The sequence below is a fragment of the Saccostrea echinata genome, unplaced genomic scaffold, assembly GCF_033153115.1.
Source record: "Saccostrea echinata isolate AGI-Se365-2 ecotype Australia unplaced genomic scaffold, CSIRO_AGI_Sech_v1 ptg000019l, whole genome shotgun sequence".
NCBI classification, from domain to species: domain Eukaryota; kingdom Metazoa; phylum Mollusca; class Bivalvia; order Ostreida; family Ostreidae; genus Saccostrea; species Saccostrea echinata.
In genome coordinates, this window is record NW_026889768.1 from 3837621 (window position 1) to 3947124 (window position 109504).

Below are 109504 nucleotides of genomic sequence, written 5' to 3' on the forward strand. Positions count from 1 at the left end.
AAATCCCTAGCACCTGTTCAAACTGTTCAAAAGTTATGGCGAAGGTTAAAGTTTTTCAAAAGTAGGTCAAACCCCAAGGTCAAAATTGTTGGTAACCTAAGGAAGGTCTTGTCACAAGGAATATACCTGTGAAATTTGAAAGCCCTAGTGCTAACTGTTCAAAATTTATGGCCAAGGTTATAAAGTGGGTCAAACTAAGGTCAAGGTCAAAAATATTTATACCCATGGAAAGGTCTTGTAACGATGAATACACAAATGAAATATTATAAAGCCCTAGCACCAACTGTTTAAAAGTCATGGCCAAGGTTAAAGTTGGGTAATGTTTTGCAAAAGTCAAACTCCAAGGTTAAGAGGTCAAATACGTTTTTGCCCAAAGGTAGGTCTTGTCACAAGGAAAATACATGTGAAATATGAAAGCCATAGCTCCAACCAATCAAAAGTTATGGGCAAGGTTAAAGATTTTGCGGACAAACAGACAGCTAGACGGACGGATAGGGCAAAAGCTATCTACCCCCGAATCTTCGATTGCGGCATAAAAAAAACTTTGTAAGGCTAAGGACACGTATTGGTAAACCCATTTGTTTTACTGGTAGTCACATGACTTTACGTGAGTAGAAAACGTGTAAAATAAGACTACTGACTGTGAATGATAGTGAGTAAATTAGAAACCCCCACAATAACCTCGTCAGAAGTCATTACTCTTATACACAGTTTCTGTGTCAGTTGACACTACAGCAAGAGTGAGTACAAATCAGGTGATGCACGGGCTTCTTCGTCATTTGTACAAACTCAAAATGATGCTCAATATCTAGTTGATGTAATCAAGGACTGTGTACCCCGAAAAAGTGGGATAAAGGTGACTTACAAGTGATAAATGTTACATTTATAATTTACCATTCCTTATAATTTTATCATAATTATTAGAACTAGTAAGCTTTAAAAAAAATCATTACATTGCTCATTTTAAGTTCACAGTTTACACAATTTAAAACGATATTTCCAAATGTGATATTTCACATTTACAGAATATGTATGTAAAATAAATTCTGTTATAATGTTATTACATATACACCTTTACTTATCTTTTACGTCTTCAAAAATATCCCTTTAAAAAAATTCACAATTTCTATTCACAGAAACCAGGGAGTTTTTTTTCCTAATTTATATTTGGATCCTCCCTCCCTCCCCCCCCCCCCCAACCTTCCTGGAGGCCTGCTATTTTTGAAATTAAAAAAACATTTGAAATGTTTTACAACGTTAAACATAATGAATAATTAATTAAAAAAAAATAAAACCAAAAAATCCAATAAACCTCTATGAATTTAAGCCTTCCCGTGTCATTCATTAAATGTGATTTACACAATGTGTTTTCAGTGGTGTCACGGGTGAAAATCCAGTGCTAGGAGCATGTGACTTTGACAGAAGAAAACACCCAGCCTATATTTATATGTAATAGAAATCTATAATTAGAACGTTAGTCATGTAATGGCCATGTTCTATATTTGGAACATTTCACAAATTAAGACCTTGCAGATATTCTTCTACAGAAAAAGTTCTTCTATTTATGTTTACCAGTCATAAGTATATAAACAAAACACAGCTGATGTTTATCCTTACGCAATTGTCCTTTATCCTGATCAAGGATTAGCGCACTGGATCGTCAGTTGAAAAATAGGAACATCCTAGGTGATCGACCAATCGAAGAGCTCGATCCAGAGTCAGGGATAACCACATGACTAATCCGGATTACGACATACCACATACCTTACACGAATTCTCCGTAGTAAAGACGTTCTAAACACAGCAGTTCTTGCAGACTTTCTTTTGTGAATAATTTCAAAGTGAAGATTCTTTTTAGAGGAGACGAAATGACATTGACGGAACAGAAAGATTCGGTGGAGCAGTGCAGCGAGGAGTAAGTATCTATAATGATTTTTACTCAAAATTCTGAATTCCTGGCATAATTGTTGAATTTCTGGACAAACTCGTCTACAAGCAGTTTGAATTTCAATGCAACTACATGAACTTTCTTGTTTAAAAGTTGCAGAACTTATGCAATTTTAATTTTCACTATAGCATATATCGTATGTATATCTTCCATGTAATTGCGTCACCAATACGTCTACGTACGTATGTTCTTTGCTCAAGGTGAAAATGGTCAGCATGACTTTATTCAATGATAGTCATTAGATGATAGATAAAAGCATTGTTTAATGTACTGTAAATTGTTGTAAAAACGTGAATGAGAGACTATCTGATAGTCTGTTGGTTAAATTCTCAGAACAGCTGGGCTAAATATACACAGTAAAAATGTATTTAAATAGTTTTGGCTGCATTTTGTCACACGATGAGTAGCTAGCTATAGAGATGCGTCAGTCCTGGGATTATTGCCAGTCTTATTATTCTGCCTCAATCAATACTTCACAAACTAGGACGATCATTTCTATATTTAGTAAGGACGTGACAGACTGGAGATTGGGGACGTTATATATATTTTAAGTTTGTTTGGTACGTTTCCTTATATGGAATTAGAACATTATCATTGGAATGCCAATTTTTGATACTTGGTCGCAGCACTGTAAAGCATACCTTTACTTTGTGCAGGATAAAATTTGTAAATTAAAAATTGTGTGGTTAACCATCGTTTTAACTATTAAATTTCACAACCGCTCAACCTACTGAATTTCCAACATAGTAATAGATCTGAATATCATTGTTGAGTAAATTATACATGTATGTCATATGCATTTTTATTTCATTTTTAAAAAATATTATGCTTAAAAATTTATTTTCAATATTGATCTTGACCTATTTAACTTACGTGACGACCAAGTTATGTTTACTAAAAGTAACTGTAAAATTAACTTCCTATTTGTTGATAAAACTTATTTGATTGGCGGTCGACAAACAGAGGAACACGCGAATTTTCTATTAAACTTGAAATTTGTTTATGTTTTTGCATTAATTAACAAGATATAACGAAGTGAAATTAATGTAGAGCATACATGTAATACTCATGTATTTTATCACAGGGTATGAATTTTGTTTGGAATTAACTTGAATTACTGATGAAGATAATTTTGATGTATTTAGGTCTATAAGCGGACTTTCTGATCTTGTAGAAGCTGTGTAAAAGCCTGCCCTGGTGTGCTTGAAGTCTTTAGGAATGCAGCCCAACAGGAAAGGGTCCTCAATGGAGTCCATAAATGTGCGGCCATTTTGGAGAGGTAATTATTTGCCGTCGCTCATGCACCTGAAGCATACAGCTTTATGTTATTTGCAGCATGCAAATTTTGTACCATGTAATATTATGTTATGGAAAAAAATGAAAAAATATAAAAAATTATTTTTAAAAAAGTTTTTGTTCGATTACAGAGACCCGGATGCGGTGATGTTATGTATTTTACCTCAGCCGCCAGAAGATGCTGACGTCACTATTAACATAGAACAAACACTTATTGAAGCACATTGCTGGGAAAATGGCATAAGAGTAATGAAGGTAACAAAATTGTAATAGCAAAGTAGTTTTATTAATTGCCAAGACAATTATCCAGCTACAATTATTACAATTAAAATTTATTATAATGTAAATGAATTATTACTTCCAGGTGGACTGTGCAAAGAAATTAGAGATGTTAATTCTCGACCATACACAGCCGACTGACCATTCATTGAATTCTGATTTCTCCTGTGTGCTGGTTCTAGTAAGTAGTATACATTTGTTAATTTCTTAGAATTAAAGAAATATTTCCAAGTGCACACAGGATATCCATTTCAGGAAAACCTTTAAACGTACGTAAAATTTGATGCTTTTTGCTTTAACAGTTTCCCAAAACTGACGTCATCGACTCCCCTGCCGCAGAGAAAGAGTGGAAGTTGATTGATAACTTCTTCAAGAAAATGCTCATGCATGGGGTGCCACATTGGCACGTCATTGAGTTACCTGGATGATGCATTCTACCTCATAATTAAACAGTAAGTTTGAAATAATTAAAGCAATATGTTCAATACCAGAATTTTATCGAGTGGTAATAAAAGTAATTTGTATGGAATGAAAGCATTATCTTATTATTATTTTTTTTTTTTTTTACAGTTTGTTTTTGATTCATTATTGCACCAAAACCGTACAATGAAATGGGAATGTGATGGCCCAGTACAGTCTTCACGAAGTTTGTGAAAGTGAAAAAAAGGCGTTTGAGACATGTACGCATGCCCCGTGAGCATGATCTAGCTTTCCCCGGAAGTGAAGTGCACGTGAATTCGATGAAGATGGAACTTCTTGGAACGTTTATGGTTATGGTGTTGAAATCATCATTGTTAGAATTTAAAAGACTTTATTGAATGTAATTTTTCAATATAATAAGTCTATGAATTTGTACATAAGCTTGTGATAAAGAATAGGATAATAAAAAAAAATGTAACATAATTGTGTTACTTTTTGATATGGTCTATTTATTTGTGGAAATATTTACTGATGGGGTTGTGCATTCCTATCTGAAACAACCCGAAGTCTACTGTAGTTACCAAAAACAAACTTTTTTGATGCGTTAAGTGTTTATAGGAATTGATAACCACGTGAGAGTTGATAAATGAAAAATCTGAAATATTCTTGAGTTCGCAAGGTAAAAAGTATACAGGCTGACGTTACGCACGGTGTTGGTGTCACATTTGGTAACGTTATAAATGACGTTTAACGTCACGTAAACGGGACGTAAAAATTACTCATATCAATCAGCGACTTAGTAAAACTTTCATAAAGGTTTAACTGCATACTGAAGAGTTCTAATCCATATGTTTTATGAATTTAAAGTGATCTGCCCTTTTATGTAAGTTGGAATAAATGGAAATCTTCAGTAAATGACACAATTTGAAATAAAATGAAAGTAATATTGACCAAAAAAACCCTGAATACATTAATTGCATGTACGTAAACATGAGCGAATACTTCATTTTCTTTAAACATCTTTATATATTTTTTCTTGGTGAATGTTGTAGCTAGGTACTAGTACCCTTGTTGAAATTGAAGTATCTACACGTTTATATAAAAGATCTCAAAGTAAAAAAAAACGTTTTCATTAGAATTTAGAGTTCCCTTAAATCCATTTCTATGTTAAAAGTAAAAAAATAAAATAAAATGAAAAGAAACTGGAAGTTTAATGAGTGAATATGTTTATTATGTAGCGTGAAAAACGTTCATGTCAAAAACAGGCAAAACTGTTCTTTACCGTATTAATTAACTTTCTTTAAATTTGTTAAAAATACAGGTTTGAAATCAATTCTAAAAAATATTTAGATGCCATTTAATATCAATTTAGTGTGTTAACACGCACAAATCGACGCATTCCAGGATATCTTCATTTTCCTCTTCGGTTAGGTGAAGAATTTCGTTTTGTATAGATACATTTTGGCATATAAACAGTACAGATGCACTTGGAACCATGGCTACTGGGCGTTTTATTAGCCTATAGTCCAAGATTGAGTTTTCCTTTTTAGCAAAAATATTTTCCGTGGATGACTGTTGACCCTGCAACAAACGATCCACCCCACTTGTCTGTTTTGGCTTTCCGTAGAGTTTTGCTCTTTGATGTGGCTTGTAAAAGATAAAAGTCATTGTCGTCATCCCCTGTGCACAGAACAGCAAACACTGTTCCTTCAGTAATAAAATCTGAGAGTGTTTCTGCCTCGGTATATTCTTCCTCAGAAATGTCAGGATCCTGATGTGTAGATTCGCTATTCGACTTCATTTTCATTTCTTTGGAAAGTCCAACTTGAGGTAAATTTTCACACTTTTCCCCTTCTAGACAACTGTCGCAGTAACACGACATATTACGTTATATGATTTTCCCGTCTTTAGATGTTTCTGCTCGATGTACGGCTCGAATTCCTTTAATTGGCTGAAAGTTCTCTTCAAACCTCGGGATTTCTTCAATATATCGAAATATTCTTCTTTTGCAGGCATGAGATCGCGGTGTCCTGAGATTCGCCTCTGCAAAATTAAATAAATCAAGCGCAGATCTTATTTGAGCTTTCCCGCGGATAACGGCCATATCAGCTTGGTTCTTAAGCAAACCTCCCGCTGCATCCTGTGGTCCTTTACCATGGCTACTTTCAAAATAATTTCGTATCATTTTCTGATATCCAAGCTCGTCAACGGAATGAACGAGATTTCCCAAACAGTTCCTACTTTTATATTGGCTTTGACATCCGTCACAAAACTCATGCATTGTAGAGAGCGGGTAATTGATGGACTGCAAATATTCAGATATCAATTTCTGAACACATTTAACAAAATGATGGTCGTGCTTTTCGTCAGGAGAAATAAGAAAAAAATGTTCACAAATAATATAAGGGTCATCGGGGGTGCTCGATACACCGTCAACTTCTAAAATAGCATGTCTATAAATCAGTGAAATGTGAATGGAAACCTCAGTTCGTTGAAAATAGTTTGACTGGATTTCAATCTGCTCACTACATCGGTAGTTTTCCGAGAAATCATGAACTGTTAAACATTCGTTTTCCGGTAAGTTTTCGGCAAGATTTTTCAGCTGATCCGTTTGCCATTTGGCCCTGAAATGATGACCTGGGAAAAACCCCAACACCTTCTTAAAATACTTTATCATCTCACCGGACTTTGTTATTTTGTCTACCAATGTCAGTTTCTTCTTGGTGCCATTTTTTGTTTTGATGTCAACATACTCGAATTTTTTCCAGTTTACATCTGGCGAATCGTCAGACATATCTAATTCAGCGTCACAAAATTTCAGCAAATGAACACCGCATTTTTCACAGCTTCTTTCTAAACAGTCTTTCAAATGTAAATTTCCATCCTCCGTATGGCACATCGTATCTTCACATAATTCCGAAATTGTTTTGTAAACCTTAAATGTGTTTTCGTCCAGCAACCCATCGTTTGCCAACTGATTTCTACGTGCCTTGAAAGCGTTGAACAAAAACTTGCTCTCTAGATGATACCTGCAGCAGCATGTTGTTCTATCCTTTTTCCTTGCAGATCGGACAAAATATGGCTTACATTTTTCAAATGTTCTCTGTGAAATCTGAATTTCAGGATAATGTTGGTTAAAAGACATGAACAGTTCACTCTGTGTTTTTTCTAGAATTTGAATAGCATGGCTACAGAAGTTTTTGGACCTATTCGGACACGCTTGACATCAGTTTTATTTCCAGTGTGCCGCGAATTTTCAGGTAGACACCAAAAATCATATATTGTTTTTTGAACTTCTTCAGTTAGTTTATCTGACCTTGTTTTCCTTTTTGTAAACTCAAAGGATGATTGTTCTGAATGCAAAACTCGTTGTCGGATTCGAACACCCTTTGAGATCCTTCTAACTGGCATTCCGAGTTTTCTCGCAAGGTCAACTTTGGCCCTAGATTTTTGAACTAATGGTCCTGATACAGATGCAGCTAGAATGTCGACGACTTCCCGCGACTTATCACTCCTCTTAAATTTCACCGAATTCAAGAAAGATTTCACATCCTGTATAACCGATTCATTCATTTCCAATTCTTTGCGTTCTTCCGGTGATGGTACAACCTTTCTACGCTGTAGTTCCTTAACCGTGGGTGATTTCTTTGAGGACAAGTACGCCTTTACAGTTGCAATACGTTTTAGAGGTGTCCTAGGAAGAGCTTCCTTTAACTTTCTTATTGCACGGGATTTGCTCATTTTATTTTGAAATATTTGTTGTTCCTCTTGTGTGAGCGGAAGATTGTGTTGCTTGAGTATTTTTTTCTTTTCTCGCCATCGTCTTTGTTTCTCTGTGTTTTTCTTGCGTTTTTCTTCCTTCTTTAATTTCTCTTGAATCTGTTTACTCTTAAGGACTGCCCTACTTTTCCGCTTTCTTTCTGTAGCTTGTTGTCTTTTTTCACGTTCTTCCTCTTTTTTCCGAGCAAGCCTCTCTCTCTGCTGCCTCTTCTTTACAGCAGCTATAGATTGAGACAACTCCTTTGCTGGTCTCAATAATTTTTGTTTTTGTTTCCATTTTCTCTTTTGTTCTCTGCGTATTTCCTCTCTCTTTTCTTTGATCGTTGAGCAATTTGACATACCTGTACCAATATATGATACAAATTTTATAATTTATATGTAAACTAATATATTAAGGAACGATAAAAATAGTTATCATACAATATATCTATACATATGTCATCCAATAAGGAATGAAATTTGAATTTATTATTGAATGTTTCATAGACAACATAATGGCTGGGGGTCCTCTTTTAGGTACATGTGAAACAATATCATTTAAGATTACCCCACCCCCCAACAAGGGGAAAAAATAAGGAATACTTTTAGATCAATTTTGTTTAGAGCCAAGAAGATTAAATTTACCAAATATGTTTAGAAAAAAAATAAGGGTTTTTTTATTCTTTTTTTTTTAATTCTTTAAAAAAAAAATGTAATCCTTAATTTTAATGTATAATATCTATGCTATCCAATCCAAAGAGCCGTAGGCACACCTGTCGCGGATTAAAATGGGGTCTCTGAGGAGACTTCACCCCGAAATATTTTAATGTAAAAGACTGAATAAAAAAGAGAGAGAAACTATTTTCTTCCCTTTACTAATGCATGTTTTTGAATGATAATAATATACTTTATTTCCAAAACATTTTTTGTTCTCGTCGAATTTTTCTGTCCTAAAAATTGTCTTAATTTGATACTTTTTACCCCCCTCCCTTAACTTTTTAAAGCCGATTCTGCATCTCTGTATATCGTACTGAATCGAACGGGACGGGAGCGTTGCTAGCAATTCAACATTGATAACACCATTTCTTTTTCTTAAAACACACTGAAGAATTAGTATATAGGCCTTAGTTTTGTCGACATGAAAAATTGCGCTGGTATGCATAATATATTGTTGTTTTAAATTGATTACCTTTTAATGAAAGCTATACATGTATTTCTTTGATTCGCTCCCTTCATATTGTCTATGACAACTGTATACAATAACCCCTTATAAACTGTTCATTTGCCACAATTCAGCAAAAACATACATTTATATCTAATGTAATCAAATTCATATTTGATTTAGATAGCAGAAATTTTCGGTATTTGAATTCAATTTGCCGACGGTAATTGGCAATATAAAAAAAAAATATGCATACCACGTATTGTTCCGATTTTTTAAAATTTAAAGTTTGTCCCATATCGTTATCTGTTTATAATCATACTGTATACGTAACATGTGCGTCATTCCAAGGGCGGATCCAGAGGAGTGGTCAGAACCCCCCACCCACCCACCACCACCACCTCCATCTTTTTGCAGACAAAACTACACTTGAGAAATGAACAAAAGCCTTCATAAAAATTAGTATGTACTGATGAATTGTAAGTCTTAAAACTTTCCCATGTCTCCCAAAGAGGAAAAGGAAATGTAAATGGGATGTAGACTGTAAAAACTGTCTAAGCAGTCAGGTTGTGAATTCCCTCTACCCCCCCCCCCCCCTCCCCCTTTCATTTTGTGCATCCCCTCCATTTACAATTTTCTGGGTTTAACAATGAATGTGTTGATGTGTCTTAATTAAGGTGAATCTAAACCGTGAACATCTGCGCTTTTTTGTCGCGAGATGTCATAAGTGCAGATCACGTCAAAATCCTGTAGATAGACAAATTAGTAGAACAATTAAACTTCTTCATTAATTCATTGAATATCATTTCTGTTGCAAAACAAAGGAACAGGAAAGTCTAATATGGGTATAATTTTTAGAGAATAAAGAGTTTTTTTGAAAACTTATCAAGTGTTTGAAATAATTGTTTTCAAAGAGTACGAGTTCGGTACCATAGCATTTAAAATCACAGAAAAAACATTAGAAACACTGTCGAGGACATTTGAGTAGACAGAGATTCAGTTAGAATTTCGTATCATATTTTGAGACAAAAAACGTTTTGGAACCAATTAATAAAAAGCATAGTAGGAGATTATAGACCATGAGTAAAATAATAGGAATTGAAATATAAATAAGTCTTATAAACTTGGACTAAATAGGGCTAGTTTATATTATGAGACGCCATGAAACCGTGAAAGATTTCCTGTGACGGACAAGTAAAAACATGCGAAATTCCACATGAGCTATTTTTATGCATTGAAATTCATAAAATAATGTTTAAGCAGATCCTTGATACACTCCTTTCAGAATTAAATTGCATATTTTTTCTGAAATTTATACGACGGACTAAAAAAATCAAACAGTAAGGGTTATATGGAATCACAATGTTTAAAAAAAAACATAACGTGACATAGGGGTTTTATATGATATGAGTTTCAAATAAATGCTAAAACGTTTGAAAAGGATTTAAAAATGAACCTAAAATTTTTCAAGAACTCTTGTAAGCATCTGTTTTTGATAGATATTTGTGTAAATCAAATTTCCAGTACTTTAAAAATATACAACACATCTCCATAAACACCCTTACCTGATCAAACTTTGAATTTATCCCCTCTTTTTTTTCCGAAGTCTACCTTCTATCTTCATGCGTTAAAGGGCGTATTCACTCAGATCTAACGATTTTTACGTCAAATTACTTATGATGTCATAAAGACGATGCTTTTTCCCGCCGACTGATATAAAAACTATCAATATTACAATTTTATAAATCGCTCATATATGTATTACAATTTTGAGTATATGCCTCAAACGTTACCAGTCTACATGTGTGTCTATGCATAAATATCAAAGGTATTAATATCTTAATGTAGATAAAATAAAAAATAATGACATATTTCCGAGTTTCAAAAGATTTTCTAATTTATTTTGAAGCAAAGTACTCAAGAGGTATTATTTATTTACACAATTATAGAGTAATGCATGCCGATATTCTCATTAGAAGGAAAATCAATTCAAAGCGTCACCAACACAGTGCGTAACGTCACCTAGATTTTATCAAATCAATGAACAAATAACAATCTAGACTGTATGTCTCCGTAATTTCCCTTCGTCTTCCATGCATTTGTTGGGACCAAAGTAACAAGAGGCCCATGGGCCACAACGCTCACCTGAGTCACCTTTTTCATCAGCGGATTCCCCCTCCCCCTTATATTCCTATGTAAAACTTTGTTCGCCCATTGTGGGCGCACCCTACCCTCAAAGTCATAATTTGAACAAACTTTAATCTACACTACCGGAGGATGCTGTCGCCCGTGTGGCACAGTGGTTAGAGCGTCTGCTCTAGAGTCGCGAAGTAAGGAGTTAATCCTTACGTCGCGGGTTCGAATCCCGCTGTGGGACGTGGAGACCGGTCCTTCGGATGAGACCGTATAAACCGAGGTCCCGTGTCGCAGTAGGTGCTGGCACGAAAAAGATCCCTCACTGCTCAATGGCCGTGAGTGCCGAGTATAGGACAAAATTTGCAGCTCTCCACCGGCAAGTGGTGGCGTCTCCATATGAGTGAAAAATTCTCGAGAGGGACGTTAAACAACATTCAAACAAAACCGGAAGATGCTTCCATATAAACATGACTAAACATGGCTTTGCTGCTCTTGAGAAGATTTTTAAAGATTTTTCCTATATCCGTGGATCGCCCATTGTGGCCCCGTCCTTCCACCGGGGAAATGATTTTAACAAACTTGAATCTACTCTACCTAAGGAAGTTTCTAAATAAATATGACTAATCATGGCTTTGTTGTTCTTAAGAAGAAGATTTCGAGAGGACTTTATTTTTGTGTAATTACGCGAGACGAAAATTTCATCCTTACGTATATTTTATACTAAAAGATTTTTATATATACAATAATAATCAGAATTCGTAAACATTTATCTTGCTTATAAATAATACATAACCATCTCTCGAAAATTACGTGTCGCGAAAATTTGATGATTTCTCCAAATGAAGAAACAGTGTTCAACCTCACAAATCCTACATACAAATTAATCTTGAGCAGGGCAATAACACAGATCCTACATACAATACAAATTAATCCTAAGCAGGGCAATAACAGAGATCCTCGGAAATAGCAGAGGTGCCTCTAAAGCACGTCTAATAACAAGTCATCCCAGTCAACTTCGAAGCAGCTGGAATCGTTAAGATATCCAACACTGCTTAACTATTCAAAAGACGGGATATGAAAATTTAAGTTTAACTTCTGCTTAAAATCCAATCACTACTTTATATCCAGACTAGTAATAATAAGAAGAAGTGGAGTAGCAGTTTAAAGATCGAACACTTTTGATTTGTATTAATTGATTAAATTGTAAATTTACAATTTAATCAATTAATATAAACCAAATGCATTCGACCTTTGGAACTTCAAGGTATATTATGCTCTTCGCTTAAGAAAGATATATAATCTTTGACGTTATACTGCTACCCCACAAAAACACGGACCATTGGAATTACCAAAAGCGGTCCCCCTAATGACGTCTAAAATCTGAATTAGTTTTTTTTCTCTATATTGATCGTATTTGACATGATTAAGCAATCGGGTATTTTGTTCGGGAAAAAGTGAAAGTTAATTCATATTAGTAACGTAAGTTTAGAAGAATCTTTAAAAATTGATAAATAATGTACAGTAAACATACGTATTCATGTAGCATACTTTTGGCCAAGAAACAATTGGTCACCTGATGATCATAGAAAGTACGTTTGGATAATTGACAATGGCTAGTAAGGAAGTCTCTGTGTGGTAAGTGGATTCAATGATACTTCAAAACGTGTCATACACTCAAATAATTTCGTTCAGCATTTAAAAGATAAGCATCGAAGTGTCCAACAATAAAAATTTTACTTACATCAGTACTAATGGCTTATTCAAAATAAATTCAATATCAAAGTAAAATTAATGAGTTATGTGGTCGATATTATGTGTTATTAAACCGTTATTAAAGTATTTTAGATGAAAAATAATTAATTCAACCCAAATACATTGTACCTTGACAACAGATACCAGCTGATATGATCTTTGACGTAAACTTTCATTATGCCTGAATCTATTATTTTCACACTTCGTATCAGCAAATAAACATTAAAATGAATTCAATGGGGAAAGTGTGACCCAGGAAAGAAAAGCATCACAGACCCATAGCAAGGGTATCCAAAAGGGGGAGCCCCCCCCCCCCCCAAGTTGAAAATAGCATAAACTGTCCAAACTCGGGGGTGGGGTGGGGAGCTGCATCATATAGTTCCGACTTTGTAAATTATGCTGACAAAGAGGAATAACTCTCATATGTACGTGTTCTTTTATCACGACTGCCCGCTAGGCAAGTCATTGACAAGTCACGACTTTATTTTTATGTTTGAGAATTGTAAAGAAAAATATCCCGCACAATTCTTTTTGTTTATATTCCATCATATATGTAGGAAGTATGAAATATTTATTAAAGTTATATACGGCGTATTTTTTATAAGTTCAGACTAACTAAAATTAAAAAGATCTTTCTATTTGTTTTATTACTTTATATAAAGGTAGAACTTTCCTGTAAATTACACATTTTAAATCAATCACGTTTCAAAGATATTAGAAATTCAAAACAATAACCGATTTATTTACCGACTCCGCCATTTAATTAATAGACACAGTTTAAAATCAATTTAACTATGGAAACATGTGGTTATTCAAGTTCAAAATCGGTGAACATTTTAATTTGAACGTAAATAACATATATCATGTTTATCTACGCTCAATTTTTTTTTTTTAGCTCAGATAGGCCATATATAACTTTACTATGAAAAAATTCTAATGCATATATTCTTTCTTGCTTTTTCAGGAATTCCTTGTGTTTACTTTAGGAATGACTCTAATTCTTGGCCAAATTATTCGAGTATAACCTGGTTTGGGTCAGTTTGGGTCCGCGAAGCGGATTATACAACAGCGTAAACTGACCCAAACCAGGTTATACTCGAATAATTTGGCCAAGAATTAGAGTCATTCCTTATAATTTAATTTTAAAATCTTTAAATAACTATGGGTGTGAAATTTCGTTGCTTTTTATTAGTTCAAATTTGCCGCTCAATAATACAACATAGTAACGGAAGTGAGGGGAGGTAAAAACTGATACATAGGCCTAGCAGCCTTGTTTGTTTACATGTGGTAAGATCGAATTATTTGAAGTTAAAGGTACATTTATTAAATCTGGAATTTTCCATGAATCCCGAGGACTGGAAATGAGAGGATTGTATGGATACAGATGATTCAGCTGGTTGTCAGGGGTGTGTGTCCCCAAACCAGGTTATACAGAAATAATCTGTGTTCCTTTTTGGATATTAACCAATCAGAGGCTAGAATACAAACAAAATTAAATTATATGCAATTGTAATAATATTTATCGAAAAGTTTTACGTTGGAATATTTTTATTAGAACAAAACCATGTAAGAAAGGAGATGGGATTGGGAAACTCCATGCTCAGCCAATGACTTCCCCGATGGTTCTAAGAGAGTTAAGGAGGAATTCATTAACTTGAAGGCATTGTACGTAGAAAACTATACAATTTTTAATTATTGAAGCTAGGAATGTCAAAAAGTAGTTCCAACCGATGTTGCATAGATAAAGCATTACCCGTTGCATTATTCACAGGGTATAATCCAATAATATTATGTACGTATATAAAAAGAATTTACTGATTTTCTGCTTCACAGACGAAATAAAAGGTTGTATGACAGGGTTTGTCAGACCAGCGACCGTGGTAATCATGCCAAAGTGCTACACAGTTACTCTCCTTTTGTCCGTTTGGATTGTTGGAATTGAAGTCTCGGATTGTGATTGGTTGTTGAGTTGAGGAATAGATCCATCTGTCTTCCTCAGCTATATCAGAAATCCCTATCCAAAACTGACCACCTAGTATGTCACAGAAAAGAGAAGAATTCGAGGGAAACAACAGTATACAGTTATTTAATATGTGATAAATCAACATACCAGATTGTTATACCTTTAAAAATTTGTTCCTTTATAAATCAATACTAATAAAAGTCTAACATTTCCAATGTTTTACTGAGCGGGCATAAAAAAATCGATGTTTGACCGCGGAGTGAGATATTGGACCTGTCGATGAGATGTTGGACCGCTTACGTCACATACTGGGCGGGGTCAGCTAAATCTCATTTACATTCGTTGGTGTTCGACATACATGTATTTCAAAAAAATAATAATAAAATAAATAAATAAAAGGTATAACAAAACATTTATTGACTGTGTTCTCGGGCAAAATGCGTTTTGTCGATCCCTCGAACCAAACTGTTTGCCTTAGGCCTAACGGCCTCAGGCAAACAGTTTGGTTCTTGGGTCCGACAAAACGCATGTTGCCCTCGAACCCAGTCAATAAATTTTTTATAACATCAAGGAAGCCCTTTACACTTATAAATTTTTTTGGAATTTGAGAAGTTGTATCATATAAAGTTGTACATGTTGAGTTTATTTAGTTTATTTTCAGCTTAACGGACCTGTAATATTTCTTAGGAAAATATGTTCAAAGACAGTGAAGTATCAGTGAACAGAAATCACTGTTGTTAACCCACATTGGAAAAAAAATACATGTAATTGATATTTCCAATTATTCTTCTTTTGGCCCAAAGATAATGTAAATCATTTGCTGTAAATTTCCATTTATTCCATTTTACAACAAGAGGCAGATCACTCTAACTGCACAAAACTACCATGGAATTGGAACTCTTTGGTGAACAGTGCTTATAACTTCTTTAGCAAGTGCAAATTATTTGATTGCAATGTTAGCATTTTTGTAAGAATTAATCTATGCAGTCATTACCCATTCAATTGTTTTTAATTTAAGTCACAGAAAATAGCAGGGTTGCAACCACTACAAGTATTGAAATAACGACTACTATTTAAATAATTATTTCAGTAGTGATAGAGGGTGCACTTCAAAACCAACACTACATTATAACCACTATTGAAATACCGACTACTATTGAAAAAAAATATTAATTGTGAAAATGCATTTCAAAAACAACACTACATTGCATCAACTATTGAAATAACGATCATCTTTAAAATAGCTAATTCAATAGTGGTCGTCATTTCAATAAAACGAGACTGAAACATCCACTGTTAAAATAAATATATTAAGGATATAAAGAGATAGGGTATTTTAAATGTTAACTTGGGAGCATTGACATTATTGGAAAATTACAGTGTGAAGTGAAGGCAATTTTATGGTTGCATTTAAATTTTTTATATAAACTTTGAAAACTCAAAAGAAATGTTTGTTTCAATAGAAAATAATCTTTTGTTATAAAAAGAAAGATACATTTTGGTCTGTTCTCTATTCTTTGATCAAACAGAACCATATTCTCAATAGAAAGTCTATCCACATAGATATTAGTCTTTGATTAGGATTTTAAGTTTTTTTTTTTTTTTTAAATATTGTTTAATGTTATTTTAATAGTGGTTGCAACATAGCAATATACCCGGTGACCTGAACAAATTCAGTCTTCGATTAGGCACTTCGGTTAAATTGATGATTTCCGTGTATTATTACTATAATTCTACAAAAAGGGAAAACATACAATTACATTTCATATCTTAAACTCAATAAAATCCACAGGCACTTGTTTCGTATACGGGACACTCCTACTTATTTTTACCACAAGGCACCGAACTCAATTTCAGGCACCCCCGCTTCAAGCTCGTATTTTGTTAATAAATCAATCATTAACCTACTCTAAAGTGACATCGTTCGCTACGAGAGACTTTTTTCTTGTCAATTAAATCGTTTCGGACGTCTCTGGTCGAGCCTCTTTATTGTAAACCACTCATTTCTTCCTCGAAAATTACCTCGATATAAAATAAGACTTTGAATGGGATACAGAAGCTTCCAGTTGGGGTTATAAATGAAGGATAAAACCAGAGACCTCGGAATGGAATACTCGGAAGTCTCTGGTTTTATCCTATATTTATAACCCCAACCGGAAGTTTTTGTATCCCATTCAAAGTCTTATCAAGAATCGAGGTAAATGAGTGGCTTACAATAAAGAGGCTCGACCAGAGACGTCTGAAACGATTAATTTCAATAATTTGACAAGAAAAAAAGTCTTTCGAAGCGAACAATGTCATTTTAAAGTAGGTTAATGATTGATATATTAACAAAATACGAGCTTGAAGCGGGTATGCCTGAAATTGAGTGAGGTACCTGTACATGCATGTATGTAAATAAAATAAAAGGTATAACAAATCATTTATTGGCTGTGTTCTCGGGCAAATTGCATTTTGTCGACCCTCGAACCAAACTGTTTGACTTCGGCCTATCGGCCTCAGACAAACAGTTTGGTTCTTGTGTCCGACAAAACGCATGTTGCCCTCGAACCCAGTCAATAAATGTATATTAATGGGAGCTGGAACTATTCAAATTAACCACATTCCAAAAATAAAATAATATAAAAAATTTATTGGAATGTACGGCTTCTGCAAGCACCTGTCGCGCCTAAACCCCAGTCATCACCACAGATAATATACACACGGAAGCATATCAGTCAGACAACAAAAGTAGACTAAAGCCTTTATGAAACAAGTTCCTTACATAAAAGTTTACTGTGGTGTTCATTAGTTTTTAAGACACTATATTCGAAATAGGTCTTGGATTGTCTCAGCAACATACAATTCAATCCCTTAATTTTTTCAATTAATAATTGTTTGCATAAAAATCAAAACTAATAAACTTATTCAGGGAATTTATATTCCCTCTTATGAACAAAATCAGAGGATGGAAGACCTGAAAAATATTGATGGAAAAAGGAAGGAACGATTGACTTTGCTCTTTCAAAGTTTGACCTTAAAATTAGAGGTTTTTTTCACTTAGAGAGAATCAGCACCTTACCTTTTAGGCCTACTGTAAAAGTTCAAAAAGAACTAAAGTTATCGTCTGACAATAACTCGTACTTAATGCAGTATATGAACTTCTAACCTTTGTCCTTGACTTTTTTTATCAATCTCCCTTGCAGAGCTGTCGTTCATCGATATAATACAAGTTTGACCTATCCTTACAGAGGAGTAAAACCCTCAAAAATGATTTCATTATGGACACAATTTGTTTGAAATGATATATGGAGATAACGAACGAACAGTTATCAAGCTCAAAAGTCCATTGAAACAAAAATCGGACTCAAAACAAACATGGACCTCTAAAAAACATCAGAGTTGGGATCAGGTGCCATGGAGGAGTAAGCATCCTCTGTCGACCAGTCACACCTGTCATGTGCTCATTGTCATGATCGGACAAACGGAAAAATCCGTAGACTATTCAGTGTTTAAATAATGGCCTAACAATTAGAATGAAAAGCTAATCTTGATTATAATTAAGTCTAAGGAGAGGTTGGGTCAACGTGTTAAAGTTTATTGTAATATTATTTGCTTAGGAAAATATATTTCGGATTTAGTTCTAGAAATTTTAAGCACCTTATTTTCGTTCCAAAATATTATAAAAGACAAACATTTTTTAAAAATTTAAGTATAATTTGAATGCTTGAATTTAACTAAAAGTCACAAAGTGAAGGTCAAAACTGCTGTTTTTAATTTTACATGCCTGGCTTAATTTAAGTTGCTTTTTATATATCGAAATGTGTTTGTGTTCATGAGAATATAAATCTTATTTATTTGGATTTCTCTTCCGGTAAATTGAACACACATGTAATTGTCATAAGTGATATAATTATCAAAAAGCACAAGTAATTTTTATTTTTTATATTCATGTTAAAATGTGTTAATAAAATCTTAAAATAATAAATAAACAACTTCCCAAAATGAAAAATAAAATGTTGGAATGAAAAATAGCAACAATCCACATGAAATAAATAAATAAATAAATAAATAAATAAATAAATAAATAAATAAATAAATAAATAAATAAATAAATAAAGGAACAATTGGTATGAAACACGTCAGTCAAAATACGCCACAACAGTAGATTGCATTTGCAAACAAGGTCATTGTAATGACCATAGAAATTGCTTATGTTTCTATTATTTTTAAAAAGTTTATCTGACCATTAAAAAACTATGAAAGTACTTTTGTATTAAATATTATAAAATTTCTGGTATAATTTTGTTATTCAATTGACCTTTTCAGTTACATTATTTACAGCGATTAACTATTATAGGTGAATAGCAAAGGGGAATAACTTCTTTCAGTAGGCATAAATTGGACAGAGGGTACAGAATTTCAAAATCTGGTAAAACACCCTTGCTTATTACAACTTTATATACTCTATTTGCCTTCTAGATGTCCAGGAGCAGAGAAGAAGATTTTCAAGGAAATAATCCATTTTTTCACTATAAACAATATAGCCCCACCCTAATACCAAAGCCCCTGACCCAGCGGCCAAGATATTCTCAATTTTTGGAAGAGCCACTCTTGCTCATCATAACCTTGCACTTGGTATGTTTCCTTAATAACAAATGGACAGAGAAGAAGATTTTCAAAGAAATAATGCATTTGTATCATATATTCAAAAGTCCCGGGGTAATGAATTTCAAACTTTTTGAAAAGATTCCCTTGCTCGTCATGATCATGCAATTAGTTTTTCTGTTAAATACCCAGGGGCAGAGAAGAAGACCCCCCCCCCCAAAAAAAAAAAAAATTCCACTATATATCTAATAGCCCCCCCCCCCCCTCCCCGACATGAACCCCTTACCCTGGTGCCACAAATTTCACAATTTTGAAAGAGACATCCTTAATCATCATAACCTTGCACTTAGTTTATCTGCTAAATACCCAGGAGCAGAGAAGAAGATTTTCAAAGAATTAATGCAATTTCACCATGTAATCAATAGAGCCCCACCTTAACACAAGAACCCATAACCCAGGGACCAAGATATTCACAATTTTGGAAGAGACCCCTTTGCTCATCCTAACTATATACTAGTATTTGATTTATCTGCTAAATACCTATGTTCTATGCCAAAATTGGTTCAGCGGTTGCAGAGAAGAAGCTGAAAATGTTCAAATGTTAACGCACGACGGACGACGCACGACGACGGATAATCATCGAGTCGCCCGCGTGGCGCAGTGGCTAGGGCGTCTGCTCTAGAGTCGCGGAGTAAGGAGTTGATCCTTTCGTCGCGGCTTCGAATCCCACTGCGGTACGTGGAGACCGGTCCTTCGGATGAGACCGTTTAAACCGAGGTCCCGTGTCGCAGTAGGTGCTGGCACGAAAAAGAATTCCTTTAAAAAATTCTTCTTGATCTCTGAGTATTTAACAGACAAACTAATTGCACGGTTATGCTGAGCATGGATGCCTCTACCAAAATTATGAATTTCATGGCCCTTGGGTCAGGTGTTTAAGTGTTAGGGCGGGATTGATCATACAGTGAAATGCATAAATTCTTTAAAAAAAAATCTTCCTCTCTGGCCCTGGGTAGTTAGCAGACAAACTCATGAAATGGTTATGATAAGCAAGGATACCTCTTCCAAAATTGTGAATTTCGTTGCCCCTGGGTCGGGGTTTTGGTGTTAGGACGAGGCTCTGTTGGTCATAAAGTGAAATGCATATTAAATTCTTTAACAAATCTTCTTCTCTGGCCCTGGGTAGTTAGCGGACAAATTGATTTCATGGTTATGATGAGCGAGGATACTCCTCCAAAAATGTGAAATTCATAGCCCCTGGGTCAGGGGTTTTGGTGTTAGGGTGGGACTCCTTTGTGTATATGGAGAAAATGCATTAATTCTTTGAAAATCTTCTCTACTCCTGAATTTTTGGCAGATAAACTAAGTTCATGGTTATAATAAACTAGGGTGCCTTTTCCAAAGTTGTGAAACATGACCCGTGGGACAGGGGTTCTGATGTAAGGGTGTGGCTCTATTGATCATAAAATGAAAATGTATAAAATCTTTGAAAATCTTCTCTCCTCCCTGTATACTTAGCAGAAAAAAGCAAGTGCGTGGTTATAATAAGCAAGGCTGCCTCTTTCATAATTTTGAAATTCCTGACCCCTTTATCAGGGTTTATGGTGTTTAGGCAGGGCTCTATTGATTATATGGTGAAATTGCATTGATTTAATTTATTGAAAATGTTCTTCTCTGCTTCTGGGCAACTACCAGGCAAACGGAGTACAAAGTTGTAATCAGCAAGGGTTTTTTTAACTAGATTTGTGGACCACTTGGTCAATGAAATATGGAGATAACGAATAGTAATCAAGCTAAAGAAGCAATGAAACAATGCAAATCGGTACCAGAGCAAACACAGTCCTCTGAAAACACCAGAAGTTGGATCAGGTGCCATGGAGGAGTAAGCATCCCCTGTCGACCGGTCACACCCGCCATGATCGAGCAAACAGAAAAAATCCAAACCCTTATTGCCGAACTACAGGAAACCACGTATTATCTTAGAAGAGAAGATTTGGCTACTGTGTATAATGCAAGACGAGTTCTGTGAACCGGGTTTTTGTTGTGAAAACGTCGTTTTTGGCCCCCTGGATGAAAATGAAAACTCTGAAACTTTATTGCATATCACCTATCATATCAAAAGATGAGTTGGTTACTGCTTAAAATAAAAGAGGAGTTTGTGGAAGAAGAAGGTGTGACCTATGGACTTGTGTGATTTTCACCGGTATAACACATCGATTACACCATTACTTAGCTCCTCTGCGAAAGCCTACAAATTGACCCCTTCTCGAAAAATGGGAGAAGAAAAGAGAAAACATCAATGTTTATCAAAAGCAGCTCATTATAACTATTTTGGAAATGCCAATAAAAAGAATAACAATATAAGAATCGATCATAAAAATGCTGACTTAAAGTGCTGCATAGATCAAGAAAAGGGGACAGGAAATTTGAATTGTTTGAAAATAATTAAAAGAAGAAAATATTAAGCTTTCACGTTTCAAGGTGGCCTATTCAAAATGAAAAGTGCAGATATCTCCTCATTCAAACAAATTTTGTCAACCAAAAATTTGCTGTTTCACTTTTGCAAAAATCAAATGAGTGCAAATGAATTTCTTGGGGGTTTAAAATATCTTGGCTTTTTATCCTAAATGTCAAATTTTAATAGCCTTTTAAAAACAGAATTCGGAGATTAACTATCAATAACAATATTGAAAATAGACATCCTTAAAATGGCATAAAGTATTGATTTATACATAAAACACTTCCCAAGTTATATTTCCCATGACTTTTTGTTTGTTATGACACAATTAAATTGCGTCTTTGAAACTTATTTACAGAAATTTCCCTTGAAAATAAGATTAAGAGCAAAAGCATCAAAATTAAACGTAGAATCTAACCATTTAACACTCTGGCAATTTAAAATGTTTTTATGATTATGAAATGCATCGTAAACTATTAAACTTGATATAAATGGTACAGATTCTAGGAGAGTTCAGATTCTCCTTTCACTTGCCCAGTGATGGCGGTCGCGAGGTTCTCGTTTCTCTCCTGTTTATTGTATATTTCTACAGTTCTATCAGCCTGTCCAGACCAGGACCCTACACTTAAGCCATGGTCAAATGCAAATTCTTGGCCCAGTGGACAAGTGAGTAAAGTATCAATGGCGTTACTTAATATTTGAACATTTTTCATTTTTTATTAATACTGGTAAAATACAGGGAATTACTTAATCTTTTTTGATAGGTTTGCATTTCATAACACTATTTATGAATATAACTACTGAAATAAAATTTGTACAGTCATATTGTATAGTCATACATCGAAACCTTTTGTATTTTCTTCTTTCTGGTTCCTTTTCTGAACAGGTGCCCCAAGAGAATGACGAAGTAATCATCAACTTTCCGGTCTTAGTGGACACAAGTCCCCCTCAACTGTCTTTTATTGAGATACAGAATGGCGGGAAACTCGTGTGGAGCAGAAATGGCGACCACAGTGTACGACTTGGACACATCCTGATCAAAAATGGAGCGGAAATGCACATAGGAAGTGAAGACTGTCAGTTTGACAGGAAAGCCAGAATTACTCTGTTAGGTAATTAATACCCATTTTAGAATTCTTTTTAAATTATTAAAAACTGACATCGGTTTTTATTACATTTGTTGGAAACAACTTCTTGTAAATACCTATAGTATTTAGCCATCTGCCATCTAAACAAGTTGCTGAGAATATTATTTATATGCTTTTTGATATTAAATATTGCCTTATTTCGATACGTCTAAATTATACACAGAGGACATTTTTTCAATAAAAGAAAAGAAAAAAAACAAAAACAAATTAGAACAACAAGTACAAGATTTGGTCCCTCATCTGACGGAATGAAAGCAATGTTTTGCAATATTTTGTAATCATGAAGTTTAATTTAAGAAAAAGTTCTTAAAAGGGCCATTCAGGAAAAAATATTAAAGGATGCAAAAGTTTAATTTGATAAACAAATCAATTATAAGTTTTTCTCAGAGATTATGAATAATTTAAAAACAGGATTTTAATTTTTCATTAAGAAATTCTTTGACCGAGTTCTTTATCTTTAATATTTTAATATATATCACCTATATAATACTTTAATATTAATTTAAAGCATTTAGAAGAGAAAAAAAAAAGATTTACCAAGAGAAATTTTCAAAGACGTCAAATTACCTAAGCAGTTACAGTAATTAATAAACCTAATGCTGATATTAATAATTGGGATTTTTCTTAATTTACTGAGTATTCAACCCATCTGTTTTGTATTCAGTTGCAAAGAATCTGAGTCAATTAGGATGGAATACCTGAAATCGGTCTATAGTAGTTTGGTAGTTAAATTACGTGATCTAACTTGAATTAATCACTGGAGCTGAGCGATCAAAAACAGACATTAAACTGTTTATTTTAAATATTAGTAACAGTTGCTGAACCATTTATCAAAGTTCATGATTCTGAATAAGAAATCAAAATCCTGTTTATGGTTTTTAAAATTTATCTTTGAACTTATCTTTGTATTAATTTTAATGGTTCCAGTCTATGTCTAATATATTCATGCATTTAAAACCATTCAAATTGAATGTCGCCGAGGTTTGAGGTTAATTTCATATTTAAAGAACTGTTATGCGTGATGACATTATATTTTCAGACGAGCCGGAAGGAACAAATGTTCCCTCATTTGGTGATAAATTTATCGGGGTTGAAGAAGGTGGGACGCTAGAGCTCCACGGCAAGGACAAAAGGTCATGGACCAAACTGACAAAGACGGCACCCAAATATGACAAGACACTCGGCGATATTTACAAGCACAGAGTAAATTAAGATAAAAATACTATATAAATCTAAATATTTTATGTTTTAGTGTAGGTTATGTTCACCTCATACTTCTGAGTATGTATTTGTAGTTTAAAATTTTATAGAATTGAATGTAAATCTGAATTTAGTTCTTTGTTCACTAAATTCAAGATAAAAGTGATTGTGGTTTAAAGGGAGAATGGGCACGGCAGGTGCCCCTAACTAATTTCTTTAAAAGATGTTTTTTGCTTAAAGACCAGTTTTATCGGTAGGGGACTTACAAGTGTACTGAAGTGAATAATTTTATTTTATAAATGCATTGTTTATCCCTTTAACAATCGCCTAGATTACATTGACACACAGCCAAACAAATTAATAATTTACATTTTAAAAATAAATAGTATATGTTTCAATACAATTGAGTTTCTAAATTAAAAAAGTACTTCCCAGTAGCCTTCTTGATCTCGTTAATCCAGGATAACTCACCAAGTAGGTCACCGGGAGTGTTCGTTTATCATTTCTCGGTGTCAGTACCAGAGGATTATGACTTGGTAAACGACAAAGCAGTGTTGGTGAGCGGAAGCATTCACCAAAGACTCGATTACTGGAACCAAGACAAAGTAAACTCAGCAATAGCAAACCTTACCAATTTTTTGAATGGTGAGTAACGAATAAAAAAGATTACGCGAGATCAAAGATAAAGATGCTTACAAATGTTTACAAATTTGTTTTCCAATAAGAGATACATTTTTATATATTTCTTATTCAGGTATCCCGGATGGTGACATATTTGCAATTGCAACACAAAAGAACTTTTTGGGATCCAAGGACGCAAGTGCCATTTATAGCGTCATGGACGCACTAGGGGCCACTGCATTCAAATTGGCAACAACTAATGACGCTTATGTGGCAATCGGCCTTAAAGGTACATGTAAAACTTGAGCAAATCTAAACAGGTTCTCGATTTGAAACAATCATAAGAATTATATGTTACGTTCTTTAACTATTTCTTCCTTTATTTCACCTTAAAGATTTTATCCCTCTAGGTCACACTTCAACAGTTCAGGAAGTGTTAGGAGGTGATGCCTCTGGTGGCGCCGACTATAACGAAGCTTCCATTACTTATATTGTACCTAATATAGAAAGAGAAATTACAGTTACTTCGTACAATCATGGTGTTGAGGAATGGCGCAGTTACACGGAATTCCACGTCATTAACACGTATCTAACACGACCTGTGATATCTGTATACGATGACGTAATGAATGAATGGAACGTGGGTATGTTCCAAACTGAAAACATAGTTACAATTAAAGAGGGCCTTTGTTATAAAATTTCTTACCATGTCGTGTTATCAAACTCATAAAAGCCTTTTGAAACTTTATTGTAAAATATTTTCTAAATTTAAATATTTAAACAAAATATCATTGTAGGAGATAAAGTATTCATCACATCCACTGACTATAGGTGGTACCATGTAGAAGAATTTACCATTATAGAGTGTTCTCAGTGTCCTCCAAAGTTCATCAGGCTGGACCGTGAGTATCTTTCTTACTTCGATCAACTATTAGAGCGTCTGCTCTAGAGTCGCGGAGTAAGGAGTTGATCCTTACGCCGCGTGTTCGAATCCCACTGCGGGACGTGGAGACCGGCCCTTCGGATGAGACCGAATAAACCGAGGTCCCGTGTCGCAGTAGGTGCTGGCACGAAAAAGATCCCTCACTGCTCAATGGCCCTAAGTGCCGAGTATGGGTCAAAATTTGTAGCCCTCCATCAGCAAGTGGTGGCGTTTCCATATGAGTGAAAAATTCTCGAGAGGGACATTAAACAATAAACAGTCAATGAATCAGCTATTATCTTTATGCCCCTAATCATTGAAGATCAGAGTATAATGCTTTCATCCTGTCTGCCCTTCTGTTTGCTAGTACTTCAATATGTTGCTAAAAGTTTTGATCGATTGTAAGTACCCCGGTAAACTCTTCAAAACTGGCATACATATTCAACTATTAATGGCCCTTCAAAAGTACTCAGATCAAAGGCCCTGACAGTAGGGCAGACGGCTAATAGAATGCACCATTTAATACTTTCTTTGAACAGCTAAAGATATTCAGTATTGTAACTAATAATTGTATTAGTCGTATAATAATCGTAATTGTAGAATATCTTTTACTAATAAAATATCGTAGATAGCATTTCCTACAGTGGAGGTATTCAATTTTAAATGCGGACATTAAGGAGAATGTAAGACATAATGTGAATAGTGTAAAGCATTGAAATATTGAAAATTTATTTTTTTAAGATTGTAAGTAGAAAATGCAGAATATTGAATCACATTTTAAGATGCAAAATAAAATGCAAATAGTATTTAAAAACCTTATTATTGTAAATGGCATTTCAGTTAGTTGATAGTGTTGAGTATTCATTACAAGCATAAGTTCTAACATTGCTATACTCGGAGATCCGGGAGTGATTTTTTTTTCATCTATAGACTCTCTGAAATATGAACATTATGGAGAAATATACAAGAGAGTGGACATGAGAGCGGAAGTAGGATTGATGACTCGGTATATTCATATAACGTCGGAGGTTTCCGAAGGAAACACTAACGGTGGGCATGTCAAGGTAAGGTATTTTTTTTTATCAGCTTCAATTTCTATTCATACATATTATAATTAAAGAAAGAAGTTATTTTGATAAGCATTTCATTTATTGTAAAGGAAAGCATTTCAATCGACACATTTTTTCAATCGCAAAAAATTCAACGTTGATCATGAAAAATTTCCTCTTTATATATATATATATATATATAAACCCTCTTTTTTTTTTTTTTAACTTGAAACGTTTCCTTTTAGTTTCTGAAAGGATTTAAACGCGTTGCTGTCGAGGGAACAGAACTCACTAATCTGGGCGACCCGTTGATTTTAGGTGAGAATAAAAAAAAATAGTCATTGAACAAGCATCAGTACAACTGAATTTAGTCATCAATTTAACAAAAATATGCACGAATAACTACGTTGAAATGTACTCCCTTTTCACTATCTAGGTCGATATCCACTTCATTATCATATGTGTTATGACCTCGCTGATCGAACATTGTATCCCCAAGAATCGTATTTAAGAAGAAACTCTATACACCATACTCAGTTCCGATGTATGACGATTCACGGAACACAGTCGGCATATGTAAGATTTGCAAAGATTGAAAACAAAAATATATTAGTAAATTTTATCAAATCTAAAAAATCCAAAGACTGGCATTTTGGATGCCTTTGGATATAACTATACAATAATGTGTCGCATGCTGTAATGTACATGAATAACAATATAAAAAAGACAATGTTTGAACGTTTGCTGTAGATCACGGACAATGTATGCTATAACAGTGTTGGCCATGGTTTCTTCCTTGAAGACGGTGGGGAGAGGAACATTACATTTTACAGAAATCTTGGACTGGGACAGAGGCGATTTAAGGGGGATACTGTCCTCGGAGTTACAGGAGCAATTCCAGCCGACAAGTATTTAACTGATTTATAAAATTTGTAAGCGAAATGAAAAAAAATCTTGTGGCTGCAACAAAGCAGATTCACATGAAATGTCTTGAAATAACATGAGCGGTTGACAGTCCCTATCATGTTTTCTGTTTCATTTAGAGTGTTTTTCTTTGTACTAAGATTCTTTCGTGTTGTTGCAACAAAGCAGATTCACTTGAAATTTCTTTAAATAACATGAGCGGTTGGCAACTCCAGCATATTTTCCGTTTCATTTAGAGTGTTAAACATTGTACTCAGAACCTTTCTGTTTCAGAACGAAGGGTCCAGCAACATTTTGGATCACTAATCCATTGACAACTTTGGTGAACAATGTAGCTGCGGGTGGTGAAGTACGTCAGTTCCGGGGTCTTTAATACTGTATTATTCGATACAAGTACTTTTGTGTGCGAGCAGTATCATCTAAATCATTTAAAAAATATTTTATCGTTTTCAGGGTATTGGGTATTGGTACATCTTTCCACATATACCTACTGGTCCCTCTGCCAATAAAAACTTTATGCAACCAGGAGAAGCAAAAAACACAAGAATAACCAAGTTCTTGGACAACTCTTGCCACTCCCATGAAACGGTACAAAATCAATATATATAGAGTTAGACATTAATTATATTATTTTATTGAGGTTTGCAGGTAAAAAGACAATATTAATTATTTAAATGTTTTGTTACTATAAATAAATTAATTAATTACTAAGAAAGTTCATAAATTTCATTTAATCCCTAGTGTTTGTTCGTTGATAATGAGCTAGAAGATGACTTGACATTTGGAGGATACAACCATTATAATCCAAAGCTTGATCCCCTGGATCCAAGTTCCCCTCCTGCTCCTGCCCTATTTGACGGGTTTACAGGTAAAGGATTTCTTTATAATATAAGATTTTATTTGCAAAAAGAAAATGCATTTATTTTTATGGAGAAAATGAATATATTCAATTCTTTTAAGCTTTGCAGATGAAATGAAGGCGTCCTTACAATGCATTATTTTTTTCAGCCAGTAAATGCACCGTTCAGAATTTATGGATTCGTTCGTCGCCTGTCATTGTCAGAAGAGCGTCGTAAGTAAATCCAACCATAGTATTTTAATTGTAATTTTGACTGTAGATTATTAAAATAGAAAAAAAAATTATTATCATTACCGCACTATCTTTTCAGCCTATCAGACAGCCGATTTGGAGCTTTCCTTTTGAGGTAAGTAGTATGCTATCTGTGTGTAGTACACATGACACTCTGTGGATGAGTGAAATAAGCTATTCTTATTTGAAAGTCTGTTTTGTCGTAATCTTTTGTGTTTTTTTATACCCCCGCTCGAAAAGCTGATGTTTATAGTGAAAGGATGTCCTTCCGTCTGTTACGTTTTGGAGTCCCATCTCTTATCCGCAACTCTCTTATACTAAGAAATAAAATTTAATTAGACTTTTATAGAATCTTCATTACATAATGCCATTGTGCATCTCCTATTTTACATTTTGATCAGACAAATATTTTGGGTTTCCCTTAGCAAGATATGAATGCTGCCATTCTTACTATAATACTTGGGATGTCCATCTCTCATCCGCAACTCCTTCTATACCACTAAAAAAAAAATAATAAGACTTTCCCAGAATCTTAATTACATTGCATCATTGTGCACCTTTAACTTAATCTTTTGATCGGACACATACCTAGGGTTTTCCATAGCAAAGCATAGACTTTTGATATCATTTTGTATTTTAGATATCATTTTGTTTGCTCACTGCTCACAATACCTCTAGTTTTCATTTAATTTTCAAAAGATCCATGAAGTCGAATACGTTTCCTCATACGCATATAAAGGATATCTAAATGTTTTATAATGAAAGGACTAGATGTTCTCTTTTAAGAACTATTAGCAAGGTCTGAGAAATATGTGTTACAAATTTGAAAGTTTTCGAAAAATATTTGTGATTGGCTTTTAAAAAACCCAATGATGGTGGATGTTCAGGAAAAACAATATGTTGCAGAGTATACCTGTACATGTTGAACCAGACACCTTTGATTATTTACCTAAGTATACAAGTATAGATTTAAGAACACTAGGTGAATTGATGCTGAAAATGCAAACAAACAAAACAACAACAAAACAAAAAAAAAAAAAAAAAAAAAAAAAAAAAAAAAAAAAATCCCAAACAAACAAACAAAAACAAACACTGACTATTGAATATAGCAAGTATCGGAGGATTTACTCACTTCATAGTCAATGGATATGTTTTTAAATATAAAAGAAGATATCGCTGTCAGCAGATTTTCAGACTGGAAATCTTTCACTGAATATCATAAAGTAAATTGATTTTATGTACATGTATTTCTGTGTAAACTTCAAAACATAAAAATCCTTACAAAGAAAGATAAATTGCTGGGTCCAGTAAATGCTCTATCAAGCCCCTATCTTCGAGAAACTTAAGAAGTACTGTGCTACAGCATATTCTAGAAGTAGTGTACATCAGATGTGAATTCTCAAAAACTCAAAAGAAGTTCTAGAAAATTTGAAATCACAATTTTTTTTCAAACGCCAATAACACCAAAACGTACGACTTTTTTATATACTTATATAACATTCCTTAGGATAAATTAAAAACTAGGCTTTTTGTAATAAAAGACAACAGTTTCTTAAAAAAAAAAGAAACTTGGAAATTTTCATATCTTGGAATTGGTCATCAACAAAATTACTTTGTTAAAAAGCACTTTATTCTGATTCTTCACACAAGTACTCTGATGTTGATTTTAAAAGGATGTTCCTCATTGACAACATTTTTGTAGTATTCAAAGACCAGATCTTCCAATAAACTGTTGGAATTCCGATTGCCGGGCACCAATTGTGCTCCTTTATTAACTGACCTGTTTTTAGGTTGACAGGGGATGCTTACTCCTCCTAGGCACCTGATTCCACCTCTTTAATTACCGGGGTTTCTTGTTTTGTGCCCTGTTCACAGATTTGTATTGTTCATATCGTCGAATGCTGACTGATGTTTTTCATACTAAATGTTAGGCCATTATTTACACACTGAATTGTCTAAAGATTTTTCTTTTTGCCCGATCATGACAAAAAGCACACGACGGATGTGACCGTTCGAAGGGGATGCTTACCCCTTCATGGCACCTGATCCCACCTCTGATGCTTTTAAAGGTCCATGTTTGCTCTGCAACCGATTTGTATTGTTTCAATTGTCTTTTGAGCTTGATTACTGTTCGTTTTCTCCATATTTCATAGATGTTTTTGAGTTTGATCACATTCCGTTATCTTCATCTTTTCCATTATCACTGTAATCATAAAAATAATCGAGAAAAGGTCATGATTACACAACTTTTTCAATGAAAATGATTAAATTGCAATTACTCAAATAAAAATGAGGATTACTGATTAAACATGATTATACAGCAAATGTAATCGATTTAGATTACGTTACCCCATCCCTGGTTCAGTATGATATACTCTGCAGGATGCTTCAGTAGTTAGTGTCACATCATGGGATTTAGCGCATTAATGCAGCGTATTAGGAGGAAGGTTAATTACATAGGATTATTTATAGACAAGGCTACTTAAGTAGCATCGTACACAATGTCTGTATTATTATTATTTAGAAAACAGAAATGTCTGAAAGGGGAGGAAGTGATGAATAAAGTGGAAACCTTTTTAACACTAGCAATTTGTAGTATTCAGGTTGATGTTAAGATGAAGTTTTGGTATAATTATAAATGCAGCATTTGATATATTAATCGAATATAATTCTTAATATATACATGTATCTTTGTAGAGAGGACTCAGTGTGGCAAGTGTTTGAAGACAGCGTCATAATTGGACTCTCGGATAATGTCGGGGAAAACCTCTCTTTCAGGTTTTGTAATGCTTTCCGTTTACCATGTACTGTTAATTATTAGTGATGCTATTATTGATTAATTATGCAAATTTCATAGTTTGTTGTTGATTTGAGACTGATGGAGAGACACTTTTCTTTATATTTCGTAGAGACAGAGATATAACTGGTTTCCGGTTTTCTAAAGGACCTATAACAGTTAGGAACACTTGGTTTGGCGGTTTTGAATCCTCTGCGGTGAGGACAGCGGCAGCTGTTGGTAATCAGGAATGTATGACTCACAATGACCCCAGGAACTCTTTGGATAACGTTATGTTCGACTTTAATGATGTAAGTCTTAAATAAGGATTTAGGGGTACATACAATACTTTTTTTTTTTATTGAAATTTCAGAAGAATATTGCTTATTTTGGAAATAAAAGTCCTTTAAAGATTTTTCTGAAAAACTAATTCGATACTATGATTGCAATCCCTTTTACCTGCCTTTTGTGATAGTAACATAGGATGTCTTTATAAAGATATCATGTCTTAGATACTTTTTAAAAGGCTAAGTTGATTTAAAAATAACCAATTTGACAAGTGTCTAGTATTAGTCTGTATTGGGTTATAACCATTTTGTCTAGTTTTAGTCTGTATTGGGTTATAACCAGTTTGTCTAGTATTAGTCTGTATTGGGTTATAACTATTTTGTCTAGTATTAGTCTGTATTGGGTTATAACCACTTTGTCTAGTATTAGTCTGTATTGGGTTATAACCACTTTGTCTAGTATTAGTCTGTATTGGGTTATAACCATTTTGTCTAGTATTAGTCTGTATTGGGTTATAACCATTTTGTCTAGTTTTAGTCTGTATTGGGTTATAACCAGTTTGTCTAGTATTAGTCTGTATTGGGATATAACTATTTTGTCTAGTATTAGTCTGTATTGGGTTATAACCACTTTGTCTAGTATTAGTCTGTATTGGGTTATAACCACTTTGTCTAGTATTAGTCTGTATTGGGTTATAACCATTTTGTCTAGTATTAGTCTGTATTGGGTTATAACCATTTTGTCTAGTATTAGTCTGTATTGGGTTATAACCAGTTTGTCTAGTATCAGTGTGTATTGGGTTAACTTTTCCGATGATCATCATCGGGGCTTGTCTTCCGGATTGTAAAATGTAAAATAAATTAATAAAATTTTTGGTCTACTTTAAATACACTTAAAAAGGTTGTTTCAATAAATATTGAACGCGTAAGATGACCGACAACCACACCAACAAATAGGAAAATTATCGCTGTAGCGAGTCCTACTACGACAATGAAATAATTTTAATGTTTAGAGTACAGAAACAGGTGCGGTGGGTCACGGGTATTTTTTCAAGGATGGCAGCTTCCATCCCTTGTAGAGTTTATGTATATCAGTGTGGTTCTTTTTTTTTTAAACATGGTATTTCTTGCTTAAAAGTGTCATAATATTTATTGAAACAACTTTTTAAGTGTATTTAAAGTACATGTAGATTAGAAAATCAATTTATTTCACATTAAACGATCCGGAAGACAAGCCTCGATGGTGATAATACGTTGGTTTACACTACTATTGTTCTCTTGAATTTTAGAAAGTCGTATACTTTTATTAATTGATAAAGATCCCAAACTATCGTCTTGATTTTTGATTAGATGAGGATTTGTATTAATCATAAAATTGTTTTCTGAAACTCTTAAAAAAAAAATACAAAATAAGTTTTGATCTTTGGGAAATAATGTTAGCTTCATGTTCATTTTTAAGTCTTGCCTTGTTACTTAATTCAAAACAAGACCCGATTTAATTGGTTGTTGAGGTAGCCAGTGACATAAACCCCGACACAAAATACGATTGATCATTCTTTATTTGTTAATGAAAATATGTTTGCTATCGTAATGACGGTCCACAGTGATCCGTACAAAGATTACAAGAAATTCAATTGAGTTCAAGACTTTTTTTCTGAATTCTTCAAGGGACCAGGGAAAAGATTCTTGTTCAGGGACTGCACATCCAGATCTGCAGACGCAGACGCTGTATTTTCACTGAGGGACAACAAAAAAGCTCTCTCGGCTAGTGACGTCACAATAGTTACCAATAAACCATTCCTGCTAACAAAGGAATGTAAAATTAGGTCAGGATGGAATGCTGCATATTGTCCCTTTTTGTATGGAAAGGTATTTTTTCATTGGTTTCTTTCCAAGAGTACTCTTGCATTTTTTATGTTGTTTATTGATTAGACAGTACGTAGTACTGATTAAGAGGCAGTCCACCGAAAAACCAGGCAATGGGTGGCACATCGAATGTCATGGATTTTAATTATTTTTTGCATGTAGACTTATTAAAGCAAGTGTTTACACATGACAACATTAAAAAAATTTTAGTGCTCCTCTAGTCCTATTTTTGGTAAATGCTTAATTTTAAGTGCAAAAAGGTCAACATAAGGGTAAAAAAATTACTACGTTTTTATTTTGTTTTATATGTAACAGATACTCAAAAGCTGGATGTGTCGATGAATATTATTTATAGCATAGACTCTTATCTTTTATTTTATTAATGAATAAGACTCCAATTTATACTTCTTTAGAAAAAATTATATGGTCCAAATTTGAGTTAAGCAAGTAACTTTTTGAATTCAGTATCCCATTTTCATTACGTTATAAAACCCAATACATTACAAGGACAGATTTTTTTCCTTATGTTATTATGAATACAAAGTACAAACTTTTGAATCACTCAATAAAATCAGTGGGAACAGGTATATTGAAAGAAATAAAAGGAGTCAAAGTTACCTTTTTTTATTTATTTATTTTTTTTTTTATAATTTTCCCAAATGAAACCGATCCCGACCGGAATAAAAATACTATAATTGTAATGTTAAATTTGGCTCTTTTGTTATAATATGAGTAAAAACTTAATTGATTTTATTTTTTTAACATGTTATATAGATGGCAGGTGCCTTTAGTTTGATAAATTTGTTAATTTTGCATTATTTCGATCGGATCGGGATCGGTTTTTACTGTAAATTTAGAAACATTTCCTAAATTTGGCTCTTCATTTTAATTTATCAGAAAAATATGCTTGTCTTTTATTTCTTTTCAGTCAGTTAACTGTTTTTAAATGAGTGTAACCATAGATTCAAATTTATATATTATTTAAATTATTAATGTCTTTTACGTACATGAAGATTACATGTAAAACATCTGATTGAATTCTTAATAGATACTCGGTATTTAAAAAAAAAGTATTTGTACATGCATTATGCAACAAATGAGAGCAGACAGCTTTCTAGCTTTATTATTTATCTTATTTCCAAGTAAAATTTCTTTTTTTATTTCCTCAGGAATTAAAGAGTAAATTCTATCAGTGGCGAATTTAAACTTGCCTAAATACAGGAAATATTTTTATGTGTACAGTCTCGACTTTATCCAAGTTTTTCCTTACCTGTCGTCTGTAAAGCCTTTTCCTCTTTTACAAAATTTGATTTTATATAAATAAGAAAATAAGTTCTTTTATATATAGTATCATTATTCAAGAGCCGATAAATCGCAAGCAAAAAGCAGGGGGGGGGGGGGGGTGTCATGACATCATTATTTTTAAAAATTGGTTTCATGAACGTGAAAACATTTTAGAATTGGCCAACATAGTCACATGTTTAAACTCCATATTAAATGTGAGTGTGTGATTGTTTCAATCGCCAAATTAAAAAAATAAATGACTGCCGTCATGAGAAAAGGGCCCTTATCTTTTGACGTCACAATGCTCAGAAAACGACGTCAAAGTCGCAGTGTTGTGAACACAGAAGTAATTTTTGTCGACAGTGTTTCGTGAACAAGAAATAAAATTGGATTTCAAGGTGAAATGAAAAAAAAAATATATGAAAATTGATGCTGAAATTTGTAATAAATGATATTATTACTATTAAGTACATGTATTTATTCATAATTCTGTTTATTATTAAGCATTTTACTTGATATCGCATAATTAATCTAAACACGACATTGAACACATTGTTCAATACAGCGATTTATAGCGATGTCTATATACTATGCATGACTCAAAATACTGTTTATTTGTTTTCTGAGCAATTTTCAAATACATAAATTTGACTCATGTGAATTAGACTTATTATTAAAAGGTATTCTACATGCACGTAAATATTTTTGTCCAGAGAGAGAGAGAGAAAGAGAGATCAATGCACATATACGCGTACTTAATTAGTGCTTCTTAATTTAAAAATTCCTTCATTTAAAAGTCTTTATTTAAATTTTAATCCATATAGTTAACCATATTGATATGCACAATTAGACCAGAGAAGGGTGAAGCGTCGATGTGTGTGTGTGGGGGGGGGGATTATTGACAAACAAAAAAAATAAAAAAAAATAAATAAATCGACGAATAAAAAGACAACCGGTAAAAGTTCAAACTAAAAAAAGAGAACATCTTGTTTTGGATATAGATACTTATAACATGGGAGATTCGAACCTTCATGAACTACAAAAATGAAAAGAGATGGATTGTATAAATGTTATATAAAAAAATCTATACAAAATTAACAACAAAAGAATATGCTTAGGAAAAAAATGGAGAAAACGGTGCCACGAAAATTTTGCTAAAAATATAATTAAAAAAAAATAATGAAATGATCAAATAAATGTATAAAAAAAAAAGTACTCTCTGATAACAATTACTTTATCAATTTTCTTAAATTATTCCGATGAAAGCTGGCTTGAAGTTAAATTGCTCTTGATTTAGGAATTTTATCAAAATACATTTAATGTGGGCTTTTCCATGAGCATTATACTCAACGTTGAAGAAAATAATAATTATATCGAACGTGACATTATGCGTGAAAATATGTATGAAACAGAAGAAGAAAAAACAGATTAAACGATAGATTACGAAACTACGAACTTCTGGTAAATGTTGATATGGCGACATCTTTTGAGTATAAATCACTGATAGAGGAAAAAAGTACTACTAACAAGTGGTTATGAATGTCATATTATAATGTAATAAAAATGTTCTGATCATCAACGACATTAACATCAACTGTAAGACAACAAAGACAATCAAAACATCTACATTTTGAGAAAGATGGAAAAGAAAGCAATGGTGATGTTTCGAGCGACAAAAAAACAAAAACAAAAACAAAAAAAAAAACAAAAACAAAAAAAAAAAAACAAAAAAAAAACAAAAAAAAAAAAAAAAACGGAGGCTCATGTAACATTTTGATGACCGTGAAATATGAAAGGAAGCATTTTTTTTTTTTTTTTACTGACTATTGAAATCATGTATATAATGAATTAGTCACGTTTCGCGTTTAAATCTTGGACGTCAAGTCTCATCTCGATAACCCGGATATCTCGAATTTTTCTGAAAGTTCCGTTGATGCCGGGATACTATTAGGTATCCAGGTTCAATCAAGGGTGTACGGGGATTTACCCCGGGTTTTATTCCATGGACCATGAGGCCGAAGTTTATAACTGTACCTGACTTTAAGGGAATGATTAAACAAATACACATACCTTTCTGCTTTTTAAAAAAAAAAAAAAAAAAAAAAAACTTTGATGTCTGGTTAGCCGATGTCACGGATTAAGATGAATAGATGACCTTAACTGCGTAAAAATATATTTAAGTCTTGAGAGATATTCAGCTTTAATTTCAAATAGATTTCGTCAAAATTGTAAAGCAACTATATTTTATTTTGCCTAGAAAAATCCAACTCCGTTAAGTGTACATATAATAAAAAGAGTCAAGAGCAGTACAACCCTCTCTTTGATCAAACTATACAATGTTATTTTTTACAGAACTTTCCGTAAATCTTAGTTGGAAACCAGACAATCGTTTACACATGCATTGTGAGTGATTATTATCTGACGAGATTTTATCAATTCCAAAAATCCAGAGAGGTTATTATTTCAGATCGAGCGCAATGTTACAAGGAATTAAATTTTTTTTTAGAATTGAGCATTGATACCTGAAAAAGTTTACAAAGTGAAAAATATCAATAGTTTTGCTAACCTGTTCAACAGTGATGATAAATTTACCTTAATTGGCTTGGCTAAATTTTGTAAGATTGTAATGTCTTTATTTCACTCTTGAAATTGCTTCCAATACCTCTAAATTAATATTGTATATATGTTAATCCTTTGTTCATTTGTTACCTTTTCATTGTTGATTTATTTCTTTTTGTACTTTTATGCCTCATGTGAGGCCATAAAGTGAATAAAATGTTTCAAATGATAAGCTTAAAATATGACACGTGTCTGCCAGCTATCTTTGCATGTCCAGCAGGTGATACTGAGTAATTCTTATCTGGCAATATGATAGTGAATTTCCAAATCGTATCGACATTGAATCATTACATAAGCGACCCTTATAAGAAATGATGAACGATTGATGTGTCCAAGCGATACAGTAGTAGCGTCGAAAGCAAGCATAGGTGCAAAGCCCCCCCCCCCCCCCCCCCCCAAAAAAAAAAAAAAAACACAAAACAAAACAAAACAAAGCATTAAATTTTACAACCGCTTTTTTATTAAGCATGATTTACTTTAAAAACTTTAAAGAAGTTGACAAATATATTTATAAAAGTTACGGGAAAAGACGTGTGTTTGTTACGTATGCAGAGAAGGTCTATCTGTATAGAAGATCAATTAGTTGTTCATTTTGTTTACGGGTGAATAGGTTGAATCCGTGCTACGCATGATTCAGTCACGTATAAGGTAGATTTTCGGGTGTTTAAAGTCATTCGATGATCGCTGCTACATTGCAACGGACTAATCACTGCTTAGGTCGACTACAAATTGTTTAGCTGAATATAGAAATTAGTCCATACTAGACGAGCCTAGCTTCTAGTCATGCAGTAATGCAGAAAAAGTTGCTGATTATGTACAAATAAACAGGGCCGAGGTTTTTCTTTTTTATTCAAATTTAACTTTAAAAGTCGGTTAACATCACATTGATATAGTGTGTGTGTCGAAGGGGAGGGGAGGGGATGCCTCCTTATATTAAACCAAAAATATTTTTTTATATATCGGGATCGATGTGCTGATGTCCCGCGTCACGCGCGTTGCCCTTCCTTGGGTTGAATCTATCCTTTCTCTATTAGACACCTGTGAAGTTTTTCTTTTAAGGTTTTTAATTTAAAATTGTTTTATATATTGTATAAATTTGGCTATAGTATTAAATATAAAAAGAATATCTTGTGCTGAAATAGTGGAATTGTACAAATATTATTTTTTCAAATGAATATAAACCATTCCTAGATCCTGTCTTGACCACCCCACCCCCCTCCTTTACGATATCACTAAATCTGTCTCTAAAATAGTATGAATAAAGTCGACTTTCCTTAGGAATAATTACATACTAGAAGCTTGGAAGAAGAAATCAATTTTTTTCAAGTTTATTTGTGTCAAAACGATTAAAGTTATTTAAATAATTTTAAGAATGTTTGGAAACTGAATTTGACGCACGCGACGTCATTACGTTTTCAGTGAGTAACGTCAACGTTATTTTGAGGCGCCTTACTAAAATGCTCATAAAATATAGAAAAAGTGAGATATTTATAAAAGTTATGTATTTTTGCAATCAGAAAGAGTCAGGCTATCAAAAAATACCAAAAAGTCAATTTGTGAAATTTTGACCTTAAGGGCCCTTTTCTCATGACGGCAGTCAAATAAGTAAAATAAAAAAAAAACGAAATGTTTCACTAAACCATCTTCCGTTTTAGAGCCAAATTATAGTGGGGAGTTCAGCAGTAGTTTAGCTCAATAAATATGTTTTTATAATTTATTTTTCAGGGTTTTTCATTTTTAATCGTACTTCGGATTGTTTATTTTGATTTGACTGCATAGATCAATATATTTAAGTTTTTACAAATATCATGAAGTAAACATCTCAACTTCGTTGAATTAAGTGTTGCGTAAATCTAAAACATTCATCATTGATTCCCAATTCTATAAGAAATGTTCATGATAAACATTTCATTAATTATTTTTACGCATATCCTAGTAAATCAGTTAAAAAAAATTAGTTCTCAGACATATATAAAATTACTTATCAAAACGTCATCTAGCTGAGACGCCGCCCGTGTATAAAATACATTTTGATATTAAAATATTATTTAACATTTAGAATAATGCACTCTGAAGAGTAATTAAACAGAAATAGAGAAAAAAAAATTTAAAATCTTTTTCTTTACACTTTTACGCAAAGAATTCACAAACTTCTCTGGAAACTTGTTAACTATTTCATTGTGACGCAATATTAGGTATATGACGTCACTGATACATTAATGGAAACGTGGATTCAACCTGAATAATAGAGCCAATTTTAATCTAAATATTACGTCTGGAGGCGAAAATGAATTATATTTTGAAAATAAATTATTTAGTTTTTTGTTTAATTATTTTCTTTAGTGTATCGATTCTAAATATTTCACTAGGATTCCGATAAAAAGGTGTTGAGCAGATTTACCGATGCCACGGGAGATAACTCTTACATCGCAAAATTTCATAAAAACGTCCTTATATTTTGCCAGAAAACTACTATCAAAAGTGTTTTTCCCACCGATTTTATTTTTTAAACAAAAAGTTGAAATATTTCTAGATTTAGTTAAGTGAGAATTATAGTCCTGTTAAAAATGTATTAGAAATTACAGTTCTTTGTTTCTGACCTATATTCAATGGTTTATATAGGGGCATTCAAAAACACAAAACACAAGGATATTTTACTAAATAAGCAATTATCAAACAAATCTTCAATTACATTATTCCTTTTGGGCTACATTGATATTGTTTTTAATAAAATATCAAATATTCCTCACATTCGATGTGCCGCCTATTAATACAATACTGCCTGGTTTTTCGGTGGACTGCCTCTTAATATTAGCACAATATGATAGTATGTGTAGAAGTAAAGTTACTCAGGTGTTTTTGCAAAAGGTTTATTTAAATACTTGCTATAGACACAAATTGAAAGCAAATGAAAGTGTTTTAAAGCAATTGTATATTTGATAAGAAATTACATAAATGCCTATATTGTATCAGAAAACAATAATTTTGCATTCATTTTAATCTATAGAAAAAGAAAAAAAAAGGTTGGAGGATTTTAATTTTTTTTAAAGTTTACCTAACCCAAACTAAAATTCCCTCTAGGTATTAGTGACATACACAGATCGCTTCAACAGCGATATGCATGTATACAGGACAGATGGCAACCTACCTTCCCTACACTTAGGCCTGGATCTTGAGAAGCATTTCCTCCCAATCCTGGGGGGATCTCACAGCTACCTTGTTAGGATAGCAGGATCCCTTCCGTCCACTGTCAATTTTGACGCTAGAGCGATTTCAAAGTAAGATTTACTACAACAATTAAAACCAGTTGTAGTTTTTCCCACGGTACCTACCATCACCACTTATTGCATCCTATCTCAAAATACATAAATGCCTTTCCTTTCAAACAAAATTTGAACAATTAGCCACGAAACTTGCTGCTTTGATATAATCCTTACAGTTCAACTAGTACATGTTTATTGATACGACAGCAAATTCATAGTCTACGGATAGTACCAAAAAGGCCACTACTTCGGAGAGGGATCCATCATTTTATGAGATTTTCTGTTGCTTGCTGTTAATAAGGAAATGATAAATATATGGAACAAATTTGATTGATATCTGGAAATGACTCACCTGTGCGCTTGACAGCAATATAATCGAATTAAAAATTGTCTACATCTGTAGACTTTGAAAAATAGTGTTACATTGTATACTTGTTTATTTCAAGTTGAACCTAGTCAATCTGAGGAATAATGCTTTGAAACTTTAATGTTAAATGTTTTTTTTCTTCAAGATAATGAAAATGTATTTACTACTAGTATCAGGAGAAAATGAAGTGAACAATCCATGTTGGACATACTATAACAACAATTTTAAAGATTACATATTCATCCATAAAAACTGAAAGTAAATACATTGTATTAATAAAGAAGGCAGTTAGAATCCTACGTTTAATTCAAATATCTCAACAATACATGTTTTCTTTAAAGGAAAAACAACGTGCTTATTGCGTTTTGCGTCCCACGAAATGCCGAAATTCGATTTGAGTACCGAATGGAGAATTTTAACAAACGCCCAGTTCATTCAGTAACCTCTAGACAGGAGGTGTTGGATAGTGACACAGTCGGTACTTACTATTATGACAGCGCTAACGGGTAAGCATGTGGTAGAATAGAAAACATGAAACATCTGTCAAATATAGCATACATGACAATATGCATTATTTGTGTGTAAAAATATTGAAGTTTAGTCAAACGTATAAAAAAGTTTCATCAAACAAAAATTCAAAGCGTGATACTCTTCTTTTCATTTTATAACCTATTTTCATTTGTTTACAGTGTCATCTTTTTCAAGTTGATGCACGAAGTGGAGTATGGAGTCGAAGAAATTGCCCGTTGTCCTGACAACGTCTGCCCACGTGCAAGAGTTCTAGTGACGTCCGGAGATCTCACCGACTCTAACTGCGTCAGTCGATTTAGCGCCGTGTCAGAGTATACGCAACCATCATCGGTATGATAAAACAGACTAAATTATTTCAATTCGATTTACCTTTTTTTTTTATTAACAGTAGCTTTAAATACTTAATAATTTCTCAACTCAATCATATTAAAAGCCATTCTCTGTAATGACTTGAACTTTTATATAGGAGCTGTGGCACGCATAGTCTCAGAATTTCTCCAAACTCTCTATGATAAAAGTCTTTGATACCGTAAACTCAAATCAGGCAAAAATTGGTTGCTACGTGTCATGGTTACCATAGCAACATGTCCTAACGTTTGAAAAATGGCATTTTTCAACATGTTCAGAGTCCCCCAGTTAACGTTTGCAGCAAAGCAAACAAGTGGCAATGATTGTTTCTGAAAGTTGAAGGCCTGATGTCTTAAATGCATGATAAATATGTTTGGTAAATCAACTATTACATATGTTACTATGGAAACAAAGTATTCAAAAGTAATAATTTTGTTCATTTAATTTTATAAAGTCATATACTTAAGAATAAAAACAATTATAGGTTGAAATGCAAGCAAACAATAGACAAGAGATCTTTGTAACATATACCAAGGACGAAATATGATATTTCTTAAAGGGTGGCAACGGTTGCTATGGTTTATTTACCTCGAAAGATTTTAGATTTACTCTCTTAGTGTTTTAATCTTATCCTATCTTTTTAAAAAGCATATTTCTATATAACTGATGATCAATTTTTAAAGGCATTGGTGTGACCCTAATTTTCACATTTCAAAAAATTCAAACCCAATTCTTTAAATAGAGTGTTGCTATGGAAATTAGCCGAAAAAATATGCATAAAAATCTGAAAAATACTCCGTTTCCTTGGATACGCACCCTTGTAAGTACATTCCCAAAACTTTTATGATTGATATATATGAACAACTAACCTGACTTTGAATTTTGACTACCACCCAATCTCTAACTGGATGCAAAAAGCTGGCACATAGGGTTTAATATTGATATAAAATTAACAAAATTGAACATTTTCCCTTCTTGGTAACCATAGCAACAGTGTTGTATTTTTCAACAAACTTTATCAATATATGATATTCAACTTTAGTTCTACCAGATAAGTAGTATTCAAGGTGAGTCAAATAATATGTTTCTTGATTAAAAGGTAAGTAAATTCCTAAAGGAGCAAAAAATATCACTTTAAACGACTGAAACGTTGTTTCCATGGTTACAATGCAAAGTAACATTTAATCCCAATTTTTCTTATGTTGTCGGTGTTGCAAGGTTCCAAGGATGCATATGTGTTAGTCATGAATTTTATTGTTTTTCCTCAAGATAGTAGCATTAACCTAATCATAGCAACAGATTTTGCATGGTTACGCTGTGTTACCATGGCAACCATGAAAGTTGTTTTTAGAATAATATTGCCAATACCTAATTACATAAGGTCAAATATTTTTTATTGTTTTTCTTAGGTTGTTGATTGAGTTTGATCATGTAACATCTATCATTGGTGAATATTGAGCGTTTTTCAGCATTTTTCAGCATCTAAAATGTATTCCAAATGTACCCATGGTTACCACTTACTAAGAGATAAATTCTAAATAGTTTCTTTATAGCATAAGTGGCAACAAGGTGTCATGTTTTTGGGAGAATGGTTTGTTTGTTTTTCTTAGTCTTTATTAAGGCGTAATAAAGATTCAAAGTAGCTGAAAATCTCAATTTTTTCAACTTTTCTGGCTGTTACCATGGCAACCAAGACACATAGCAACGGAATTTTATTTAATATATGTTTCTGGTGTCGAGTTGTAATAATGGTCAAAGTTTCATCAAAATCGGTGACCATGCGTGGCAAAGAAGTTTAAGTGGTTACAGAGAATCGCTATTAAATATTAACATTTTTAAATTGATGGCTTAAATAACACATCTTGAAGAAAAAACAACTAAAAAACACATTTATTCAGGGTACAGCCACCAATGATGACGCTATTTTACCGGCAACTTCTGCAGACCCTCCAGAGGTGTGTATTTTATCATTTGTAAATTCCCACACGGGTTTACTTGTGTCGCAATCGTGCATACAATTTAGCAATTATATTGTAAGCTATCTTTGTTAATAATTATTTAGTAATAAAGAAATACTGTCAATGAAAGCGCTATCACAAAGTTTTTATCAGATATGAAAGAAATGATGTTAAAATGTGTTTTTTTTGTTGTTGTAGACATTTGGACATGGACCGACATATCCATTCTAAATCAAACGGAGTAGTAGAATACAATACGGACAGCTATATATTTACTAAAATACATCTCCCTGGATCCTATTGATCGAATTAATTTATCACCCATTAAAATGAACCTTAGAGCAGTGGAGTTGTTATTTCTCTAAAACTGTTCTTTGTTAATAGAATGTACAATTACAAATCGAGACATGCATTCGTATTAAAACCTTTTTCTTTCACTGGCATATATAACATGTTACATGTATTTGTATTGATGTTTTTGATATCTTGTTTTCTTAGTTTTTAATTTTTGGCTGTACTTTAAAAAAATGAGAAACGCGTAAATTATGAAAAATTCTTAGAAAAAAATTTCAAGAGGTTTACAATTGAAAACGTATACATTTAGCTATAAGATTACTTGAATCTCTGTCTGCCTGTCTTTGTTCCACTGACTCTTTCTTTCTCTCTATTTGTACTATATTCATGAGGTAAACATGACCGAAGCAACAAAATTAATTCTTGAATCCCTCCTCTCAGTTTTGGCCTTTATGCACAAGATAGGGACTGAATATTTTATGAATTAAAAAAAATGATAGTTTATGTAAACTTTCAGATTTTACCAGATTCGTGCTGAATTTTTGGTGTGTCGTTTTTACGGACTTTATATATTGATTAGGCCCTGCACTTGATTTTAAAGCACCTACTCAAACGATAAATAAATTTGCATGATTTTATTTTATATTCCAGAAGATCGGAGATGTTTTTATCCTTTCTGTATGCAAAACCATTAATTCAAGTATGACACGCATATTAATACCCCTTCAATTCTACTCAGTATAAAACATTGTTTGGTCTTTTTATACCGAGATTTATCTAAAAATATCAAACCCAATCGGGATGGGCAATTTTTCATTTAGCTAAAACATTTGATAGAAACAATATCGTTATTTATACGTTGTGCTAAAACCTCATGAGTTTTTGCTAGTTTTAGGATATTCAATCGTTGAAAATCGTGAAAAGTATAGCAATGATTCACCACAAATGTGTGATTTTTTTTAAACTGCTCATGTTTATGCATTTAATAAGAATGCTTCAAAAATTATAAATAGTATGTCGAGGACAAAAATCAAAAAGTCAAAAACTGCATCATAAAGTATATTTTACATCCGTACTTTTTACAAAAAGATGCAGTTTTTAAGTAGGCTCCTCATAAAAGAAAGCACAAAATTGATTCTCAAATTGAGCAAAAAAAAAAAAAAAAAAAAAAAAAAAAAAAAAAAAAAAAGAATGAAAAACGAATGAACAGTTGCACATTTTTTTTTTAATTGGTTAAGCACTTTGAAACATACAACATCAATAATGAAAAAAGAAAAAAAAAAGTTTATAATTTGGAAAGAAAATGAAAAATTTGGTATACATTCAAATTCGGATTTTTCATATATACATGTACATGCCTATGAATTTCTCCAAATTCCTCTCTTGTTATGATATATTTTCTTTTTAATCTCCCAGTCCATTAGCTTTTATTATCTGTCATTTTGCATTATTTTGACGATATGGTGTGTTATAACAGAAATATCGGTATTATTCAGGTCAGATAAAAAAAAATCACAAAATATACCTTATTTTGGTATATATTTATTAGAAGCACAAACATGTGGGTAAACAAACGATTTCATGCCCTTTTTCTTAAAAAGAAAGACATGCTTTTCAAATGTGTCACTTTTTTGGCAAATAATGTAATTCACATATTTTGCCTGACGTTTCTTTAGTGGGAAGTAGAATTATTTATCTTTAGGACACATTTTTGCGCTTCTCCACAAGATATAGCTATCTCACGTTTTATGCTTACGAGTAATTTATTTTTGCGCCAAAAAACCTCGAAATAGAAGTCTCGATGTAGACAAAGTTACAGTCCATATTAGTTGAACAAAAATGCATACATACACGAATCATTAATAATTTCAGCAGTGTATACGATTATCATAAAGGAAACGCATAATCTTTGTTTGGCTTTAAAAAATTAACAATCTTTGATTTTTAAGAATACTATTTGAAGTTTTTCAATCACATATGAATCAAAAAATTCATCCTTGAGTAATTAAATTCTTCTATTCAATCGTTGACTTCTAGAAGTCATGTGTTGTATGTATATCCATTTTTAGCAAAGTTCAGGTCCGTTGTTTTTAGAACGCTGCAAAAGGTACACATTCATGACAAGATTAAATGCACAAATGCAAACATGTCAAGTTCTTTACTGTATTTTTTTCCTTAGAAGTTGATTTAACAGACTGCTACAAAAACGTTTAAGAGATATCTTCTTCACACTTCTAGTGACTAGATTTTTTATTTACAATAATTCGGTATTAGCTGGATAGAATAAACTGATAGATAAGTGATAAATTACTGGTTAATGAGTCTTACTAACCTGATTTTTTCCCTGACCCATAAAATCAGGAATCACATTATGACTTTTTTCTCCGAATCCACATAAACTGGATTTGGATAATGGTGATCATTTTTTCCACTTGTAAGAGATTCTAAAGATGATCTCCTGCACTGAATTATAACAATCAGGGCAATTAAAAGCACTAATAGGAATAATCCGCCGATAGCTCCACCGACCACTGTTGTAGTGTCAAAGGGAGATAATAGTTCCCTTGCGACTAATTTATCATAGCCTAAAAATGAACATAACTAAAGCAATTTTGTTCTTTCTTATGCAGACCATAATGGCATATTAGATTTGTTTTACAATTCTTACACTGAGAAATTGAAAATGCTCCGATCATGGACGTTCTTTCGTCTGGACATCTTTTACAGTCCTGTTGACCTGCTATGTCCTGGTAGAACCCTTCAGGACACTGAATACAGGTATTCTTGGCATAAAACCAACCTGGTCCGCACTTAGCTTTGATTGTTTTGTAACAACAAATAGACATTATTTCAATACAGTTCTTTCCTTGAGTTATACAAACATTTAAAGGAATCTACTAGTATTCAAAAAGTTACTAAGCAATCTTTACAGACTGCGGTTAATATATTCTTTGCACTAAAAACAATATGTTTGATGAAATGTTTAAACAAATAATAATAAAATTCTCAATTTTTGCTAAGTCGTGTAATTTAATTATAACTAATCCAAATTACACGAACAGAAATTATGAAAAATCAAGTTTTCCAATGAAATTGCATGCATTTAATCATGTCCGGAATTCATATCTGTTTAAGCTTACCACAGACTAAATATCCATTGACTTGATAGAATGTAGAGCCTTCAGCACAAACTTCAGATATTTGTCCACTTGATATTTCCCCAAAGTCGCAGGTTAAATTTGTGCAGGTAGTAAGAAACAGGCCTGTTTGGAAAAGATCAGCTATCTTTTGTCCGTGATCATCCATGTTTTGCACCAATAGTTGCTTGTTGGTATCAAACCTTTAATGATTTTTTGTGTTAAATGAAAACTGTATGATCTAATGTAATTGCATAAATCAACACAAAAATATTTACCAAAGTAAAGTCTTGTACGAAAGTTCAGTGGATAATCAACTTTAAACTCTTAAATTAAATTGTCGTTAATTAATGAGTTAATGAAATGTGCATGTAAGTTTTTTACGAAAGTTTTCCTTCCATAATCATCCATATCTGCAATTTCTGGGATGAGAGTTGTTGCCCCTCTATTCTTTGGAAAGGCCTATCGCAAAGTAAGATGTCTCCTTCGGGACAGAGTCCGGACTGATTAATACAATCTCTTAATTCTGCTGCATTTATCATGAGATGTGGGCAATTAAAAGTGAATGTGTAATTTCTCCTTAGATAAGTTGGTTCCGGTTCTAAATGAATACACGAAAAGGTAAGAATTTTAAAAAAAAATAATGTACTCACATTCTATCTACAGAGGTATAAACGTATTTTACTCACTAATACATGACGTAGCTATGAAATCCTTAGGAAATTCCGGATTCCAAACCCCACTTTCACAGGTATGCGAATCGTTATTTTTCAAAAGATACCCTTTATCACAGGAATGTATTGAACACTGTAGAGCTCCCTTGTTTTGGCACCCCAAAAAACCATGAAATGGAACAGGTGGAGCGGTACAAGCCTTGTCTTAAAAGAAATAAATCGGATTAATGTCGTTAACTTGCTGCTCAGCTTCCTTACTATAGTGTAAAGGTTCCGATTCGTTTTACTAACATTTAACACATTCTGTTTTCTTGTTTCTGAATGATACTCAAGGCTATCTAATTTGAAATTAGGTATAAAACAGTTTACTTGTAAAAATGTGCATTTATCATTTCTACATCTTCACTCGTGTGTTTTTAATGCCTACTCGTTCTTCAATATACTTTCATGAACTTTATAGTTATAAATTGCAAATAAAGGAAATTCTCACGAGTTTGAGTATAAAAATGGCTTTAATGAGATTCAGGTACTTTAGCCAGAGTAATGTAAACAAAGGAGCTTATCGTGCTATTGATTAACTTATCACTACATGAAATAGGAAAAGAGTCATTCAGGTTATGTTAAGAATTTCTTAAGGATTTTTAATTGATAGATAAGTGGACGTATTCATTCTGTGTTTATGACGCTATGACAAACTGTTGCTGTATAGAAAGCAGATTTAGTAGCCATTTTAAATATTAATCTTTAGTATTTATCACCTGGTGTGAAAGTACTAAAAATAAAATTCGTCATTTGTAAAGCGACGCCATTGACTCCCAACCTATCACTTCTTAAAAAAAAGTTTTATTGTCCATATACATTTGTAAACTGATACGTGTTGTAGCACAGAACTCCCCATATTGCAAATAATCCTCAACAGATAATAAGCTACAAAGCAAATTCTTTCAATAGGGAAAGCTCTCATATATAGCGAAAATTCCACAAGCTAGTTGACAGAAATTTTGGGAGCTCAACCCTCCTTCTTGAAACAATACAAGGAAATAAATCTGAAAGGGGCAAAGAGAAAGATTTGATGTTTATATCCTTAAAAAAATTTCAACAGTATCTTATAACTTACATGTTGCAAAAGCATTTCAGAAAGATAGATTATAAAATTGTATTTAGGATTTTTTTTTCAGCTGAAAAATATCGCATTAATTTACGTGATTGATTGTCATACATCATTAGACTTTTCTTTGTTAAAGTTTATTCTTAATATTCCATAAAAATGGGAAAGCTGTGTTGTGTTGATAAAAGATAATAAAACTACTAGTAATATCAAGAAATGTAAGAGTGATGTGTGATGTGTTCATTGTTAACAAGTCAAACACATCCAATAAAGGATCATCATTGTCATTAAGAATTTTCTTGTAAGTACATGTAGAATTAAATAAACTGAAGTTATCTTTTAAAACAATTCAAATTGTGAAAAATGTAAATGCAAGTGTGTCAATGCCCCTTTAATATCGATAAGAAAAAGAAAAGAGATGGCGTAAACCGGGAAGTCAGGTCACCCATAGTCCTATAAAACACCAACCAACTTGCAAGTTTCCAAACCTCAGCTAATATCAGAAAAAATCATAGTGTATACTATCATTAAATTCACCACATTTGTGCCGAGTAACTTACCTTGTATCTCTATTACTCGAATTGTGAAATTACAACTATTTGCGTTTCCAGAATCATCAATGGCATTATAAACAACCGAGTGATCCCCAAAAGAAAAGAAGGCACCATTTTGGATGTTGCTTGAAAGGGAAAAGTTGCCAATGTTTTCATCAACATGTATTGGTTCCCAATTCACATAGGAACCTTTTCCTGAATCATACTTCTGCACCATTTCTGAAGGACAGTTACTAAACTGAGGTGGACTTTGATCTGAAATGAAATATATATATATATATATATATATATATATATATATATATATATATATATATATATATATATATATATATATATATATATATATATATATATATATTACATAAAAAATATATTTAAATTTCTTTCAAACTTAACAAACTTCAACTCCTCCCTAACTCAAACTGATTAATATATTGTGACCACAGGTAAAACATTAAGGCTGAACAAAGGTGTGAAACACTTTTATATTTACCAATTTGCACTGATCATGAGTATTGAACAAACAGTTCGTGTTGATAACATCTTCGTTTTTTTTACTATTGGAAAGAAAGAGATTTATCTTGGCAGATTCCAATGATATGCATATAACTCTTCGTACTTTCAACATAAATTCTCAGGCGACGATTTGGGTCACTGCGTGGCTACTTTTCTGGTTTCATGGTTTATAAAAGAGATGTTTGCATTTGAAGTGCACTCTTTGCAGCCTTGAAGTTCTCTAAAGGATTTAATTCCCCCTACATATATGTATTTCTAGGTCATACTTTGAACCTCATTGATTCCCAGTCTGTCCGAGAGGGATTGAATTTTCACTAAGTTCAATTCAGAAATGTGCGTTAAAGTATCATTTCTAGTTATGTGATCCTTCAGAAAAAGATCAATAAATTTTCCTCACCTATTTTTTTTTAAATTTCCTAAGTATGTTCTTTTTGACAAGAACATTTTCCTTCATTACACAACATTAATCTGAATTTCTATTATCTAAATACAACGGCACTCTGTAGCAAGTGTGGATAAAAACAAATAAAGGTTATTTTTCGTTGGATAATGCAACTCTCTACTCTCAAGGTTTTGCCAAATGTCAACATGTCCAAAAATTTATTTTTACAATAGCTTTAAAACTATGTAGTGGCGGATTTAAGGGGGGGGGGGGGGCGCACCCGGCGCACGCCCCCCCCCCCTAAAATTGTCAAAAATAGTGTAAATCATAGTTTCGTCGAGAAAATGTAAAAATTTCTACTTGGTAGACCTCATTTTTATCCTACAAAATCTCTAGAATCCAGGAGCTTGACCCACTGCCTACTTTTAGCGCCCCTCTAACTTCAAATCCTGGATCCGCGCCTGCTATGTGGTTTATAAAGTTAAAACTTTTACAGTTTATAAATATATCATTGATTAACAGATAGAAAGTATCACTTGATAACAAATACTTTAAAAAATATTTATCGAGAAAAATTCTTTCAAGAAAATGCATATATTTTTAATAAATACACCTAATTAATTCCGTACTTTTAGTGAAAACTATCATTGCAGAAACAATATATGTTTATCAATGAAGGGCAAGTTGGACTTCGATAGCCTCTGGAAATTTGTTTTCCCTGTTTATTTTGTCCAAATGTTAAGATTTGAAATCGAAAGTACATTGCAAATGGCGGATTTTACAGGGTTCTTGTCTTTATACATGTCATGCTTTCAATAACAGCCTTTCAGAGACCATTCACGTCCAACTTGCCCTTCATTGATAGACATAAATTATTTCTGCAATGATGGTTTTCACTAAAAGTACAGAATTAAGCAGGTGCATTTTTTTTTTAAAAATATACAAATTTTTTGAATTATTTTTTCTCAAAAAATATTTTTTTAAAATATTTGTTATCAAGTGATATTTTCTATCTGTTAATCAATGATATCTTTATAAACCGTAGAAATTTTAACTTCATAAACCACATCGTTTTGGAGCTATTGTAAAAATAAATTTTTGGACATGCTGACTTTTGGTAAAACCTTAAAGTTCATTGCTTGTTTCCTTTTCTTAAGGAGAGGGGGATAGGTAGAAATGATCACAGTGGATTTCTGAGCAAACAAATGTGGAGGTACGGGGGGGATGGGAGGGCTGACAACCACATCCCCACGAATCAACTCATATAAGCTGATTTGAATTATCAATCTCCATATTATTATCAAATATACATTTCTCTACAAACCTGTACAGTTTTTTTGGTCCGATGAAATAAAATACACTGAATCTTTAGGAGTTTTGCCCTGTCCATAGCACTTAATACAGATGAAATCTGTTTCTGTTGTGCATTTGTACTCGTCACAGTATTTGGGTCTTGTACATTCTGTTAAAGTTTGATTGAGATTTTTAAAAATCAACTACATACTATTCAGAGTTTATAATTTTAAAAAACTATTTTTCAGATCTTTTTAAAATGAAATACAGAAAAGTCTTAACAATTGTATTGTGCAAATACATGTACGTTGTTTTTTCGTAATGATCTACACGTGTAGATTTGTCTATTTTTTTTAAAGAATGATCTTATTAATAATAACTTTTCTTGTGAGGTTTCTTTTGTCTTACTATACATGTTTAAATGCAAAATGAATTTATTAAAATGATAGTTGAATATTTTCATGTCATAATTGCCATTATATCAAGATTTAAGGAATCTTTTGATAGTATCACGAATTATTAAATAACGCTTCTTAATCTCTAATTCAGAAGCGACCATCTCACTTGAATTTTTTAAAAGATAATTGAAGCGTCAATACTCAAACTTACCAAGCTCACAAAGTGTTCCGTAATACCCATTCAGACATGAACATGTAAAATTGTTTCTTAAATCGTGACATGTTCCGCCATTGTTACATGGGTTACTAGCACACTCGTTAATATCTAAAAGAAAGGAAATAAATGAATTCCCCAAGTGACCTATTCTTCTATATATTTTGATATACAATAAGTTACCAATTAAAGAGTTATGGTCCGTAATACGTAACTTTGCATGTTTTCCAAAAAGGAATATTTTGCTTTCATAAGTAGATTCCTACGTTGCACCTCTGATGCCCTCCCCACCACCAAATAAACAAAATAATGTAAACACTATAAAGAAATTCAAAGGAGAAGAGCTCTCTCTCTGAAGGTTAATTGAATTAACTACATCTAATTTTACCATGTTCGCATTGTGTTCCGTAATATCCATCTAAACACGAACAAGTGAATTTGTTCTCCAGGTTGTGACATGTTCCGCCATTGTTACATGGGTTACTAGCACACTCATCTATATCTAGAAAAAAAGTGAAATACTCAGATATTAAGCTTCTTGTATTTTCATATTTATGTAGCAAAGTGAAAGGAGTATATAGCTTCATTCATGCACAGTATATTGATTTGCCTGGTTGATATATCATTCTATATTTCTGGCCTTCAGCAACTGTACTTTATTTTCCCTTCAAATTATTAATATATTATGCCAATTTTGAGGTGTGATTTCGTTATGTTTCAAGTTGTGCCGTGCTCTGAATTTTTTTTTTTAGAATTGGTGTTCTAGAGTTTTAATTTGGTCACGTGACCTTGTCTATTAGTATATTTTCTATCAGTCGAAGCCTCAACTGAAAGCAGGCTAGACAGAGCCTCAGTTGAATCTACGATAAAAACAGCGCAGAAATTGTTCTGGTTTTAAGTCATAAATAAATCAAACTAAACAAAAATTATAAGAGGAATCTTTTAAACAACTAGAATATAATGGGAATGCAATTTTTTAAAAATAATATGAAAATGCATTTTTAAGTGTTTTTAAATTTTTGACAAGAACTACATGTATCCAAAGTAAGCTCATTTGAATTCGTAATGTTATCATCATGTTCTGTCTAACAATACATGTAAAGGAGCTTAAAATATTTCTATATCAACGAAACCTGAAACTGACAGGATTTATACTTTTTCTACAAATGTTCTTGAACTGCATCATTTACTTAAGCAAACCTTTCAAAATCTCAATTTATGAAATTTAATGAAAGAAATAGAATAAGTTTATCGTAGTCATGTTGGTTTTTTATTTTCGTGGAACAAAGCATAAACATTACACTTACCATGTTCACATCGTGGTCCTTGAAACCCATCATGACACGAACAAGTAAATCTATTAATCAAGTTGTGACATGTTGCTCCATGCAAACATGGATTACTGGCACATTCGTCTTTATCTTAAGAATAAAATGAAAATACTAAAGCAAGTCTTCGGCAGTGTGATTACACCTGACTCTTAAAAATAAATAGACATCTTCTTTTCAATCTTTAGTTCTTTGCATATTTCCAAAATTTGAAGAATTGCAAATCAGTAAAACAGTTTTATTTACTTTATTTCAGTTACGATTTTTTCCGAGAAAAAAACAAGAGGATCTTTTTCAACATTGTATGGTCTAAATTAACTTCTTAACTTTCCTAATTTGGTATGAGGTAGATGGAAAAGCTGAAGTCATTTCGTTTGTTATACAGTTTTGTTGTTACATGTAGTTGGACATAATCGTTTAAAGCTAATGAAATATCCAAATATGACCAATGTGAGAGACTCCATGGTGTCCTTTATTTCGAGTTCACTGAGCTATATCGAGTTGAAATATGCATGAAAGAAACAGTTGTTAATTGATAAAACGTCGTCGATATATATAAATGTCGAGTTTAAGGTCAAAGCAAGAGCTTTCTTCTTCTTCTCATGTAGAAGTTTTGAATAAATTCTGATTCAAACGAATATAAAAATAGGTAGGCTAATGAAGAAGCACAATAAGTTCCTTTTGGAATTCCAACAGATTTTGGAAGACCTTGTCTCAAAAGACAGCAAAGATGTTATCTATCAGGAACTCCGGCATCTTTTTGATATAAACCCCAGAGTGCTTGTGTGTAGAATCGGAATGAATTTTAACAATTAAACAAAGTATTTTTGTAGATGACCAATCACATTATACGAAAATTTCTGAGTTCCATTTTTATCAAAGAAGCAGTTGTCTATGACAAGAAAAAGCCTTATCTCTAATATATCGTGAGGAAAAGTAGTATTATGAAGTTTAGGAATCCGTATAGATGTGGTTAATCAAACTCACTTTCGTTATTACATATTTAAAGAATTCCTCATCACAAATGACATTGAAAAATCTGCAATCTATTATCAAAGATAAGACAGAAATATGTTAAAACAATTATCATAAATCCTTTAAAATGAATTAAACGATTTAAAATTATGATTTATGAAATCAGTCAACACAAATTTAATTCGTTATTTTGAATTCGTTATTACAAAGTCAACAATTTTGTTTAAACATTAAATTCGTTATATATCATGAATTTAGAAAATCATTATAAGGAATTCAATTATTTTTGGCAAATTCGACAATTATAGTTAAATCGATTTCAAAAATATTTTCGATAGGTCCTAAATGGGCTTGCGTATAAAATACTAGCATTGCCAATGTTAAAATTGTACAGCCCAGCTCTTTCTTATTTTTCACATATAGATAGAAAATAAAAGTACATGAACTAGAAATTTTTGTATTTTATTTTAGCATCAGTAATTCTCGGAAACATGTGATTAAAAATCTGTTGTTTTTTTTTGAATAAATAAAATTTGAAAAAAAAAAAGAACAGGATTACTCAAAATCTATACTCTATATCTATAAAATCAGGTGAGAAGTGCCCAAGGTAATGTTAATCAACATTCATGCGTACGACTCTTGTGTTTTGAAGTACAATCCGTAATTACTGAATGACTACGTAATAGGTACCTACTGGAAGTCTAGATTCATATCCCCCCAACAACAACAACAAAAAAGAAGAAAAACTTAATTTTATTTCCAGCTTATTCATTGTTTCTTAAATTTACTAAATTATTAACACCGTGAATATAGCAAATATTCAAACAGGTAGTTATTTTCCTTCTATACAGTATAATATTATTTTGAACATCATGGCTACCAGTATGCTTTATCATATTTATTATAAGTAGTAATATCCCTACAAACTTTATCAGCGGAGAACTAACATAAACTTGCGATTTTGTCTATATACCGTTATTGACACAGGAAACACTGGGATCCAGATAACCTTAAAACACTCTTAAAATGAAAGAGTAATTCTGTTAATCGAATAGTGACAGGGTCCTCTATTTAAACAGTGGTTACTTGCACATTCGTTCTTTTAACAAAGTACAATAATATAATCATAACTGATCATGAACAAATTCTGTCTATTCCCATAATACTCAAAAGGGGAGGGGGTGTTATTTGAGAGAAAATTTGGATAGAAAACCAAATAGTCACATACATGTAGGTAATAGTAAAAAAGCTTTCTATGCCAAATGACATTCAAAATGATGTATTTAGTAAGATGTGTGTTTCACCTTCTGAATGAAATATGAAGATAAAGAACAGTATTCAATCTCGAAAGTCCAATGAAACGATACAAATTTGGAGCAAAGCAAACACAGACCTCAAAATTTAGAGGTGGGATCAGGTGCCATGGAGGAGTAAGCATCCCCTGCCGACCGGTCACACCCGCCGTGTGCTCCTTGTCATGATCGGGAAACAAAAACCGGAAAAATCCGTAGACAGTTCAGTGTATAAATACTGGCCTAACAATTAGTATGAAAAACTTTAGTCAGCATTTGACTCAATGATAGGTTGTATGTGCTGACAAGGTCATTGTATCGACCGAAACACTTGCGGAAAGATGACTTCAAACGAGAATAAAAATCCCAATGTAATGTTGAGGCGTTTAGGAAAGAAAAACGTAACAAAAACACAAAATCTTATGAACGCCATTTTACATGATAACGTTATCCTTCTGAAAGATTTTCAAATCATCATCATTTTCTATAAATAGACTGCTACAACACTATGTAAAATTTTTACCGAGTTCACAGCGTGTTCCATAATAACCAGGTGGACAAGAACAGGTGTATCTGTTTATTAAATTATGACATGTTGCTCCGTTGATGCATGGATTACTGGCACACTCGTTGATATCTACATTTCAATAGAAATGAAAAATATTTTTTAAGTGCCAATAATGTTACACATTACCAAAAACAATCAGTTTATTTTCTCCTCTATATTATTCAATAAAATTGGAATGAGAAAAGAACTACGCACGCTAACTCTCGATTCCCGCCAACATTCTACACCCATTTAATTCAACACTAATGGCAATTTGACCGTAAAATCTTTGTTGAATGCAAAGAACAGTTCAATGGTAATTGACTGATAATTTTAATTCCAGTGTTAAATAGTTAATTACCCCTCTTTAAACAAGAGGCCCAAGGTCCTTAACGGTCACCTGAGTATAATACAACAATTTAGAAGTTAAATACACTGATAGATGAAGCTTTGTTGCCCTAAAGCAAGAGAAGTAGGAAGATCAGGATCAACAAAATAATTAGTCTAGTATTCAGTATCAACTCATAACTTAAGTTCTAATCTGTCCCCCACTTAATATTATCACCATGCAGACTATCAACAAACTATTAGTGCTTCTGTACTATTTTTAAACCCATATTAAGACCTCTAGCATTGACCTCTCTAATATGGTCTTTGAAGAACCTTTAATAAGATAAGTTATTTTTGTCTCATTTTTATTTATCTATTACTTACAGGTCTGCCTGATTATTAAAACTAAGAAAGTACTTTTTGAATTATACGATAAACATTCTTGCATAATTATCTTATTCTATTAATCTTTCAAATACATTATTTACAGTGATTAATTATCAAAAGTGAATGGAAAAGGGGAATAACTTCTCTCAGTAGAATACAAATTAATAGAGCCCTGTCCAGGACCAGAATGCTTAGACAAATTGTCCAGATGTTCAAAAGTCTGGTAGAAATACGCTAACTTATATCATTTAAACTTTTACTCAGTTTGCTTTCGATATGCCCAGAAGCAGAGAAGAATTTCACAGGTACAATGCATTTTCACTACAGATTCAACAAAGCCTTACCCTAACACCAGAACCCAAGACCAAAGGTCAAGAAATTTACAAATTTGGAAGAGTTACCCTCATCATCATAACTATGGACTTCAAAGAATTAACACTTTTCCACTATATTATCAAAAGCCCCCCCCCCCTTCCTCGTTATGCCAGAACCCCTGACCCTAGGACCACAAGATTTAAAAATTCTGTTCGAAGCTCCCATCTTCATCATAGCTAAGCAATTTATTTATCAGCTCAACACTAAGGAGCAGACAGGATTAGTTAATGATTAATTAATAGAATTAATGCATTTTCACTTTATAATCAATAGAGCCCCCCTCCCCCCTCCTCAAGAACCCCAAAACCTGAGGCCATGTATTTGAAAATTTTGGAAGAGGCATCCTTGCCTATCATAATCATGCACTTAGTTTGTTTAAATAATCTCCAGTAGCAAAGTAGAAGATTTTCATAGAATCAATGCATTTTCACTATATAATCAATAGAGCCCCGCCCTAACACCGGAACCCCTGACCCTGGGGCCATGAAATTCACAATTTTTAAAAAGGCAACCTTATGCATCATAACCATGCACTTAGTTTGTTTAAATAATCTCCAGTAGCAGAGAAGAAGATTTTCAAAGAATCAATGCATTTTCACTATATATTCAATAGAGCCCTGCCCTAACACCAGTACCCCTGACCCTGGGGCCATGAAATTCACAATTTTTGAAAAGGCATCCTTATGCATCATAACCATGCACTTAGTTTGTTTAAATAATCTCCAGTAGCAGAGAAGAAGATTTTCAAAGAATTAATGCATTTTCACTATATAATCAATAGAGCCCTGCCCTAACACCAGAACCCCTGACCCAGGGGCCATGGCTTTCACAATTCTGGAAGGGGCCCACCTCCTCATCATAACTATGTACTTAGTTTATCACCTTAATGCCCAGGAGCAGAGGAGAAGATTTTCAAAGAATTAATGCATTTTCACTATATAGTCTATAGAGCCCTACCCTAACACCAGAACCCCTGACCAAGGGGCCATGAATTTCACAATGTGGGAAGAGGCTCTCTTGCTCATCATAACTATGTACTTAGTTACTTAATTTAATACCCAGGAGCAGAGAAGATTTCAAAGAATTAATGCACTTTCACTAGATAGTTGATAGAGCCCCGCCCTAACACCAGAACCCCTGACCCTGGGGCCATGACATTCATAATTTTGGAAGATGCACTCTTGCTCATCATAAATATGTACTTAGTTACTTTATTTAATACCCAGGAGCAGAGAAGAAGATTTTCAAAGAATTAATGCATTTTCACTATATTATCAATAGAGCCCCGCCCTTACACCAGAACCCCTAACCCCGGGGCCATGAATTTCACAATTTTGGAAGAGGCACTCTTGCTCATCATAACTATGTACTTAGTTACTTTATTTAATACCCAGGAGCAGAGAAGAAGATTTTCAAAGAATAAATGCATTTTCACTATATAATCTATAGAGCCCCGCCCTAACACCAGAACCCCTGACCCTGGGGCCATGAATTTCACAATTTTGGAAGAGGCACTCTTGCTCTTCATAACTATGTACTTAATTACCTTATTTAATACCCAGGAGCAGAGAAGAAGATTTTCAAAGAAATAATGCACTTTCACTATATGATCTATATAGCCCCACCCTGGGGCCAGAACCCCTGACCCTGGGGCTATGAATTTCACAATTTTGGTAGAGGATTCAATGCTTATTACAATGAGTTTGACTGCTTGATGTCCAGGAGTAAAGAAGAAGATTTTTAAAGATTGCATTATTTTTGGTGGTTTTAGCCCCACCCCTCAGGCCCCAGGGGGGCAGGGACCATGAAATTCACAATTTTTGTTCCCCTTCACCCATAGATGCTATATGCAAAATTTGGTTGAAATTGGTTAAGCGGTTTCAGAGAAGAAGCAAAAAATGTTCAAATGTTAACGCACGACGCACGACGCACGCCGACGGACGAGAACGGATAGCAATAGGTCACCTGAGTGACTCAGGTGACCTAATAAGGGGGGTAGACGATATTTTTCACTGAAATCGGGCTTTAAAGTATCACCATATTTTAAAAATATTCTTGGATATGAATAAATGTTCCTTAAATCTTTTCTTATGTTTTACTCATATAAAATCAAACATATATTATTAATAAAATACAATGTTTTAGTTGTAAACCCCTTTGAAATTGGTGAAAAAATAAGCATTTTTGTTGTTTTTTACGTCTGTAAACATATGTTTCCCTCCGTGAAAACAAAAAGCTTTGGTATGATTTTGTGAAATAACAGTCCATATTACCTGTAAAAAGGAATTTTTGTTTCACCGGGGGGGGGGGGGGGGAGATGTTTTAAAAATATTTTCCGTTTTCCGTTGATTTCTATAGTGAAACACACAAGTTTTTCCAAAAGTATAGAGTTATCTCTCTTTGTTTTCCTAAAGAAGCAATGTTTTATGAAAATTCATATAAATATCTATATAGATATGAAAAATAATTAAAATGTGTTGACTTGGAGGTAGGCGGGAGAACAATTCTATCGTTTGCAGTTCATTGAATAAATTCTGAACAAATCTTAGCAGAATTAGTAAGTATGTACACTTGTTGTACAAAGAAAAAAAAACTTATAAAGAATACTGGATGTTCATTGATGAAAATGCTTGTATATTGTTAATGGAGAAGAACATTCTCTCTTTTCTAACATGCCAATTTTCTACTACCTTTTAAAAATGAAAAGTATTTAAACATCGTATGGGAAAGCTTTTGGATACCGTATACATTTCAATAAAAAAAATGAGACATGTAAGTTCTGGAGCAAAACAAGTATCTCTTGGAGATAATGTTTCCTCGCCGAGGTTTCTTTTTCGCCTGAAATCTTTGCAATTGATCACGGATTTTAAAGATAACATGATGAAACAGGGAAAATTCAGCAAATTCAATGTTTTTATCGCATAACGACCCCAAAAACAATATTCAGCTATTATGTTTGCATGAGCAAGTAATTCTATTCATCTCATCGTAATATGACTGGGTTTTCAATGCAGATAAGAGCTACTTACACACTCGGTTCATCTGATTAAATATAATGGACTATTATGAATGGTAATTTTTTGATGAACAAAACCACTGTATTACCATCATACTCTTAATTGGAAGTTACCAAAAGAAAGAATGAATAATCCAAGCCCAAAATGTCACAAAGATACTGAAAAAAAACTTGTAAATTAAAAGCCATTCAAGAAAATATATGGTTTATTCTGAGACGAACGATGTTACGAGTGTTTATTTTACTTGGTAAAGGTTAAAGCGACAGTACGGCTGCAAAATATGTGCTTTTTCATCCAAATTTACCCAATATGTCATTAAGAAATAAGGTATAAAGTTGATGTAAGCAGTTTGAGAAACAGAAATATTCTCTACTCAAACAAAATTAACGTAATTAGAATCTGCCGGAAAATCAAGGGTCGTACGAACTGGAGCAATCTTAGATCTGTTTATTTGTACCACGTGAATTCTAAAACGGCACGTGCCTACACTGTAGCGTTTACATTTATAATGAATATTAGGTGAAAGCAATTTTCAAAAACAAAAAATTATCATAACTATCTGATAAAATAATCTAAAATAATAATCGAAAAGATTTTAGTCTGCATTCAGGCGAATTTAACAGAAATTAAAAGTACAAATGTTTACGTTTTGTGTATTGGGGTCCGAGAAAGGAAAAACCAACTAATCATACGTTATCGCGGCAAATGTCAAACAAAATATGTTTCTGCACAGTTAAAAAAAATTAGCATTTCAAATGGCAACAATGTTTATAAGTCAAAGATGTATTTTTTATGTTGAGATTACACTATTTTTTTTTCTTTGAAAGCGACGGAAAAATGAGGAAATGATAACAAGTATCAACAAACCTGTCGAATAGAACCTTCGAGAGCCCTGCGTGAGTGTCGCCGAGTTCCCGTTTCTTCCTTATCCAGCGATTATATTAATCCCCAAACTAAATTTTAGTCAGGAAAGTTGCTTTTTCAAGTTCTGTTTTCAGTTTCTTTTTCTTTTTGGTCGACTTTGTCAATGTAGCAGGCCTACCGGGATTCCCTCTCTAACCATGCTGTTTTGTTTATGAAAACTACGCATGCGTGCATAGCATGGAATGTGGAACCCCGAACACGTTGCGATGTATATATTTACGTCCCATGAATAACTATTAATTTTAATGAAATAATCCAAATTATTTAATTGTAAAAGTTGTAATTTTCTGAAAGTTTATATATTTATGAGTAGTAAAAAAATTCCAAATCTTGTCGGAAAATTTTATCTAGTCAGTTTTTTGATGAGACGCGCCGTACTGTCACTTTAAGTTAGATGAATTCTAGTTACCTTGTGGAACAATGATACCAATGATATACTGAGAATTTTTATTAAGCCAAATTTTTTTATTTACATTTTCTTTATCTCTTATGAAACTGACTGTTGGTCCATCATTTCACAGAATCAACAAATACAACTATTTAGACCAGCTTTTAAGCAATTTCTTAAGCAGTGTCAAATGCAAGAGCTTCATGGCTCATCCGGCAATGTTACGTGCACCTATATAACTCAATATTGAACTTTATATACTTTCATCAACTTTATCAGATATACATGTATACAGGTATGAATATAAACAATAAATGTCTTCCTCTATTTATGAAAGGTAGCAATGATTGCAGACAAGAATTACTCAACCAGCTGACTCAAGTGCAACGCTGCAAATCTTCGTCCCAAACTAAACTAAGAAAGCATTTTACGATTCAAATTTAGACGTAAGTTATATAAGAAAAACATATAAAAAAAATAACTATAATTTAAAAATATTCACTGTTCATGATCATATATTTATTCCGACAGATTAGGTCAAATGTTATATATCTTCCAAAGGTCAATGCATAATTGGTAAAAAAAAAAAAAAAAAAAAAAAAAAAACTAGGGATGTCAACGAGTACCCGGTTAACCGGGTACTCGATCGAACGTCCGAGTATCGAATACTAAAAATGGTACTCTGTTACTCGGATGTGCATTTTTTCTTATTTCAAAGTACATACTTTTTTCAAAAACTTATCAAAGATAACATAAGTATGCATACGGTAATTAGCGTGTCGTTAACTACACCCGTAAAATACCCGTTATCGCCTGTGGCGGTGTATATACAGTAATAAGTGACCAATCACCCGGTCCACAGCTTTTCTCACCTATAGTGGTCCTTAATTTTTGGATGGCTTTAATGATTGTTTTCAATGAACATCGTATAAGTATGGTCTATTATTTTTCAATCATTTTAAATTATTTAGTTAATATACGACAGCAAAATTGGACATACATAGGAATGCCGCTACCCACTTCAAAATTGAAGAAATATTTAGAAATAACTAAAGATTTAAAAAAATGTTGAAAGTCAGTTTGCGTAGTAAGTTAAGTGTATACGGGAGAAACAACCAACATATAAAATAATATTAAACTAGCGATACCAACAACGTCCGTTCCTTCTCTTTTGCTAGTCTAATCATCACAAACCTGCTTAACATATTGTCCTCCTCTTGCGTTGATCAAATAGATCCTAATGAAAGAACTGTAATTCTGTAAACCACTTGTAATTTTTGATGTATTAATTGTGTCTCTTGTGTTTATTTGATAAATTGTCATTCCAAAAAAATCATTTCCGTTTATATACATTTATAAACATGATAAGAACAGCTTTGGGTTTTAACAGAGCTTAACGGGGTTCAAGAAAATTAACACACTTGTATAAACGTTTTTACCGAGTACCCGGGTATTCGATCGGAAAAAATATCCGAGTAACCGATTATCAAAAATTGACCGATTTGACATCCATAAAAAAAACATAAACTGCAATGAAGGGCTTATCTTTTTTAAAAGTCTCTGTGAATTTAAGCTGCATATTTTTTTTTTCGATAAATTAAGTGAAAAAAGAGTATACACCTGTATATATCATAATATCAGTGCCTTAATCGGATAGTCTGGTTGACAAAAGTTGACAGGAGCGAATCATCAGATCAAACGAGAAGCAAATCCGAATTATCTAATGATCTGTGTCAGTCTTTTGTTTTGTAGAAATGAACGTTTATTCATTTAACAAACAAGAAGTCTGTAAGCTAATGCTGACTAATAATACCCCCGCTCTGATGTGAATACACAAGTTCAGTTATGGACAAACACAGTGATAATCAGAAAATTGACATCGAATTTGTACAAAAATGAATCCCAACATATGGCATGCCTAAACAAACAGTGTGTTAAAATTTCAAGCACCTGCAATGAGTAGTAGCTCATGAGGAAACTGCGACCAAAATTTGTTATGTATGGTACGGACAGACACACGGATAAACAGGAAGTTGACATCGGATTTGTACAAAAATGAATCCCACTATATGGCATGCCTAAAAAAAGATTGTGCTAAAATTTCAAGCATCTGCAATGAGTAGTTGCTGAGAAAACTGCGACCAAATTTGTTACAGACACACACAAAGACAGACGGACGGACAGACAGACACACAAGGGTAAAACAGTATACCCCCCTCTCCTTCGGAGCGGGGGTATAAATATTTCAATGATTTTTATGTGATATGCAAGGGAAATAAATTGTATTCTGGTTTATACATAATTATCCAGATTCAGAGAATGGTGATATGGATTTACAAAACCACAGTGTAGCGATCCGATCACAACGCTACGTGATTGTGTTACATCAATATTCACTAGTGGGTAGATAACAAGAAAAAAAAATACCGAGTTCACAGCGTGTTCCATGATACCCAGGTTGACAGGAACAAGTAAATCTGTTAATCAAATTGTGACATGTTCCTCCGTGCATGCACGGGTTACTGGCACACTCATTGATATCTACATGTTAAAAGAAAGGAAATAAATTTTTTTTAATTGACATTATGTACGAAGATTATCATTCATTTCTCCATCTTCAATAAAAATGAAAAATGAAAACACAAATTATTAAAAACAAATTCTGTAAAAATACTCTAAATGAGAGTAGATAGGCATGAAAATGCACTTGATAAACAAACAGCATGGGAAAATAATTATTCTTAAGTTTATATAGCATACAAGATTTTGTTCAGCATAAGTTGAGATAGAAGTAAATTTTTACGACTATTTTTTGATGTACAAATACCTTATTTCTTTTCCATTTTAAAAAGATGTTTAATTACAATATATACATATTGAGTAGTTTTCAAAGAATTAATTCATACTAATTATTCTTCAAAAATATTCATTGTTCAATTCCTAAGGATGAAGATTATATGTCTTTTAAAGATCAATGCTTACTAAGTCTAAAACTACATTAGCTTTTCTGAAGTACTTATAGCCTTTAGAATAACGTTCTTTGCGTCTTCATAGATATCATTATATACGATAAATACGGTAAAATAAGACTTTGCCTAAATTTTACCGAGTTCACAACGTGTTCCATGATACCCAGGTTGACAAGAACAGGTATATCTATTAATCAAATTGTGACATGTTCCTTCGTTGATGCATGGGTTACTGGCACACTCATTGATATCTACATGTTAAAAGAAATAAAATGAAAGATTAAAATAAAAAAAAAATATTTTTAACATTTTTCAAAAGAAAAATAATTTATTCCTTCATACTTAATGACTTTGGAGGAAGAAAAATTGAATCATAAGAAAATTCGAAAATTTTCTAAGAAGAATAAGTATACATACATATTTGCAAAACACAGGCCCTAGTAAAATAATTATTTTAAATTTATAAAGAATACTAATGCTGTTTATTATATGAAATGTACGAAAAAAACCTTTAACTTTCAATATGTAATGTTTTTAACGTGCCTAAATCCTACATATTTCAAAACTTAAAATGTGTCCAAACTCAATTACAAATAGTATTTGAACATATATTTCGGTAAGGCGAGTTGTGTATCAGTAGTTAATTATATATATTTTTTGACAAAAAGTATATGAGACCTGTAAGTTTAAAATAGAAAAACAAGTAGCCCCCATATCATATAATTAGCGGTGATGTTTAGTACAATTCTCTTTTCTGCTTAAACTTTCAGTAAGGCGTGATATTCTCGGCGATACACAATTAGCGTCTCTCAGATGGTTACCTAGATTCTCATTGGTTAAGAAATTAATAACATTAGCAACTTTAGATTGTTGTTAACAAACAATGAGTTGACATAAGCCACACCTTTTTACTGTCAGAAACGATGTAATAGGTTCCTTGCGTCACTCGTTGACGTCTGACTCATTTTTATCCCACGTGTATTTCACCCGTGAATGAAAAGAAGTGTAAATTTCAGTATTGATGAGCTAAGCTTGCAATCAATGAGAATCTAGGTCACTATTTGAGAGACGCTAATTATGTATAGCCGAGAATGTCACACCTTACTGAAAGTTCAAGCAGAAAAGAGAATTGTACTATTCACGGAGTTTCCTGTGTTTTCTTACCTGTAAATTTTGTTGATAAATTATATTTTTGAAAAAAAAATCACATCATGAAAATTGAAAATTAGCGTTATTATAAGTTTTTGAGGCATAATAAGGTTGACATTAATACGCTTCAACTCGACATTTAGATATATCGACGACGCATTGTCAATTAACAATGGATATTACCATTCTTATGTCGATACGATATATCCTTGTGAGCTTGAAATAAAAGATACCACAGAGTCTGGCACATCTGTTTCATATTTGGATATTTTACTTGAAAAAGACATTAATGGTAATCTAACAACCAAGGTTTATGATAAACGTGATGACTTTAACTTTTCAATCGTCAACTTCCCTTATGCAGCAATATACCTTCATCACCTGCATACGGGGTTTCTATCTCTCAGTTGATTCGAGAGCATGCTCTACGTATATACAATTTCTAAAACGAGGTAAATTATTGACAAACAAGTTGATGAAACAAGAATATCAGCAGTCTCGTTTAAAGTCACCATTTCATAAGTTCTATGGTCGATACAATGCTCTTGTCAGCAAATACAATTTATCATTGAGTCAAATGCTGACTGACGTTTTTCATTCTAACTGTTAGGCCATTATTTACACACTGAATTGTCGACGGATTTTCCCGTTATTTCCCGATCATGACAAGGAGGACACGGCGGGTGTGACCGGTCGGCAGGGGATGCTCATTCCTCCATGGCACCTGATCCCACCTCTGATGTTTTGGAGGTCCATGTTTGCTCTGCTCCTATTTTGTAATGTTCAATGGACTTTTGAGCTTGAATACTGTTCGTTATCTCCATATATTTCACTGCAAAAGTTTGTGCGTGAAGAGATGAATCTGATGACAAATATTGAAACAGAATCTCCATTAAATACTTTTAAAGTAATATGAATTTACTAATGCACTTGTTTTTTTTTTCTTATTGTGTTCCCTAAAGAAGTTTGGGTATTGCCTTACTCTGTGTCTTGCTATTATCTTTTTTTTCTACTTTCATCTCTGGTACTTTTTTTGAAACTGTTCCCGAAAACTACTCGTTCGATTGATATGAAACCATTTTAGGATGTTAGGCCTTGTATAAAAGCAAATTGTAATGATAACTAAAAGACCATGTTTCATAAGACAATAAATTCAAACTACATGTACTAGATATGTTAAAAATATTCACTATCTAGTTTTTGAATTATGTTTTCATTTCTAACGACTATGCTCAATGTACATGTAATATGTTCTAATTCTTTTAAGGTCATTTAAAGTTACCATTTCTTTCCATGAAATGGTTGAAACAACACAATGTACAAATTTTTACCGAGTTCACAGCGTGTTCCATGATACCCAGGTTGACAAGAACAAGTGTATCTGTTAATCAAATTGTGACATGTTCCTCTGTGCATGCATGGGTTACTGGCACACTCATTGATATCTACATGTCAAAAGAAATGAAATAAGCATTTATCCCTAAAAAACGACAATATTTTAACATTCTTTCCTTGATATTTCATACAATTTTTTAATCATGAGAAAATTCTGGGAAAAATGATCTTCTGAAGAAGTATTAAACACGTGTATTCGTTGCAAACACTGAAAAATAGTAAGTTAATATAAATACAGCATTTTATTTAATTTATTTTAATCTAAAAGAAAGCCCTTATATCCCTTATAACATTTCTAATTTCTACTACCCTTATAAATGCGTAATGTTTACAAACTCAAAATGGAATGGTTTGGATTTACCAACTGGTAAGGCTAGGACTGTCTCAAAATTCAATTATACTAGTACGTGTATATATTTGTATTGGATATATGATGTTCTCTATTTGATTTTATACATGTAGCACTAAGAAGTATCCATATAAAAATATTAGTTTTGTGCTTTCTTTCCAGAACATTTGCAATCAAAGGCGAATTGTATGTCATCACATCAACTTAGAAAAGGTGTCTTGTTGTCTGGTTTTGCCGCATAAGCATGCTAAACTTTGTGAACAAGTAAATCTGTTAATCATATTGTTACAGGGTTCTCTGTGCAATCAAGGGTTTCTTCTATAATTGTTTTAAACTACATTATGATTTAAAATATTTATGTGTATATTATAAATGATCATCATTATCCGTGTACGAAATCAATGTATTCCAATAATATTATTTGGTGGATGTTATCCAAAGGAATGAATGTTAGAAAATGATAGAAAAACGAATTTGCCACAGAGGCTCTAAAAAGAAGTTTTCACCATTTAAAGTAATTGTTACTTATTCTGAAACTAAGGATTTATGACAGATCGTTCTTTTCGTGTAAACTTAAATTATTTCTTTTGTACTTCTGGGAACAAAAATGCAAATTTAATGTTAGCCCCCAAGCAATGAAAAGTGTTATAATGATTAATTCGATCTTTATTAAGTAGCATAGTGCTGAGATAATGTCTGTTTTTTTTTTTCTATTAGTGGGCTAATCTGTAATGTTTTAATTGTGTGTTATCATGACATTCTGTGATAATTTTACCTGAATAAAATGAAAAAAAATGAAATGATGCAAAGATAATAAACCCGATTTTTGTGATATAAAAAATTCATATTAAATTCATACTACTTGATTTGTTAAACATCATCAGTATTGCAATATTCACCATCATGTTTTCATTCCTAATGATTAAGTTTTATGTTATGTGTCTTCAAAAAGATTAATATATACTAAGTTACAATGTACATTTTCTGCTAAAGGTACTTTATGTGTAAATAGCGAGAAAACGTTGAAAAGTTTAGAGAAGACTTCCCTTTCGAAAAACTTTGTTAATCATACATTAGATAATATCCACAAATGTTGAATGTAATAGCATTTGCATACATCAGAATCTAGATTGAATCTTAATTGATTCCATTTTAGTTGCGAAAAAGGGAGAAAAGTACGGAAATAATGATGACCTAGAAAGAATTTGACCAAAAAAGAATTTGAATGGGTTTGATGAAAATGGATCCTTGAAATAATATTCCGCAGAAAAAGATTTGACTTGGTTGTAGCTTCAAAGAAAAAAATGTGAAGCGTTTCTAAGCGTTGTTTTATTTAATTTTTTTTAAATTCGAAAGAAGGATTTTTCTTCTGTTGAAATACCATTACAGTCGCATTGAATTTTTTTTTCTTTTTTTTTTTTTGATGACAAGGTTTTAATCGTGAAAAAATCAGAATTATTTCATGGAAATGCATTTTTTAAACAAGTTTTCTCTCACATTCTCTGTTAATAATTATTTCTCTAATATATAAACCCGCCGAAATATGGCTGAAATATTGCCGACTCGGCGTAAAACAACAATAATCAATCAATCAATCTAATATATAAAGTTGAATAATTTGATATCGAACTGTCCATTAATTGGATCATTATGCATCCAGAGAGATCATTATGCATCCAGAGAGTATGATTAATATATAAAATTAACTTTAAATTATTTCAAAGGGGGGGGGCGTCATTGAAGATTTTTTTTCATAACTTTGATGACCTTCTACACGTATAAATAGAAGACATAATACAATGTACAAATTTTTTACCGAGTTCACAACGTGTTCCATGATACCCGGGCCGACAAGAACAAGTATATCTGTTATGCAGATTGTGACATATTCCTCCACTGATGCATGGGTTACTGGCGCACTCATTGATATCTATATGTTAAAAGAAATAAAATAAACATTTTCAAATATTTACAGTTTTTTTAAGCCAACTATCAAATTGATTTGAATGCCATTTTGGTGTAGAGTCACACGTAGAAATATCCACGTAGAAACGTGTTGTGTTATTGTGACTTCACAATGACGCGACGGAAACTATATGTTATTGGTGTGTAAATCACACAGACTTGAAAGTAGGAAAATGTTGCTAGCGCTTAATGAAATATGACTACTTGACAAATCTGTTTGATTCACACTCCAGTAACACTCATAATACTTAAAAAAAATACTTTCCTTAAATACATTAGAAGTAAAATTTTTTCTCCATACTGAATACAGTCTAAACAAGGGGCCCAAGGGCCTTAACGGTCACCTGAGTATAATTCAACACTGTAAGAGATCCATAGAAATATAAAACAGAACTAGAGCAAAGCTCGTTGCAAAGCAACGAGTAGGTCCTCCGTCCTGTTTTGACCGGAAGTGACGTCAACAAGAGAAAGGAATGAGTTTTTGCCTCTCCAGTGACTTTAAAATTACAATTTTGCATCAAAACCTGCAAAATAAGCTATTTCAGGCTACTTCCGGTTTGACCGGAAGTGATGTTGAGGGATGATAAATTTGGTTGGACGCTTCTGGTTACATAAATGAACTAATAACATGTCCAAAACGGCAAAAATATGCATTTCTGACTACTTCCGTTTTGGCCGGAAGTAACGTTATTTGACGACTTTCGACAATCTTATTCACTTGTACATGTACTTGTCATTTTGAACAATTTTGCTTCTTTATGTATCACAAATTCTCAATAGTTTTAGAGATATTGAGAAAACACTTTCAGCCCCTGCAGATTCCTTATTTTGGGGGTCAGCCCTAATTGTTGATATAAAATGAAAGAGCTTGCCATTCTGCACAACTTTTGTTCTATATGTTTTAACAAAACATTTACAAGTAAAGAGATATTCATGAAAAAATGCTAAAAATTTTGATATTCTCAATAAGAATATTTTTGGAGCATACCAAGCGTCAAAGTGCGGCACTTCCGGGAAAAATGAACTACCTAGTACATATATTTATGAACATTGCTTTATCATTGTTGAAAATATCATGTTCCTATTTTAAGTGTTTGTTTTTTTTTAGAAAAAACGAGCGGACAAAGTGACCCTCTAAAAATCACCTAATCGCAGAAATCTCCTGACCGGAAGTGAGGTCATCAAAATAAAAAAATATATCTAGATTTTTTTTATTTTCTATCAGACCTGAAATTTTCCTGAAAATCAAACAACCCGTTTCCGATAACTCGCGTGCACAAAATCGGTAGGAAAAAAACAATAATAAAATTATGCCTGGACATGTTTTCTTTTTTTATTTCTCTGCAACTGACCTTGAACTTGCCAGAAAGACCTCTGATCAAGGTCATGACACAGCCTCCGTTCGTAAGCAATCTCTGTCTCAAGTAAGAGCTTCCAGTGATTTTCTATTACTAAATCATAGCATGAAATAGAATTTTTTTTTTCTGTCAGTATCCTTGAACTTGACGGAATAACCTTGGGTCGGTGTCAAGACAAGCCTTCAATCTCAAACAACCTCTGTTTAAAGAAAGAGGTTCTGGTGATTCCCCTTAGAAATTCATATCCCAGACAGGCATTTTACAACTTTTTCTGCCAGTGACCCTGAATTTGCTGAAATAACCTTATTTTAAGTCATCTAAAACAGGCGGACCATAAGCAATCTTTGTACCAAGTGCGAACATAAAAAAATTACAGCCTAGATCGTAATACAATTTTTTTGTCAAAGTCGAGCAAACATTTTTGTCACAAGCAATCTCTGTATCAAGTATGAGCTTCCAGTGATTCTCAATTACAAATAAATGGCTCTGACAAAACATTTATTCTTTCTCCACTGACCTTGAATTTGCTGGAATGACCTTGGATCAAGACCATGACACATCCTAGGATCATTGGCAATCTTTGTACCAAGTATGAGCTTCCAGTTCATCCAAAAAGTCATAGCCTGGGCAAACTTGGAGGGACAGACGGGCAGCTACACAAGCGGACAGACAGACGGACAATATTATTCCTAATCCCCCTCCCCCAGCCCAGTCACTTCGCTTGCGGGGGATATAAATTCCTATGTTAAATTTTGAATACCCATTCTGATTTGAAAAAAAAATTAAATCTTTACTATTTCAGGGAGATATTATAAGTATGTTTTCTCATTCCGGCCCACAGGTTTCTAGAGAATATTTTTTTTCAAATGACCTTTCCAATTTTTACTACTTATATTTCTTAATTATCTTCTGTTGGAAGAGAATGTGGTCATTCATTTGATCAACAACGTTTGGTTGATACTGACCCAGTGATTCTTGAAAAGATAAGAATGAGAAAAAAATTACAAGTAGCAGGTTTACAGCGACAACGTCGATTATGCTTACACCGGGAAAGCCAACATCGAAGTCAGAGAGCAAACAAATTGTGAGCAGAAAATCTTACTTAGCCTTTGGCATGAGAGATGGGGTACTGATTAAAAATTGAAATTATTTTTATATAGTCATTTTTTTTTACGATCGACGTTTTAACGCACCCCCCCCCCCCCAAAAAAAAAATGATTGAAAACTTCGCCTCTGAAGGGAAGCATTTTATCTATTTCCGGGGGGATATACGTTTACTGATGAGAGGAAATTTAATCAGCTATAAGTCCTATAATTATGAATGTTTGCTTCGGAATATTTGGTTACAATTACATAGCTTTTATATTTATTTATACACGTAAGTTAATGTCAGCTAAGAACTAAATTAACATCTGCTATAGACAAAACCAATAAATTTTTAGCTATTTAGGGTTATTGCAGCCCGGAGGACCGGGCTGCTCTATACATATAAGTTTAAGTGTTGGTATATGGGGATTGAGGTGGGAGAAGTTATTCAGAATTAAAGGTTTTCTAAACATTATAAAGATTGTTAATCAGAATGTTCTTTCCCTTCATAAATTACGAGATACACAATATATTTATTTCCATAAAGTGAACCTGTAAAAATATAAATGTTTTTCATATTTAATATATAAAGTTGCTTATCATTTACTATCGAAAAAATGACAGGTCCCTTTTTTTAGAACATCGAATTTTACTTATCACATAAAAACGTAAAAACGTACTTTACACAGTTCGTGGTTTATATTCTTAAAGTGAAAGACATTTTTGAAAATAGGTATGTGTCTGATTATATTTTATGCAGCCAACATTTACTTGAAGAATTGATAAAGTTTAAAAGGGTATCGTTTTTGTTCGATTTTCATCCGACTATAAGTTTTCAAAATATTCTTGACTATCGTCTCCATCATTTAGACGCATGCCTTTTTCACACATATCGAAGCGGTTTGATGATCAAGACTCATTTCCATTGTTTACTTTATTTATTTCCCGGGCGACAATTGATGGTTACATCAATGTTTTCTTGTCTACATATATAGATCTATTTGTAAGAACCACTTTTTATAAAACAAATTTTCGCCAATGATATACTGGCACTCTATTTAATTACCATTTTATTCGGATGTCGATCGACACATTTTTTTCAAAAACCCCGGAGTGCAAAATAAGCGAAACTGGCCAATGAAGATGTTTAAAAATCCTGATTCCGCAATCGCATCATCTCGGGCGTTTCCGTCAGAGGTCGGAAAAACAACCTCGAATGTTTTAACATTACCGGATGTTAAAATTTTATACAAGATGGAGCCGATTCCTATTTATTAAGGATAGACGGAGTTGAAAGTCCCTTCTAGCTAATTAGTATATTTTGGGTAATAACTTTACATTCAATAAACTTAAACTCAATACTCAACAGATAAAATATCTTCCCTCATTGAGCGAAGATCATTTAAAGTCATTTATTTCAAAGTTTGGAAAAAGGGGGGGGGGATCTACGTAATACAAGTTTTTTTTCCCGTTAGTTGGAAAGGCCCGAGAAGTTGCGAATGACTTATCCTGGTCTAAAAACACTTTGACAAACCCAAACCACGCAGTTTTATTCAGGACACGTGTACAGTGAAATGGAAAAAAGTATATTCAATCCAGTTAATTTGAGCAAAAAAATAGTCCGGCATTTTTTCAACCTCGTTCGGTTAATTTATTAATTTATCTTTTTTCCGTGAAGGAGGAAGGCATGGACGAAGGATTAAATAAAAATTATTTCCAGGTGTACAAAAGGATCCGTGCATGGACTTCATTTTAGTACTACATATTGTGATTGAAGTTGAAAATAATCAACAAATAGATTTACAGAATAGAGAGATTATGATTGGTATTGTAAATAAAATTAAGAAAATTGAACAATATTTGATACAGGAACTACCTGGTATATATGTACATGAGCAAGTGAGTCTCTCTCTCTCTCTCTCTCTCTCTCTCTCTCTCTCTCTCTCTCTCGTATTTTTTAAAACTAACCCAGAAAAGTAATGTACGTAAGTTACAAGTCAATTATTTGAAAGAAAATACTCAATTCTATACGGTTAACGATACAAATAGTTTTATAGTTTATGATACAAAGGCTGCATGCCGATTATGATTTTAATAATTGAAATGAAGTTGTCAAAGTGTATTAATTAAGAATGATAAATTTGTGATATTCAGTAGCTGCACTGAAGTTCACTGGTCTGAAAAAAAATGGGATTGATGACCAGAGACTCCGGTCCGTCAATAAATTATTTTTTTTTCGGAAAGCTACATGTACAGTTCTGCAGTTAGATATTCAAGTGATACTAAAATTTTCCCGGTGTGTACCTTTTCCGTCCCAATTGATATTTAAAAAAATATGTTATATGCATTCTGAAATTTACAGTTCTGGACACACGATATAGGCTTATTGTTATCTACATGTATAACCCGCTACCGATATTTAATCCCACAACAAAATTATGATGTTAGCATATTATACTTAAAAAAGATCATTTACGGGTTTTGAATTAATTATAAAAACAAAATTCATTGCTTTAAAATCTTGAGGTATTTTATTTAAACTTTATAAACCCTGTAATATAAATAGGCATAGTGCAACACAGAAGTCGCTTATGAAGTTCAAACCTTGGCCACGTGACGGAGTTACATATCAATGTTTAATCCATTTCATTGTTTACTTTTCAATAAATTAACGAATCATTTTTAAAGTAAGACTGGTCACTCTTATGATTCGGAAGATTCTCTTTAAAAGTTTAAAGTTGGTATAATCATGATAAAAACCTGTGATGAAAAAAATATGACTGGAAATATTTGTGTTGAAAACGGATTAATTTACTGTTTCAAAACGTAGAGAAAGCGCAAAGCTTGTGCGTTTAATAGTTAAATTAAAGTAACCGCAGATCTCTAGTCCATACGCAATGAATCACCAAATTAAAAGTAAATTTACACACGGTTGGGAAATAAATTGTTGGTAACGTTAAAACAATTGAAATATGGAGATAACGAACATTTAAAATTTAAGACGTATTAAATGCTTAGCGTTTTGTACTTAAATCAAATCTAAGATATTAAGATAATTTATTTGAAAGATTCAATTTACTTAAAGAAAATAATATTTTCCCGTAAGTCGTTGTGTTTGTAAATTAGATTTAGAACAACAATGTTTGATGACTGCGCAGTGGTTTACATGCACACTATGGACTGCTTTGACCACAAGCGATTGAAGGAATGGTTAATGGTTGCGTAATTGTAAACAAACACAAAACTTGGCTAGACGTTTTGAATTAAGGCTACATGTATCATGATCAAAATTAGAACAAAGATAAACCAACATAATCTCAAATATTTTTTATTAATAATTGTCCTTTAATTGTCGTGTTTACAAAATAGACTTAATACGCCGATTTTTATTTTGTTTACGACTGTGGGTCAATGGTTCACACGCGGTGGATCGCTTTAGATCTTCTCGGCCGCGCGTGATCGAGGGATGGGTTACGTAACGGTAAACAGAATAGAATCTGGGGTTCAGCTGAATGTAAGAATCACGCAGTTAATGATTGTGAATTATTTGACTCTTAAAAGTTTTTTCGCGTTTATATTGTTTGCTTTCATATTTAAACAAAGAAAAGATACTTGTATTTTTTTTCTGTTTCTCTCTCTTTCTCTCTTGGAAGGTTCTTTATTTTAAAACACAATAAAAGAGAAAGTTGTCACCGAATAATCTGAATAGGAACCAAAGAGCACGTTTAAAACCTAATTTAAAAAAAAATTAGGATACAGCGTTGAAAGATATATTATTTATGGCAAGTTTATTTCAGTTATACGCATAATGAGTTCTTCACTAGCCAAATGAAAACGCGTTCTTGTTTACGGGTCTAGCTTTTTTTCCCTACCATACACAAGACTCGAACAAAATAATATTTTCATGAGACAAAGAAGGTATAAAGGAACAACTTTTTATCGACAGTCATATCGAAATATTTTCTCGTTTTTGAGTTATAAGGCAAAAACTTTCAAGGGCCCCAGATCCCTAATTTAAGGGGCCAGCTCCTTTTTAGTGGTGTCAAATAAAAGGTAATTAAATTGTACACAACTTTTATTCTACATGTCTTAATAAAATATTTCTTATTTAAAAGATACAAAGGAAAACATGTGTCAATTTTTGCTATTTCATGCGTCCTAATTTTTGACCCCTATCTAGCGGCAGTTTGAACGCAGAAATCAAAAAACAAAAACCAATGTTCACAACTTCATTGCTTCTGTTTCTTATATTCAGTAATATTCATGTTCCAACTTTTGTAGTCTCGGAATATTTGTCTTGAAATTAAAGACCCTAAATTTTCACTTAAAGGGAAATAACTCGAAAGCGGAAGTGGATTTTGGAAAAATATTATATTATTCTGATAGAGTTTTGTAACGTCTATAAACTCTGAAATTTTGATTAAAATCCGTTGGGAAATAAGCAAGATATGAGGCATCAAACTTAACAAGTTGGAAAAAGAAGATAAAAATTTGGGCTGTAGCGGACGTTGATGTTTGGTATTTCGGGTAAAAATGAACATCCAAGTACAAATCTACATATGTTGCTCTATCATCACTGAAAATCTCACGTTCCTGTGTTAAGTGCTTTTCTTGAAAATGCCCGGACAAACTAACCCTCGAAAATCACCAAATCTCGAAAATCTCCGGACCGGAAGTGACGTCATCAAAATAAAAATATATATATCTAGATTTTTCAATTCTCTATCAGACCTGAAAGTTTCATGAAAATCGGGCGAGTCGTTTCCGAGAACTCGCGTGCACAAAATCGGTAGGAAAAAAAAAAACAATAATAAAAATAGTGGAAAAGAAACCTAAGAATAACAGTAAGGTCTTCCGCTGAAGTCGGAAGACCTTAATTAATTGATAGACGAAGCAATGTTTATTACCCAAGAATTTTAAAATTCTGGTAAAAATACCCTTATTTATTGTAACATGCTAGACCCGAGTGATCTCCTTTGGATCATGGTTTTCTTACAGGGATGATAATGAATGCAAATTATGCAAATACAATAGACACGTACCTATTGTGTAAGGTATTCAACAAATATAGATATGTTTTTGTCACTTGCCTAGTGCTACAATTCAGTACACACAGACTTGGGTATACTGTCACTAATTACAATAAGTCACCCTGTCTCTCTGTGATTCTTTGTTCACTTTGATAAAGCATAAAACAATCCAGTCTCTTGTCATCCATGACTCTCCTACCAGTGACAATAACTCATCTCATACTGTGTACAACTTTTGCTAAATATATAAAATAATCTTTATGTCAATCTTTGATATTGCTTTCCAAGCAAGAATCTGACTTTGAGCATGCTTTCCTCATTTAAACTGAACATTCATTTTTATTTTGTTTCTATATATAGAACATTCTTTCTTGTATTTTCATTCAATCAAATAACCTGTTAATTAAATAATATACAAGGATTTCTTGATGAACAATATCTAGCAAAAGGGAGTAATTCTCATTTGCTTCACTTATTACAATTGTGTGCTCTGTTTGCATCCTAGATACTCAGGAGCAAAGAAAAGGCCCATTTACTTATAAATATATTTAATATACTTACATTGATATTATAGCATTTAGTTTGTCTGTTTAATCCAAGGGGCAAAGGAGAAGATTCTAAAAGCATTAATTTATTTTCAGCATATAATAAACAAGCCCCCCCCCCCCCGAACTTCTGACCCAGGGGACATGAAATTCATAATTTTGGAAGAGGCACTCTTCCTCATCATAACTATTTACTTAGTTCATCGGCTTAATACCCAGAAGCAGAGAAGATTTTCAAAGAATTAATGCATCTTCACTAAATAATCATTATAACCTCATCCTAACACCAGAATCCCTGACCCAGTGGCCATGAAATTCACAATTTTGGAAGAGGCACTCTTGCTCATCATAACTATGTACTTACTTCATCGGCTAAGTATCCAGGAGCTGGGGGGATTTTTGAAGAATGAATGCATTTTCCCTACATAATCATTAGAGCCCCGCCATAACACCAGAACCCCCTGACCCTGGGGCCATGAAAATCACATTGTCAAAGTTGCACTCTTGCTCATCATAACTATGTACTTAATTCATCGGCTAAATCATTAGAGCCCCGTCCTAAACCCAGGGGCCATGAAATTCACAAAGAGGCACTCTTCCTCATCATAACTATGTACTTAGTTCAACGCCTTAATATTAAGGAACAGAGGAGAAGATATTCAAAGAACTAATTCATTTTCACTAAATAATCATTAGCCCCACCATAGCGCTAGAACCCCTGACCCTGGGGCCATGAATTATGCCAACAGTTTGACTGCTCAAAGGTCAAGTAGACTGTAACACTGTTAGTATTTCATAATTTTTATGACAGTGTAATGCTTAAAAGCATAGACCTACCTCTTAAATGTCAAAAAATGCTCTTTATCGGCACTATAAACTATTTTAAAAGTAGTTTAAAGGTCAAGATCAAGAATCACATTAGTTACCATGCTATTTTACAATAGTCAATAAATGTGTGCAAAATATCAAATCCATGCCCTTTACCGTTCTCGAAATATAAGATGTGAAAGACAAAGAGACAGACAAAGAGAAAGAGTGATAGACGCCGAGTAGAGTTATCCTTTAGGGTCTTTCTACTCTGCAGGCGACACAAAAATTGAATGATAGAAAAAGTAATAGTCACATAAGTACTTAAAAAGCATTGTTTCTTAGGATGATTCTAAATAAGCTAATTGCTATAATAAGATTTTAATTTTACGTGTAAAGGTGGTTTAACAACAATTTGGAAAAGCGTTGGTAATTTTAGTCCCTCTAAGGATGGTTTATTTATTCAGCATGCTATTTAAGGGAGTATTTTCCCCATAAGACTGTTCTAGAAGGAAAGAAAAATCTCGAGTTTTTATATTTCACTATGAAAATATCACTTTTGATATTTTCACTATGAAAATATCAATTTCATTCAAGGAATAATTAACGTATTATATTGTTTTAAATGAAGTAAAAATTTATACTAATATGTCTACCGAAGATTAATGCATATAATAAGTCATGGCTAGAATACTTCATGTAAAGCACGTATCTTTTTGAAAGACCTGGTACATGTACTCAAAGTTATCATTATAGAGGGAAACAATCTTTAGTACAATTTTTTTTTACCGAGTTCACAACGTGTTCCATGATACCCAGGCCGACAAGAACAAGTATATCTATTATGTAGATTGTGACATATTCCTCCATTGATGCATGGGTTACTGGCGCACTCATTGATATCTACGTTAAAACAAATTAAATGAACATATTTTAATTATTCATCACTGTAACGTATCTAAAAAAATAAAATTCCTTCAATGGAAATAGAAAAAGAAATTATATAAGAATCAATCCCGACTTTCAGGAAAGTTTTGAAGCAGAATTCGTAGGCATGTACACTCTTTTTTTTAACTTTAAGTATTATTTCAAATTCATTACATTTTAATTAGTTTCATTAATTTAGCTGTTTTGTTGATTCTGCTCATATGTTGAAGACATATTAAGTATTACAAATACAATGTGAAGTCTTTTCTGTAACGAGCATCCCTAATCTATCTATCTATCTATCTATCTATCTATCTATCTATCTATCTACCTGTAAAACTTACCTTGACACTCAACTTCGTAAGAACTAAGCAGTGTACAGTCACGGACTCTGGTAACACAATTATATCCTGCACCACAACTTCTTTCTTCACATCGTCTGTCTTTCATCCACTCACACTAGTAAAGTATTCATAGAATTTATTTTGCAAATTTGAGACATATATTTTTATTTTTTTTCCTAACCTGTTTTATTATTATAATATTTGTATTCTCATCAAGACTTCCAAGAAGTTAGGAAATTGACAGAAGCAAATCAGCATACTGTAGATTAACAGATTCAGTATCATTTAGCCAAAAACAGACAGTTTGGATAAAATATTAAAGTGCAATTTATTTTACAAAAACCTGGACATTTTTGACAAAAAGTTATTTCTTGTCACAATATGTATACAAACTATTGGTATAAACAAGACTCACCACACCCCTATGGTCATGAACAATATCAATCCATTCCCTTACTTCTTCGTATTCACAGGATCCAGATTCGCGGCATTCCTCATAGATATGATCATCACGCTTCGATCGTGGGCCTCTGTTTTTTAAAAATGTCGATGCCATCTCTTTTGATGTGATGAGATTTTCTAGGGACAAAAAATCTACAAAACAAAATTTCAGACATCATATTAGCTCAAGAAGCATTTAAGATAAATGCATGATTGGATGCAATAAAGTTGTTCTTAAACTGTTAAATACCTGTAGCTACTGACGTTAAAAAACTTGTAAAAAAAAAAAAGTAGAACAGGAAGATAAAATTCAAAGCAAATGAAATATAATACATATATATAAAAGCTAAAATTAAGCTTAAATATGTAAATATAAATATCCTGGTTCATATGTTGTCAAATATTACAAATAAGCTTTAATAGGATTTACACAATATTTCTCTTTTGAGACTGACAGATTTATTCTTAGTTCTTTAGTTTTATGTACGAAGATAGTTCCTTGTTGCCTTTTCAATCTAGATTGTCAGTAGGCAAATCAACCTTTTATATTGGTAAAGGATGACTTCACTTAACGATATATGGAATTTGCGACAAAATCAACTTTTAAAAAGAGAATTTTTTTTTAAATGGGAGGAATTGTCAATATATCAACTATAACGTTTTTAATTTCACTAATTAAAAGTTTGTATTTGCGAAGTGCTAATCCAATTTTCCGTTTCATAGACAGGGATCATCCCGATTTCTTGAATCTCCACACATTAATGAGGACGTCCATTTTAAACTGACTTATTCCGCTCTCAGCACATGTTTGTCTGTTGCTTTCAATTATACTAATAGATTAACAGACATTATTATTATTCACTGTGTGATTTCTTATCTTATGTTACTTTGTGAATACTAAATTTTGTCACGTGATATGTAAGGTAGCATGTATTTTGAATGCCATGTTCTTTTCAGAACTGAGCTACTAGGGAATTGTAATTGTTAGGCATTAATTTACGATCTTCTGTACAAAAGTTTATCTGCCTTTATTGTTGAAACCTTTGTAAATACGTACTGGATGCCACCCATTTCTACTCATGCATAGTTATCGGTATATATCTTCAGTCAAGTCTTGTAAGGGTAAATTCTTAATATTTGCAGAGCAGCGGGAAAAAACCCACTCAATCAATGTATTGTATCATAGTCTAAAATTATTTTGACATTCAAATTCTGTGTCCGAATTGAACAGGTAAAGTGTTCGAGAGGATAATGTTGATTATTTTGTTAGTAAACACTGTTCAAAGTAAATATATTATTGTGTTCCAGTTTCGGGAATTTAGGTCAAGTTCTCAATTTATCCTGCTGAAACCATTTATTTTCTTCATATCATTAGGGCGGAATGACTTCAACCTATGATTCCAGGACTTCTTTTTTCCGTTTTCTCAATAACCAGTAATGTCTTCTCCTCCCATTTGTGACCTTCAAGGTTGAAGTATATTTCCAAGTGGCTGAATGAGTGGGTTTTTGTTGTTGTTGTTTTTTTTTGTTTTGTTTTTTATTTTGTTTTTGTTGTTGTACCATAATATTTACATTTCCAAATATTTTTCCTTAGGATTCTTTGCAAAAAAAGTTCATGTTCTCATGAACTACCGTAAGATGAGTAAGAATATTTCTCTTGTGATCTGATTGAAGTAAAAAAAAAAATAGTGCAAACTTTTTTTCAAATATGATCGATGGATGACAAAAATATGTGGCAAGTCATCAGAAAAAATAATGTAAATAAAAGATATGAATTTAGTTTTTGAGAATTCATGTGGTACATGAACTGCAACGCTTCACGCCTGCATATTTATTATGAAGCAATAACGCGCATTATGAAATATGCCGGCGTTAAGCGTCGTAGTTCATGTCCTCATGAATTCTCAAAAATTAAATTCATCTTTGAATATTTACATTTCCAAATATTTTTCCTTAAGATTCTTTGCAAATTAGAAAAAGCTCGTGTTCTCATAAACTACCATGGGATGAGTAAGAATATTTCTATTGTAATGTGACCTAAGTAAAAAAAAAATGCAAACTTTTTTTTTCAAAAAATGATCGTTGAATGACAAAAATATGTGGCAAGTCATCAGAAAAATAATGTTAATAAAAGATATGAATTTAATTTTGGAGAATTCATGAGGTACATGAACTGCAACGCTTCACACCTGCATATTTATCATGAAGCGCTAACGCACTTCATGAAATATGCCGGCTTGAAGCGTAGTAGTTCATGTCCTCATGAATTCTCAAAAATTAAATTCATCTCTTAAAAAAAAAATTACTCCACTACTTAAAAACAGAAATCTTTATAAATGATTATTTTACATTTAAGTAGTTTATGTGAGTACATTTAGTATCTTAAATAGTATTTCTAGAATGTAAATGGTCAACTTTTGCATTTTAAGGTGTTCAACTTACTTACAAATGAAATAATTTGAAGTTTTGGTTCATATACTCTAGATACCCGATATAAATCAAACTTCATAAATTAGGCTTGTGTGGATCTTGTTTGGAGAAAAAGCATTAATATTACCAGAGTAAAACCTTTCAAATTGATCCCAGATTATTAATGAAAGTTACGTAAACAAAAGATACACAATATCAAAACTTTGTTTATTTCTTGTATTGTTTGTCCAGAGGTTTAACATATAACATATAAAATAATCTGTGTTGAAAATTCTGTAATTTAATTGAAGGAAAAGACAAAGTAATTGTGATTAATTACTTTTTAATGTAAATTACTCTATAGGGCTCACGGCGAGTGTGACCGGTCAACAGGGAATGCTTACTCCACATAGACACCTGATCCCACCTCTGGAATTTTCAGGGGTCCATGTTTGTGCTCTCTTTGCAGATTTGTATTGTTTGAAGTTTTTATGAGATCGATCACTGTTCGTTATCTTCACCCTTTTTCATATGTCTAAAAAATATATTCAGGGAAATATTAAATACGAGGGGTTACCAAAAAGTTCGTGGACTAGCGCCATAAAATTAAAACCGTTTTAGGTACATCAATGATTTTCAAAATATTTAGTAAGCATCATCTTTTCTATCTATAGAATAAACCACAATTCATAAGTTTTATTTTTTAATAAATTAGTTATGTTTTTATAAGCAATGGCATGTCCAGGCGGCGCAACCGCGAACATGACGTTTTTTCAACCTGAGTGTTACTAAGAAAAACTCTTTTGATATGAGCAATTGACATCCAAAAATTCCGTTAATTCAGGCATGTGATGGGACACCATTGTTCCGCAAAATGTGCAATTTTTACCCCATTCTGTACGTTCTATGAAATTTTATTGTATATTTTATAAGGAGTGTCTATACAATTAAGGGTTTGGAAATGACGTCAAAAAGGGGGGAGGGGTTTCTTTTTCCATCATTCTATAAAGTTTTACCCCTGAAAAAACTGGTATAGACTCAGGGAAAGTTTAAACTGGCTACAGAGAAATAAAATGCATCCAGAGTACTTGTTATTAAATGCCAAAAGAGATTCTCAGAGATGAGAGATGAGCAGTTAATGTCGATTTGTAGTCAAGGTGTGAAATGTCAATCTCGTCAAAAAGTGACGTTGATCATGTGTGTTTTGTATTGAACTCCAACAAGCAAAATATGCTGGCATAATCAAGCGAGGATCTTTCCCTAACTAAAGATTCATTTACAATTTTATATGCATTGAAATCAGCTGTTCGTGACATTGTTATGTCATATAAACAAGACAGGTTTTAGGTTTTACTAAAATCCAGGGAATCTCATCAAGATAAGTGTATTGAGACAGAAGGAGCAGGCATTGAGAAATAATGACGTTGTCGGACGTCATGAAGCTAAACGACAACAGCGCCGGGTGATCATATTATGCCTTTTTTATTTTATAATAATTTGGCAAATTCTCAACGTATCAAGCTAAAATTTTCAACACTTCTTAAACTTTTATTGTTTAATGTTCCTTACAAATTTTGTAAACATGAACTACATAGTATTAATTTTATCGCATCAGTCCACGAACGTTTTGATAACCCCTCGTACAACGCTAACCTTGGATAACTTAGTTTTTCTGATGAGTTGAATTTCAAATATGAATACTTATACGAGAAGTGCCAGTTCATGATCAAGATTTGAAACTTTGAAATCTTTAAAAAAAATCTCTTAAAAAGATGTAAAGTTCATTATTTTTAACCTCTAGGGGACACAAATTCACTTATCGTTATCTGTAATTCTTTCTATCAGAGTTCGTTACAACCAAAAATTTTTACAAGGAATTCCTAAGAATATGCCGGGGATCTCCATAAAAATTTATTATATCCTTAAAATCGCTATATCCGCGTTCATACTAAATGAGATTTACTGTCGTTGTTAATTCTTTCTTTTGGAGTTTCTATTGCTTGAATTGTACATATATCATTCTGACATTTTTTTTATTGTCAAAATGATATGAAATTTATTTATGTTACATTTTTATTTGTTTTACCTTTTCATTGGCATATTTTTTGCTATTTACTAGAAACTTTCAGAGATATACTGACATTAATTTGCAGAGTTGGATTTTCTTACCTTTTTCACAGCATCTACCAGTTTTTCCAGATCCGGGAGTACATATGCAGTTTCCATTAACAAATGAACCGTTATTGAGACAGTTCATATTACAAACTTTGATATCTATCCGAAGTGGATTTCCGCAGTGTTCTTTTAAAGTTACCTCATCCCACCTTTCCAACCCACAGATTTCTCGCTTCCTGGTTTGATATCCTCCCCCACAAGTCTCACTGCATGCACTCCACTCAGACCATAGTAACTGGCTACATAATGTTAAATTTCTGCAGTCTTCGCTTATTCTGAGTGCACCTGTAAAGACAGGAAAAACCATAAAAAGCCACATTGCAATAAAGTATTTGAATGTTTTTTCCGTAGTTTCCCGGTATATATACTATGAAGGCTAACCAGGAATTTACATGATCAAGAGGCCCACGGGCCACATAAGTCACCTGGGTCAGCTTCGTCATGCTGTTCTTTTCAAACGATTTCTCCTTTTTATTCAAATAAAAAATTCTGTCCCAATATTGTGGCGTATCCCTACCCCCAAGAGGTTATGACATACCAAACTTAAATTATCACATTCTAAGATGCTTCATTATCAATACGAGTAACATGACTTTTGCTCTGTAGAAAAAAAATGTTAACGTTATTGTATGCATGCATCAGCTACAATTTAATCCCCAATTTAAGCCCTACCCTAACCCCAGGCTAATAATAAAAAAACAGAATCTCTCATTAATTAATCAAAGATTACAGAGCTCACCTAAACGAATGTTGTCTTTTAGTAAGGTAAAGTCCCATACTAAACTAATAATTTAGTAGTCCCTAGATACATGCACATTGTACAACTTACGTCTACTCTTCATACGGTATTTACAAAAATTACTTATTTCATAAAAGTGTATACATGTTATGTAGTTTTCCTTGAAACTGAGAATCTTGCTGTGTATCAAAATAAACAAATGAAGTCGTTGAGCTATTTTCCGAAGAAAAATGTTTCATAATAATTTTTAAGTATATATGGAGGGTATACATGTTCTAGAAGTTGTAGAAAGAAAAAAAAACCCTGTGAAGTGCAACATATTTTTAGCTTTTTAAACTAAGTGGATGTAAATCTAATATTTCAAGGGGGAAAGGAAGGTGTTTAACCATGAAATTCTGAAAATATGTACATATATGTAAAATTTTGTGATAATTTGAAATTTTCCATTCGGTATACTTTCCCCATAATCTTTCATCTATGTTAATATATTACTGAAGGTGACACTAATTATGAATATTAACATGATAGCAGATAAATTGATAGATTTTGAAAGTTATTTTGCTTTTATTTGTGTTCAGATTAACCAAATACATGTATTTTTCCAGTTGAAAAAAATGTAATGAAAGAAGAGGGAATACGTCTTCTCAGGTTTCTGGTCAGAAAGTAACCTGCCAAGATGTGTATTTTGGGGCTTTTTCATTACATAATTAAGATATTATTCTAATGACTCAAATGAAAAAAAAAACCATTATTTTTAACCAAAAATATGCCGGGTAGGGACCTACATTAAATTCTTTTGAGCTATCATGAAAAAATCCCTAAGAATTTTCTTTTTATTAGTTAAAAAATTGGATGAATTTGCAAAGTTATGCCCATTTTCTATAGTAATTCCTATTTCTATAGTAATATTACCATATCAAACAATAATTAAATCATGCCAAAATTATGCTTTCCCTTCATTAGAATTTCTTACTTCGGTTTGAGGCTACGCTTTTCTACACTTTTGCTAAATTTATTGATTGAACGACAGGATAAATTCGTTATATAGACACTTAGAAGGGTATTACGGAAATATATGGCATACGCCAGGGCTATCATGCATTTTTTCAAGGATCCCATATATTTCTAAGTGTCTATATACTTAACTTATATATATATATATATATATATATATATATATATATATATATATATATATATATATATATATATATATATATATATATATATATATATATATATATATATATATACACACACACACATGTTGAAAATTTTAATTCCTAACATGTATTTCAACAACTATAGATATAGGAACTAGTTCTAAGGTATAAGGCTTTTGTTATATTTTTGTTCTTTATTCTAAACTTTTAGAATCTATAGCTCCAATAATGGTAATGTTCTGTGATGGGGGAATTATTTTTCCGCCTTTACAAATTATACGAAGGTAGATCACTAATTTTAAAAGGTCCTAAATTTAGGGAACCCCGATCCTTCAACTGGCGTCGAAATTTCATAAATATTATGGATTCTGTAGAGGACTACGCCTGGCGATGGGCCAGACATGAAAAAGAAGACCTTGACACTTTGTCAGAATGGATTAAATGTATCAGATGTATGTTAAAACCACGCATTAAAAGATTGAGGGGCAATATGAGAACCATCTATCCTTCTGTATTCAATAATCCAGAAGTGAAAAAAGAATAAGGTAGATTACATGATCAATACGTACTGGTCCCTGCTGACAAAGCAGGTAACAACATTGTCTTTGTTTGTAAGGCTCATTATATTACATGTATTTTAGAGGAACTTGGATTTAATTCTACAAGTGGTAATCCAACTTATACTCGTAGTTTCCTTTCTAAGGAAGAAATTCTTCAAAATCATATGTAAGTTTTGAATATTTTTAATATTCCAAACAACCGAAATGAATTTGAATTACCCTATTTATATTGGATTCCGAAACTTCATAAAAATCCTTACAAACAAAGATACATAGCGGGTTCCAGTAAATATTCAACCAAGCCTCTTTCTTTACTCCTCACTAAGATATTAACAGTGGTGAAGGAGAAACTTCAAGAGTACTGTGCAACAATATATTCGAGAAGTGGTGTAAATCAGATACCAAAATCAACGACTTAAAAACTTACGACTTTTCAACTTTATACACAACCATTCCCCACGATAAATTAAAGTCCAGGCTTTTTGATATAATTGACAGCTGCTTTTTCAATAAAAATGGAACTCGTAAATATACTTACCTTGTCATTGGTCATTTGCAAAATTATTTTATTAAAAAGCATTCTGATTGTACACACAAGTACTCTGAAGTTGACATTAAAAACATGCTTGAGTTTCTGATTGACAATATCAATGTGGGTTTTGGAGACCAGGTCTTCCAACAATCTATTGGAATTTCCATGGGTACCAATTGCGCCCCGTTATTAGCAGACCTTTTTTTGTATTCATATGAAGCAGAATTTATCCAAAATCTTGTACTTGAAAAGAAGAAAACACTTGCTACGGCCTTCAACTCGACATTTAGATATATCGACGATGTATTGTCAATTAACAATGGTTATTTCCATTCTTATGTCTTAAACAGGGCACGAGCTCTGTTATTGTTAATGTTTACGATTCACCGGGTATGTTCAATTGTTAAAGTCTGCACACACCACTGAGCACGGACTGACAATACTGTGAGTGGGTTTTGCTTTCGAACATTTCTACTCTGAATTTTCTGGATTATAGTTTTAATATTTTTCATTAATACACAACAAAATTGCCACTTTTCTTAAGTATTAAGAATAAATTTAAAATTTGTGAAAGTGCAAGGATGTGTCAATCAAACGCGTTCAGAAATTTGAAGTTTCAATAACTACGAGATGAAATAAGATTTTTATTATTTTTTAGTATTAAATTTTATAGCAACATATAAGTCATGAAATTATACAGAAAATTTGAGAAAATATTAACTTCAAATCTGTGTCCAAGCACCTTTAAAATCTGCATGAATCAGTATGCTAGTGTTCCAATTTAATCTTAAATGTTGATTGGTTAATAATACAATAGTATTTTTTATGATATATGGTCACAAAGTAAGGTACTATCAATGCGTATTATCATTAGGGTAATGGGAAAACTCAAGAGGGTGGTTGTGTTAGGTAACTCCTACACATGTCATAACCACCTTTTACCAACAATGATAATTTGGATGTAAATTTCTTATAAACATAAAAAGTGACCACCAAATTATGAACTTGGTTAAAGGTGGTTATGACATGTAAATAAAATATTTCGCTTCATTTTTACGATATTTTCATGAAAAGCTAACTACTCACAATGAAGGATACCAGCTTATGTAGATTATTTCTTATTATACACTTTTACTTAGAATACATGTTTCTATGGATTTACTAAGAATTAATATAAGCCATGCATGTTTACGCAAAAAAGTTAACTTTTTACGTCAAAAAAATCTAAAATCAAAGGACTGAAATGACTGGACGTTATGAAATTACATGTGAAGACAAGTGTCATTGACCTATCTGCTATATAGAAACAAAGAAAAAAAAACCCCTTTTTTATAGAGAATTACTGATGGGATGGTTTTATAATGGAAATTCTCGCCTCGACCTTTTAGAAGGACACTTTTCCGTATGAGTGACCTAGGATCCATGTATTTTGTTAACTGGGTGTTGAGAGGACTCAACCTATTCATCACACATCTTTGGTAGCATCAATATGAGTTACGAAAACAACAGTTCTGTCTTAGAAAACAAAATGCCAAGGAGGAAATGGGTTCCTATATGTCACATGTGATTGATAACTGAATGTTGCTTTATGTCATTTTAGAATTTTTCACCCCAGATAAAGAGATCATCCACTAAAGGTGAAGTGTCATTGAGCAGTGAGTGATCTTTTTCGTGCCAACACCTACTGCGACACGGGACCTCGCTTTATACGGTCTCATCCGAAGGACCGGTCTCCCGTTCCACAGTGGGATTCGAACCCGCGACGTAAGGATCAACTCCTTACTCCGCGACTCTGGAGCAGACTCTCTACCATTGCGCAAAGGAGCGACTGCATACATTTGTGTATTATAGTTTAGATAGCATTTTAGATTAAATATATTGATTTACATGCGTAATTAAATTAAATCAAAGCAATTCTTACGATGTTATTTCATTTTACGTCGATATGTACAGTTTTAATACAACCATTCTGAGTTAATTTTATGCACAGACTATTTATATAAATAGTTAACATGTTCTTGCATTATTACTTTCATCAAGTAAATTAATGAATTCTTTATATTTTGCAAATGTAGAATTATATTTTATTAATAACAACTTTATTTTTATTTGATCACAAACAAAATTCATTCAATACTTCAAACATTTGATACACAACTTTTATAGTTCAATAGAAACTTAGAAATTAAATTTCATTTTTTACATGGGCATTTTATGCGAAAAATAGGTACCACATCTATAGAAAGAATACACAATTACAATATAAACATATATGAAATAATACTTTTAATTAAATGCTAATTAAACATTTTTCAACATCATACGAGGTGCATTTTGTAAAGATTTACATTCAAAATATGAAAACTGTGAAAGCATCAAAATTCTTGTGATAAAAAAATATCTTTAGCCTTACATTAAACAATCTTCGCACTTATTACTTAGGTCTGATATGTTTCCGACATAAATAAACAAGTTTTGATCGTTTACATTTAGAAACATGCATAGAAACTTGATGTAAATAGACATACCCTCAATTTTTCTTTTAATTGACGGCCGTTTGTGATCTTTAAATCACGTAACTTAGGTGATCGATATTGAAAAACAAACATCAAAATCATGAAATAGAATGATTAAAGTTAATCCTTTCCAGGGGTCCGTGTTTTACGCCCTTTTTAAATATTTGTATTAATTATAGATTTCTTTTTTTTTTTTTAGATCACTGTTCGTTATCTTCACCTTTCTCGTTTTGTATGTCTGAATTAAAAACAAGGTCTGAAAAAGCATATATATTTGAAAGGAATAGATCAGTTGTTCGAATAGTATTCCCATGTCTGCATCGGCTGCTTGTACAGTAGGACGTGTAGTGTCTGCATTGCCTCTTGAGAGAGTCTCCGGCATTGGCTCTTAACAGACCCCCAAATAACTGCAATGGCCCTTGAGAGAGTCTCAATGCCTGCATTGCCCGCATTGGCCAACGATGAGCAAATTACCTTAACAGATAATCATGAAATGCTTGGATTGGCTTTAGTACCAAAACAATTTCAAACATTTTTAGATATTGATGATTCTAAGCGGGAATTACCAAATAATTTTTATTTTGGTAATAGTGGTCCTAGTGTCCAAATAAATTATATATTCCTTTATCGCTAAATTACATTCATCAATTAGATTTGCAACAATTTCAATTGCATATGTGATTCAGATAAAAAAAAACAAGTCAGAATGAGACAAAATAGCAAGATTTAAATGGACACAGTCAATGTTTCCTTAGATTCTTTTATCGTGTAATTTTAGAAATAGGTAAATTAGCCATAACATTTCTTCAGGGCTACTTTTAATTTGTGATCAATAACAACTTTCTTAGTAAATTTCTTAAATTTCATTCGTTTAAGAAGTAGAAGCCAAGAACACCAAAAACATTGACCTTAAATCTAAAAAAAAAATTACTTGTAATTCGGAGAAAAAATTAGTTCTGAGTTCGTAAGTTTAAATCCGGCTTATGTAATTGTGAAGGCACAAAAGAGGAAAATTTGTAAGTTAAATTAAGGAAGTTTTGATTTATTTTTTACGTTTGTTTTTATGTGTTTATGTTTGTACATTGTATATCATTAAAAGCTTCCTCTTACGCTAGCTTATCTACTCAATTTATTACCTCAGCTTCACAATTCAAGAGTTTAACAATAGTCAACCATAGAATGTCAGCCAATTATAAGAAGAAAAATAAACAGTTTAATTGCTTATTTATTAAATCCATCTTAAAGAAGTTTGAGTTACACGTGCAGCCCACGTACACGGAAAAATATATTTCTTTTTGCCTTGTGAAATGTCGAATGGGAATATCTGTTCATATGCAAATAAATCTATTATAGCAAAAACACATGTAAAATAAAAGAGTAGATTTAAAACCATTTTTTTTTTAGTTTTAGTTATATATAGTATCTTGTAAACATTATTCGATCCCAGTCATAATTCCCTTTAAAATCTTTTTTGTGTCAATAAAATTAAGTAAGGGTTAATGTACGAGTAGCGCTCCATTCCTTAAAAGGAATGGAGCCCAGTTCCCGAAGGGGACGAGGCCCATTGCTCTTAAGGAATGAAGTGCTACGAGTTTTATGACCCGCTTAAAATCCTCTGTTTTAAATGCTTGTAATTATTGTTTCTCAATATTTCATAAACATATTTTAATAAGATTCACTGTGAATTCACACGATATATTTAACGCTTTAGTATATATATAGCGTATTCAGATGAGTGGTTCTACACTTTTCTTGATACGAAAATGTAGCTTTATAAAATTTTCTAAGTTCTTGCCCTGGTAGATGCACGGGAAGTAGGAGAATTGGGAACAAAAGCATTGTTCTTTCGCCTACCTCCAAGTCAATTTTCAAAAGTTAGCATATTTGAATGATTTTTCATACTTGTATAAACCACCCCTACTAATGTTATTGTGATTTAAATTCAAGACACGTGATGTAGGTTGACCCATTCAAAGGTTATAGGGTAGCTCCGGTTTTATAAATAAAAATGGTAATAAACAGGAAATTGCTATAGTCTGTTTCTTTTTTAAAAAAAAAAAAAAAATGTCCTATGAAAATTTTTTGTTTCCTGACCTTTCTGAAAAATTTTCATGATTTAAAAAAAGAAGGGGGGGGGGGGGCGGGTTGTTAAATCACAATCTACCAAATCTTCGCTTTTGTGAAAATTTACGGCGAGAAAAGCCCAATACGCTGGTAGAAAAAAATGTGTTATATCTTCTACAATCACCAACCTTTGTTTACCTTTTATGGCTATTGTTACTATTGCGCACAGCGGATCATACCACGAACAACTGATCAATCGTTGAATGAATAGCCACGTTTACTGGACAACTTTAATTCGAACACGTTGTTCAGGTCAATCTACTACCCGATATTAAATGCAAAAAATATTGTTTTTATGAAGGAAAACAACAACAAAGATTAGAAACTTAGAAAGATGTCACGGGCATTTATAATTTGTTGATACGTATAGAAAATGTACATAATAAAATGTAATCTATGCCACGTTCAGCGCTTCAAGGATAAGGAGAATGAGCAGCATCTCTTAGGCATTTAAATGGACAACAAAGCTGTGTTTTTTTTTTTTACATTATAATACTCATGAACACGTGTTTTTTGGCCAGGGAATCCACCTAACAATTGTATTCACCGACAGTTCATCAAAGGAATACAGACGCAAATCACCTTACAATATGGCTTTGAGAAACTTAGAATTTCACGTTTATTTAACAAAGGAATTGTTTGCTATTGCTAAATAATAGAATAAAAATGGACATATTGTTTTTTATCTACGATCGAAATGCATGGAAAAAATGTTCATCGTGCCTTTCCGATTGCCTGTAGATTTGTTTTTTTTCTGAGCGTATTATTCCTGTAGTATCTGTAGTCACCCATAATGCAATTCAACTCATTCAGATTTGTCAGCTTAAGTCATGCTGGTACCTCATTTGCTAATCTGACGCCAAAAATATTGTTCCAGTTCCCATGCAAGTATATTTGTCCAAAAAGAAATTTTAATACAGAACTGCAGAAATTAATTTCTTAAAGAATACTTATTGAAGTTTGAATGAATTCAAGAGAGACTGGATTACATTTTTACTGATATTATACAGGATGAAAACTGAAAGGTAACATAACTTTCCTGTTTAACATGTCCCCACCTGCTAGTCACTTCCTAGCCACATTTCCGTGATTAATTTACCTTGTCTCGCTGTAATCTCGCTAATTCTCGTCAGAGCTACTGCGAACGTCTCGGGTATTATGATTCGCAGAACACAGAAAAATAAAATGTTCCGAACACATTAGTAGGGGTGTAGACATTCATTTGAATTTTCGTAAAACAAAGCCTATTGGGGAAAATAAAGAGAGAGATAACTATAATTTTAGTAAATCTTGTGTTTTTCATTATAGAAATCAAGGGAAAACAGAAATATTTTTAAAAACATCAACCAGACGTGAAACAAAAAATCCTTTTGACAATTATTATGTATTGTTATTTCACAAATTCATACCAGAGCTTTTGTTGTTTCACGGAGGGGGACATATGTTTACAGACAAAAAAAAAAAAAAAAAAAAACAGCAAAAATTGTCATTTTATGACCAATTTCAAATGAGATTACAAATCAAAAAATGTGCTTTATTAATCTTATATGTTGAATTTTACATAAGTTGAACGTAAAGAAAGATTTAAGGGTCATTTTCCTTTTTCCATGAGTATTCGAAAATCTGGTTATGTTTTAAAGACCGATTTAATGGGTAATATTTTATACCAGGGTTGGCCGGGAAATACCAGTGGTGGGAATTACCAGTGGTAAATAAAGGTGTTTCCCGTTCCTGTAAATACTACTTATTTTCTCTAAACTGGGAAATATTGGGAAATACAAAGTTAATTTTCTATTACTGATTTATTTAATGAATATACATAATTGAGAAATATAGCAAACAAAGTTTACCTAAAAAGACTAGATGAATTTATTTCTCAAACTGCAATTCAACATGATCAGAGTGTAAGTATTACAGAGTTCTCCATCATTTGAAATTTTACTGTGTTGCAGACTTTACATGAACCACTAATATTCGCGGCATTTTCGCGATCAAATTCGCAACTGAACCATTATTCATTATAATTACACAAGCATATTTATAAACACAATTTATTTTAATCACTTATTCGTTACACAAATGGTATGATCGTGCATATTAACAAAAGAAATAAATTAATGGATATTTAAAACAATTAGAATGTATCCATATAATAATGTACATACAATAATAATTATGTATCACGAAATTTGCCAGGCATGTATTTCATTGAAAATGAAAAAGTTACCGGGTATGCATGATCAATTCAATGAAACACCAATATCGATTGACTTACCTTTATCAACATGTTTGATGCTTTCTGTGAAAATTCATTTCTTCTTACAATATCAAAGACTCGATTTTCTTTTAAGAATTCTTGATTATTAGTCCCCTACCGGTGAAACCGGAGGGGACTTTAGGTTTCCTCCTACCGTCTGCCTTTCCCTCTGTCTGTCTGTCAGTCCGCCACACTTGATTTTCCGTATTTTTTTCTAAATAGATATTGAGCTTATTTTTGGTATGTGAGTGTATCTTGAAAAATTACAGATCAAGTTTGGATTTCGTTCCGCTTCAATAATTTTTTGAGGGAATTACGGCCTTATTAATTTTTAAGGGGTTTCCGCTTTTTTTTTCCTAAATGCTTGCAGATAGATATTGAGCTAATTGTTGGTACTGGGCCTACCAAAATGAGTTATAAATCAAATTTGCATTATGTTTCGCTTCAATGATTTTTTGATGGAATTACGGCATTTTCAATTTTTAATGGGAACTAGATTACACTTATCGGTAGGGGCTAGTATTGCAAAGGCAATACTCTCAGAATGTTTGTTTCTAAATGTACATGTAAATACGTCATAAATTAAGTAAAAACTAGATTCATTGAGGTTTAATTAACCAAAGTGATCAGAGGTAACCCTCATCTTTCTGCAGCTTTTCAATGTATTATGGCTCATATTCTTCAATTAACCCAAATTTTATACATTTTCAGGTTGCATGATCACATTTAAAATTCCCAAACAATTAGTTCTGAAAAAACACCAACATTTCTTCATATTGTCGCCTGTATCTACACGTGGTACTCATCTACCCCAGCCCCCTAAATGACTGATGCTAATTATGGATATGCTATATATGTAGATATATTAATTTGACATTTTTTAACACAGAACGAAGGTGGGACACATTTGTTTTCATTCTGTAAAGTATGGGACTATGACTTTTTTAAAGTATTTTTTTTTGCACTGGTCCTACCCTGGTGATAAATATTGCTTGATCCTCAATGGCTTCATGCTGCGCACTTGGCAGAAGGATAAAACGTACGCTCAACTAGGACCTACGGTCACTTGCTCATTCACAACTATCTAACCTGTTTACTCCGCTACAAAATGTAGTGCACTGCAACCGCAAAGTGAAAGTATAGAATAAGTCGTTCTACTGGGAAGCTTTTACAAATGTAATACAATAAACAGAAAATGAATTTCTTTAAAGAATAATCGTCTGATTTTAGGAAAGATACGTTAGGGGGGTAAAGCAAGCAACATTGACTGTTATATTTGAAGATATATGATATAAGTTATATGGTAATGACTTACGTTAGGTGACCCGTGGTCTCCCTAATAAAAAAGTTTAACCACGTTACGCGACCATATCAAAATAACACAATAGTTAACCTCTGGTCTCCTTATTAATAAATCAGAGTAGGTGACCTTTTGTCTCTGCACGCGCAGATCTAACGGAAAGGGAGAGGGGGAGTAGACTTCTTAACCTATTGTCTCCTTACAACATTAGGTGATCTTTTATCTCCTTAATGATCTACAGCATAAGGTGACATATGGTCTCCCTAATAATGTAAAATATAAGGCGTCCTCTGTACTCCGCAGTTACATGCAACTTTATATGACCTCTGGTCTCCCTTATAATGTACAATATAGGTGATCTCTGGTCCTCCTAATAAATTACCATGATATATAAATGACCTCTGGTCTCCCAAATAATATACAAAATAAGGTGACCTCTGGTCTCCGTGTTCATATACGACTTCATGTGACATTTGGTCTCCAAAATGATATACAATATATGGTGACCTCTGGTCTCCCTTGATGTACAATATAAGGTGACCTCTGGTCTCCCCAGTGATGTACAAATAAGGTGACCTCTGCTCTCCTTATTCATTTACAACTTTATGTGACTTCTGGTCTATCTTATGATGTACAATATAGGATGATCTCTGGACTCCGGATTCATATAAAACTTTATGTGACATCTGGTCCCCCTAATAATGTTCGATTAAGGTGACCTCTGGTCTCCGTATTCATATTTTATGTGACCCCTGATCTCTCTAATGATGTACAATATAAGGTGACCTCTGGTCTCGGCATTCATATACAACTTTTAGTTTTATACAACTTTTTTTTACATCATTAGGAGATCAGGGGTTACATAAAATTGTTTATGAACAATCATGACAAGGAGCACACGGCGGGTGTGACCGGTCGGCAGGGGATGCTCACTCCTCCATGGCACCTGATCCCACCTCTGATGTTTAGAGGTCCGTGTTTGCTCTGCTCCTATTTTGTATTGTTTAATGGACTTTTGAGCTTGAATACTGTTCATTATCTCCATATATTTCTAAAAGGAGGCGGAATATTGACAGGTGGGTTGATGAAACAGGGATGACAAGAACCTAGTTTACGATCATAATTTCGCAGGTTCAATGGTCGATACTATGACCTTGTTGGCGAATACAATCCATCATTAAGTCGAATGCTGGCTGATGTTCTTCGTGCTGGTTGTTAACCATTATTTAAACACTGAATTGTCAACGAATTTTTCCATTTGCGCGATCATGACAATGAGTACATAGTGGGTGTGACCGGTCGGCGGGGGTGCTTGCTCCTCCTTGGCTCCTGGTCCCATCTCCGATGATTTTCGGAGGTTCGTGTTTGCTCTGCTCCAAATTAATATTGATTCAATGGACTTTGAAATCGATTACTGTTAGTCATCTTCATTATCTTCATATTTCATTATTGTGCTATGATATAAAAGAAAGAAAGTTGTAAATAAATCATTGTTTATGTAAGGTAAGAAAAAAGCATAAAGTGACATACATGTAAGTAATTTTTTCTTCACATGATAAAATATTTAGATATTTGTTGTCTTTGTTTTTGAAAAGTCTTTTAGCAAGGTTCTAGTCTCTTAAATGACTAATGATGATACTGAACGAATAAAGAAAATTTAAAAAAAAACTGACTCATTTCCCTATATGCACTTTCTAACAAAACTACAAATAGTTGGCTGTTCGAACGGCCGATAATAATATTGTTTGGAAAAAAGTAAGGCAATTAACATTTGTGACGAGATTAACCTTATTTACATTTTAAAAATCCTAGTCAAAATTAAAGGAAAAAAAAATATGATTAATCAAATTTATTTATGAATCAGATCTACGAATGTGTGAAATGCCAGGCTAGGATGCTTGAAAAATTATTGAAGGGACAAAAAAAATTCCTTTGTTTTCTATAGAATATCCTGGCAAAATTGTGTGTGTGTGGGGGGGGGGGGGGAGGGGGGGGGTCCGACACAGCTTAGTAGATAAAGTAGATAGATGTAAAGTAGATTGATGTAACTTTATTAATATAATTATTGTATTTGAATAAGATCTTTAAACTTTGTTAAATAAAGTTTCAATTAAAATATAAGGTGACCTACAGTCACCGTATATGATATAGATGAATTTACAAAAGTAAATATAATATTTTATTACTACGCAAAAAGACGAACTATTTGCGGGTGATCCGAGGTTGAGCGTACGTTTTATCCTCCGCGGAGTTGTTGAAAATGAAACATCAGTCCTTCTGCATAACGTCGTTTGTTGCTTTACCTGTACATCGATAAGCGTGGTGATAATATTTAAATTTTGCATGGTTATTATAAGGTAACAGTTGAAAATGTCAGCCCGAGAAAAGATCATTGTCAACTTACGCGTTAGCGGAGGTTGACGATTGTGTTTCGAGGGGTGTCAATTTTATTATTTATTATATAATTTATTTTATCATACTGAATGTCTCATTGATATTTGTCAACAAATATAAAAACTTTGATTGTCGTAAAGGTGAACCAATCTTCTGTTAAGAGAGACAACCTTCTAAGAAAAAAATCTAAGTTTTTATTACCAGAGTTTAGTAGTCAGGAGACGATTGTATTTTCAACTCTTTCAAAATATATATAGAGGATATTCAATGTTTTGTAGTTGGATATGGAATTTATTTCACGAGTGGGACAGGATTGTTTGATATTTTCAAGAGTGCGAAGCACGAGTGAAAATATAAAAAAAATCCTGTCTCACGAGTGAAATAAATTCCATATCCAACTACAAAACATTGAATTTTCTATTTATTACATTTTCTTTCATTTTCCTTTGCCTCTGTCTTTTCTTAACACAATGTAATAGGCTGTGACGTCATAGTTGAGCAGTTGAGACGTCATGGCTTAGCAATTGTGAGATGAAAACATTGTAACATGGATTTTAGCAACATATTTGGGAAGAAATTGGCAGTTTTAGTCTCTGTCAAGATGGTTTAGTTACTATCTCAATCTTATTACAGGCCATAAATTATATTTTACTTACTCCGATATCCTTTCACACTGTGAGAGAATATCACTTTTATTCAATGAATAAATCAGAGTATTTCACTGTTGAAAATGTAATAATATGCAAATATTGACTTCTGTTTTCTTTTGTTTGTATTTTTATCCGCTATTAACATGTACTCTGTTCGACTTTCCGGGCCATACAGACCCTGAGTGTTCTTCTAATTTGAGTTTTATTTGAAATTTAAAGTTTACTTTAAAGTCACACTTAATCATAAAATTTACCTTTAAAAACATCCTTATTTCTGCATTCTCTACAGAAACTATACTTTCATGAAATGATATTCAATTCAAAATAATTGAAACAATTGAAATCTCCAAAATGTCTTTAAAATTTTTGGAATATTGATGTATTTTATTTATATAATGATCGATTTACATTCAATTTGTTGTTTGATAACATAATAGCAAATCAATCTATTTATTCACAGAATAAGCCTCTCTTCATTGGATAATGTATTTTCCACAGGTGCTTGTGGACAGGATCCCCACCCCTAATAAATACCGGGTCAAAAATATTTTTATTTGTCTTCTTTCATAAATTTTTCTTCCAGCACAAATTCAATTATGGTGGCATATAATTCATCTTGCATGTAAGGGGCAGAAATATGCCACCATAATACAATGTATATCATATAAAAAATAAAAAATATATATAATAATAAAATAAAATAAATAATAATAATAAAAAAAAAATAACGTAGATCTAGAATAAACGTTTTGTTTAAAAAAAATCATACCCGCAGTATTGTAAAAAAAAAAAATCCGTTTTAAGCCCTAAAATACAGATATACATGAACTGCATTAATATGCTTTTATGTATTTTAAGAGGCAGTCCACCGAAAAACCAGGCAGTATTGTATTAATAGGCGGCACATCGAATGTGAGGAATATTTGATATTTTATTAAAAACAATATCAATGTAGCCCAAAAGGAATAATGTAATTGAAGATTTGTTTGATAATTGCTTATTTAGTAAAATATCCTTGTGTTTTGTGTTTTTGAATGCTCCTATATAAACCATTGAATGTAGGTCAGAAACAAAGAACTGTAATTTCTAATACATTTTTAACAGGACTATAATTCACACTTAACTAAATCTAGAAATATTTCAACTTTTTGTTTAAAAAATAAAATCGGTGGGAAAAACACTTTTGATAGTAGTTTTCTGGCAAAATATAAGGACGTTTTTATGAAATTTTGCGATGCAAGAGTTATCTCCCGTGGCATCGGTAAATCTGCTCAACACCTTTTTATCGGAATCCTAGTGAAATATTTAGAATCGATACACTAAAGAAAATAATTAAAAAAAAACTAAATAATTTATTTTCAAAATATAATTCATTTTCGCCTCCAGACGTAATATTTAGATTAAAATTGGCTCTATTATTCAGGTTGAATCCACGTTTCCATTGATGTATCAGTGACGTCATATACCTGACTAATATTGCGTCACAATGAAATAGTTACAAGTTTCCAGAGAAGTTTGTAAATTCTCTGCGTAAAAGTGTAAAGAAAAAGATTTTAAAAATAATTATTTCTCTTGTTCTGTTTAATTACTCTTCAGAGTGCATTATTCTAAATGTTAAATAATATTTTAATATCAAAATGTATTTTATGCACGGGCGGCGTCTCAGCTAGATGACGTTTTGATAAGTAATTTTATACATGTCTGAGAACTAATTTTTTTTAACTGATTTACTAGGATATGCGTAAAAGTAATTAATGAAGTGTTTATCATGAACATTTCTTATAGAATTGAGAATCAATGATGAATGTTTTAGATTTACGCAACACTTAATTCAACGAAGTTGAGATGTTTACTTCATGATATTTGTAAAAACTTAAATATATTCATCTATGCAGTCAAATCAAAATAAACAATCCGAAGTACGATTAAAAATGAAAAAAAAAAACCCTGAAAAATAAGTTATAAAAATATATTTATTGAGTTAAACTACTGCTGAACTCCCCACTATAATTTGGCTCTAAAACGGAAGATGGTTTAGTGAAACATTTCGGTTTTTTTTTTTACTTATTTATTTTTTTAATTTGGCGATTGAAACAATCACACACTCACATTTAATATGTTGGCCAATTCTAAAATGTTTTCACGTTCATGAAACCAATTTTTAAAAATAATGATGTCATGACCCCCCCCCCCCCCCCGCTTTTTGCTTGCGATTTATCGGCTCTTGAATAATGATACTATATATAAAAGAACTTATTTTCTTATTTATATAAAATCAAATTTTGTAAAAGAGGAAAAGGCTTTACAGATGACAGGTAAGAAAAAACTTGGATAAAGTCGAGACTGTACACATAAAAATATTTCCTGTATTTAGGCAAGTTTAATTTCGCCATTAATAGAATTTACTCTTTAATTCCTGAGGAAATAAAAAAAGAAATTTTACTTGGAAATAAGATAAATAATAAAGCTAGAAAGCTGTCTGCTCTCATTTGTTGCATAATGCATGTACAAATACTTTTTTTTAAATACCGAGTATCTATTAAGAATTCAATCAGATGTTTTACATGTAATCTTCATGTACGTAAAAGACATTAGTAATTTAAATATTATATAAATTTGAATCTATGGTTACACTCATTTAAAAACAGTTAACTGACTGAAAAGAAATAAAAGACAAGCATATTTTTCTGATAAATCAAAATGAAGAGCCAAATTTAGGAAATGTTTCTAAATTTACAGTAAAAAACGATCCCGATCCGATCGAAAATAATGCAAAATTAACAAATTTATCAAACTAAAGGCACCTGCCACCTATATAACATGTTAAAAAAATAAATCAAGTAAGTTTTTACTCATATTACAACAAAAGAGTCAAATTTAACATTAAAATTATAGTATTTTTTTCTTTATATAATTCCGGTCGGGATCGGTTTCATTTGGGAAAATTATTAAAAAAAAAAAAAAAATAGGTAAATTTGACTCCTTTTATTTCTTTCAATATACCTGTTCCCACTGATTTTATTGAGTGATTCAAAAGTTTGTACTTTGTATTCATAATAACATAAGAAAAAAATCTGTCCTTGTAATGTATTGGGTTTTATAACGTAATGAAAATTGGATACTGAAGTCAAAAAGTTACTTGCTTAACTCAAATTTGGACCATATAATTTTTTCTAAAGAAGTATAAATTGGAGTCTTATTCATTAATAGAATAAAAGATAAGAGTCTATGCTATAAATAATATTCATCGACACATCCAGCTTTTGAGTATCTGTTACATATAAAACAAAATAAAAACGTAGTAATTTTTTTTACCCTTATGTTGACCTTTTTGCACTTAAAATTAAGCATTTACCAAAAATAGGACTAGAGGAGCACTAAAACTTTTTTAATGTTGTCATGTGTAAACACTTGCTTTAATAAGTCTACATGCAAAAAATAATTAAAATCCATGACATGCGATGTGCCACCCATTGCCTGTTTTTTCGGTGGACTGCCTCTTAATTCTCATAATACCTTTCGTACTTTTTATACTTAGACTGATATAAATGTCTGAGCCCGATACATGTAAGTGTATGATGGTAAAAATATGTAATAAGTTATTACTAATAAACTCACACCTTTATTGGAAAAGAATTAATGCTCATATAATCAAGTAATCTTATACCTAAGAATATGTAGCAAAAGAAAGACAATGTTGATAGTATTTTTTAATTGTACAAGAATTATTTGATGTATGTACGTCTATGTCAGAAAATATCGCAAATACGAGGCATTAATTATTTCAAGAAATCTTGTACATAAAGTTAAAATGGCCCCCTTACAATTCAGTTCCTCGCTCTTCGATCTTTTCACAACCTAAATTAAAAGAAAAGCATCAATGAGTCAAAACCAAGTATTTATAATGTCAACTTTTCCTTTTACACTGGGAGTTTGGGATACCTGAATAGCCCACTGGTATATTATCTAAATATCAACCATCATTATATATGAAAAAGAATTACTATTATTACGGCAATTTGTGATACCGAAGAGTTTCTTTGGGAAAAGGAGGGGGGGGGGGGTGTTGTCGAATATGGATAAGAAACAAAAGTTAAAAAAATCAGCCATCTTATAGCCTATCAACTTCAGTACGAAAAGGTACAGAGTATGTAATATATCGGCAATGAATTTATATACAATATATTATAGGAGGTTTCATCACAATCCATGGTGTATGCAAAATATATTGCTTTTAATGGTTTGCTTGTGCTTTACCGTAGTTTGATGATTTGATTCTGAAGATTTTAGGATCCAGGTTGAGGGCCAACAAAGTAGCTTCGATGTCGACCTCCAAATCTAGAGGGTTCCTTTGTCGAGTTGTGATAAGGTAGGTATCTATGTGTGTTTCCTGATGCATGATCACAAAGCCCTTTCCTGGATGATCATTCATATACAAAATCGTCTGAGTCCCCAGTCTCTCTGAAAACGTAGAATATTCAAAATCGTAACCATACAATAATTTCCTTTATATACAGGAGAATAATTTACTAGTTAAAGAATGTGTGTATTAGTTTTAAGTGTTGATTGATGTTACTATATCAGTGTTAACGTTGGTATAAAGTTCTTATGACTCTTAGGATGACTTAAAATTGTAATTGTGATCCAGCATCAACTTCTATATTACATGATATTGAATGATTAAAAGAAATCTTATTTCAATAATTTTAAAAAGGTTTCTCTTAAAATACATAAAATACGTCCAAGTATTGCATAAAAAAAGGTATCAAAAAATGTAACCTTTGGTAGACATTCGAGTGACTTCAAACGTAACTGTCTCTGATTGAGGTGAATTTGAATTCAAGGGGTCAAATTTCAGCGCCGTAATACGACATTCTTCCAAATCCCTGAAAACTTATAAATGTGTCTTCGGATAAAAGATGAACATAAAATCCCTTCTCACCGTATGACTACACATACATGCACAAATAAAAGAAAAGCTGGAAAAGAAACATTTTTTTTAAAGAAATTTCATTATCATCCCCTAACAAAAATACTTTGATACATTGATTTACTTTACAAAATTACCCTAGAACTTTTTTGAGATTTCAAAGCTTTATATCTCTTTAATTTAATATCAATGATGTAAAATTCGGAAATCATGTATGAATATACATGCAATATTTCCATTTCATATAAAAAATGTGCTTGTATGAATTGGAGAACAGAAAATAGATCAATCTGAAATCCCTAATAAAACTTTTTATTTACTATAGTAAAAACTTTGATACTATAGTTAACTGTTGTAAATTATTTTAGGAATGACTCTAATTCTTGGCCAAATTATTCGAGTATAACCTGGTTTGGGTCAGTTTACGCTGTTTTATAATCCGTCATTCCTTATAATTTAATTTTAAAATCATTAAATAACTATGGGTGTAAAATTTCGTTGCTTTTTATTAGTTCAAATTTGCCGCTCAATAATACAACCATAGTAACGGAAGTAACGGAAGTGATGGGAAGCGAGGGGAGGTAAAAACTGATACATAGGCCTAGCAGCTTGTTTACATGTGGTAAGATCGAATTATTGTTTGAAGTTAAAAGTATATTTATTAAATCTGGAATTTTCCATGAATCCCGAGGACTGGAAATGAGAGGATTATATGCATACAGATGATTCAGCTGGTTGTCGGGGGGGGGGGGGTGTCCCCATACCAAACCAAGTTATACAGAAATAATTTGTGTTCCTTTTTGGATATTAACCAATCAGAGGCTAGAATACAAACAAAATTAAATTATATTTAACTATAGCATATCTTCATTAAGTAGAGAACTGTTTCATACCAGTAAAATAAGGAAAACAACTCACGGAAACCAGCGATAAAGAGTGTTTACTAAACGTCCATCGCCGAGCACCTCAAAATCCCCAAATGTGTTGTCTCTTAAGTCCGTGTTCCGTGTGTCCATAAACAGATACATGTACCATGCACCGCCCTGATAGCTAAGTATAAAAACACCATTTCTCAATTGTTTGATTTTGGTATGTTTTATCTAGCGTGTAAGCAAAAATTGGTAACAGACTATGATTAATTCTTTTTTAAAATTTTTATTATTATTATTTAGATTAAATACGTTTAAAATCTTAATTTTTTTTGGTTTGATTTTCTTTTTCAAATGTTGCAGTTTTCTGAAATATGAACTATTATTAGTATTTGACAAGTAATTTTATTTCTTTTAAAGCGAGGAATGCTAGTTTATATATATATATATATATATATATATATATATATATATATATATATATATATATATATATATATATATATATATATATATATATATATATATGTTTTATCTTTCGACGTAGGTAGTAACACAGAGGTGCAGATTAAATTCCAAAATCTCATGAATTAATGATATCATTTATAATAATCTTTTCCGTAGTTTCCTTGTTATCGAAGGGTTCAATGCATTTTAATTAAGGGCTTCTTCTGCTCAAAAAGTAAAAAAAAAACGTGCACACACAGAAAACATATTTAGACATTCCTTAACCACAACCTGAATTTATTGAACATATTAGTGCAATCAAAAATTTTCGTATTGATAAAAGAATATAAAAGGAACCTGCATATCAAGTTAAGTAGTCCGCTCAAAGTGCGTGCACACTTGTCATGCAGCTGTAATCATGCAGTGGAGTGATAATTATATACTAACCTTGTTGTGGTCCAATCGTTCTGGATTTAAGTACTCATTTCTTTTATAGCCACCAGAAATAAAAGATGTGGATGCCTCCTTATAGAATAATAGATGAGTGAAAAAGAAACTTAACATCAAATTATTCATTGTTCCGCTGTTCCTTTAAAAATGATGATATAGAAGTCTAAATTCGGCTTACATATATACGCTTATTTACGATACTCCACCTTTTTGCTCCAAACCAGTTTTGTCTGTATGGTTCATTAAAAATTTTATGATGAACAGGTAAAATATTATCATAGACGGTCATTATTTCTTTAATATTTCTGTCATTGACCGTTATAACTTAACGTATTTTTTGTAATAGAGAAAAAAAAATTAGATTAACATATTTTTGTGATATATTTCAACTCTGAATCTCATGGGAAAATAAGAAATTTAAAAACTAATTATGTTGAAAATTGGAAACATCAACAATTACTGTCAGATTACGTCTACAAATTCAAATTCTGGTATGAAGGAATTTAAATTTTCAAACAATACGAAAAAGTGTGGTTCAGCAGAAATAGATTTCATTGTTCGTTGTCTGTGTGTGCGATCATCCGAATTGATTGAATAATAATTATTAAGAAAACAAATATGAAATATGTTTAACATATTTTTTGTGTTCTGAATGTTCTGGAGAGAGTCATTTTAGTGTCACTCTGTCATCTTCAGAGCCATTCGGACAAGTCTAAGGGTCAGAACAGAGGAAACTAGATGCTGTCATGAGACAGTAATACCCGCACTAAGGTGTTTGCCTCTAAATGCACACTCCTTCATATTGGGCTTACCAAGGAAAAAGTCCAAATAATTCTATAATTTATACAGTACATGTATTTGTCAAATCGAGCATAAAATGCTCAGGTGACCATGTGACCCATGAACCTCTTATACGCATTTCATATACTTAATTCATTACCAGTCTGAAATAACAGAATTTAATTAATGATGTAAATTAGATTTTGAAAAAAGGGGGGGATATAAATTTTTGGCCCATAATTGGAACTTTTTAAATTTATTTTCTCAACAACAAATAATATTATTTCAGTACAAAGCGTTTTTGATGAATTTATCAAAATGTGCAAACTTTTTTTTGTATTTGATTAGGCAAAAACCTCCTTGAAAAGCCATACCCAATCAATTTTGCCCCCCCCCCCTCCCCCAACACACACACACACACAATTTGCCTGTTTTTGGAAATAGGCCTAGATGGCAAAGTTATGTTAAAACATCATTTGTTATGATAATTTAGAATTTGTTCTTGTACTGTACATGTATGTGAACACCTTTTTGAAAATTTCTACATCACATTGGGCTTGCGTCACCCTACCAGTGCGAGTACTAGTTTTACCATTATCATTTTTAGATTGCACATGCCATGTGACATGGTGCAGTGTTACATGTATATCAGTGGAAATTAATTCATTTTGTGTTTTAATTGGATTATATTTCATGAAGTTGACAGGACCTATGACAGTCGGTAAGTACAAGTTTAAGTATAGATTGGGGTAAAATAAACCGAAATGCAAATAGTTAGGTTAAAGTTTAAAAAGGATCAAAGATCATCGGCAATCTCCTATGCAGAGTTGTCGTTCGTTTCTCTCTCAGACACTGAATGTATGAGCCGATGGTAGAGAGTGGATCAGATGCCACAATAGACGAATTTCGCATTCTGAAGAAGAGTTATCTCCCGTTGTCGACATTACATTCAGTTACAGGCACAGATCCGGGAATTTTTTTCCGGGGGGGTCCACACCTCAGTCCAAAAAAATTCCAGCGCAGAATTTCCTGAGAAGCAAAATAAAAAAAAAAAAACCCAAACAAAAACAAAAACAAACAAACAAAATAAAAACAATGATGGTGGGGTCCATGTTTTTAAAGGGGGAGGGCATCCAAAGTCATGTTTTATTTGCTTCTGTAAATCAGTATATAGTCCTATTTAAATAACTCTGCAAATTCCAGGGGGGGGGGGGGTCCAATCTCCCTAGCTGTTCCCTGTCCCTGAAATGACAAATGATCATGTGACTCCTGAATAGTAGAAAACTTTTCCATTTGACTATACATAATTTTGTTTCTTGTGTTATTATGTTATGTACATCTAATGGTTTAAGGTTATGAACCCCTGGAGGTCATCCCCACTCTCTTAATGAACTGGAAATGTTCATAATATGACTACATCAAATTAAATAAAAGTGCATCAATGATAAGATTACTTGACATTTCATTCATGAATTTGGGTCAACCCATGTACCCTCCTAGAATTAGGAATGAAAATCATTCAAAGAGATGGACCATTAAACTATTTGTATATATTCACATTTTTTTATGTCAAACCAAAGTATTAGACTAGTTTGCATACATGAACAAACAGGGGTCTGGGAAGGGGAAGGGGCAAGGGGAAGGAGTTATCTCTTTACGTCTTAATTGTTGAAAACTCCTAAAATGAATGTTAACCTCAAATCTGACTTGTATGTCTTCATTATTTTTAAGTGGTGGTGTCTCCGTATGAGTGATAAATTCCCAAGAGGGACATTTAACAACAAGGTTGTGCATTTTAAAATTCACTAAGCTCTGTAGTTGAATTAGCTATACCAGTTTAGCTTATTTTGCTACTCAAAGCACCTTAATTAACTATTTTTAATCATACTGTTTTCTGAAATGTGAAGTTTTTTCAACATGATATAAGTCATACCTTTTCAGCTTCTGAAAACAATGCATGAAAAAAAAAACTGCTTTTCAAATACTGTAACTCTTTCCAAGTACTTGTGATCATCAGTTTTTAGCTCACTTGAGTTTTTCTGATTTTCTGATCACATTTTGTTTGTCATCCATCTGTCCACCTGTAAACTTTTCACATTTTTGTCTTCTTCTCTAGAACAGCTGGGCCAATTTCAACCAACCCTGCCACAAAGCATCTTCGGGTAAAGGGGATTCAAGTTTGTTCAAATGAAGGGTCACACCCTCTTTCAAGGGGGAATAATCAAGAATTAGTGAAAATTTGGTGGTATCATTTTAAAAAAGTCTTATCAAGAACCACTGACTGGGCCCAAAAAGTTGAAACTTTCTTTACATAGACTTAGTGTAGCTTCAAATTTGTTAAAACTATGACCCACTGGGGTAGGGTGGGGCCACATATGGGGATCCAATGATTTACATAGAAAAATGCAGGGGATTTTTTCCATCATAAATCTTCTTCTCATGAACAGCAAGGGCATTATTGTCGTCCGTTTTCACAAAAGGGACCTAGGGGACATTAAATCTCATTTGTCTGTCAGTCTGTCCATTTGTCAGTCTGTCCGTCTGTCACAATAAATTTAACCTTGGTCATAACTTTTGAATAATAAGAGATAGGGCTTTCACATTTCACATGTACATTACCTACAAGAACTTCCTAAACATACCATGATTTTTGAACCCATGACCTTGACCTTGAAGTTTGACCTACTTTTCAAAAAAT

At 32.6% G+C, this 109504-nt stretch overlaps 4 protein-coding genes across 4 annotated transcripts; 2 read left to right on the top strand and 2 right to left on the bottom strand.

The window, feature by feature from the left end:
• The first annotated feature begins 1780 nt into the window (after positions 1 to 1780).
• LOC133189594 (growth arrest and DNA damage-inducible protein GADD45 beta-like) lies at positions 1781 to 4426 on the top strand. Its single transcript, XM_061324979.1, has 6 exons — positions 1781 to 1915; positions 3123 to 3227; positions 3376 to 3499; positions 3609 to 3704; positions 3826 to 3975; positions 4094 to 4426. The coding sequence occupies exons 1-5, from the start codon at positions 1869 to 1871 to the stop codon at positions 3949 to 3951; spliced, it is 498 nt and encodes a 165-aa protein (XP_061180963.1). The 5' UTR covers positions 1781 to 1868; the 3' UTR covers positions 3952 to 3975; positions 4094 to 4426.
• Positions 4427 to 22297: 17871 nt separating this feature from the next.
• On the top strand, positions 22298 to 44364 carry LOC133189682 (cell migration-inducing and hyaluronan-binding protein-like). Its single transcript, XM_061325081.1, has 24 exons — positions 22298 to 22423; positions 22644 to 22869; positions 23945 to 24108; positions 24567 to 24750; positions 24860 to 25015; positions 25137 to 25370; positions 25524 to 25628; positions 26579 to 26712; positions 26943 to 27015; positions 27134 to 27273; positions 27448 to 27605; positions 27895 to 27970; positions 28075 to 28209; positions 28363 to 28489; positions 28630 to 28693; positions 28791 to 28826; positions 31409 to 31489; positions 31621 to 31798; positions 33443 to 33643; positions 40625 to 40821; positions 41515 to 41679; positions 41863 to 42034; positions 43951 to 44007; positions 44209 to 44364. The coding sequence occupies exons 1-24, from the start codon at positions 22298 to 22300 to the stop codon at positions 44239 to 44241; spliced, it is 3222 nt and encodes a 1073-aa protein (XP_061181065.1). The 3' UTR covers positions 44242 to 44364.
• A 2359-nt stretch (positions 44365 to 46723) lies between these two features.
• On the bottom strand, positions 46724 to 80176 carry LOC133189683 (neurogenic locus notch homolog protein 1-like). Its single transcript, XM_061325082.1, has 17 exons — positions 80071 to 80176; positions 69825 to 69938; positions 67596 to 67709; positions 65253 to 65366; positions 64574 to 64687; positions 56702 to 56815; positions 53891 to 54004; positions 52972 to 53085; positions 52581 to 52694; positions 52003 to 52140; positions 49784 to 50032; positions 48131 to 48319; positions 47826 to 48042; positions 47445 to 47644; positions 46973 to 47119; positions 46801 to 46889; positions 46724 to 46735 (listed from the first exon to the last, which is right to left on the bottom strand). The coding sequence occupies exons 1-17, from the start codon at positions 80174 to 80176 to the stop codon at positions 46724 to 46726; spliced, it is 2259 nt and encodes a 752-aa protein (XP_061181066.1).
• Positions 80177 to 103564: 23388 nt separating this feature from the next.
• On the bottom strand, positions 103565 to 105288 carry LOC133189684 (uncharacterized). The gene is made up of 3 exons (XM_061325083.1): positions 105179 to 105288; positions 104110 to 104216; positions 103565 to 103791 (listed from the first exon to the last, which is right to left on the bottom strand). The coding sequence occupies exons 1-3, from the start codon at positions 105286 to 105288 to the stop codon at positions 103565 to 103567; spliced, it is 444 nt and encodes a 147-aa protein (XP_061181067.1).
• Positions 105289 to 109504: the final 4216 nt, after the last annotated feature.

Bases quoted from the DNA above. Each gene is read 5' to 3' on its own strand.
- LOC133189594 (XM_061324979.1), top strand. From the start codon at position 1,869: ATGACATTGACGGAACAGAAAGATTCGGTGGAGCAGTGCAGCGAGGA. The intron at 1,916-3,122 runs GTAAGTATCTAT...CTGATCTTGTAG, and splicing joins GTGGAGCAGTGCAGCGAGGA to AAGCTGTGTAAAAGCCTGCC. The intron at 3,228-3,375 runs GTAATTATTTGC...GTTCGATTACAG, and splicing joins TGTGCGGCCATTTTGGAGAG to AGACCCGGATGCGGTGATGT.
- LOC133189682 (XM_061325081.1), top strand. From the start codon at position 22,298: ATGGCGGTCGCGAGGTTCTCGTTTCTCTCCTGTTTATTGTATATTTCT. The intron at 27,016-27,133 runs GTGAGAATAAAA...TTCACTATCTAG, and splicing joins GGGCGACCCGTTGATTTTAG to GTCGATATCCACTTCATTAT. The intron at 31,490-31,620 runs GTTTTGTAATGC...TATATTTCGTAG, and splicing joins GGGGAAAACCTCTCTTTCAG to AGACAGAGATATAACTGGTT.
- LOC133189683 (XM_061325082.1), bottom strand. From the start codon at position 80,176: ATGAAAGACAGACGATGTGAAGAAAGAAGTTGTGGTGCAGGATATAAT. The intron at 65,367-67,595 runs GTAAAAATTTGT...TTTAACATGTAG, and splicing joins TGGAACACGCTGTGAACTCG to ATATCAATGAGTGTGCCAGT. The intron at 47,645-47,825 runs GTAAAAAACTTA...AAATCATTAAAG, and splicing joins ATTATGGAAGGAAAACTTTC to GTTTGATACCAACAAGCAAC.
- LOC133189684 (XM_061325083.1), bottom strand. From the start codon at position 105,288: ATGTATCTGTTTATGGACACACGGAACACGGACTTAAGAGACAACACA. The intron at 104,217-105,178 runs GTGAGTTGTTTT...ATAAGTTTTCAG, and splicing joins ACTCTTTATCGCTGGTTTCC to GGATTTGGAAGAATGTCGTA. The intron at 103,792-104,109 runs GTTACATTTTTT...CTACGTTTTCAG, and splicing joins CACTCGAATGTCTACCAAAG to AGAGACTGGGGACTCAGACG.